Source organism: Camelus dromedarius, chromosome 11 (genome assembly GCF_036321535.1).
Source record: "Camelus dromedarius isolate mCamDro1 chromosome 11, mCamDro1.pat, whole genome shotgun sequence".
Classification (NCBI taxonomy): Eukaryota; Metazoa; Chordata; class Mammalia; order Artiodactyla; family Camelidae; genus Camelus; species Camelus dromedarius.
The window spans coordinates 38975626-39119804 of NC_087446.1; the positions used below are offsets into that span (position 1 = coordinate 38975626).

General features: G+C 46.8%; 2 protein-coding genes across 3 annotated transcripts; both read right to left on the minus strand.

The window, feature by feature from the left end:
* Positions 1-1058: 1058 nt before the first annotated feature.
* NUAK1 (NUAK family kinase 1) lies at positions 1059-68147 on the minus strand. 2 transcript variants are annotated; one of them, XM_031462865.2, is made up of 8 exons: positions 67603-68147; positions 37156-37276; positions 21936-21989; positions 20975-21126; positions 18375-18440; positions 10332-10451; positions 8391-8523; positions 1059-5624 (listed from the first exon to the last, which is right to left on the minus strand). In XM_031462865.2, the coding sequence occupies exons 1-8, from the start codon at positions 67855-67857 to the stop codon at positions 4471-4473; spliced, it is 2055 nt and encodes a 684-aa protein (XP_031318725.1). In that variant the 5' UTR covers positions 67858-68147; the 3' UTR covers positions 1059-4470. The 2 variants fall into 2 exon arrangements, with proteins under 2 accessions (XP_031318725.1, XP_010994756.2); XM_010996454.3 differs by lacking the exon at positions 21936-21989 and having other exon boundaries at positions 67603-68143.
* A 59717-nt stretch (positions 68148-127864) lies between these two features.
* CKAP4 (cytoskeleton associated protein 4) lies at positions 127865-134550 on the minus strand. The gene is made up of 2 exons (XM_031462190.2): positions 133934-134550; positions 127865-130363 (listed from the first exon to the last, which is right to left on the minus strand). The coding sequence occupies exons 1-2, from the start codon at positions 134378-134380 to the stop codon at positions 129041-129043; spliced, it is 1770 nt and encodes a 589-aa protein (XP_031318050.2). The 5' UTR covers positions 134381-134550; the 3' UTR covers positions 127865-129040.
* Positions 134551-144179: the final 9629 nt, after the last annotated feature.

Consider the following 144179-nt stretch of genomic DNA (forward strand, 5'->3'; position numbering starts at 1 on the left):
CTAGTTTGCTAACAGCAGCAGGGACCACAGCAAGAATTAAGAGCCTCCAGACCACGCAGGTTGCCTTTAAAGTGAATACTGCCCTGTGAAGAAAGGACTATGGTTTCCCACTCATAATGAGTTTTACTCTTAGAGTAACTTCGTAGAAATTCTCTCCTTCTTCATAGCCCTATTAAGAGTTGGGAAAAGATAGCAATTAACATACCTATGAAGCAGATGAGAAACCCAAGGCCCAAAGAGGCAAAGTAATTTGACTCAATAGCAATTGTCCAAGTCCAGACAGGCAAGTTGCAGTTTCTTTGGAAAGTCAGACTTCCTTGCATGGATCCGTAACACTGCTATGCAGTGCACAGCATGATTCTTTCATGTTTGAGACTAGGGGTGGGATTTGATGTCATTTGATATTGTGACCAGGACCCGGGAACTCCTCAGTCTTACCCTATTATTCATCCCTTTTTCCAAGAGCTTCCTGGAGGGGCTGTTCACACAGAAACAATGGCAAATGGGACGCAGGATGGCATTTTATTATAGGCAGGGCAGGGGTGGCCTTCCTCATTAGGAAACACAGCCCAGTGATCTTAGAGCAGTCATATGAGCACACTGTCTGCCTCTGGGATAGAGGGAGCGCTGGGGCAGGCCGAGGAGGCTGAAGGGGGGGGGCAGGTGTGGCTGAGGGTTAACCTTTAGTGCTGACTCTAGTCCAGACTGCAGAAACTGGGTCAAGATCGCTTTCAGAAACCAGAACTGAGAACGTGTCAGCTTGGAAGCTGTAGGGAGAGCCACAGTGGGTCATAAAACCAGGGAGGAGAAAGCAAGGCTACAAAAGGAACAGAGCACAACTGGCATGCAAAGCGGGGCAGAAAAGAGGGCCCGCCATCCTCCTGGACCTACTGTTCCAGTTCCTGGTGCCACCTGCACTTACTTTTCTGAGAACATCAAAGAAATTCCCCTTTTGTGCCTAGGCCAGCTTGAGTGTATTTCTGTTACTTACAACCACTCTGTCATTTACTGAACTAAGAGAATAACAACCAAGTAAAGAAGCAAGGTCCCAGTTCAGGTCAGTTCATGGCAATTTATTTAATTTAAAAATAAAAACAGAAACAAACAAACAAACAAAAAACAGAAAACAAAACAAATCAGTTTCCAATGAAAATACAAACACTTTGGGTGGTTATCCAGCTTTTTTCTTTTTCCCCTGTAGGCTGTTCTGGGCTCAAACCAATCAAATGAATGAAAACCAATTTTGACTGGAACCATAAAGCATGTTGCACCAATTAAATTATACCAATATATTATTATAATACCTTTGAAATGCCTTTCAGACCAATAAATAAAAAAAGACAAATTCAAATAAAAAAGTCAACTTTTTATTACCAAAAAAATAGAAATTAAATAAAAGTCACAACATGGATTAAAAAAAAAAATGTGCAGTCAAGTTTCTCTTTTTTTCTTCTAGGAATGATACCATGCCAGTAAATCCCTACAGAACATTTCCAGTTTGGCAATAAGCAATCAGTCAGTCATTCACATTTGTACTCAAGACAGCAGGCCTGGCCAACACTCACCTGAGTTTCACCCTGAAAGGTGCTCCTTGTCATCTGCAGAAGCAGCACCTTATAACAGGGACGGGAATTCAGAGAGTACTTAGCATTTTCATTTCACCTGGGGTCTTGATGCACTTCCTGAAAACTGATCATGCCTTGAAATTTACCTGTAAAAAGAAGTATAACTCTACTCCTTTGGCAGATGTGTAAACTAAGACACTGAAAGGCCCACGGAGGCAAGGAAAGGACCAGGAGGGCTGACCTCGAACCTCCTGCTTGGTCCACCAGGTCATCAAAGTGTCTCTCACTTGTAATTCCATGGAAATGAATCAAGCATGCCTTCCTTGGATGGGATTGCTGGTAGGGATGATAGGACTTAATCAGGAAGCAAGGGAGCTGCTTTGAGGGTTTTTCCCTCTATTCTAAGTTTTTCCTTGAAAGGACACATCTAGAATCAGAGGATGTTAGCAGAAGGTCAGAACTAGGCAGGGCCTGAGAGACCAGCTAATCCACCCCTCCAGCCCCCACTGAAGGGAAACCACAGTCCCCAAAACACCGCAGGTGCCTAAGGCCACCAGCTGGCTAGCAGCACACCAGGACTCAGAGTCTCTGCCTCTGAGTGGAGGACCGTCTTTGCCACGATCCACTGTCTGGGTCTACTGACAAAAGAGAACATACATGTGTTTTGGGAGTGGGGGAGGAGTAGGATGATTTTCCTTAATAGTATTATTTTTACTTAAAGACTAGAAGGATGGAAAATCACTGAACAGACACAATCACTTGGGCAAAAAGAAAACACGTCAACCACTAGGTTGATGTTATACATAAGTCCTACTGACAGCTACCAACTAGGCCGGCTGCCATGCACGAGGGGCCAGCAGTGCAGCAGTATAGGCTGTTCAGAAAAGGCCGCAGAAAATGAGATAGGGAGTAGGGGGCTTAGAGGTTGCAGAGCATACTCCCTGCACCCACATACCCCATATACAATTTGCTATCTACAGATTTTTTTCCCTTTGAACCTATGTTGGCGTTCAGGAAAGAAGTGGAATTGGATGAAAAGAAATCAAGAAGCTTCCCATGTTACACTACTCAGCTCAGCCTGAAGGAATGCAGAAGCCAAAACCCCAGAGCTGGTGGCAAGGGGAGAAATGGGGCCATCCCCTCAGGGAAAGGGCAATTTCATTCTAGTTAATGTTCTTGGTGCCTGAAGGTGAATTCTTTCTCATCTCCCTATGAACTATTATCTGTTGGTTTTCCCCAGGATACCCACAAGACTAGCTCTCCTGAAATATCCAGGTGGCTATCAGAAGTCAGCCATTCTCGAAACAAGAGTTTCAATTGGCTGGGGCCAGTAGAATCTGAAGTCATCCCAAAGTCCCAAATAAAACCATAAATTCCAAACTCAGTATCTCAAGATGTTCCATTGTGGGAGTGACGGTTTATCACCTGTAATCTGGATGTCTACGAGTTAAATAGCTAGTTATGTTACTTTTTAAGATAAGAGTCCTGTCACACCTCTTTTCTGCCTCCTCCAGAACCACGTGGATGAATCCAGGGAAGTGTTCCCTCTCCTGTACGCTTCCTACCAACCCACTTTGCTCTCTAGTACCTTATTCATTTGAATGGATGGAACTTCTTCCCCAAAGCCTAGGAGTTTAAACCCATGACACACAATACCTCGATTTGGGGAGAACACCTTCTGCCTGACTTTCCTCATCCAAATATCCCACCTACACACTAACTACACGCTAGAAGCAAACTCATCTACCTCTGAGGAGTCTACACTTGGTGGATGGGGAAATCGTTTACTGTGAGTAAGCAGGATAAATGGTTGAGCCAGTTACTCCTTTGGAAACCACAGCATCATGTCCAATTCAAAGCATTCATGCAGGTGAGAGCCCACAAGGCAGCATTCCAGTTAATATTGAGACGTTAAAGAAATCGAAAAGTTGCCCCCTTGCTGGTGTGGATCGATTTCCATTCAACTGCACAAAGACCACAGAGGGCCTCAAGCTCTGTTATATGCCAAAGTTTTGACCTCAGACACCACCATCTTTTCCCCTGTCCACCCTCAGGAGGTTGTGCTGAAGAGCAAGGCAGACACCAGGAAAGAAGAGGTAGACAACAAGAAGCCAAAAAATCACCATGGGCTGACTCTAAGTCCTTAGCAGTGTTCAGAGCATTCTCTCTCTGACCAAGGCCCTGTCTCCATTCAAGGTAGAATAGCAAATGAACAAATGCCACACTGGTGGCATGAAAGAGATAACACAGATCCCACAGGATCTACACTAACACTCCCAGGGCTTAGCCAGGTCAAGGATGGCAACTACATGGCATGAGTGCTACTGCCCCGCTTCCCATCCCCATGGCAGCCATTACTATTCAATCACAGCACTCCTTCTGGTGTGTCTGGGCTACTTAAACCAGCACACCCAGCAGCCAGTATCAATCAATCACCGATTCAAGCTCATGTAGCTGAAACCTACTTGCCAACCCCATGCAGTCAGACTAAGCCTGCTAATGTGAGGAGAGAAGGAGCAAGCTCTGAGTTCACTCAAAGCAGATGGCCCCAGTCTCTCTTGCCACTCCTCCAGAAGCATGTGGATGACTTCTAGGGAAATGCTCCCTCTCCCATATGCTTCCCCCCACGCTTTAAGTGCTGGCCAACACCACCTCCCCTGGACAGCTGGTCCTCTAGGGATGCTATAAAGCAAATGCCAATTAGGATCCGAATTCTGACTGGCAGTTGGCAGGACTGGCAGAGAGCCCACTTCTCCCTTTTAGCTGCTGGCCCAAGGTTGCAAACTTGGCCAAAGCAAGACAGCACCAATCCTCTTTCAGTCTCTTGTCATGGCCAGCTCCTTAGCAGTCACTGCCCCCACTCCTCCCTCGTACCCACCCCAACCCGCCCCTGTGCCTTGGGGAGCTAGTTGAGTTTGTTGCAGATCTCCAGCGCTTTCTTGTAGACCTGAGTCACGTCGTCCATGTCTGTGAGGAGGGAGAAGCTGCTGTCTCCCAGCCGGTTCCGGTACCGCTTCAGGTACTGGGGCCGGGGCCGGTTCTGGAGCCCCTCAAAGTCCTGGATCTGGAGGAAGTTTTCGGCAGAGACACAGCTGCGGATGCGCTGGCGGGCGGGGCGGTTCTCCTGCAGATCAAGCAAGTCAAAGGAGTCGCTGGAAAGGACACTGTCATCGCTAATGACGCTGGAAGGCCGGCTGTAGCTCCGGGAGAGGCCCTCGGCGGGGACACCGGGCTCCAGCAAGGACTCCAGTGTGGGCATTTCAGGGCTGGCCAGGGCCGGGTCTGTGGTGCCTGCCGAGTACTTGCTGCTATGTTTCAAGATGCCCTTCCTGCGGCAGGAGAGGCTGTGGGAAGTCACCCTGGCCGGGTCCGGGGGGCTCGGGGAGGGGATGCTGCCACCCAGCCCTTCGTTACTGTCCAACAGCTCCGAAGACTCGCTGCGCTCCGGGGACGAGTAGTAACCCGATTCTCTCTGCTGGGTCTTCTTCAAGATGCCTTTCTTAGGCATCGTGGCCGACTGTTTGGGGCTGAGTTTACCTGGCACCTCTGCCTCGGGGGAGCTCGGGAGGGGCACAGCAGTCCGGCACAAGTCCTGCTCCATCTTGAGAGCAGGCGGTAAGGCAGGACTGACAACGCCCTCAATGAAGCCAGTGCTGTGAGAGCGATGCTCGCTGTTGCTCCGCTTCTTCAGGATCCCTTTGGGCCGCTTGGAACTCAGCTTGGATGGGCTTTCAGGCGCCGAGTCCTGGCCGGACTGAGCAAAGTCATTCTCTTTCTTGGACTTCTTCAGTGACCGCTGCCGCTCCAGCATGACCTCAGTGGCCCCAGGTTTGGCCAAGCCCTTAATTTTGGCTTCAGCCTCAGCCTGCAGCCCTGTGGAACGGTGGTGCCAGTCGATAATGCGGGCCAAGAGAGGGGACTCAGAGTTGTGAAGGGCATCACAGTCGCAGACACTGCTCTTGTAGCCCCAGTTCACCCACCAGTGGTTGGCGATGTCCTCAATGGTGGCCCGGCGATCGGGGTTCACCATCAGCATCCACCGAATGAGTCCTCGAGCATCTATGGGACAAGCAAAAGGAACAGTACATCATACAGGAGCTTTGGGCTTTGTGACAGGGCTGAGGCTCCAGAAAGGGCTAAGGAGATGTGCTCACTTTAGGAAAAATCCAAATGGTCCAGCCACTTTTGACCAGGAAGCCATTGCCTGTCAGACTGTACATCAAAAAGCATCATGAAGAGACTCCGAGCCACAGGCCAGTGCACTGTCACAGCCTGGCGTGTTTCTCCATGTGAGTGAAGAAATGTCACGAACCGCCAAGCCTTCCGTCAACTCAGATCTTTATAAAATGGGGAAGGCCAGGGAACCGGGAAAGAATCCAGACCCGACCCCAAGCAGGGCCCCACCATTCCTTTGGTGGATATCATTTCACCAAGAGGGAAAACAGGTGTGGGCTACAATGGCTTTCTTCATCCTCCAAAGGTAGGTTTGTATAAACACACAGCACTCAGGTCCCCAGAAAAGCATGTCAGCACAAAAAGGAAATCTGGGTCTGAGATGGTGAGAAAAAGGCTTCTCATCAGAGAGGGAGAGGCAGAGAAGGATGGAGAGGAGCGCATACCTGGGCAGTGAGAGAGGCCGTCCCCAAGGCTGGCCTGACTCAGGCCTTGGCCAGGCTCACACCCACACCCAGAGCTCACCTCCTCTCCCCACTCTGACATAAGCCGTAGCCTACCGAGCTGTCAAATCCAAGAGCTGATCTCTACCTGCTATCCATTTACAGCCTGTCTGAAAAACTCCATTTGCAAATTTCTGCTGCCAAAGAATTAGGGGAAAGCCCCAAAGGGATGTTGAGGAGGCCACAGGAACCAACTGACTCTCACAGCTTATAAACTGCCTTTTAAGATCAAACTGTGCTCCCCCAAAGGGGGTTGAATTATACCCTGGGAAGGCGCCACCTCCCCTCAGCCACTTACGCAGGCTAATGAGTAGCTGGCAAGAGTCTGGCAACGGCACCAGGGGTGAACTACACCCCTGAAAAGTAACAGGATGTTCATTCATTCAGTCAATAAATATTTCCTGAACCCCTGTAATGTGCCAGATACTATGCTGGCACCAGTTAGCTGGTGAGACAAAAAGACTGCCATAGAGGTCACCCTGAAATTCCTCAAAAAAGAAAAACCCTGGTTAGCTTATTGAAAAAAAAAAATAGACATAGAAATCTGCATATACCTATGTCTACAGTTTACACATATAAAACAGTCCATCTTTATTATTTAGATTTTGTAGCTGTATATTTGCCTCCTTAGTAAAATATATTTGTAACCCCAAAATCAATACTCAGGGTGCTTTCCCAGTCACTTGCATATATCTTCTTCCACAGAGTGGGGAAAAAATGTGAGTTGCCCCCACGTGTGTTCTCAGCTGAGGGAGAACCTCGGCACCTCCTTCTTGTTTCTCCTCTCATACTGTAAACATGTGTCCTTTTCAGTCTGTTTTGTCCATGCTTTTCATCTATTTGCACTTTCTGTTGGTGATGTGGCTGTTTCAAATAAGCCCCAGTGTGACACTGGTGATTCTAAGGGCAAGAGGGCAGTGATGTGCCTTACAGAGAAAATGTGTGTCAGATAAGCTTCGTTCGGGCACGAGTTACAGTCCTGTTGGCCATGAGTTCGATGTTCATGAATCAACACTGTATTTTAAATGAGGTATCTTTAAGCAGAAATATACATAAAGCAAGGATATGTATTGATTGGTTGACAAAAAATGTGCCCAGAGGCTCACAGAATCCAGCCCTGTATTTCCCTAGGAGTAGTGCTTCCATATTCACTGACTCGGTGTTTATAGCAACCTTATAGAACATAACTACTGCAGATAATGAGAATCAACAGTGTGTGCGTGTGTCTATGCACATGCGTAGCATGCACGTACATGAGGTACATTCTGAAGATGGTCCCCTGTGCAGACCTCTTCTGTACCCACATGATGCCCTCCCATCAGGAGATGGAGTTTACGGCCTTGGCTGCTTTGACCAATAGAACATGGCGGCAGTGATATCATCTGGCTTCCAAGCAGACAGTAAGAAGGCCGGGCAGCTTCTTCCTCCTCTGTCTTGGAGCCCTGAGCTGCTACGTAAGAAGTCCAGGCTCCCTCCTGGAGAGAGAGACCTGAGAAGGCAGCTCATGGAGAGAGAGCTCGCACAGAGGTATCCACCATTGGCCCCAGTACCCACTGATTGCAACTGTAGGAGAAGCCCCAAGCAAGGCCTGAAGAGCTCTAACCAACCCAGGGAATCGAGAGATACAGTTAATGGATGTTTAAACCACTGAGTTTGGAGAAGGCAGGCAGGGGATGGGATGGAGTTGTTCTGCAGCAGGAAGTAATGAAACAGCGCCCACGCGCTATACCCCCCGGTGGGGCACCAGGATGGAGAAGAGCAGCCGCCATCCTCATGCACTGACAGTCTAGTGGCAGGGATTTGAGCCTACATGGACCAGAAGGGACTTCACGTAATTCTCTTTCCAAAATGGGAATTTATAGTGGAGAAGCTGAATCCAAACAGGGTAAGGGACTTGCCCAAGTTCACACAGCAAGCAAACAGCACTCCCAGTCCACCGCGTGGAACAACTGTTCTGAAAATGTCACTTGGGAAGGTTTAGGGAGAGCAGCCGAACAAGCAGCTCTGCCAGAAGGCAAAGATCTGGGGAGACGAAAGAGAAAAAGCAGGCAGCTCCTTACGGACAGACAAGGACACAAGCAGAAAGTGTGAGCTGGGCAGGTGAGCTGACCTCTCCCGGCTCAACCGCTGGCCCCGCACGGGCACACACCTGAGGGCTGCGTGGGCTCCCGGTACTCTCCGCTGCTGATCTGCCGTATGAGGTTTTTGTGATCGAAACCATCAAAGGGCATGGTTCCATAGACGAGGGTGTAAAGCAAGACTCCCAGGGCCCAGCTGTCCACCTGCAGCAGAGACAGGACATACAGGAGCTGGGAAGCAGATTCCGGGATGCCTTTCAAACCATTAGTCTCACAGACCATGAGCAGCCACCCTCAACGACCCCAGGAACTGAGTGCAGCACCTGGCAGACAGGTCCCACCGCAGTCTGACACCTGAGATGCAATGCACCTGCAGCCTGCTTCAGGGCCTGACCTTTCTGTTTCAAAACAAGACCAACAGTTCCAACCTGGAGAAGAACTTTCTTGAATAGATTATCTTCTTTGATCCTCACTATAATTTTGTTAAACATGTAGGGCCTGGGTTATTTTCAGCCCCATCTGACAGATGAGAAAACTGAGGCCTAAGGAAGCTAAATGGTTTCTCTGGAAGCTCCCACCCCAGTGATGGAACTAAGACTGGGACACTAAGGCTCTTGACTCCTAATCCAGGAATCAGTTCCTTCCTGCACCTTCTTCAAATGGATCAGGGGTTGCCAATCCGAATGCTTACAAGAGCCAGGTAGACCACAAACATGAACAAAGAGAGAAGGTGGGCTACAACGAGGAGTGCTGGGGATGCAGACAAACTGTAGAGGGCAGTCACCCGTTGCCTCCTCCGGCAAGTTGCTGCCACACAGGAATATAGGCCCAGCACTGCGAGCATCTTTGGTTTTTCAGGAGAAGTCAGAAACCAGGGTTTTATGTGACAGCTCCCACTTATTAAATGTTTGTTAAATTTTTCTAGAAGGACTAATGTGGCCAAAATGAAGCATGCTTGTTGGCCAGATCATAGGCTGCCAGCTTGTAACCTCGGAAACAGATCATCAGAGACCAAGGCAGCATTCATTATCCATGACAAATTTACAGTGTCGAGTTTCTGCAACTTTGTAAACTGAATCTTAGGCTCCTCCCCTACATTCTTATTTTAGGAAGACTTCCTCTTTACTGTAGTTGATAGAGGCTCTTGGCATCTTTCTCTTTACCCTCCAGCCCTGCTCCCAAACACTCTTAAATAGATAAATATTTGGAAGGAAACATTTTAATCCACTGAGAGGCTGCATTTAAAGGATCTTGAGTGGATGAATCTCTCCGTAAATAGAACTATCTTTTTTAAAATGAATAATCACGCACAACTCACTCATTTTCAAAATGACATTTTCACATACACATCTCTAACAGTGGCCCTGAAAGCTCTGGGCATATAGAGAAATGAATTTCTCATGAATCAGAAGATGCAATTAATGTATTTCCTTAATCAAAGATGCATGCTGTCAAAAATATACTCAGAAGATATTTACTGCAGAGTTAGGTTGCTCGCTTTCTGTGTCGCCTGTTTTATTATAATACGAAAAACTGAAAACAATCTACCTAAATCTAGGGAAATGACTAAGTACAGTACATTCATACAATAAAAAGTTACGTCATCATTAAAGACCATGTTTTTAATAATACTGAATTCAGAAAATCTAACAATATAACTTTAAGTTAATAAAAGGCAGATATACACATACATATATAGTGATCTCAATTATTTTTGAAATACAAAGATCTACATTGGAAAAATGTCTAAAGTCACATAAATATTAAGTGGTTATCTCTCATGGGGGGAGACTGCAGGCAACTTTATTTTCTCTTTTAGATTTTTCTGGATTTTTCCAATTTTCTTTCAGGTGCCCCAGGTATGTATATTATGGTTTTTATAATCATATAAGGAAAAGTTTTTTATTTGCTTGCTTTTGTGGGGTTTTTTTTTAAGGTATTCCTAGGTCCAGTTCTTTTCTCCCCCACCAAGCGCCCCCCCACCACCCCCATACACCAGGCAAGCTGCTCACCTCTGGGCCTCGGTAAGGTCTCCCATTGACAATTTCAGGAGAGGCATAGAGCGGGCTCCCGCAAAACGTTTGCAAGAACTTGTCCTTCTGGTACAGGTTGGAAAGCCCAAAGTCGGCAATCTACAAAAAGACACAAGACCCAGGGAGGCCTGTCAGCATGGAGGTCAGTGTCTGCACTGGCTCAGCTTACACCACCCAGACTAAAGCAGCTGAGGCGCCCTGGGGCAGCTCTGCCAGCTGGGTCCCCCTTCTCTCTCCAGCCCTGAGTCTTCACAAAATGACCAGTCGACACAACCGGGCCACTGATTCCTGACTGCAGTCCTTGGCATCATCACAAGTTCTGCTGTATCTGCACACAGCATGCTCTATTACTCACTTAAAATCACTCCATACATAACCTCTGTTTTCACTTCAGTGTAGACCTGCCCTGAGAAATAGCCACAGAATCACATTTGTGATGGTCAAATGAACACTGTATATAAACTATTCATCTGAAAACTGTTCCTCTGCAGCCTACCTAAAATCACACTGCATCCACCCACAGTGGTGTGTGCACCACACCCTGGAAAACCCTGACCTACCTGTGCAATAGACATCACCGCCTTTTATCCGCCCACAAACTCATCGGAACTGTATTTTGGCCACCTCGTGACACTAGAGAAAATGGACCCTGAGCACTGGGTTTGGAGAAATCATATTGCAGCCCAAACCCTGTGTGGCACAGAGCAGACGACTTAGCTACTCTGAGCCTCAGTTTACCCACCAGAAAACAGAAACCCACGATCCCTATCCTGTTTGAGATCACAGGATTATTGGGAGAATGAGAAGAAAAAAATTAATCAAGATGAGTCCATGGATGCAAAAGTGCTTTGTAACGTTCAAGTCTTCAAATTCCATGCAAATGTTCTACCTGACCTTGCTTCTCTTGTATCACAAACCCTTTGGAATCACTCTCTTTGGTTTCTTGAAGTGTTTTATAATCCTTTAAGGCAGCATTCTTCAGCATGTGCGTGTGTGTGCGCACCTATTCATATATACATGTAAGGTATATATTATACATGTATATGCTTATTATCATATACACATGTAATGTATATATTACATATGCACATACATATCACATCACATATATATGTACCTATGTATATACAAATGTATATTCACCTTGCCTTCTAGACTGAGTCCCCTGAGGCAGGTGGCAGGTTCCACATCTGCCCCTCATCTTTGCAACATCCACTGCTTAGCACCTGCCCTCACCCAAGAAACACTCGTCATCAGAAGAGGCATTATATTTTGAAAAGCATAAGGTAGTTAGTCAATGATACAAAATAATGATAAACTTAGTTACCACTTACTGAACAACCTACAATGACCAGGTACAGTTCTAAGCACTTTACAGTCTCTAACCCTATCTACAATCCCATTTACACATTGTGAATGTACTTCATGCCACTGTACTGAGCACCTAAAAACGATAAAAACAGTAAACTCTGTGTTAGGGATATTTTATCACCCCTAACAGATAAGGAAACTGAGGTTTAGGGAAATGAGGTTATTCATCTCAAGAGAACTAACTAGCCAGCAACAGTGTAACCCAGGTGTCTTTACAGCTTCAAACCACTGCCCAACCTAGCCCCGGGGTGATCTGCAAATTTCACCCAGTCTGAGCCAGCCTTACACACTGAGCCGCTGTGGACTTCTGCCATCCCCAAAACCGACTGCCACCTGAGGCTTCTAAATAGGATGAGTGAATCACATACATGCCCAGCTGAGGCTGTTTTGAATGCGGTGCCCAGAATAAGCCCATCTTGTAACAGGCGTCCCTGAATGAATGGAATGGCACTGAAAGCAGCTGGTGAACAACCGCCCTCAGAAAACACATTCTCAGGGCTCAGATTGCACTTAATTGCCCTGAATTCCATTTTCTTATCAAAGCCCCCAACTGGCTTACAGGAAGTTGGCTGGAAGCTTTATGAAGTGTGCCCTGTCAATCAGAAGAGGCAAGGAACGGCTGCAGCCCTGAAACATCCCGAGAAGGCCCTGGGCTTCGTCCTCTCAGCCCACAGCTAAGGAGGCACTCACACAGCACAGCGCACGTCCTGAGGAAAACACATTCCCTTCCCACCCTGCAATGTCAGCGGCATCTGGAGCACTGCGCGACCCTACACACACACACACACACACACGTGAGAGGCACCCAGCACCACCACGTGCAAATCCCCACACACCCATGCCCACTGGAAGTGCTCCAAGTCTTGGCACACTTGCTTTCTTTGTAGGCCTTCTGAGAAGTGTGTTTATGTTATGGCCCACACCCATCCTCACAGACTGATGTTTATCAGCCTCTCCCAGTAAAACTGTCATTGCCACTGACATAAGATTAATAGAAATCTAGATTAGTCCATGTGCTTGGCACTTCAACGGAAAAGCAATATTAATCAACACACACACACACACACACACACAGTTCTCCATCCTTGAGCCACTTAAACTTGGGCTGAAGCTCTAAGAGTCCACTTCGTATGGAGTTTGTAAGAACTATAAGATGGGAAATGGCCACTGGTCATAAAACTTCTCAAAGCCTCAATTTCCCATCTGTAAAATGGGGGTAGGAGCAGTATCCACCCCTACCGTGTCATGGTGAAAATTAAATGACAGGAAGTATGTGAAATGCTTAAAATAGTAATTGGTACAAAGTTGGGGCTCAATATGTGTGCCACCTTAAATCCACGTAAGTAACTTTATTAATGTCATGATTCTCAATGATTCTGGTTTTTCATTGAAGGTAATTATGTCAGGTTTCTTTTTCAGATACATATAATTTTTCAAAGTGAATTAAACTAAATAAAATTAAGTGAAATAGGATGGAAGATACTGGGAAAAGGCAAAATCGATGAAGAGATAAAAGAAAAGAAATTTAGGAAGTTGGAGAAAGCTGAAATTTGGGAAATAACAATTTTTAAACATAATAAAACAAAAAAACCAAATCTGAGAAGTGGTTCCAACCTGGAAGAGTCTTACGGGGTGAGCTAATCCTGCACCTCACCCTGTAAGTGAGGCACTTGAGGGTCAGAGGACTTAAGCTCTGCCGAAGGTCACAGAGACAGAACAGCTTCAGGAATGTGAGGTTCGGTGCGGTTCTCTAGAACAGAACATCAGCTGTGTATCAAGGGTGACTCTCCACCAAGGAGGCATCCAGCTTTACTTTCAAAGTCGGGTTTTGCCGGCACACTGGTAACCTTTGGAGAAAGATAACTACCTTTTTTTGCTGGTGAGAGACTGTTCTACTGCTCTGTTCAGAATCCCCCTCTGTCCCCACACTGGGGCACTGTGTTCAGCCTGGACTCTGAGAAGGAACCTGGGATGTCAACACTCATGTCCTCAGTTTAAGTTTTTGTCAGCAAGCCTTTCTAGAGGTAGGCCCCACTGGATGAAAATCAGAGTTAGAAAGAAAAACTGGGAAGCGATTATTCACATGTCAAAAGAATTAACCTCACTACAACATGGATGAACTATGGAGACATTGTGCTCTGTGAAACAAGCCAGACACAAAAGGATAAATATATGATTCCACTCACATGAGGTACTTAGAGGAGTCAAGTTCAGAGACAGAAGGTAGAAGGGTGGTTGCCTGGGGCTGGGAGTGGGGGGGAATGGGGAGTTAGTGTTGAATGGGGACAGAGTTTCCATTTGGGAAGATGCAAATGTTCTGGAGATGGGTGGTGGTGATGGTTGCACAACAATGTGGATGTACTTATGCTACTAAACCGAAAACCTAAAAATGGTAAACTTTATGTTACATACATTTTACCACCATTTAAACAAAAGGGATTAACCTTAGATCACTGTGAATAATCACTGCAAGCTCATCCAATGACAAAGGAAGTCAGCTTGCTGATGGGTAACTGCTGGGAAAGGATGCTAATGAGACTATAAGCAATGGTCTGACAGTCATGTGCAGGGTCTAAAGAGAAGCGCAGTCCACTGGACAGATCAGAGGTCAGAGCCCCGAAGAACCTGGGGCTAACCTTGGACTTGGCCCTGCTGGGTGATGGATGGGAACTAACACCAACTTCCTCCTCAGTAAAATGGGAATAATATAACAAAAAGAAGGCATTCATGGATGTACATGTACACACACACACACATAAATGGATAAATGAACAAACAGATGAATGGACTCATTACTGCATGAGTGCAGCAACCTCACATTCATACAGTTAGAGCCTGAGCTGCCCCACGGGTCTTGTTAAGCCTTGGGGGTTTCTGTCTAGTCTTATCCCTGGCCATTCAAAGCTGCTCTGAGCATCTCCACAGCAGCGGGCATTTCCATTGTCATCAGGAGCCACAGGCCGCTTCCCCCAGGTCCCTCTACCCTGAGCCCTGGGAGTGCACCAAATTCCCAGCCCTGTCTGTGGAGGTCAGGTGACCCCGGTGCCTGACTTCTCACCATCAGGCCTTTTTACAGGAGCCTCCTATGGGAATTGTCGGCATTCCATTCTCCCAGAGGGTGGGACGTGAATCTGGTCTGTTTTTATTAATTGCGAATTAATGCTGTGCTGGGTGTCTATTTTAGTAGACATGCTTCTCCGCAGAGTACGGAATGCAACCCAAAGAAGCACATTGTTCTCATTCTTTCTGCCAACCGACTGTGTGAATATTTTTAGAAGCCACACCCTCTCGCCGTGGCCAGATGTGCTCTTTGCAAACCAACATCAGGCAGGGAAGGAGAGAGGCACATGTTGCATGGCTCACACCAAAACGGCAGCGACACAGGACAAGTTCAAACCAGGAGCGTTTTTATAGGCTTTCTGGGCAAAAGCCCTCCACCCTGGAAATACAGGAAATGCACCCACATTTGGAGAGGCATCTCACTGCTCATACTCTGGGGATTGGTAACAGACCTCCAGGGGCAATGGTCCCCTGGTCCAGACACTGACGACATGGGCTCTCAAACGTGGAGGCCAGCTTGTGGCCATGTGTCTGCCTGACTTTGCTGCAAGTGCCCTTTCTCAATATGTTTTCATCAAAATGCTGAGTCAGGAAGAGCTGAGCATATCCAGCCGGAAGACAAATCAACACCAGCTGAAACACATTTTCCAAAACCTTGGAAGTGGGTGTGAGATGATGAAAAGAGAATTTGCCTGGAAGTCAACCATGTGAGTTCTAATCCTGGCTGTCATCCCTTCACTCCAAAATCAAACTGCTTAAGAAACCCTACTGTGTGACAAGCACTGTGCCACATTCTGGGAAAACAAAGACAGAATGACATGCTGGTTCACTGTGTCTGATCTGGGGCACATCAACTTTCTGAGCCATAATCATCAAAACAAGGGGTTGGAAAATGACCCTCAAGTTTCTTTCAAGCTCTAGAATTCTCCGATCCTTGTAGCATTCCTTGAGCGAGCAGAAGGAAGGAACAGCATCAAAGGGAAGGTTTGGATGTGTGTGTGTGTGTGTTTTACTTTGGTAAATGCCAGGAGGAGAAATTCTTAAGGATTAAAAATCCTAAGGGAACAAGATCTTATGGTAGCTCACAGAAAAAAAAATGTGACAATGAATATATATATATGTCTGTTAATGTATAACTGAAAAATTGTGCTCTACACTGGAATTTGACACAACATTGTAAAATGATTATAAATCAATAAAAAATGTAAAAAAAAAAAAAAAGAATCCTAAGGGAAAAAATAAGACCAAAACCTTAATTCTTATAATGTTCTACATGGCTCCTATTTCCCTCCATAATGGACAGGGCCCCCGATGAAGGACTTGGTCCTGGGAGCCAGGAGGCCCAACATCACTGCCCTATTGCTTTATGCAAATAAGCCATTCTCCTGGGCTCCTGCCCATTGTTCCAGCACAATTGCTTTCAGAATGCTAACCATTCTTCTCCTCCATTGGGGAATTCAATGACTCCATAGGAAGCTATGTGCCTTATCACTTCTGGAACTACATCATGGAACTAGAGGTCAAGCTGTACCATAGAACCCAATCCCCAAGTGAGAGGCTCACATTCCAGGCCTTGTAAAGAACTCCACTTCATTTTGAGAGCTCTGGGGGCAGGTGGCAGGAAGAGTTCGCAAAGAAAGTTACCAGAGTGGATGACACAAGCCCTCAGAATGTGCCCCTCAGACCAGAAGCCAATTCTCCAGCCGTGGCCTGACCACCACACACCTCAGGCCCCGGGCACTGTCAGAGCAGCTGGCTTCCTATTCAACTTCCCTAGTGGCCAGCCATGTAAGCAGGTGCCTTGGGTATTAAAAGTTAAGTGCTAAGTGCTTTGACTATATACTGTCTAAAATCCTCACCTTTGTCATCGACTCTCCAGGACTGAGCACAGGGCCTGCTGGCACGGAGTAACTGCTCAGCAAATACTCATTTAAAAAATGACCAGATCAACAACCTCCCCAAGTGATGGAGACTAGACAGTGGAGGAAACTGAGGCTTAGATGCGTGAGTCATTCATCCAAAATACTGCCACTAGTAAGGGGCAGGGTTACATTTCAAACCCAGACCATCCAACTCCAAAGCCACTGCTCTTAACCTTGGCTCACAGCACAGTGCTCAGCACTTGATACAGCTAATCACGGAGCATATCCTTTAGTCTTCAAAACAAGCCTGTGGGCACTGCCGTCTCCCCATTTTATGGTCAAGGAAACAGGGTGAAGTGGTTCCCCCAATGTCAAGCGGCTAGTAAACCACACAGGATGGAATTTTCTAACTCTGCAGCCACTGCTCCTTCTAGAATAATCAAGCCACTTTGCCAGAAATGCAGAGACCCTGAGATTTCACTTCCTGTTCCTAGAAAGGCTACTTTGACCAACTCTTTCCTCCTTACTCTGTGGACTGTATAGAAATATGTGATCATGGTCAACCACTCACTAAAAACTAGGTCTCCCCAACGTGGTTTCCAGGGTCCTTTCAGAGGATGATGGTGACTAATGGTTGCCACCATGATCTGGGGACAGAATCCAAACACAAGGCAGCCCCATTGGTCCCAGCAAGGAAATAGTCTTGTGATGCACTCCCTCAACTGAGAGCAACCACAACAACAAAAAAGGGGATGATGCAAGGTCATTCCCATGCTTGGTCTGGGGACCAGGGACGAGGCACTAACGTCACCAGCAGCCAATGAGAGGGACCCCTGGTGCTGGGAGTACGGAGGCTATTTCATAATGAAACCCATGCAGTGAGCTCTGTTTATTTTGAAACCGTATTTGCTTATTCTGCAGCCATGATCAAAAGGCCATTTGGAGTGCTCTGCAGGAGGCACTTGAACTCCGTTGGCCAGGACAGCTTTCTCCAGCCCTGGCAGCAGCCCGCAGTAATACTCGCCGCCACTTGACGGCACGCTCCTTCCCGACAGCAATCACCACCACCTTTTCAGTCAGCTCCCCAGTTCCAGGGCTGCTTTGGGGGGTGGGAGGGGTGGAAGGGAGAAGCAGGAGACGTGGGATGGGAGTGACAGAAGTGGCAGGGATAGGGTTCCAACTCCAAAATAACTGGGGACCCTGCTGGCATATCCAGCAGAGTGGTCCAAACTTGGGCTCAGTGGGTCAGAGAGACATGGGTTCAAACCCCCACTCCGCTGCTTACCACTGTGTTACCTTGGGAAAGTTACTTAATGTCTCTGTGCCTCAGTTTCCCTATCAGTGAAATGATGTAAATAATAATATCTATCTCATACGGTTGTTGTGAAAATTGAATTTAAGTGATATCAGGCTAATGTGATACAAGATACAAATGCACTGTTACTGTATTTTTATGGTAAAAACTGTCGACTATGAGTTTCCCAAGGACAGGGACTGTAGTTTGGTCATCTTTGAGGACAATGTCTAGCACGTTGCTGGAGATCGATAAATGCTTGTTGAATTTAACCGTTTGAACTGAGCAGAGGGCTCAAGCCCAGTGACTCCCCCCACCCGCCTGCTGGGAAGGAAGGGCCGCCTTATTTGTATGCTGCAGCTCAGAGCAGCAGAAGCCCCCAACCAGCTGCAGTCCCCAGGTCCGGCATATCAATCAATGAGGCAAGAGCTTTACCTTAATATTACAGTTGTCATCGAGCAGTATATTTTCCAGCTTCAAGTCCCGGTGGACCACACCATTCTGAAATGAGAAGACAGGCAGGGAATTGAATGGGAGCAGTTGGGATAAGAGAGACAGAGAGGGAGAGGAAGGAGGAGGGTGAACAAAGGGAAATCTTTGACAGATTAAAGAAACGCGCCAGCCCCGGTGGTCTTCGCCCCCATCCTTCAGGATTTCTCTCACTGTCATGAAGCTCCCCGCCAGCGACCAGCGGCAGGAGAGCATTAGTCACTTGCTGTGTGGTTAAGGGAAAAATGAATGGAATCCATTCTCCCCCAGAGCCTGTAAAACAGCGGGGAGACTCTTTGTCGGAATGTAATTCCACTGTGTGAAAGCAGTATAATCCCAGGCAGTGGCAAACACTGTCTGCCTACAGACAGGATGCGATTCCCAGGGAATCAGCAGATGTCTCTGCTGGAAACTCAGAATGTGGGGCTCACACACCCGACTTGTCTGTCTGCCTGTCTACCTGTCTCCCCAGTGCCTAGCTCAATATATCCTGGTCCCTGAAGCCATGCAGACCAGTCCCAAGGAGAACAGAAGTACTCCCAAGGGTGTTTCCCAAGCAGCTGGGAGAAAAGGCTCTGAAAGTCCCTCTCTGCTGGGCAGGGCACAATGCGGGGTGAAGGGTGAAGGTGCGAGAGGCCAAAGAGACCAAAGCAGGTCGCTCCATACTGTGTGACCCTTCCATTCGAGCCAACTCTGACAAGGCTGTCCGCTGAGCTGCAGTGACAAGCAGGCAGCCAGCTGCATGGTGAAAAGAAGTCGTCAAGCAATAGGCCGTTAGTCTGTACAGCAGTAACAACAGTCCTGCTCAGTTCTTTTCAAACCCCCACAATCTTCTAAGGGAGTGGGTGGGCACGGGAAGAGAAGAGGAACTGAAAGAACCAGCTACGTGGGGCCGGGCGAGTAATAGCAGGGAAGGACGTTTTTAACATCATTCAGCACAAAGGGCGCTTGCGAAGGAAGCTGCTCTTTCAAGCAAACCAACTGGCTCGGAATTCTTTCTTTCATTCAAGATTTCTTTAGCTCGGAATCTGCATGTGTACAGCTGGTGCTTTACTGCTTATTTTCCTTTCCACCTGACAGTTTCTAGTATCTCCAAAAGCACTGACTGGAGAGGTAGAAAAAAAACATGTACTTCTAGTGCTCCTTCTAATCCAAACCTTCAAGGCTATGTTTTGAATTCAGAAATGCACAAACCAGGGCTCCTGGAGGAAAGATTCAGAAGACAAGGTAGCTGCTTTTGTTTGGTTTTAAGTATCGGGAGCAGTTTGGTTTACACTGCTGCATTGCTCGTCTTCACAGTGAGACGGAGTGAGTCTCATAAAGCCCCGTTCACACAAAGCCCAAGGACTCACACTTCAGATAGTGCAAACGGGGCTGTAGCGCTTACAATGATGGTCAGATTCCAAACAAATGCAACACACTGTGCGATCTGAGTCATCAGTGCCTTCTGAGTCAGCAAAGAGAAGTCAAATAATGTCCACATGGGTTAAGGGTTTTAGACTGTTATTAATGAGAAGATGATTATTCCAGAGTCAGTCTCATCTAACTAGACTACTTAACAAACCGGAAGGCCCCAGGCTGCCACCATCCGAATGAAGAAACTGACTCTGCTTTGGATGCTATGTTGGCTTCTAGTCACTGCTGTCTTCAAAATGAATGATTGTTCCAGGTGTGACAGTTCTGGGGAAAAGTATAAATGGGATGGAAGTCATGACTCAAATGATAAATAATAAATTCCAAGCCATATTTCAACAAATGATCTGTGAACTTCATTCCCTCTTCCAGAGATGAAGGGTAGCTAAACTGGCTGTGTTAAGAGCACGCCCCCTTAGTTGTGTTGCAATAAGTGTAGGTGTATGTACGTACCCTCCATGGATGTAACTACGCAAGGAAAGGGAAAGAGAGAGGTTCAGAACAAAGGGCCCGCTAATTCCACTTCTGGAATTTCTCTTAAGTAAATTACTCAAATAAGAGGAAAAGAAGTTAAGGCATAAAAATGGCAATCACTGTTTATAATAACCAGAAATTGGAACCAGCCTAAACGTTCAACAATCACATTAACTATAGAGAATTTTTAGTAACACAGGAAAATGTCTGGATCCTGGAAGGGGGAAAGGTTGTTGGTGTAAAAACTGGTGAAATCTGAATAAAATTTGGAGTTTTGCTAACAGCAATGTACTAATGTGGGTGTCTTGGCTTTGAGAAATGTCCTAGAGTCCTGTAAGATGTTAGGGTTAGTTAAACTGAGTGAGAGGTACCTGGGAACTCTGTACGATCTTGGAAACTTTGCTGTAAATCTAAAATTACTCAAAATTAAAAGTTAAATAAATATGAGGAGTAGGAAGATTGGAAAGAAACAAACAAATGTTAACAGCAGGTTACCCTTGGATTCTGGCATTATGGGTGATGGTGATTTTGTTCTTTCTAGTTTATAGATTCTCCAAATATACTACAATGGACAAATGTCACCTTTATAATAGGAAAAGAATCACGTGCTGCCACAAAAAGCGATCCGTAGCGAAAGCTGTGGCGGGGCTGGGCCATACCTTGTGACAATAGTGCACGGCGGAGACGATCTGCCGGAAGAAGTGTCTGGTCTCCCGCTCGCTGAGGCGACGCCGCTCGCTGATGTAATCATACAGCTCCCCTTTGCTGGCATACTCCATGATGATCACAATCTTATCTTTGTTCTCAAACACTGCAGGGGGGACGGCAATACACAAACACTCTGTTTATCCGACAAGCTCATTTGTGACTCCAGAGAGCGCGAGAGGGGACGACGGAGATGTCGCTGGGCAGGGGGCACACAAGTCAGGCCATTCAATGTCACGAGGAGATGGGCAAGTTTCCCAGCCAGGTGGTCAATGACATCATCACTGCTGCTCCCAGACATGCCTCTGGAACATTAGGGAAAACGTGCCTCTCTTTTCTGAGGCCCCCACTCTCTTTACCAGGCTCATTTCTCACAAGCCCCTCCCCTGTAGGTGGGATAACACAGAATAACAAACACAGCTACCATTATTAACCATCTGATTATGAACCAGCTACCCAGACCCCAAAATGGGTGGCTGACCTCATCACCTCTTTGCTCAAAAACTTCCAGATTTTCCATCTAGCCCAAAATAAAACCCAAAGTTCCAAATGTGGCCACCAGATCCTCCATGTCCTATGGACCCCTTTTAGTCCTATTACACATCTATTCTGTGCATTTATTCTGTCTCCTCTACTAGAACGCAAATGAGGGTTGGTCTGTTTCATTCATGGATGTATCCCCAGCACTCAATGCTGTTTGGCAATATTTATTAAATGAGGGAACTCAAAGCTTCAGAAATGCATTCTGGACCATTATAGGAAATAATTACATGGCACAAAAGGCTTCTCTCCCCAGCCTTGATGTTTTCTAGCAGTGATGCTCAAATGAGTCCTAGGAGTTCCAGGCAGATACCAGTGGGGGCAGGTGAGGGGAGGCTACAAAGGACAGGCTTCGGGTCCTCAGCTCCACCTTACCCAAAGTCACTCCACTGTTCTGCTTCATGTTTGAGGCTTTCACATAAGATGTCCCTTGAGCAAAGACAAAATAATAATTGTGTTGAAATCCATCACTCTCAAGGGATAAGGTATATAAACCTTTATAGCGTACCCAAGACCCTCCTTCTCTGAAGGACCCCCACCTACCTCCCTCCATCTCATCAGATTCTACTGCTCCGTCAGGCCCCCCATGCCCACCAATGCCGGCCTATTCACTGTTTCTCACAATCACACACACATTGCTGTCTCCCACCTCCATCTCTACCCTCTGCCTTTACTCCTATCTGTCTTACCTGTCGGAAACTCCATCAGTCAAGAACGAACTGAAATACGGCTTCCATGCTGCCTCCCTTCTACCTCTCTCCGTATTAGTGAATACTCGCATCATAGCAGTTTCAACCTGCATGAGTATATTTGCTGATTTGCATATTTATTTCTTCTGCCTGGACAGTAAGCCTAGACTTTGAGAGGTAAAAACTGTAGTTTTGGAATCAGACACTCCAAAGTAGATTCCTGGATTTGCCTCTTACTGTGTGACTCTGGGAGAGTTGCCTGCCCTCTCTGTGCCTGCTTAGTCAACCGTAAAATGTAATATGTAAGTACTTCCTAGAATCGTTGAGAGGATTTATTGGTATCAGGTACATTAAATGCTCAGAACAAGACCTGTACTTATGACATACACTCAATAATATTAGTTATTATTGTTGGTATCAATACGATTGGACCCCAGGCCCTAGCACTGAGTCAGACACACAGACACACTCAGTGAACTGGAACGTGCTGCTGGCCTGGGTCCCCTGCACTCCCACACCTTGTCATTGGCTGCTAGAAGCTCAGGTCCCTCCAGTTCCTTTTTGGCTCCTTCAAGTCCAGCCAAATCTCTCTGATAAAATGAAGGGAGAAGGAGGGCAGGGAGGAAGAGGAGAGGGAACAGCCAGATAAAATTGGCTGCTCCTGCGTCTGCTGGCCTCGGTGTACCCTGTATCTTTGGCTCTTGCCAGGGATTTCAGCCTCTTGTGCACTTTTCATTAACAATAAACTTTGGAAACTGGAAAGGCTGCCTCAGGATGCATGGCTCAGACTGTAAAAATGATAGAGTGACAGGCCCTGGACAGGGCAGCGGGTTTTCTAATTTTAAAAGAAGGTCAGGGGGTTGGGGAGGAGAAAGAAAGTATTTTGGCAGAGAAATAAACAAGGAGCCTCACACGCCTCAAAAGTTTGATGTATCCCTAAAGGAGGCCAAAGCCACTGGTCCCTTTGGTGACTATCAGGAGGTGTGGGTCACTTGCAGACAAAAGGACTGTATCAGTGACCGGATTCGTCCCTTTCTAACTGGCTAACTTGGCTAACTTGGTATCAAAGAGATATAAACATAGATCAGTTCAATATGCCAAATGTTTTGCTAAACAGCTTCCATCAGTGAGTCCTGCTGGTTCTACCTCTAAATAGATCCGAATCCTGTTCACCTGTCTCATGTCCCCAGTCATCCTTTTCTGAACAGTCTCCACCCCCACCTCCACCCCCACCCGCTGCCCCTGCCTGCTCACTCTTGCTCCTATGCTGACTGCACTTGGAGGGGCTGGGGAACTGTTCCAAATGCATGCTTCACAGAGCACTAGTCTCACAAGACATCCTGGAGGGAAAAAAAGGGTTCCACAGTCAGACACAGGTAAAATATTCAGAAAATGCTAATACTTGATCACCCTGGGAGAACCTGGTCTCTTTAACTGAGTTTTGCAGGATGATTTGGCCATTTCAGTACTCCCTCTGAACTTACTTTGAGCCAGCTGGGGAAACAGGCGGGTCGGCAGCCAGGTGAGAGAACTGTCCACGTGGCCAGGCTTGGCTCTGGGACCCCAGCCCCAGCCCTCCAGCAGGAAGCAGCTGGAGACTTACAGTCAAGGCCCTGACTATAACCCCAGATTAGCTAAATGCAAACAACAGTTATAGACTTGGAGCATCCATGATTCATCAAGGAGGCCATTTGGTGTTACACATGAAGCTTCTTGGGCCTTTCCCAATAATAGCAGTATCTACTAAAGGCCTACTATGTGCACGCACTGTGCCAATAGCATTTTGCATGAATTATATCATATGGCTCTGGTCCTAGGAGTATCCTGTTCTAGAAAGGCTGGGTACAGTGAGGTTAATAACAGCCATGGCCACAAAGCAAGCACCAGGCCTGGACCCGCAGTGTGACTGCACACTCCACACTCCTAGCCCTTATACTATTATCCACACACATTAACCCTTCTGAACCTCAGTCTCTTCATCAGTCAAATGAAGCTAACAATTTACGGGGGATTCCGTGAGCGCATGGGTCCAGCGCCCTCAGCATGGTGCCCAGGCCGGTGCTCAGTCAATAGAAGCCATTCTCATAATTACTTCATCTGCCTCTTTGTAGCTCAGGCCAAACAAAACCCTAAGACTTTCCTCTCCCTGCCGGCATCACTCTTCTAAAACATGCAGCAGCTGCTGCAGAATCATGGGATTTTTGAGCAGGAAGAACCTTAGAGATCAGCTATTATTTTTCCAGAATCGCCCAGGATTTATAATGTAAAAGAGCAAGGCCTTGGGAATTGGTCCCAAAGAATGACCGGCTTCCGCAGCCTCGGGCCCCGGCTCCTCGCCTGCGGTCAGGTCACTATCAGCGAGGTGGTAGGAATGCGCTCAGCCATTCTTCTGGCAGAAAGGGCTGCTTCCCTTGGGCACTTTTACAACTGGTTATTTATAAGCCCAGAAATCTTGTCTGTGTTTATGTTATTAGTCACTAAGCAAAAGCTTATTTTCCACCAGTTGGGAAGGGTTTCCTTTCTGAAAAATGAAAGCCTGTGTCTCTTGGCCAGACGGTTTGACCCAGAAGCCCGGTGGCTCCAGAATGGTAAGGAAAACTATGGCCCTGGATGTGCCAGGCCTACCAGGCAAATTAAACCCCAGATAGAAACTTAGCTCAGCTTGAGTCAGCCCGCAGCACGGGGCCAGGTCCGTCTGGTGCAGATCCAGGTTTCCAGTAGAGCAACACATTTTTATAAAGCACTCACTATGTGGATGGTACTGGGGATACTAAAGAAGTCTTTACCAGAGTCAGAAGGAGAGGAAAGGCAAGCCCGACAGAGGGGGCGGCATGAGTGAGGGCAGAAACAGAGCACCGTGAGCAGAGCTACCAGCAGAGGGCAGGGGCCAGGGACTGAGACAAGAGTAAGAAGAAAGTGACTATGACGAAACGCAGAGGCCTTGAATGCCCACAAGGAGCTGGCGAGGAGCGAGGGTGGGGCGGGGGGCAATGACGGTCAGACTCATAACCAAATGTCACTGGGAACCATAAATGGATGGAACAAGGGACAGGGTAGCACCCAGGACCCTGGACCCAAAAAATGGTGTAGGGCTCACTCCACCCCAAAAGCCTCCCCAGACAATAATCTCTCCTCCCCTAGAAGGATGATTCACAGTCCTAATAGTTAACGTTTATTGGACAATTACTTCCTGCCGTGGATTGTCACATTCAATACAGGATAGGTATTCACAGTATCCCTACTTCATAAACAGGCAACCAGGGCTCAGATCAAGCAGCAACATGGCCAGTGCCCTGCAAGTACCCCTCTACGTCCTCTTCTGACACTGAACATCTCCCCAAGGACATGTACATAAGCCAGTATCATAGATCAGTCTTGGATTTTGAGTTTTCTAAAAATCGTACAGTATACAGTATATTATTTTGAGTCTGGCTTCATCCATTCAACATATATATTTGTAAGAATAATCCATGCTGTTCCATGCAGTCAAAGACTGTCCACCCTCCTTGCTGGAGAACACTCCATTTTGTGGATGTATCATGGTTACTTTTCCATTCTACTGCTGAGAGACAGCGGTGTTGTTTCCAAGTGAGGGTATTACGAAGCATGTTGCTAGGAACATTCTTGTGCATGTCTTTCAATGCTCCTCTGTACACATTTCTGTTGGGCAGATACCAGTAAGGATTTGACTCCAAACATGTGTGACTCAAAAGCTGATGTTCTTGCCATGACTCTCCACCACCTTCCTCCATCATCTGTTTACCCTCCTTGCATAATACTCATAAGGAGTCTCCTTTATCAGAGAAAACCAGCATCACTACCTTTTCTGAAAATGCTTTTTTATCAGCCTATCTGAAGCATTTATCTGAGCATTTTGCCATGTGATAAAGGGGATACCAATGTAGCATAAGACTGTCAAGGAGTTGGCTACCTAGTTGAATAAAACCAGTACGTACCAAATAAATCAAGTGGATTTATTTGTGTGATACAACCTGTGTGATACACACTTTGTTACCTAGGCGATCCGAAGGGAAGATCGGTGAGGTAGTCTGAATGGTCCTGAGAAGAGTCCCAGAGTAAACAGGCGTGGAACTGAACCATCAAAAATGACATGGGCTGTCTGCACGAGCTGGTTTTACCGTTGTCTCGGCATATCCTAAAATATCCAAATTCTCTCTTTCTTCTACTGATCTGCAGAAAGGCCTTCTTCCTAGACACCAACTTGAATTACTTTTCTTGTTTTCTGTTTATTTTCCATTTCAAGGGAGAGTGGGAATTGGTTGCTATAGTAACAGCTACTTCTCCCAATTAATTCTGAATTTCATCAGATGTTTAGTGTGACAGTCCAGTTCTGTCTTCCAATTGTCTGGCTTTCACAACCACACTAATTACCCGACTCCTAACCATTCCCTCCTGCTGCCCTCGGGGTTAATAACACAACTCGTATAGCTTGAGAAAACGTGTATGATAAAAGCAACGCTCTGGCCTGGGAGCAGCGCTGATGGGTGAGGAGAGCTTGGGATGCGAACCATCCACCAGCCATTTGAGAGCCAAGTACAAGGCCATTTAGGAGGAAAATGGGCTTGGGAGAGGAGAGGGTAGGGGGCAATTAACAGGACACTCCAGGAGGAGCACATTATTTAAAAAAAAAAAAAAATGGAGGCTATCTTTCTGCTTTACATGTAATCTCAAGAGAGGAAGACTCATTTGTTGGTTTTAAGCAAAAAGGCCAAGGGCCTGGAGTGGACCCATCAGAATTCTCTTCATGCCTCTGCCTCCTGCCAACTTCATCTCCTAAATTAGTTCCAGGATGCTGCCACCCCTTCTGTGGTGTTGACTCCCCACGTGGCAGCATTTTAATTACTTTCCTAAAGCCTCCGACAGAAGTACCATGCCACTCCTCAGGGGTGCTCTTTTATTAAAGTTCAGGAGGACCCTCCTAGAAAGTCTCTTTATTTTTCATTTCAGAAATGGAGTGATCTTTCCTTTGCAAGAAATGTTTGCAGCCTAATGAGGTCATTTAGTCAATACAAGATTCATTCTTCAAGAGTTCCCTCCCCAGAACTAAATTTCAAACACCTCATGGGCTCACAGCTTCATAAAATAGTCCTCTAATCCCTTATGTCTGAAAGCCCAGGGCAGTGAGAGTGAGAAAGTTAAACTTGACTGGCAGCTTTCCCATCGTCAATGAGTTGGTCAAAGTTGATTCAATGTGTTTCCTGGTTTGGACAATGAAAGGCTCTTTAGTTCCCTAACTGTCTTTTCTTAAACCAAAACTCTTTCTGGATGTTGGTTGGCATAGCCAAGGAGAACTGTAGCCAACCAGGCCACCCACTGCCAGCAGTGGACTCCACAGAAGGCAAAGGGAAAGAAAGAAAGTGTATAAGCTACCTGAGGAAGAGGGGGTGCAAAAGGCTAGCCGAGACCCATTCATTAGTGTTTGGGAAGATCAATATCAAATGCTGGGAGGGCAGAGGACACGGCCAGGATGGAGGAGTTGTGTGGGAGAAGGAATCAGGGCACTATGTTGGACCAATCATTGGCCTCCACCATCCTCCACAGTGAACTTTTGAAAAAAAGCACGTTCCCCCAATGTGGGCAGCGAAGGGGTAGAAATCCCACCCTCCATGAAGACAGCCTTAGTCTCCCTCTCCTGAAAAGCCCCACAGCGGGGCTTTGCTGCAGTTTCACCCCACCCTTATCACTTAGGGTGGAAAAGCCAGACTTGTGGTTATCACACCTCTGGTTCTAGTCACTGTTTGACCCACCAGGTACAGCTCAGGACTATCTCACCAGCCCTAAATTCTAGTCTGCTTCACTGGGCAACAGGGTGCAGAGCTTAAGAGCTTGACTCCCGGAGCCAGGCTACCTGGGTTCAAATCCAGGTTTTGCCGTTTACCCAGCTGAGTGACCTTGGCCAGTTACTTAAACTTTCTGTTGCCTATTTCTTCACCTGTGAAAATGAAGCTTCTATCCCACACTGTGAGAATTACCCCAGTGCACAGTAGTAGGCACACGTGTAAGTGTCAGCTGTTATTGTCAGGCAGCAAGTCTTCATTTAAGAAAGAAGAACAAACGAAGAAGCAGCCTGGGTCAAATTCAGAATTAGTATGGATATGTGTTGGCAGAACCCACAGTTGAGATTGCATTTGTGCCCTTGAGGGATGGGAGGGTGTGGGGGCACGGAAGAGAGAGTGAACTACACCGAAGGGCTCAGCAAAGCCAGAGGTGGAGGCAAGCCTGGCTCTCTTAACAAAGGAGCATTCTTCAGTCCCCAGTGGTGTTCTTGAGTATGGATGTCAAACTCAGAGCCGTACCTACCAGATGAACTCACTGTCAGAAATCAAGGGAGAGGGCAGAGCACAAATTCCCAAATCAAAAAAATCCCAGGCTCTGAAAGTTAAAAGTTACAGTTCATCGAGTCCAATCCCCCTTTCAGTCTCCAAAGCCCCTCTGAAGGGTACAGTCATTGTAAAGACCCCATTCCTACACTCCGGGAGCCTTCCTAAATGCATGCTGTTGACGGCCTTGGCAAATTAACAGAGCCATCCCACTTCATTTCAAAGGACCCTGTGTGACATGGTAATACAGTTCTCTTTCCCTTTTTTTTCCTTTAAAAATTACCTTCAAGTACAAGTGGTATTATTTGAGGCACTGGAAAATATTGAATTCCAGGAAACCCAAGAGGGTGAGGCAGGACAGCCAGGGAGTAGCATTCGTTTTCAGTTGTTTTATTTCTAATCTCCAGCCTCTAGAAAAATGACTTGGGTGTAATCAAATGAAAACAATGAAAATAATACACTTGAAGGTCAAATAGCTAACTTCATAGGAAGCTCATTAGAAACGTGACTGGACGGATTCACATTGCAAGAGCTCATTCGCATGATTATAAGTGAACCCTCTGGTGCTGTGTGATTAGCAGAGGCGGGGGCCTTTGGTTGGATCCAGTCGGAAGAGACTTCATGTGGAACTTGGGAATCTGGCAGCAGAGGGAGTGTGTTAAAATGCTCAGCAATTCGCCATGGGTTCAAAAGAGTAAACACAAGCATAATACACTGCTTTGCCAAATTCAACAAACTGTTTTGAGGGGCTCTGAGTCCCTGATGAGGGCAGCAACCAAATGGCCAAGGAAGGAAACCCAAGCCCGGAGGTATCGCCCACGGCTCACTGGTGATGGCTGCCAGACACACGTTGTTCTCTGGAATTAACTGTTGACAAATGATCAGACCAAGACAAGATTCTAAAGCAGGACTCATTTCCTCTCAGTTGGGGGATTAGGCCCATCTTTCTCAGTCTGGTCAATTAAATTGAAGTCCCCAGGGGTGAGACCCAGGCGTCAGCATTTTTTCTTATAAACACCCCATGAGATTCTGACGTGCATCCAGAGTTCAGAATCACTGGAATGGGCAATCTGGCCTCAATCTTCTCTTCTTCTACCTCCCGATAGAAGTTTCTACTCCAGCCAGAAAGGACCTCTCAGATCCCTAACATCACATCAGGAACAGTCAATGTGGTTTATTGAGCATGTACCCGGGACGATGCTTAGCCATGTTATTCATTATCTCGTTTAATCCTCACAACCTTATCTATAAAGTAGTTGGCTATTGGTCCCATTTTAGAGCTAAGGGAACTGAGCCTCAGAGAGTTTGTCACTAGCCCAAGGTTACACGGTAGCAACTGGCAAAGCAACTGACTCGTTCAAATCTAAGCCCATTTGGACAGTAAGTACAAACTTGTCCTGCTAGAACACTACCTGGAGCGTAGGTGCTCACTACATTTTTGTAAAATGGATGAATGACTAAGCAAATGAATGAGAACAGTGGGTAGTATTAGTGACCCACAGACCCTGTTAGATCAGTTCAGCCGTCCCCTGTCTTCAAAGGGGTCTAAATCGGGATCTGCTTGCTGCCTGAAAACCCTGGATTAAGGCACTTGAGCCAGAGAAGAAAAATGTGTGACTGTCTCCCCTGTTAAGTGTTTCCAAATCACTGATGCTCGCAATGCAGCCCTGTTTTGGCTTTTAACCTACTGAGCAGGGGTTTTTCTAATATGGTGGTTCTCAAACTTGAGAGTTCATCAGAGTTGCCTGGAGGGCTGGTTATTACAGAGAACACTTGGCCCACCCCCAGGGTTTCTGGCTCAGTGGGTCTAGGGAGGGGCCCAGTGATGCTGATGCAGCTGACTGGGTCCTGGGTCCCCCTCCGAGAACCGTGCTCAAATGTATTATGACGTAGTTGATTGGGTCCTGCCATCCCCAAGGGGCTGTCTCCCTGGGGCAGCAATAGTTTCTGACTCCAGGATCTCAGCTGGGTTCTATGGAAGCATCCTGCACCAGCCCCACTGCCTCTGGCCAAAAGCCGGGAGGGAGGAGAAAGCAGGGATGGCTTGTCAAAATAGTGATTTTCATCAAGAGGCAAGAATTATATCCCTTTCCAGAAAGAACTATCAAAATTTCAGGAGGTAAAGGTAGCTTGAAAAAGTATATTGTAATGCATGCTTCTAGGAAGATGGGAAGAGCTTTGAACTGATAGTAAACTCATCCAAAATGTCTTCATGATAGGAATTCAGAGAATTTCCTAGAATGCAGACTCTGACATCTTCTCATGAACAGCAGGTTTAAGGCTCATGGAGCTAGGGCATGTGACTCACATGATTATTCAAAGAGACACATTTGCTTGCTATTTTGTTTCTGAAGTTTGAGAAATGCTCCCAAAGGCAAGAGATCATAGCTGACAAATGTCAAACTGCTTTCCTATTTTGTTCCAGAAAGCCAGGCTCACCCTTACCTGAGATGAGGCTGTGATGAAAGGCTGGCCAGTTCCGGCATAGCACAACACAAAGGGCCAAGAAAGAGATGTAATCTTGCAGGGCCAAGAAGAGAGATTTCCAGGACCAAAAAAAAAAAAAAAAAAAAGGAGTATAAAAGTGAAGGCACCAGCCCAATCTCCCCACGCCCCACCTTTTCACGTTTACGTGCCAGACTGTTACCAGATGGGGTGCTGTTTCCCTAAAGTGCTGTGCAGCAAGATGCCTGTTCGTGGTTTTGCAGATTGAGTCTCCTAGGCTTTCAAAGGGGAAATGCGGGTGAGACAACGCGCCTTTGATGTTTGAACTTGGGTCCTGAAATCAGAACCCCAGGCAAAAACTGTTTTTATCTCTTCCATCCGAGGCAACCAAGTTGAAAGCTCTGGCGGGCACTTCCTTCTCAGCTGTTCTTTCCATATTGTCAATTACCTCCCTGCTGAGAGGATGGAATTCCTTTGACTGGAAACAGGGGTCCATCTCGAGATGGTGCCAGAGATTTCTTTCTTCCTCTTCTCTCTTCATTAGGTTACCCTTAGTATCACACGCTAGAAGGTGTATGTCTATCCTCTTTCATTGACTTAGCATTCAAAGCCAGTTATGGTTTGTGTTTACACAGAGTTGACAAATTTGAGGGTCAATCACCTTCACCTACAGGTCAATAGGAGAGTAACCCCAGGGTCTGGTTGGAGAAAGAAATATTTGAAAGGAATTATTTTTGAGATTTGGTGAACAGAAGCAATGATTCAGTGAAGTCACAGATTTTATGAGCCTGCGGGTATTATGAATAACATACAAATAACTTAACACGTCCATGAACTGCAACTTAGAAAATACTTGACCTATTAGTTTACCGGATGGGAGGCCCCAAGCGTCTTCCTGAGATGTATGCATAACTGTCTTCTAAAATACCCACCAAGGTGGGATTTAATGCTCTCACATATTTAAGACAGTGACCTGTAAGAAGGCCAGGAATTCTCTGTATCACAGGGTCTAGGACAATGCTTGCCCCAGTCAGAGGTCACCGCAGACACCAACCGACCTGCTCAGTTAACAGGAGCACCAGCTGCAGAGTGTCACTGACTGAGTTAGACTCTCAGATCCACCGCTGCTTAGTAGTTGGTGTAACCCTGGATAATGCGCTTCGCCTCTAAGCTGAATTTTCCTTACCATAACATAGGGATGTTAACAATTAGTACTTCACGGATATAAAGATTAAATGAGATAATAACGTGCACATATCCTAGCACAGGAGAAACATTCAATAACTTCTAGCTATTATTAGGATTATTTTCAAGTGTCTTAAATTTAAATTTTAAAATGTTACTTCTCTCCTCAAAACCAGTGACTTTCCTCTATTCCAGTTATAAAATCCACACTCTCTCCTTTAGCCAATATGGTCAAAACCTGGCCCTCTCCAATTTCCTCTCTCCAATTTCCTCTCTCCTGCCACCCTATTGGGTCCCTCAGCCTCACAGGCCCTTTGTCACTTCTACCAAAACAAGCTGTTTTCCTCCTCTGAGCATTCGCACATACTCTTCCCTCTGCCTGGAATAAAGGACTCCTCACTCCATTCAGGTCTTAGCTCAAAAGTCACTTATCTGTTCACTTGCCTACTCACTGAATGTCAGCAACGTGAGCCCAGCGTTTGTCTTATTCATCTTTGCCCTCCTAGCGCCTAGAACAGGACCTGGCACATAGTTGGTACTTAACTAGGGGTTTTTTTAAATGAGGGAATTAGTTTTTCTCTGAAACTAGCTATTTCACTATCCCCAGATCACACAGTCCAAACTGGTGACTTCCCCTCATGAAACCCCAAAGGTCCAAAGCATAACAGGGTTAGGTGCATCACTGATTTGTCATGTTGCTGCTGCTGCAGAGTGTGTGTGTGTGTGTGTGTGTGTGTGTGTGTGTGTGTGTTTTAAGTCACAAAGGTCCTTGTTGAAGAAGAAATTGTAAACTTCATTTGGTTAAAGTCCAGTCACTTAAATGCCTGGGCATTGATTTTTCACCAAGCAAATTAATGCACTTCTGCACCAAGACTCCTGATTGGCTTGTCAAACAATCAACCAGCTTCCAGAGAGAAGGTTCCTCTTACAAAATAGGTAAGAAGACCTATGTGCCAGGGCCACCAACTAGCCAGCATAAGCTGAATGCACCTAAAAAAAATCATATGTTGAGGTCCTAACACCTAGTTCCTCAGAATGTAGCTCAATTTGAAGATAGGGTCTTTAAAGAGGCAAGTAAGTTAAAATGAGGTCATTAGGCTGGACTATAATCCAATATGACCAGTATCCTAAGAAGGAGAAATGTGGACACAGGCACATACAGATGTGAAGACACAGGGAGGAGACGCCAACTACAAGCCAAGGAGAGATGCCATATTTTTATTTATTTATTTATTTACTTTGGGCGGGGGGAGGTAATTAGAGTTTTATTTATTTTTAATTGTGGTGCTGGGGATTGAACCCAGGACCTTGTGCATGCTAGGCATGCCCTCTACCAAGGCCCCGCCCAAGGAGAGAGGCTTAGAAGAAACCAACGCTACTGACACCTTGGCCTTGGACTTCGCCTCCAAAACGGAGACAAAATAAATTCCTATTGTTTAAGCCACCCAGTCTGTGGTAGCAGCCCTAGCAAACTAACACACCTAGTGAGTCACTAACCCTCCAGAGCCTCAGTTTCCACAACTACAAAATGGGAACACCTGGCCTGCCCACCTCCCGTGTGTGCTGTAGGGATCAAATGAGACTAGAGGTGGGAGACCTTTGTAAATGACAGAGTTCTACACATGACGTTAGGATGTCTAACTTCACTCTGGAAGTGGCATCTTGGGGTCCTGGGTAGTGAAGCAGATAAGAGTCATAAGACCTGGCGATTGTGAGGTCCCAGTTAAAGGTGTAAGAGCTGAAATAGTACCTTGGTCACTGCCTGTTCCTAACCCCAGAGGACGGGAGGCGAGCTGCCCTCCTCCACAGTTATTTAGTGGATGTGGAAAAGAACTTGCGTGGGAGAAGGGAAAGAGAACAGAACAGAAACTGGAAATCTCTAAGAAATTGAAAGAAAAAGAGAGCCACATTTAAGTCCCTGGGAATTTTCTGGATTAAAACAATTCCTTTTTATTTGCATGGTACTCTTAAGGTCACAAAACACTTAAAGGTGGTGGGTTTCTTTTTCACCTGTTTGAGGTCAGGAATCCCTCTGAGAGTCTGCTAAAAGCTAAGCATTCACCCCCTACCTAGAAAAAAATAACCCATGAACTTAACACATTATACACCAACATAGTTCCATCCTGCAACGACAAAAATGTTCTATATCCACACTGTGCAGTATGGCTGCCACTAGCCCCATGTGGCTGTTGAGCCACTTGAAATGTGGCTAGTGTGACTGAGGAACTGAATTTTTAATGATTTTATTTCAATGAATTTTAATTTAAATATCCAACTGTGGTTAGTGGCTTCCATATTGGGCAACATAGTTATAAACTATTTCAAAGGATTTACAGACCCCTGCAGCACAACCATGAAATACCCTTGTCAATGGACCCCAGGTTAAGAACCACTTGTGATGATTATGGGGTCTTCACCACAATGACCTTTCTGAGCTAACCAGTACTTGTATCAGCTCATTTTATCCTACTGACAACCCTAGGTCAGGGGTACAATGCTTATCCCCATTTATAGGTGCAGTAATTGAGGCACTGAAAGGCCCACCATCTTGCCCAGAGTCTCATGTCTGGTGTGAGAACTCAAGCTCTTTCTTGACTCCCAGTTCTAAGGGCTTTATGAACTGAATCCCAAGCTCTCTCCTGAGGCCTTGGTGGAAATCATTTCTAGTCACCCAAAGAACTTTAATTCATGCTGGTACCCATCTTTAAACTTATAAGCTAGGGCTTCTCTTCTTGAGCCTTCAGTAAAGGCTGGACTGAGGCCAATTTGTTCTTGATAATAGAATGTTTTCCCATTGAGGGTCACCTCTGGCCTTTCCTTGGGTGGGAGACAAATTCCTGTTCCCCATTCGGCCTGAAGGATTCCCAGGGCCAAAGAGGGCATGATGCTAGTGAGGAATTCACTCATCAAGTCGCTTCTCGATGCCAGACTTCAGTGACCAGACTGACTCCCAAATAAAGCACTGGATGTACAGTCTCTCTGCCTCCCTGGTAGAGAAGCCTCCTGCTTGAATGAGGCCAAGAAATCTCAAATACAGCAGAGCTCACAGAGCACATGACCCACACTGGTCCATGCTGTGCACAACCACCTTCATGTTTCCGGGGCGCTGGGCCACAGAGAGCAAAAACACCCTGAACTTCATAAAACTCACTCTCATCCTCTTATCTGGTATCTTGACTCACTTCTAACTTCTAGAATTTCTCCTAGAATTTCTCCTCAATTATCAGGCATATTCAGGTTTGTTTTTATTAGCCTAGAATTCTACTTTTGCCAAATCTTCCTCAAAAAGACTCCTTCAAGGGCCAGCCTGGATGCCATGTATTTCCATGGAAACTTCTAAGCTTGGGCCACCACGGTCACAGAATGTGTCACTCGCAACATATTCTGTTGTGTTACAGCAGGTCTATTACAGCAGGTCCTGGGTGGGGCCTGGGACTCTGCATGTCTAACCATCCCAGTTCATGCTGACGCTGCGGCTATAGGCACTGCACTTTGAGACCCACTGCATGACATGTTTGTGGAATGAATAAAAGACTGACTGAATGAAAATTTCCGTTAAAAATCCTATCCCCAAGGGACCCACTAATGAGCTTTGGAAAAATCAAGATAAAAGATATTACCAGCACCTACTTCTAGATGAGGAGCAAAAATAGAAACAGCAGGAAAAAAAGAATAGCCAAACCAGCAGAGAACCAGAAGAAGGAAAACCTGAACTATCAGAAAAATTTTAGAGTTACTATCTGCTTTCCTCTTGGCCTTTGCTGTGTAACATGACGCTCAGACCAGAAACTTAAAGTAGGTTTGCTTGTCTGACTCAACCGTATATTAAAAAATATTCTGCAGAAACATTTTGACTCAATAAGCTCAAGACTAGGAATTTTTCATAAGAAAATAATCAGAAATGAATGTAAAAAATGATGTACAAGGAGAGTCACTAAAGCCCTGTTTATAATAACCAGAAATTTGAGACAATTTTGACAAAAGGAAATAGATTCAATAAATTATGGTATGTCTATAAATAGAATACTATAAAACTTTTTAATATGTCCTTATAGAGGAATATTTATTGACATAGGAAGAGACGCATGGTATAAAAAGTGGGGGAAAAAATCAAGCTAAAACCAGTATAAACAGTATGGTCTAACTTTGGATAAAAAACACATACAGATATAAAGAATAGATAAAAATATAAATATGCTTAGAGAGCTATTTATCAAACTGAGTGTTAGAACAGAGTTTTTTTATTTTGACAGTTATATTTCAATCATTTCTGCCATAAATACATATTGCTTGTGTAATTTTTTTAAAGGATTCTTTTTAATGATAGGCTGTGGGAATTTTATACTCGCCATTTCTTCCCGTGGCGGACCAAAGAGTTGAAGCATGAGCACTTTTACAAGCTTTTCCCTCCCTGCCCTTCTACAAACACCAACAATTTGAACTACACTTGCAAAGCATCTGTCACACCAACAGATCCCTCTTTCTCAGTATTGCTTGGACCTGCTGGAAGCTAATTCCTAACTCAAAGAGGCCAACTTTGAATAACTTATGACCCCACCCCTGAAGCCTCAGCTTTCGGAAATGACACTGACAGTGGATCCACCATTCCTTGGTCACTCAGCAAACTGCCACCTTCCAGAAACCGTGGCTGTCTCACATACTGGCTTTCAATAAGGTGGGTTGCTTAGCAACCGCCAAGGAACTGGGAAGACAGAGGAAGGCACCTGGCAGAGCTATTTTATGGCCAAAGTGAGCTGTGCTATACGTGTGTGCTTGCACTCAACGTAACCAAATAAGAGATCACACCCGGCTATTTTTGCATCATGAAGAAAAATACTTGGCTCCTGCCCAGAAGGGCAATTACCTAAAGATCTTGGCAAGCCCCATGGTATGAGAAATGGTAACGGATACGGGGGTGAAAAAAAAATCACTGACCTTCATAAATACTGATGATATGAGGATGGTTGAGGGATGACATGATCTCAATCTCTCGTCTGATGTGAACCATGTCTTGTTCATCCTTAATTTTGTCCTTACGAATGGATTTTATAGCAACCTATAAAGTCAGGAAATGAAATGTTACTCAGAGAACTAAACAGATGCAAATCAGTCATTGGGAGAGTTTGGAAAATAAATACAGATGTTACATGTTGGCAGAACCGACAATAACCAAAACAAAGCTTTGAAATACCCCGTCACGTCTTTCATTTATAGCAAAAACACCCTTCTCCAGACAACAGAAAACATCAGGTTTTAACAGCCTGGGGTTTGGGATGGTGGGATTTTTTTGTTTTTTTGTTTTTTGTTTTTTTTTTCCATAAAGCAGGGGGCTGCTTCATGGGGCCAGATTCATTTACTCTAGGAATCCTGATCTTTTGAAAAAAGAAAAAAGGAGAGCTCAGTTTACAGGGTGTCGATGACTAAACATGGATAGGTGAAATTAGCATCACTCAGCCCCACCATGCAGCTGCCACAGCGATGGCTAGAAAAAGCTTTATTGCATGGTTTATCTCGAGACCAGCTCTTGGGTTCCGAGTCGCCGGCCTATGCTGTGCTGATGCCATTGCTCAGTAGCCAAATCCTCCCCACATCCCTCCTTTCACTAAGGTACCTTTGCTAGCACGTGATGTGACGGAAAGGCTCTGCTAGAGAAAAATCAGTCAAACAAGGAAGCAACAGCTAGATCCCCTGCTCAGCCCCAGTTGATTCCAAAAGCTCCGTGCCAATGTCGTCTGCAAATCCAAACTGCAGAGAATTACCAGGGCCAAGGCACAGAGCAATTACTCAAAAGAAACACATAAATAAAAAGGCATTAAATGACAATGGGAATCTAATAAGGGAAAAATAGGCTTGCCAATGGATTCATCTCTGCTCATAAACAAGCTGGTTGGTAACTTAATTCGCCTTGGCTCTAAGGAGGGCAAAAACTCCTTTGGTGGGGGAGTTATCCACGAGTAACAAGGAAGCCTGCCAAGCAGTCTACTGCCAGCTCTGAAAGCCTGCTTAGTTCCCTCCAAACTGATCTCCTTGTGACCTCAGCTCTCACATTAGCACCCTTTCCTGGATGACAGGAAGTAAAAACCACCACTCTGGATTCCCAAGGCTTGAAGTGCTCTGGAGAAAAAAGTCCCTGTTATCAGCAGCCCAGGGCCACAACACCTCGACTATCACAGGGTCAAGCACAGGCGGCCCGGCAGGAATGCACTCCCATCTGTGAGCATCTGCAACTTCAGACTTGCACCAGATCCCCGTGCAGCACTATACATGGAAATGTTTCTAAACTACCATCTGTCCACCTATGACTCGACAAGAATTGGGAAGTTCTTCTTACTCTTGTTTTTGCTATCTGCTGATGAAATCAACTATCGGGTCCCTGTATTTCTCCTTCACAGAACCTTCCCCGCTTGTCATTAAATCCATATTGGCATCATTCCTTAACTCTACACCAGTGGGGCTCTTACTCACTGCTTCGTCTCCAGTGTGTCACGCAAGGCCTGGTGTGTGGCTGGCCTGAGAAAACATGGAGTGTGGGCAGGCAGGAAGGTAGATGGAGAGGAAAAGAGAAAAGGCAGGAAGGAAGGCGAGAGGGGAGGGGTCGATGGTACTGGGTGATATTGGCCAGACCAAGGAAGTGACAGTGGAATTGGAGCAAAAAGAACAGGAACCACTGCAGTCAAACCACACTGCCAAGCCAGGCACGTCAGGAAGATGACTTAAGACTTCTCTGGCATCCTACCTCCGTGGGCAACAGAGAAATAGAGAAGGCAGATAGGAAACACAGGACGCCCTGCTGTAAGCCCAGGGCCAGGCAGCATCCTCCCTCAGCCTGCGGGTGGACCACGTGGCCGGATGAAAGGAGGCTGCACAGAGATGAATGAGCTTCCGGACTCAAGGCCCCTTTTCAGGAGGGTGCCAGGCCCCCCAGCTACCCCAGGCCCTCATGACAACCCCATTCAGTACTCAGCAAGAAAAGCCTGCCTTTGCTTACGTCAAATGTAAAGATATGACTGGAAGGCTTTATTTCCTCTGAGTAGGGCCTATGATCCTGGGAGCTTGTTCTTAGAGGGAGCAGACAGTGAACACACACAGGCCGTGGAGGATGTGGGTGGCTCTTGGACCCACTCCTGCATTCCTCCATGAACCAAAGATGGGCAAGGGGAGAGACCACCCCTTTGATTATGCAGCCAGCTGAACTTGGCCTTGGCAAGGTCTTATTGTCAAGTGACAATAGAAATCAATTCTTTTCACCATCGAGGGCTCAGGAGAGGGTGGCAACATTCTTGGGGGGGTAAGAAAATAACCCACTTGTCAGTTCCCCCCCACAGTGGAGCAAGAGGCCAACGGTCCCATGGTGTATCTGCCAGGGGGCTGCTTGCAGCCCAGTCTGAATAGGAAAGTGCCCACATTCTAATAAAACCTCACTCGGCACTGAGGAAACTGAAAGGGCTCCACAAATGTTAATAACCATGGTGGTTGTCCTTCCACAAAAGCTTCCCTCTTCAGACAATGAATCTTCTATTGAAAATGTAAAAGAGGGCTCATTCTGCCCCCTATTTCAAAGGGGTGGTGGGAAGTCAGGAGGAGACAAATGCTAGAAATCACTTAGAACTGTGCAACTGTCAAAGCCAGAGGGAGACATTCAACTCCCAAGAGCGGTGAGATAGCTCGCCCAAGGTCACAGAGCCAATTACTGGCCAACCACGGGAACAATAAGCTAGAAATACCAGCAGGCATTCGTGAGGCACTTAATATGTAGTACAGACACCGTGCTAAGTGCTTTACATATCGTGACCTTACGTCCTTATCACTCAAGCTTCAGCTCCATGGTCCCTTAGGGAGGCCCTCCCTGACCCCTCCAGCACATAAGGCCACTCCAGGCCTCATACTCTCTCTATACCGTTCCTGCACCATTTGAAATCATCCTGCTTCTTTGTCTGCTGCATATTCAGCCTGAGGCCAAGTCCAGTTCCCAGCATGTTTCCATAGGACCCAGAGAGCTGAGAATGGCTGTCACGTTTTTGAAGCGTTATTTTAAAAAAAGAATGAGTTCTACACATGTAACTCCTGTGATATAACACAGGGCCTCCTTTGTGAAGTTGCAGGAAGAACTGAGCTAGCACACAGTGAAGCAGAGTGGCATGATGGTTAAGGACATGGCTGTGAGTCCTGGCTAACGCCACTCAGCAGCTGTGCCACCTTGGGCAGGTTGCATAACCTCCCTGTGCTCCAGTTTCCTCATCTGTCAAGTAGGGAAATACAGTACCTGCCTCACGGGTCCCAGGGAAGATTAAATGGCTTAGAACATGCCAGGCCCAGGATAAGTGCTCAATAAATGTCAGAATGTTTCACCCAGAGAGAACACCCCATAAATAGGGCTTTCCTTCCCTCCCTCCATCCTGGGAACACACTTGAGTTCCTCCTGATGGAGACCACATTTGTCCCCCAACGACATAAAGGGCAGGAGAATCTCTCTCCAGGGTCTAAATTGTACTCGCATCGGAAATGTCAGGAAACTCTGAGCAGCTGGGGCCCACATGAGCATTAGGGCTCCTGATTCTGAGACCAGACAGGAGGATGAACAAATGGAACTCCAAAAGCAACCTCAGGACCATTTTCCCCCTCCTGCCTCTGATGGTTGTCAGGTGAACAGGGGATCAAACGTTCCCACTTAGAAACAAAATTCTGACTCAAGATACCCACTTCAGCCTTTCTGGATTTTGACTGTTCGTTCATACACTGAATCCTTTAGAGCTCCCACCAGGTACTAATCACAGGGCCGGGATGGCATGATCCAACATGATCCTGCACCAGACATCAAGGTGGGGGAAGAAATGAGAGGACAAGGACAAGAAGCAAAAATTACACAAATAATTACATCCTTGCCCTTGTGGCCAAAGGCTACCAAAGAAACACACAGAGATGCCCAGTATCGTGGAGAAAACCTCCTCTCCAGTTTTCCTCAGCCCTCACCTACATCTACAAAGAAAGAGGGAAGGAAAGGACCCAGCAGGAAGGGATTACCAAATGTCTGAAATCAGATACCCTCAAAAAAAAACAAAACGGGTCTAACTTGTTCTTGCACGAGTCAGAGAGGTTCCACTCTGCCTTCAAAATGACTGAAGCTGGGAACTCAGGTGTCTGAGCCCAGCATGCTGCACAGCCACTTCCATACGTGTTCCTAAGTCTAGACGGCACCGTGTGCCTTATAAAATGGTCTGCTTTTAAATAAGGCCACCCTATCGTTTAATGATTAAATCTTATGCAGCAGCAGGTCTGGCTGTGGATCTGCGAATTCTGCCCTGCGGTGCCTGCCTGTTTAAGAGGCAAATAGCCCAGCCAATTCCTACTCCTTGTGAAATATAAGAGGCCCAGCCTTCTCTTCTGTGGTGGTGGTTTTTCCTTTTGTGAATAATCACAAAAAAACACCTGCTCTGCAGCCTTCTGGGTGTCCTTTTCACAGTGTGAGTGCTGATAGCTCAGGGATCTGGGCAGGGTTATGGGGAACAAAGCAGTATGATGAAAGTGCACGCTTTTGCTGGCAGGGTGACCTCAAGCAAGCCTGAACCACACAGGTCTCAGTTTCCCCATCTGTAAAGTGGGGTCAACAAGTCCTAACTCTTGGACCGTTGTAAGGAGGGAAAACTATTACACGGTGACTATAACAAGGCCCGTCAAAGGGTCCTCGGCCACATTTAAGGGGGTGATGAGTCCACAGCACATCATCCCATAGGCCTCTCCCCCCGCCCCATTCCTTCCACACATGCTCCCTTTCCTGGCATTTACACAGAAGCAAGAGCAGGTTAAAATTAATATCCAGCCTTCATGCCTACACAGAGCGGGCCCTGCCTGGCCTGCTTTGGGGAGTGGGGGAAATTCCAGGCAGACTGTGTGTATGTGAGGATCCAACCAAGTGAATCACTGCCCTCTTCCCTCCACAGCCACCTCCCATGATACTCATTTATTGACATACGTCAGCCTGAAGAGAGGGTTCCAGAACAGTGAGTGCCTCTCAAAGGGGTCCTGAGTGTCTTGCCAAAATGAAGATTCTGAATCCAAAAGTCTCAGGTGGGGCCTGGGACTCTGGCTTTCTAGCAAGCTCCCAAGTGACGCCGAGGATGTCAGTCCAGGGACCATACTTTGAGCAGCAAGATCTTAGCGCTCTGTCTTTGGCCCTGACATACCAACATTTTTACAGCAGCAGCGATAGTCTTAATAACAGTAGCAAATATGCATTATGTGTTAACCAGGTGCCAGTGGACCTTATCTCATTTACTCCTAACTACAACTCCATTGCACAGGGGCACCAAGAAGGTAAATACTGCCCAAAGTCACATAGCTTGTAAAAGATGGAGCCAGGACTTGAACCCAGGTGGGCTAAGCCTAGAGGCTACTGATTCTTGAGGCCACGGATTACAGTGGGAGGGACAGCAAACATGGCAGGTGACAGAATCTCTCAAAGGATCCCAAACAGTCTCCAAAGCCCAGTGCGACAGGCCTCCTCCCAGCAGATGAGTCATTTACAGGGTCATATGTGAGTCCCAGAAGGCAGGACTGGGGGACTGAGCAGCAGGGAAGAAACAGGGCCATAAACACAGCATTAGCATCACTTAGTGAGAACAAGTCTGCGTTCTAATCCCGGCTTTCAACAGGAGCTGGCAGCTTCCCCGCCATTCACAAGGTGTGATCTCACACCCCGCCACGTTCCACGGGAGCTGCAGGGCACTGAGTCAGAGGCGGCTCAGGGATCTTTTCTTAACCGATGGGCCCGGAGGCCACTTGCAGTGGGAATGGTTAGCCAAGTCAAGATGGAAGCCAGTGTAAGGGTTCCTGCTCTTGTCTGGTTGGTTGACAGTCAGAGTTCAAGCGAGGCAAGGCACAGCTCCAAATGGGCCCCACAGGTCTAAAGCTCCCCAGGACCACCAATTGGCTTTCACTCAGAAAGGCTGTACCCGGCCACCACCACGGTGATGCCAGCCAGGAGACCGCCTTGCAGCCAAAGCCCCTAATCTGTTAAATGACCCCCAGCTCTTTGTGAGGAGTCTGGCCAACTCAGGACAACATTCTAGCAAGTTGCCGCGATGTAACGAGCCCCACAGGGACCCAAGCCAGCTCTGCCGTGAGGCCCGTGGGCCTCTTCCTCTCCAGCCTGCTGATTCTTGTCAATACAGGGGTGTTTTTTCAGACAGAAGCAGGTTGGAAGCCAGGAATTGTATCAACAGGCTCTGAGGAGAGGCACCTCGATGCCAGGAAGCACGGCATGCGTAAGAAAGAGCTTTTTCTTCAAAGAACAGCATCCTACCATCTTGTAAGAGGTTCAGAAAATACAATCCTGTTAACTCAGCTCTCAATCCTCAATTTCCCAAAACTCCCCGTGAAAGATGGTGTTTCCTCAGATGATACCAATTTTCTTTTCTCTTGCCATGTAAAAATGTGTTTTATTTCCAGAATTTAAATAGCAAATCAGATTTTTATTTGGGCCAGGGCCCGCTTCAGAGGACCTCAGAGAGGCCTGGGAAGTTGTTATCTACATGTACAGTCATTCCTTGTCCCGCACCCACGCCTCTTCAAGGGCTGAGTGAAGACTGTCATTACTGCCCATGGCGGTGCCACAGGGGAAGTGGAATTAATGACTAAGAAATCACAGGCAGATTTACATTCTCTGTACAGTAGTGCAGTTGTAAACAGGAGATAGTGGCCACAGCTGACCGGGCAAGAACCAAAAGAATGGGAAAGAAAGGGCCAATGGAAAGTTCATGCCAGTGGCCACAACAAAGCAAGCCGCAAACCCGCCCTGAGTGTGCAGTCAGACTCAAGGAGAGAGCACTTTGCCAAAGGCCGGTCAGTGTGCCACCTGCGTCAGATACCCTAGCTGGGGAGGAAGGGGGAATGCTGATTGTCAAAATGCAGATTCCAGGGCCCACCCCAGAATCTTTTTTTACCACCTTCCCAGGTGATTCTGCTACACTCTGAAATTCGAGGACTGTCACCTGAAAGCAGAGTCAGTGTGGCTGTGATGGCACATATTCTGTAACTTAAATATTAGGCAGTCATACTAAATGCTAGGTGATTAATGAAAATTAATGAACTGCCCATCTATGAAGAGGGGAAATTAAAACAAACTACTTCCTTGAGGGGACCCAGTGACCTGGATAATCTGCACCTGGAAAACAAAAGGTTTGTTCCCAGGGGACATTTGGCTTGTCCTAGCCTGAGGCAGGCCCATGGATGCCTTGAGGTCACAGAAGCTGGCTGCTTATGGGTTACTCCACGCTCCGCAGGCAACCTGGGGCTCACATGCCTGGTAAAAGTGAAGGTCTCTGGAAGAGGAGAGAAATAAGCTCTGGAGCCCACGTCCTGCCTGCGCTGTGAGAGGGGGTCTGGGTGAGGCTGCAAGGAGCCTCCTCTTACCTGGATCCTTGAAATCTCTAATAGCCAATCCCAAGGCCCTTGACAGGAAAAGGCCGCTGGTAGCCCAAGAGATGCTACTCGGCCGGAGTCACAAAGACAGAAAATGCAAAGCTCGTTCAGCTGGGACTCGGATGGCCCAGCAAGGGTTTCTTTCTGGACTCTCACATTCTCGAAAGCCAGATGCAATACCTGCTCAGAAACCTAAAGTGCAAGCGCTTTTCCTCCAGGTTACAACCGTCCTGGGGAGAAAGGGGACAGACCAGGGGGCTGAGGCTGCTTGTAAGTTGGACGGCCTCAGGTGGCAGCATCTGGTCGCTCTGACGCTTGTTTATACCACAGCTTGGATAAGCTTAGGGTTGTGCAGCCTGATTTATCAACTTCCAAGCCCAGCCAAGCCCCAGCCAGAACTGCTCAGAAAGCCACCCTCAGCACCTTGGCGCTGGCTCCCCCGGCACGGGGAGGTACTCGGGCAAGCACGTCACAGCCTCAACGTCCTCGTCTGCAAATGAGGATGACAAGAGTAGCAACCCCACAAGGTCGCAGTGGGGATCACACAGACTGTGTATATGGGGAAGGGCGGAGAAGGCATCATCAGCATCACTGTCACCAGCAGATGTCAGAGCTGCAAGGACCCCAGAATGTCCTACGCCAACCTCCTCATCTTACAGATGTGGAAACCCAGTCCCAGAGAGGTTAAAGTGCAGGCCTGAGTTCATGAAGTTAACAGCAGCACTAGAATTGCAGCAGGAGTCCTGAGTCCCACTCCAGTCTGGGATGTGTTATACCCTGGGCAAGGATTTCTAACCAAATTCCAAACCACAGCTAGCAACAGGACTGAAACTGCTAGGGGGGAGGGGACAGTTAACACTTACACGGAAGGCAGGCACCAGTGCAGCAAAGTCCCCAGAACTGTTGCATTATTAATAAACCAAGATGGGGAGTGACAGCTACTCCTAAGTGTGCTGGCAAATTAGGACCCGTTTCACAGCATGAATTATTTCATTTCCATCTAAGGCCAGGGAACTGTCTTTACACAGACACTCTGGGGACACTGTTTTTCAGTCCAATTCAGTCCAAACCTTATTCCAATATCTGAAACCTGATTTGATATCACACGTGAATAGGAACACCCAGGAGGTTCTTATCCCTTTGTTTCTTAATTCACTGAAAACATTGCTTTTAAATATTAACTTCAGGCTGCCACTGAATCACTGACCTTGAGAACAATGAATAAGGGACACAAAAGCACTAAGAAACAAAATTAGTTTTCCAAAGGGAAAGGAAATCAGTCAACTGAGTTCAGTTGATGCAGGTGAGCAGAACAAAGGAAAGACAAAGTTTTTAATTTCTTAAGATGTAAAATACATATAACACGCACAAAAATTTAAGGGCATTGCTTTAAATTTTATTTCACATTTTTACCGTGGGTGATTTTATAGATAAGAGAAAGAAAATTCTTCAAAAGTTACTTTTACGCTGACAGAATCCCTTTCAGTCAGGAAACTGATTAATAGCCATTAAGGTGTGCACAGACACACCAGACGGGGAAGGGACAATAGCCTGGGCTGCATTCCCGCTGAGGTCTCATCCATCATCTCCTCACAAGCAGCAGCTTCTCCCTTCCAGGGGAAGCTTTCATTGTCCATTACCCAGAGAATTAACAGGCTGGTCCCTGTTCCTCAGCCCCTCTGCACAATTCATCTGGATGCTTGTTAGCCCACTAATGACCTCCCCACAAACCTGCCAGGGACACTGTCACAGCAGCACCTCTGGCTACAAATGCACAGCCCCCACCCAGCAGTGACAGCCTGACCCTCAAGGAGCATGTCAGTCCTGGGAGGGAAGTTCCTGCCACCCCATCAGGCAGGTTGCCTCCATGAGCCTTACCTAACACCTGTCATGAGGAGATTGGGGCTGGGGTCTGTGGTCATTACTGGGACCCAAGGAGCAGGCTGGGTGCATTCGTGCCCCTGGACGTTTGTGTCTGCCATTTTCTCAGCCAGGAGCCCTCCACACCCTACTGTTTGCAACTAACGTCCCCAGCCGACCACCTCCTCTGCATCCAACCCCTGCAATGAGCCCCCTTATCGCACACATAGGTCCTCTTTCATAACCTCCTTGCCATTTCTTAGAGGCTTCCTTCACTCAGAGACCATTTCTGCTTTGTTCACTGCAGCATCTCCAGTGCCTAGCAGGTGACTGATGTTTTGTACATGCCAAAAAGCTGTTGCTGAAATGGACCCCAAGTACTAAAAAGGACCTTTATAAGACCAGAAAACAATAATAGGACATCTTATTCCACCTAACCTGAGCCCCAGCCACCCCTGCCACTGAGTCTTCTTTTAACTTGCTAATCTCTCAAGCAATGAATCTCTACTTGTCCCCAAATCACTGAGCCTGAACTTGCTTATCTTTAAAATGGTGTCATAACAGCGCCCACCACAGAAGGGCCAGGAGATCGTTCACGACAAGAGTTATCATAATAATGACCAGTTATCAAGCCCTTACTCTGGGCCAGGCACTGGGCACCATCCTGTTAAACCTCTCAACTGCTCACTCATTAAATTCTTGCTAAAACATTCTTATTTCTGCTTTCTCAGTGAATTTAAACTGAGTCTGAGGAGGTTAAGTAACTGGCCCTAGGGCACACAGCTAATGAGTAGCAGAGCTGGGTCTCGCTAAACCCAAAGACTCTGAAGCTCTGGACCAACCCTGACAAAGCGAGTAGCACAGTGCCTGGCATTTGGTGGATGTCTGATTAGGAGGGGGAAAAAAAGCTGAATCAGAATCTCTAGAGATCCAGGCCCCACCAAAGCCATACTGCCTCGTCCCCACCCTAAGTTTTTTTTGTTTAAGTCACTCCCATCTTCAAAAGCCCATCCACTGGCATTCCTTGCTGCTATCTGTGGGGTCAGCCAGTGCAGTTAGCCAAACAACAGAATAGGGCGGGAGGGTCTGGGAAGCATATCCCTAAAATGATAGGAAATCTGCTCTGCATAAAGTGCTGATCTGGGTCCTGCAGAACACGGACCTACCCTTCAAGTTGCTTACAATCCCACTGGAGAGGGCAGTGGACAGGCGGGCTCCTCCCTGCCCTGTACCCATGCACACTTCTACTAGTTAGGAGCACCCTGACTCTGCTCCGGGCACCACACCTTCCCCACTGATGCAGTTTTACAGGGACTGTCAGTCAAGGTACTTCACCTTCCCTATGCCAATGGGTAGACGCATGACCTAGAGCTTAGCCAAGGAGATGTTCTTTCTAGGACTCTGAGATGCCCCCCAGCAAAGTGGTCTTTTGTGAGATCACAGACAAAAACTGCTGAGAAGTCCTTCTGTGTATCACTCTCCCACTTCCACCCCTGAGACTCACTCACGCTCCTAAGACCAGAATTGAGCCCCACTTTGCTCAGAGTATTAATCTTCCCATCCCTGACAAGAGCCAGGAGAGAGTCTCCCCTGTCCCTATTGTTTTTCCATTTTTTTCCTTCCAGTTTTATTGAGATATAATTGACATACAGCACTGTACACTTCGGGGGGATAGGGGAGGTAATTAGGTTGTATTTTTTTTTTTTTAATGAAGGCACTGGGGATTGAACCTCGTGCTTGCTGGGCACATGCTCTGTCACTGAGCTATGCCCTCCCCTTCCCTGTCCCTTTTGCCCACTCACATCATGTGCCTTCCACTCTGTCATCTCCTCCATGAGATGGGCCTATGACTATTTCACTTGACTGGTACTAGTCGAAACACCATGTCAGGACCCACCCAGATGTAATTTTTACAATAATTTCCCTCCACACACCAACAAAGCCATAGTAAATTATTGTGGAGTGTTGTCCTTTTTTTCTGGCTGATTGGGGGTTCAGTCAGCTCATTCTGACCTATCTTGCAAGAAAGATACAGGAAGTCTAGCTATATTCTCTGCCAAATAATGTTTGCACCTGTAAAATATTTACCTGTTGTTATAAACTGAATTGTGTCCCCCTCCAAATTCACATGTTCAAGCCCTAACCTCCAATGTGACTGTATTTGGAGACAGGGCCTTTAATGAGGTCACTAAGGTTAAATGAGGTCAAAAGGGTAGAGAGTCCTGATCCAACAGGACTGGCGTCCTTAGAGGAAGAGCCATCAGGAGCCTGTGCTCACTGAGGAAAGGCCATGTGAGGACATAGGGAGAAGCTGCAGCCAGGAAGGGAGGTCTCGCCAGAAACCAACCCTCCCAGCACCTGATCTTGGACTTCCAGCCTCCAGGGCTGTGAGAAAATTAATTTTTGCTGTTTCAGCCCCAGGCAGTGGTACTGTTATGGCAGCCTGAGCACAGTAACACACCTGTCATCGTTCACCCACCCAAACGACAGTCAGCACATAATCTAACAAGGGGAGGAGTCATCCATGGTCAATACCAAGGCACAGCAAGCAGAGACAGGAACCCAAACAGGCTCACTCACCCATGTCCCCCAACATCTAGGAAAGAGTCTGGTACCATAGCAGACATTCAATAAGTATTTGTTGAGCTGAATTGAATCAAACATGATGAATCTCAAGAGTCGTAATTTTTATAAGAATGCTCACCCATCCACCCACTGCCACCAACCTGGGCCAGTATCAACAGGCTGTTGAAGTCAGATTCCCGATTCCACTCTGGCCCACACTGATGGCGTACTTGCAGGTGAGACCACGGACCCATGGTTGCAATACCATCGTGTGGATATGACTCCCTACCGCGTATACAATGCCATCCCACTTTATTTTACTCTCCTCACCCATGAGACAGGGGACTTATTTTGTAGGAGAGGGAAACTTCTACTGAGGAAAGGAACAGCCTAAGTCCCCACAGGTCATAAAGGCAACACCTCAAGTTCCAACCCAGGTAACTGGATTCTGGGGCCAATGCTGGGCCACTCCTGTTTCCAAGAATCATCAAATCTATAGAACCACAGGGTAGAGAAGAAGCACCCCAAGTCCTGGCACCGTGACGCTCCCTTCCTCTGTCGCTCCTGCCTTGGGGGAAACGAGCTCAGAAATCGAACTGTTAAAATGTCGTGGACAATCTGGCCGAGGAGTGAATCAGAACTCAAGCGTGCAGTTAAACGAGGACACCCCTTCCTGGACCCAGCCCGCCTTTATGGCAACACTTCATAAGAACCATTCTCTCACAACAAAACTGTCAAATCCAGCAACCGCAGGCCAGAAACATCCCAGCCGAACCCCGCCAAGCTGCTTTCTGATGTACTGTCCACACACATACCAATATTCCCCAGATGTTCTCTATGTAAAACATTTGGTTTGAGACACAGCCCTCCTTTCCCCCAAGCTCTTACATTTGTTTAATGGACTCATACAGTTCAGCTAAAATATCCTGGAGCCGACATCTGAAGCCAGCCAGGCTCTGATGCAAGCATCCCATCTGCAGAAAAGACGAAGAAGTAAATAAGACAGTTCTCCCCAAGACTGATGCTCACTGCATCTTTAAGCAGGTCATAAAATGTAAGCTATGTACAGATAATAATGTAAGTTGCTTTCAAGTGTGTTTCTGAGTCCGTTTCAGTATTAATCCAAGATGGATATTCAAAAAGAGAGTGGGTCTGGTATGACGGAGAGAGGGGGCCACATTCTGCTTCTTCCTCCCTCAGAAAAGAAGTTAAAAACACCTGTCATTTGAGCAATCTAGATGACTGAGGTGAAAGTAGGTTTTTTTCCTGGTTTTAGATTTCCACATGTAGCAATAGCTCCTTTATTCTAAAGCCACTTATCCCTTAAGCCACAATCAGACCATAGGTGAGATGGGGCAAAATGGGAAAAGCACTGGACCTTGAGTCAAGAGACCCAGCTCGGCCACATATCAAGTGACCCTGGCCGGGCCCCCTCCCCCGACAATGGCTCACTCTGTTACATGAGAAAATGGAACTTCCCTAGATTCACCGTCAGGCCCCACTCATCTGTGAAGACTGTATGAGTTAGAGAAATCAACTCTTAGAAAAGCCACCCCAAGAAATGGCATGGAATCCATCCACCAAGCCCCTGAAGATGGTCACCCAAGGCTTCCCTGCTGACACAGTGCTAATAAGCTTGGTCGTGACAAACCTGTAGGGAAGTGGAAAAGTGGAACTAGAAAGCCGTGGAGATAGGCTCCCTGATAGAATCAAGGGAGGACAACTCAGTTCACCTTTCATCTTTACCTTTTCTGTGTATTGTGAGTTTCCAGTATTGAGCATGCATTATTTATGCTATAGAGAAAAGAAAATGTTATCATTTAAAAGGGTCACAAAAAGGAATGGAAGCTGGAGTAGGAGCAGATAGACAAACTATAAAACAGCAGGTTTGAAAACTCCAAAATAAGTTCCCGAAAGATGTCAAGAAAAAGTTTAACTACCTTCAAGGTACTTTGTTTTAAGAAGGCAAGAAAGTGTGCGTCCACTGGAGAAAGATTTCCATAAGAAATGGCTGTAGATTTTTTAAAGACGGTTTGTAAATGGGGGAGCTTCAATTACCTGGAAAAACATATTTAGAGTTCTCTATAACTTACTAATATCTCCACTTAACCAACGCATCAGATTAACCAGAATTCTCCATTTTCTTGACGGAGGTTCATGGCAGGTTGACCACTAAGGGCTGTTGGCTGCTCTCTGCTTTTCCCACACCCCTCTGTTCCGCTGGCCAACAATCTACCGCCATCCCAGCCCAGCCAACTGCCCCAACATGGTGGCCTCTACCGTCCCTGGGACACCTCATCTTCCAATAAGCCCAGCAAATCTCATGGCACAGTTGTAACTTCCTCCATTCAGGGATAAAGATCCTCAGATTTCAGGTTTGTTTACTCTCATCACTGCCAAGGAAAGGCAAAAAGCAACAAGACATACAGAAGACCGCTATACAGGGCCCACTAGTGCCCAACATACAGTGTATGCTCCAAAGCTGCTTTTTACAACTATTATTATGAACAAATAGGCCATACAGAGATGTGTGTAAGTAAGAATCCTACAGAGAGACCTTCAAAATACAAGTCTGAGAGGACAGTGTCAGAGGGCAAAGTGAGATGGGGCTTGGGAGAAAAGGAACAGCTGCAGCCTCTTTTGAAAGAGGACATTTCGGGTCACCCCAGTAAAAGAAGTCCCTCCAAATGTACTTCTGTAGCCCCCAGGGAATCAATTTTGCAGGATGGAATTATTTCTCTGAAATAAACAGACACACAAAGGTCGCTACAACTGGGGCCTAAAAAGAAAACAAGCCGGCTGCCGATTTACGGGCAGCCGCTGATGCAACAGAGCAAAAGGTCCCGGCTCACGTCCAGCGGGATGCTCTGGACGCACCAGCCCTCCCTGTAGGAAGCACGCTGGGGACAAGGTAGGGGAGGGGCCTCACCTTCCTGTGGGCAAGGTGCCAGGTTGACCAGGCCTGGATGGGGACACATTCAGGAGTGCAGCCGATTGGGCCTCTGCAGTCGCATGCTGCACTGTGGTTTCAGCTCCAGCCGTGTGCACCTAGGGGCCTACTTCAAAATGGTGCTGCCCAGACCCCATCCCCAGGGAGCTTCCAAAAGGTCCCTAGGTTATTCTAATGCTCATCCGGGACTGAGAACCAGCGGTGTCGTGGGAAGAACCCACAGTGGATCATACAGACCTGAGTTTTTAACTCCCAGGCAACCTTGATTACTTGAGCAGATCAGTTACCCTTTCTGAGCCTCAACTTCTTTAACTGCAAAGTGGGAATAATGGTCACTTCACGTCACAGTGTTGCTGACACAAGATGATGCAGATAAGTGGCCTCAATGAGGGTGTCCTGCACACACTCAGCAATTATTCTAGAAATGTTCCCTCCTCTCCTCTCACTCCCCTTGTTTTAAGGTTCTCCCAAGTGAGTCCCGAGTTCTGGGCATCTCCCAACTCTACAGGGTTTCCTGCCTTGCTAAGTGGGGGAAAAAAGGCTGGGGAGGGAGACACAACTTTCTTTACGTTGAACCAACCCACCACACATACAAAATACACACACTCAGAACCCCTACTGGGTGAAACAGGCATGTTCTACAGCAAAACTATATAAAAAATGGAGAGTCACAAGCAGCAAAATGAGGAAACACCCAGCTTTTAAGATTTGCTTTGCTTTTCCCATCTAAAGGAAGACCTCTGTGGGGTGGGACTCTAGCTCAGGAGGTCCCTGCCTGTGCCTCTGCCCACCTCCCATTAGCTGCAAGCCTCTTACCTGTGGCAGCACAGCACAGAGCTGGCACCTAGCAGGCCCAAGGAAAGGTCTGGCAAATGAATGAATTATGCTCCTTGAGGCCAGGGAGGGGCATCTGCAGAGCAACAGAGCTCATAATGCCCACCCGTGTTAATCCCCTAAACAGGCATGTCATAAATATCCCTGATTTTTGATTCTGAGCAACTGGCAGAAAACGATATAGAGGCACATCCAGCATGAGGGGTGGGGAGGCAGTGCAGGTGGGGGGCAGCAGCTCAAAGTCCAGGGACTGTAAGCAGCGGCACTGCAGCATTTCAGGGTTTGAGTTCCACTTATGAGTAGTGCAAATATGGGCAAGTGGCTTAATTTTCTGTGCCTCAGTTTATCCGCTGTAAAACGGGGACAATGCTGTGCATTAAATTTAATGTGCTCTTAAAGTTGCCACGAGGATAAATTAGGTCTGGGATTCAATGTGCTTAGACTACCACCTGGCACAATTCCTGCTATGTCATTGTTTGTAATATTATCACTCCATGGGAAACTAACAGGCAAAGAGACCTCAAACTACAGCTCCATTACAAAGGCCTGGGGTCTTAGGGCCCTCTAGTTATCACAAGAGAAGGTGTGGTCTGAATCAAGTGGGGTGGTGTATCCTCAGATGAACACAACTAGCTTCCCAGGGCTGTGTTTCCCAAGTATGGACCACGGACCAACCCCCGACACATTCCCTTACGTCGCTTGGTTAAAATGCAAAAGATTCCCAGGTCTCCCTAAGTCCCACCCCAGCCCTGCTGGATCAGGGTCTCAGGGGTGGGTGCCAAGGATGGTGCATTTTAACAGGCACACCCAGGAGATTCACACATCCCCGCAAAGCTAAGCGCCATTAGATCGGATAAGCTCATGTCCATTTGCTCATTATCATACCTGAGAGCCTCGCACCACGCCTGACACATACTAAGTGCTCAACAAATACCAGATGAATCCATTCAAGAGTCCCAGCTCTATAAATATTCAGTCCTTTTTTTTGAAGGCCTGCTATGTGTCAGGAGCATGCAAAGCCATGCTGGATCATTCATTCATTCTAAAAATCTTCACGGTGCTTACTATATACCAGGCACTGTTTTAGACACTGGAGATGCAGACACGATGATGAATGAGGCTGCTCAGAGATCATTACAGATGGTGACAATCGCTATGTACGCAGCTAGTAAAGCAAGGACAGGGGTGGAGCATGTCACTGCCATCATTAAACTCAGTGAGAGCAGCGCCTTCCTTCAGAACTTTCTATGATGATGGAATGATCTTTTCCGCACTGCCCGATGGTGGCCACTAGCCCGGTACGGCCGTCGAGCACTTAACATGTGGCTAGTATGACCAAGGAACTTAAGTTTTTAATTTTAGGGACTGAAGCTTTTATTTTTATTTCATTGTAATTAATTATAACTTTAATAGCCACGTGTGTCCCTATGAGATAGTGCAGGTCAAGAGGCAGAAAGAGATAAGTAAACTGGAAATTACAACACAAGGCAATCGGTGCTACAGAGGGGAGGCGGGGTAGAGCATGCTGTGTTATCAAATGCCTCTCACCCAATTACCAGATGCTCTAACGTTCTCTGGCTCTGGGAACTGAAAGAACGAGATCAGGTACGAGGCGCTGTACTGGGGATGGAATTTTTATAGGCCATGATCAGCTGGAAGCGGTATGCAGCCCAGCCAAGGCCCGGAGACTGCAGTTCAAGAACACACCACCGTCCACAAAGCTGGCCCACAGCTGCCAGCATCATTCTGCTGATGGTCACTTTGTCCTTGGCTAGAACGTCCCACTGGGCCCTGCACGGATTTTATGAGATTTTTTCGCTTCAAGCCTAAGTACGAAGACAAGCCTCCTAAATTCCACCGGAAAATTGGTGGCTAATCCAAACATTTCATAAAATTAGAACTCATTGTGGGGCTGAAAGGAATTCAGGCTGTGCCTGCCGCCACCAGAGAAATGCAAAATATTTGTTATAATTTTTTCCTTCTTGAGCTGTTTTAAGCAGCAAGTGCTTTTTCAGCTTGAAGTTAAAGGGGAGAGTGGGAGGTGGGGGAAGGAAGGGGAGAGTTTTTGTTTTTGTTTTGTTTTCTCTGTGGTTTCCAAAATGCATCACCAGATGAAAAACTGAAGAATCCTGCCTGACTCCCTAATCCCTCAGCTAGCAGACAGAGATAATAAACTTTCCCAGTCTCAGCTGTATCTTGCCTTCATAAAGATGGTGTTTTTCCTGGAAAATGGTACTTTTGCTTCTTAATTTTCTTCTTGGGCTTTAGCCCCACAATAGTTTATATCCTGAGATTTCATCAGCAAGAGAGATACTGCAATCACTCGTTCAGGCGTGCATGCGTGCAGGGCATGAGTATTTGTCTGCTGGGCCCCGTGCTCAGCACTTGGAACACACCAATAAACAGAACTGATGAGACTCCGTGCCCAAGTAGAGCCTGCCTTCTTTCTAGTGAAGGAAGACAAACAAGGGAGGAGTCAGTGACTGCCACTTTGAAGCAACCTTGGGACAATCCCCGAAGATTCACCAAGTGCAGAATCTGGAAGGGGCTGGAATGTGAGCTCCAAATCAGTCCCAGAACTCTCATTTTACAGATAAATTAGTTGAAGCCATAGCAGGGACATACCTCGCCCAAGGTCACACAGATCAAGTTGTGGCAATGATGGGATTGGCCCCCAGGTCTCCTGACAACATACCCAGACCCCTGACACTCCGCAGCCATTCCACAAACATGTACTGCCTCCTTGTTGGGCACCAGGCGCAGAACAAGGCACCGGGATGACAGAAAAGACACGGAATAATTGGGATCATGAAATAAAGTTCCTCCAATTACTATTTTCCCAAGACTGGAGATGACGTCTCCGAGCAGTAAGTCTGGGTTCAGTGGGAGCCCACCACCCAGCGTATGGGTGAAGAACCAAAGAGGAAGCTGCAGAAGCTTCCAAGGATCTGCACCTGTGAGAGGCAGGGAGCCCAGTGGTTATGACCTTGACCCTGAAGTCAGACAGCCCAGCCCTAGATCCCAGCTCAGCGACTTTGGGCAAGTCCTCTGACCTCTCTAAGCCTCTCCTTCCTTGTCTGCAAAATGAAGGCACTAATAATACAGGCTGAAAGGAGAGAAAGCATGTAAAGTAGTTAGGACACACTCGTCACTCAGTAAATGCTTCCTGCTATCGTGACCGTTAGGGAAAGCATCCTCCTCCAGCTCTGGTCCTTCCTACACATTCAAGGAGGTGGATACAAGTCAGTGGAGATTTCCACTCCATTCTCTCCTCTCTAGGATTTCTGCCACCAGCTGCCTGCACACCCACTCACACTGGTTCCCTCCCCGAGCATTCCATTTGATTCTGCCTGGGAAACAGATACCAATTAACCATGAGGAAGATGCAAAGTGGGGTTCTCCCTGGAGCCAGGGCATCACTGCCCTGCCTTCCCATCTAAACACTTTCACGTGCTGGGCTCTGAGCTCTCCAGGTCAACCCAAAAATCAGCCTCTTACCTCCCACAGCTTCTGCTAGATGGAGAAAGAGTTCATTTTCAAATTTACCAAGCGCTATACAAGGCAGAAATGTTGTATCAAGGACCACTAAGAGCTTCTCAAAGTTTGCTGGAATCTCTTTTAATTGATACTGAGAACGTCAAGGCTGCATAATGAATGCACTTGATGTAAAGGAATGAAATTATAACAGAGTAAAACAGAAAAAAAAAATACAATGGGGAATCAGACTCCTTAAATGGATCAGCAAGGAGGGGTTAAGTGTGGACCACAAAGACTGAGGATCTAGAAATGACAAGGGGTAGATGAATGTTCTAGAACCAGAAGGTGGTTGAGCTCCTTTGGGGGAAAGGCCATATCCTGTACCCTGTTGTCCCCTGCTGCCTACACAGTGCCCAATACAGAGGAGAAGCCCAACAGATATCTGAATAAATATGCTTAAACAGGCTCCCTGGGAGAGGCAGAAGGAACATCGACCATCAGAAAAAAACGTTATCTCTACTTCTTCTTGGAAGCCATCTAGGGTCGTAGCCAAGAGCTCAGACAGACATGAGGTTCATTCCTGCCACCACCATCAGGTAACAGAGAGTGTGTCCTGGGGCCTCAGTCCCTCTGCAGTAAAGTGGGGGTTGTGACAGCATCTCTCTTCTAGGGGGAGTGGGGTCTAAGAATGACAAGGCATTCAGTGAGATGATGCAGGTAACACACCTACCCCAAGGCCTGGCCATTACAAAGTGCTCCATGGAAGTGAATTGATGGAGTGATTTCATCTTGAAGGATGAAAGAGTAGTAAATCTATTAGTCAATTCTTCCCTTTAGATGAGGTTGCCAAAAACATGCCTTCCCCCAGGAGAGAGCCCCCTCTTTAGACTCTTCCTCATCCCCGGAGGCTTGCCTCCACCCACCCATCCCCAGGACGAAGGAGCTCCCTGGGTGCGGAATCCCCCCATCACTGCTAAAGCCACCGGGAGACCCAAATGCACAGCGAAGAGGAGAGGCAGCCACAGGTCTCCAGCCTCACCTGGACAAAAAGCAAAGCCCCCTAGACTCTAAGTACCTAAGAGATGAATGAAGATCCCTCCAAATTGCCCAGCAGAATATGAGTTTGCCTCCCTCTGAATCCCAAATAATCACAGCTAACATTTGTTGAGAACTGGCTACGTGTCAGGCACTGTTCTTGGCACCATCCCTGACAACCTAGGAGGCAGGTTCTATTATCGCCCTGTTTTACAGATGAGAAAACTGATAGGTTCTTTGAAAGTGAGAATCTTCTGTCTCACACACAGCCTAGTTCAGAGCCCACCTCACTGACGTGCTTAAAAAGCAGGGCCTGCCTTGAGCTGAACAGGAGTTCAGACTCTCCTTACACTGCACCAAACAATCTGAAAAGGGTTTGGGAGTTAAAGATACTTCCACTTTCCCCAACAAAGAAACCTTTTGCCAAAAACCAGGCAACAGGAAACGAAGCCTACATTTCACCAATTTCATTCAGCAAATCCCAGGGTCCTCTTCCTGTGAGCTGGCAGGGACCTTGGAGAGCATTTTGTCTCAGCCCCTTGATTTACAGGTGAAGAAAGGAGATTCAACACCAGGTACCTACTCTGTGTGGTGCCCTGTGCCCAGGCCGCCCGAGGTACAAAGACGGCTGAGTCCCAGGCCTGCCTCTCCCAAGAGGGCTCCTTCCAAGACTAACACTCACTGTGGGCCACACACTTTCCTAAGAACTCCATGTACACCCCACTCATTTATCCTCCCAACCAGTTCCATTTCACAGATGAAGAAACTGAGTTGAGCTGCCTGTCTCAAAGGTACCCAGGAGTTTGGGAGGGGGGCTCTCCAACGCAGGCACCTGGCTCCAGAGGCAGGCTCCAAACCACCTCATGCTCCCTGTTGGATTCCTAGACTGGAGCATCCACTTCCCTTCTACCCTCCTGTAGAAGACAGAGATATGAGATCCTTTGGCAGTTGGGGCAAATCGTACACGGACTGAGCCCAACTTGCAGTGACATGACAACAGCCAGCAAGGACCCCTTCTAACCTGCACCCGTAAGCTGCCTTTGTGGCTGTTGAGCCACGTGAAAGACAAGGAGCTTGACACCACTGGGAGGGGATGGGGCCGTTAGGAATCACCAAGACAAAGAATCGGCTCTTTTTTTTTTCAATTGAGATATAGTCAGTTTACAATGTTGTGTCAATTTCCTGTGTACAGCACAATGCTTCAGTCATACATGAATATACATATATTCGTTTTCATATTCTCAGCTCCTTTTTCAAACTGGGAAATCGTTCTTGGGCCACACAGATGCAAGTTGTGCCCTAAGCCACCTGGACACCGCCCTTTCCCTCCCCTTCCAGGGAAGGAGGGAGCCTACCACAGCGGCCTCTTAGCACATTCCCACTGGAAACCTCAAGCTGCCTCTAAATACCTCTAATGAAAGTAAACGAAGTGGAATTCTTTTCTCATGTTTAAAAGGCAAATCACGATGGTGTTTTTTCCAGACATACATTAACTGTACTCCAGTTGGTTTACAATTCTTTAAGTACCTGATTTACGACCCAGGGTGAAAATGTTTTGAAAATCTTGCAAATGCATTTTGCATCTAAAGCTTGCCGACTCTGCAGAGCTGGTCACCAGGGATTCTCAGATGAGGGGCTGGAGTCTCCGGAAGTGTGGGAGTGACCTAAGGAGGCTACAGAGCTCCAAAGAACTGTGGGGAGCAGCCACCGAGGGTGGGAATCCGCTTCCCTCCTCCTCCCTCCAGCCTCAGGGCAGAGCCGCAATGGAGAGGCACCTGGCGATGCTGAGCTCTGCACAGCTGTCCATGCAGTGAGGAGAAGGGTGACCCGGAAAAGGAGGAGGAGAGGGGCCCAAGGGGCCTTCCCTGCTGCCTCCCACCTCCACAGAACTCTCCCCTCCCAGGACTGCTGCTGCACCCCTCTTCATGCAGCTGCTCATTCATTCATTTTTTCATTCTTACTGAACACCTACTATATTCCTGGTACCAGGCTACAGGCCAGGATGCAGTAGTGAGTAAGATAGGGGCCCTGTCTCGCTTCTATTCGGGGAGGAAGGGGATGCAGACAAATCATCAAACCCACATGGTTCACATGCTCTGAAGGAAATGACACAGGGCCAAGAGGGGGGAATAAGGAAGTGGGAGTTTGGACACCTAGGCAGGACTTGAAAGATGTAGCAAATCCAGAATTCGGTCCCCATGCAACCCACGGGAGGGCTTGAAGCAGGGACAAGACGACCACCAGCTCCTTGATGCTAGTACCTCTCACCAAAATAGTAATCCTAGCTCTCGTTTTCAAGGGCCTACTCTGCACAGGCTCTGCATCGGAAGCTGCCAAATCCTACTTCTCTTGGCGGTCCCACTGGGTAGGCTATCGGCAGCCACACTTTCTAGATGAGAAAACAGAAGCTCGGAAAAAACGTGCCGCTTCCCCAGGATCATCCAGCTGCCGAATTGCAGGGAGGACCTGGAACCCAAGTCTGGCTGATTCCACGCTGTGACTCCTTCCTCCGCTCCTCATTCACACACTCCCTTCCACGTTCTCAGATTACTCCAGGTGTGTTCACTGCATGGCCCCACTAACTTCTCCGTACCTCGATGGCAGACTTGTCCTCACCCGCTCTGAAATGTCCCACTGTCCTGGGCACTTGAGGAAGCCCTCATTATATACACCTGCTTTATTGCGAGATTGAAAGGAAACAGGTGCCAACCCCAGCAGAGGCTGCGTCTTTATCCTGGGAATCTTCAGCCACAGCGTGGTGACGAGTGGTAGCGATGGAGAACAGTGAGAGCCGCCATCAGGGCTGCGGAATGGGCGCCCAGGGCACCCAGCCCACACGTTCCCACCCCCTGGAGCCGCCAGCCCGGGGGGGCTGCTGTGGGGCCAGGAGACCAACCTTTTAAATTCATCCACCTAGAGAGGGGCCTTTTCCTAATAGGCACAAATGTGCCTAGACCAGCCATGGCTCTCGCTGCGTGTACTGTGCTGTGCACCTACTATATGCCAGGCTTAGGGCTAAAGGCTTACCTACATCATGTCACCTTACTGAATCCTCTCACCCATAAAGAACTCCATGAGGCCCCAGTAAGAATTCTATGAGGCCCCGGTGAGAACCCAGAGATTTAGAAGAAATGAGACCACACGGCTGTCAAGGGGTGGGATGGATCGGGGAGCCCAGCAGTCTGGTCCCAGGGCGCAGTCTTGACCGTGGCACACTGGACAAGGCTTTCCACTCCTTACAGAACACGGGAGCTCTGAAGCTGGAATCTGGGGGGCCTGATAGACACAGGTTTCTGCCTCCATCTCTACTTCCCAACCTCTCTCCAAGCCTCAGTTGGTTTCCATAGCTTTATGGAGACAGAACTCACATATCATACAATTCACACATTCAAAAATGCATAACCCAGGGGTTTCTAGCTTATTCACAGAGTTGTGCAACCATCATTACAATCAATTTTAGAACACTTTCATCACCCCAGGAAGAAACCCCGGCCCCATAAGCAGCCTCTCCTCATTTACTTCCAACCCACTCCGGCCCTAGGCAACCACTCATTTATTTCCTGTCTCTATGGATTTGCCTACGTGGGGATATTTCAGAGAAATGAAATCATCCAACATCTGATCTGTGACTGGCTTCTTTCACTCAGCATATTGCTTTCAAGGTTCACCCCTATTGCAGCACGTAGCAGTACTTCATTTCTTTTTATTCCTGAGTAATATTCCATAAATAAAATTATGGAATTGATCATAAATGTTATCCTCTAAAAGGAATGAACACACCACACTCTGTCTGTCCACCCATCAGTTGATAGACATTTGGCTTGCTTCTACTTTGGGGCTCTTAGGAACAATTCTGCTACAAACATTTGTGTGCAAGTTTCTGTGTGGACATGCGTTTGCATTCCTCCTGGGTAGACCTAGGCGGAGACTTGCCCAGCCCCAGTTTAACATGCAGTTAAAAGTTTACCGAAGAGCCTCGTCGTGAAATCAACATCTGGCTACTCCTGGGCTGTTTCCAGAGAATTTTATCGATACAGCCAGACTCGACTCACGGGTGGGTCATCTGGCCTACCTCCCCCTATGCCGGGGCCTGGGATCTTCTCATTCCTGGGCTGTATAGTGTTGTCTGGGCCAGCGGGATGATAAATGCATTCTGCTTTAAAGCAGATACTTCACAAATCATAACTTACAGATGCTCCAGGACTTTCATGTGGGAAAGACAAATGAGACTTAGGCTGTCTGACTCCAGAGCCACTGAGGACAGGAAGCCATGGCCAGGAAGTCTCTCTCCCCCTAAGGAGTGCAGGAGTAAATGGAACAGAAAGGGAATTCGTGCAGGGAAAGGTCTGCCTGTCTTTGCAGACTCAGCTACGTAACCCGCCATACATTTCCAGCCATTGTCTTTTCTTGTCCACAAGTCTCAAAGCTCCTTGAGGTCAGGGATGGTGACCCACAACCTCTATGCCTCCTAAATAGTCCCTCACTCAAGGTATTCCTTTCCGTTCCATCCCACAGGCCTTTGCTCACGAACTACTATGTGCCTGGCACTCTGCTAGGCACCGAAAGTAGGTCCAAGACAGTTAGACGGGGCGTCCCAGTGGACAAGATACCTCAATTCATTCCTTATGTCCTGCAGCTTCGCAGGAGGAAGTGAGACCACGTCCTGGAGTGGGGTGGGTGCATATCTGTCTGCAGACAGAAAAGTAAACCTGCTCACCTCTCGAGGCCCCCCCAGGGATTCCAGAATCTGAGGCTGCTTAAGGAACAAAGAACTAAGTGTGTGTCCAGGTGGAGAGTTCCCTGACCTGCTTCATTAAAACATGCTCCTGGCCGAGGAGCAGACATCTCTCTCCCCCAACTCTGTTCGATCCTTTTCTTCTCATACCACAACTCTTGCGAAAACCTCCCAGCAGGCCTCCCTGCTCCAAGCCAGCACCCCAGACTGACGGGCTCAGAGCCTCACTATAATCAGAACCCAGCTCAGCCCACACAGAGGACGGGAGACGGTCAAGGTCTCTGCATTCACACTGCCCGGGTCCAAACCCTGGCTCTGCTGCTGCCTGTGACCTTGGCAGGCTAGTGAACCTCTCTGTGACTCAGTCTCTTCATCCAGAAAATGATATGATTACAGGTTTGTTACGAGAATTAAATTAGTTTAATGTACCTGGCATGTTATAAGCACTCAAGAAAATTAGCTGCTATTATTATTATTATCGCTATTAAATATTATTATTATTGCCCTTATCCCATCTGACCAACCTTGCCTCCCACTGCATCCCGGCATAAGCCCTGCATCCAAGCAATCTGGCCCGCTCACCCTGGACTCTGCCCTCTTCCTGAAAGGCTCCATGTTTCAGTCTCGGGAAACCCAAATCAGGGGCCATCTTCAACAGCCCTTGCCCTCCCTAATCCCGCAGTATGCCACGTCCCCTTCTCTAGCCCCTTCCTGAATGACGCAAAAGCCCCAGGAGAAGAATCACCCATAGCTAGTCTTCTGGCACACAAGCGAAATTCCACGCCCAAATCCCGAGGTCACCCGCTGTGCATCGTAAAGAAAGTTCTCCCTTTCTCTAGCGGCGATGGGTCTCAAGCTAGGTAAGACTTGTTTGACACTGTCTAGCTGTTTGACCCTGGGCAAGTTACTTAACCTCCCCAAGCGTTGTTTTCCCCATCTGTTAAATGGGTCCAATGAGAGTGCACACCTCTCAGGGTTGTAGTGAGGATTAAGTGGGAGAAAATGTGTCTGTCAAGCACTTAACACAGCGTGACACACCCCAAACTCTCAAAAATATCAGCTGGTAGTAATAATAGCAGCGGCGGCCATACAGGGAGAGGTGCTCCTGTCCAGGACTGAGCTCAGTTTAATGAACTGAGCTTCAATGAGCTACGTTCCAACTTGAAAATCTCCAAAAATAATCAGTTTCTGGGTAAAAGAGGTACCCCTGGCCTAGCGACTGCTCCCCAGGTCTCTTCCACCAGACTATAAGTTCCTCGAGTCTTATTCATGTGTATGTACCAGAATTTAACATGGTGAGAAGCAGATGGTAATAAATGTTTGCTGAGTTGAGTAGAATTAGTTCAATATTTGTAAGTACACTTTGTCTTTGCTACTAGATTACAAACTCCTTAAGAGTGAGGATCATGTCTTACGCTAGTACAGATTTATTAAATGATTGATGGAAAAATACCAAACCAAGAATCAGGTGTCTTAGACCCAACTCAGTCACTTACCAGCTGTGCAACCTCAAAAAAGTCACTCAACACTTCTGTGCCTCATTTTTCCCACTTCAAGGATAAGGAGTTTGGACCGCATGTCTGCCGAGGTCCCTTACTCCCTGAAACCAAGTGTGGGCCCTAGCTGCAACGTGGACCTCACCTCAGCCACCGTGCAGATGACAGCCATGCACCCCTGGCTTGGCAGTTCACTATTTTGCCCCCTGATCCGTAGTTTTTCAGCACCAGGCTATGAATAACTTTGAGCCAGTGTTTAAAATACCCATTTTTGGTCAAATAGGTTCCACTGCTGCGTGAGGATGCCCCATCACCCACCCAGAAACACCGTGACAAATTGGGGGCCCATTGTGCCCACAAGCCCTGCCACTCCCATGACGGACCCCTCCCAGAGACCTGCTTCCTGCTCATGCCAAACCGTGCACTGTTCACCAGAGATAACCCGGTGCAGAGGGAATGCTGAACTTAGCCCTTGATGGGGCGGTGATCGCATCACACCTTTCCCCAAAACATTGTTTGCTTTTGCTCTTGGTTTTTTGGCAATGCTGGGTGCAGCCTGAGGGTCCAGGGAGTTTGGCTCAAAGATAACACCATGTTATCACACAGAGGCTTGCTCCACTGCCCTGCCCAACACCGTATTAAAGCAAAAGTTGTGCAATAAACAAAGCCCAAATTCAAGGCTTTAGAAATGTTCTCAGCTCCTAGCAGAATCTGGCTGGCTCTCTGGGCTTCCTAGGGGTGCACTTCCCCAATTAACCTGCAAAGTTGATTATGTCCCCACCTCTCTTGGATGGACACAGGGTTAATTGTCCAATGCATCATGTCTAATGGTCTTAAAATCTATATGAAAGTCCAAGTGAGAGAAAAAACATCTGCTGAAAGAGGGAAAAAAATTTGCTAATTTCCCCCTTTGAGGCTTTCCATAGGTTATTTTATTCAATTCTCACAAGTCCATGAAGTTGGTACCATTTTACAGATGAGGAAGCAGAAGTTTCTGAAAGTTACACAGCTTGCCCAAAGTCACAAAGCTAGTAAGAGATTGGTCAGGACTTGGATGTAAGCCAAGACTCTTAGCCCTCCTGCAAGACTGCCTCATTGTGGGGTTTGTTAATCTCTGGAAGAAGCCAGAGATTGGAGATCGGAGTCCTTTCTCGTGGACATGCTTAAGCAGTGGCAGCAAGACCACATTTAGGATTCAGAGAGGAGGATGCCTGGATCAGGCAGAGGCTGGACCAGCTGACTCTGTGTTCCTGATTCTACAACTCTCTTTGGAACTGCCTTTCACAGAGCGATGATGCTGCATGGTGCGTTTTGTTTGATTCACTAGGCCCTTCCAGACGTGCAATTAAAAGCCACAGCACTCTCATTCTTAAACACTTCTCCAACTCAGGAGTGCTGATTTCACAGCATCTCATGCAGCCTGATGCCCAGCACCCGACTTCAGCCACCAGTACTGGCAAAGCAGCTATAAAAGGCACTCTCCCCTCGGGAAGTGCTCTAAAAGGCGTGGGTACAAATGAAAATAAAACATCTCTTCACAATCCTACCCAAAGATCTAAAAGGCAGAATTGAGACAGCATGCTCTGAATTCTCCTTAACTGCACCTCAAAAGCAGGTTGTGAATGTTTAGTGCATCCTTGGAACCAAAAGAAAACTACGAAAACTTCAAGTTTTTCATACTTTAGATGAAAATTTCTTGCTGCTTTTGACAGCTTCTGAGTCACCACGTACTGTACAGGCAAGAACAACTTGCTGACCAATTTTGGGGGTGTTTGTTTTATTTTCTGTTCAGTCAGGCACAGGGAATTTTCCACCTGACAATTTCTGTTTCTCACTCAAGTTTTAACACCATCTGCGAGCACTGTGCTCAGCAGGAGGAGGACTCAAGACCAAAGAGGCCTTCCCTTCACCCAATCTCAGTTTTCCCATCTGCTTAATGCAAGGTTTTCACCAGATTTTGCTAACATCTTAAGCTTATCTATCAAGTCGATAGCAGTTTGGTGATTGCCTGTTTCTGGATGTGGATATGCTACCAGATTCAAAATCTTTGCATAATTTTTGAGTAAAACAAGGGATGTAGCTGAAATTAATAGCACAATGGGAAACTGCACTAGGTCTGGACAATAACGCAGCCGGACTCAAATCTTGTGGCTGTTACATGAGCCTCTTCCGTTCTCAGGGCGCCCTCTAGTGGCCATTCGACTAAATCCCGACGGAATGTTTCAGAGTTTCTGCAAATAAAGGGAAAGACACCCACAAAAAGAGAAAGGCAGGCTGCTGTCTACTGATGCAATCCCCTTCACTCTATCCTAGTCGGTGAATCAGAGAGATAGACAAATACCTGAAGCCCCAGTGACACTCAGAAAGATGTCAGCCATGAGACAAGCTTTCATTCTTTCAGTTAGCGGCAGATCCCAGCCTTCAGGATCTGTATCCTCTTACAGATCCCAGACACACCCTTACCACTCAACCCCTCACAAGCTCACATCCTCAACCTGCAGCTCAAACCGCGTCTGTTTTTCATTATTCCGCTTTCCAACTTCCCAGTGCGATTCTTCAACAGCTATTAAGACAACATGAGCAAGGAGCTAGGCTTAGATTTTGCTTATTCAACATCCAGCCTGGGGAATATCACCTCAGAAGAAAAGCATGAATGGAGCGCACGTTTCTCAGCCTCCTCTCCCACAAACCTGAAAGTATACTCCTCAAAGGACATCTCTACAACCATCTCCTCTTGAAGCACCTGCCCCAGAGTGCACTCTCAAATGCTTGCTATAGAATTTGATAGGAGACAACTTAAAAATACAATGTATAATGTCTCAAATTTCCAATTAACCCGTAACAGATTTTTTTAAGCTATAGGATAAAGCTGTATCAACCCAAAGGGTGAAGCTTAGGTAAGGGAGTAATCCAGGTATCCAAATACACAGATGCGAAAGAAAAATACCAACACCAACCTACCACTTCATTTTGTTTTTTCCCTGTGGTCATTTGTTAAGTTTATAAGCAACCCTGGGCCCCAAAACATCCCCAAAAGTGCACATAATTAGTTCCTGACTTTGGCCCTGAGTCGATTAAAATCCAACTGACATGCTTCAAATCAAAGAATCATGTTAATTTTGTGCCACACACCACACAAAATCTTTCTGCAACAGTCAGTCACTTTGAACCCAACCTTCTAGCCACAAGCAGTGTGGATTTCAAGATCCTGTTCTGCAGAAAGGAAAATGACAACAAACCAAGTTTGGGACAATGTAGAGACCCCAAAGCACTAAAGGCGCTACTTGGGGCTGTGTAAATGGTCTTAGGAACCTGGCAGGGTTTCTTTTCAGCTGTCACAAAGAGTGGGTCGGCTGAGCCAGACCCCTTAAGCAATGGAGTAGCCCTGCAGCCAGGGCCTGAACTGCAGTTGAGTCTGCAACTCAGTGTCTGTGAGGCTGTCCATGCCCTGGGCATTTCAGTCCTCCCAGAAGCCAACCCAAACTGTCACAACCCTCAGGCATGCAGCAGCCTTTATTTTTGCCCCCTAACCTCTCTTAAAAACAGGCAGGAACCGGCCCTCCCTTGCAGCGACAGTAGCATCAGGGTGATGGGAGGATGCGGCGTTGGGGGTGGGGGGTCTCATTCATCTACAGGACACTGGACTTGGGGGACCAGCTCCCAGCTGAGGATGTGGGTCTGTTTGGAGTTAGAGCAGTAAGGCATTCCAGGACATGAATGCGTGCCCGCGAGGGAGACCCCAACGGTCCCGCCGCTGCAAAGTGTTTGCAAATCATAAACACTACTTTGCTGCTGGGATCAAAACCCCCAAAATATGCGCAGACAGGATGTAACAAGTGTTTCGGGAGAAAGACACGCCTGAGCCACGGGGAGCTGGGGGGAGAATGAGGAATCTGTCCGGGGGTTCCCGGGAACCCCTCTCCAACAAGAGACCCCCCTCCGCGTCCCAGACCCCGTGCCCTCGGTCCCCAGCCGCGTCTAGCCTGCGCCACCCGGGTTTTTCCCCAACTCACCACTCGACCCGAAAACCTCTCGGTAGCCCTCTTGACTTTGCCGTAGGTGCCTTTGCCCAGGGTCTCCTGCAACTCGTAGCGGTGCTTCAAGTTGTGCTTGTGGTGATGCCGCTTCACCCCGTGCGGCTTCCTGGGCTCTGGGGCCGCCGCCGCGGGGGCTGCGGTCGCCCCGGCCACCGTCTCCAGGGGAGAGCCCGGCGCCCCCGGCCTCAAGTCGGGGCCGTCCCCGGCAGCGGGCGCAGCAGCCCCCTCCATATCTGAACGCGGCGCGAGCCGGGCTGGAGAGGGCAGGACCGGGCACAGCGCTCGGGTTCTCGGAGTCCCCGCCGAGGGAAACCGGGGCGCGCTCAAGGTCGCCCCCGCAGCATTGGGGAGGCGGCCCAATCCCGCCCGGGCTGCGGCTGGGTCACTGGCGGCGGCGGGGACGGCACATCTGGCGCCCCCCGCGCGCACAGTCCGCGCACCGCCCACCGGCCGCGGCGAGCTGCGGCGCGTCGGGCGAGGTGGCGGCGGTGGCAGGGGAGGCGGTGGTTTTCGCGGGAGGGAGGGGAGAGGGGTGGCTCCGAGCGCAGGAGGGGGAGTGTTATGTGGGGCGCCGCGCCCCCCTCCCGGGGAGGACGCGCAGACGGGGCGGGGGCGGGGACGGCGCGCTGGCCGGCCCCCGGGGAGGGGGCGAGGGGCGGCGCGACTGGGGCTTCCCCCACCTCCCGGCCGCCTCCTGGGGCCCCCGGGCCACCCCGAGCTGGGAGGGGGATGGGTGCGTGTCGCGACTCGTCCTTTGTGCGGCGCAGGGTAGGCCGCAGCGGAGGCCAGAGGGCTTTGTCCTCACTCAGCCGGGACTGGGATCGCGGGGTTCCTAGCCCGGGTGCCCACTCCCCGGGCTCTCCCGCCGCCGCCGCCGCCGCCGCCGCTATCGCGGGCCCTCCACCGCAGCCGCCGCGGTCTCCGCCTCCTGCTCCGGCCGCTCGGCCTCCCTTCCTGCTCGTGCCCGGGCGGCGGCGGCTCGCCGAACCCGGGAGCCGGGCTGACGAGGGCACTCGGAGCCGAGAGCCGCCCGGGGCCGCTCGCGATCCGGCCGGGGGCGCCACGGGCTTGAGCGCCCCTTCATTTTGTTTTGGGTTTCGCCGCGGCCGCCAGGCCGGAGACGGGGGAGAGGCTGGGGGAGGGGAAGCAGGGCGGGTGTTGGGTTACAGGCGGTGAGTCACGGCTCCCCTACCCCCACCGCAGTGCGCACCCCTTCCCGCCCCGCCAGGGCTGGCACCCGCTCCTTGCAGGCCCCCACCATGAGGGCTGCTCGCCTGGGGCAGTTGCAGGCCCTGGAGAACCCCAAGAGGGACGCATTGACCCCAGCCCGGTGCCCTCCCAGAAGAAAGGCGAGTCGGGAGGAAGGGAGGCCCGGAGGCTGAACCTGGGGCCTGCCGCCCAACTGCCGACACCATCCAGGACTCCAGCCCCGGGAGTCGCTGGGAGAGGAAGAGAGTTGGGGCGCTAGTAGCTGCAGGATGGAGCTGGGCGCCCACCCTGCCCACCGAGGCTGCTTTTGGAGGTGGGCAAACCAGGGACTGTGGGAGGAGCAAGGCCCGGGGCCTGCTGGGCTAGAGGCGACGTGCAAGCCTCTTGGCCTCTAGGGCCTTTGGAGTTTTCCCTTAACTGAAATGACCAAATCCTGGAGATGATGCCAGACACCCTACCCTTACGAGCGAGGGTCAGGCAGGAAGGGCCAACCACTGCGGCGAGGCTGCGCGGGTTTTTCTAAGAAACTGCAAGATAAAATAAGGAAGAAAGCGAGAGAAAAAGAGACTTTAAGGAATTTTTTTTTTAATAATAGTAGTGCAGTATACCAGACTGGGATGGGAAGAATGAGGTATGAAGAATGTCTGGTGCGTTCTGCACATCGCCTAGTGGTTCTTTACTTTTTCACCCGTGAGCGGGGTCCACCCTCCTCTACAGCTCTCAGGTTCATCCCTTCTGCATTCCTGCTGTCTTCACTCCTGTCTACCCCTTATCACCTTACCTGGACTCCAGCTACAGCGTGTCCTCCCTGTAAACCCCCTCCCTGCTACCAGAGTAATGGCGTGTAACACCACAGTCGTTATATTCCCCATTTGTATGCCTCTGCCACACTCCTGTGCTTGGCATTCTCTGTCCAGACTTCTCTTCTACTGGTGCTTGACATAAGCGCCTCTGCCCCTTCCTACCTTCCTCAGGAGCACACTGGTTATTGCATTCTACAAACACAAAGGCCATGTTTATTCAATTCCTGTTCTGTCCTCCACACTTGCAGGGCCTCCCTGCCCTCATCAAGCAACTGTTCTACTTTTATACAAAATCAGTAGACATTGTGTGTGTAGATTAAAAAGTCAGAGTGAATAACATGCAGGTGGAGCCTGGCTCCCCCAGGGGTTAGGCTGTGTGACCTTGGTCAAATGACTTAACCTCTCAGAACTTCAGTTTCCTCTTCTTACAGTATAGATTAGTGGATCTATTTTACAAGTAAACAAGTTATGTTTGTAGTGGTAATTAAAGCTGTTCGAATATTTTCTGGTTCTTTCCATCCCCAGGGACATGGTAGCAATCCACTACTCCATCCTCTTGAAATTAGATGTGGCCATGTGACTTGCATACACCAGTGGAATGAGAGCAGATGTGATATGCATTGCTTTTGGGCAGAAACTTTTTAGGGCCAATGGGCAAATGCCCATATCTGTCAATCCTGAAAATTCAGTATTGGCAATCATATCTTGACAACCATGAAATACAGAGATAGAGCCTCCTTCATCCAGCCTGGACCTCTGTAAAGATGGCAGAACTGTCCCAGCTAACCTACACTGAAAAAGTCATGTGAGCAAATGTTAAACTTGTGTTAAACCAGGGAGATTTGGGGGTTGTTTGTTACAGCAGCATGACCTAGCTTATTCTGGCTGATAGTGTTGCTCCCAAGTGCCTGGGACTTAATTAGTATTTGTTGAATGAATAGCAGCTACCATATGCTGATCCCATTTTGACAGTAAACCCTGTTTTCAATTGAGGAAACCATATCAGAAAGGTTAAGTAATTTGCCTGAGGTTACACAGGTTGTAAATAGCAGCACCAGGATGTAAACCCTATCTGTCTAGTTCCAGAGTTTGTACTCTTCTTCTTCCACATGTGCTGTGCTACCTTTCCTTAAATGGGAAAGATGGAAACACCCAGTACAATGCCTGGCACACAGTCATGCCCAAGCACAGGGAGTTCCTCCAGAATGAATTCCTATAGCATTTATAGTTTGAACCATACTTCAGCACAATGTTATCATGCCTTGTGCTCAAGTGTTTTCACATAGATAAAGTGTTTCCTCCAACACGATCCCAGGCTCCTTGATTAAGAGTTTGAATTCTGGAGTCAGACTGCCTGGGTTCAAATCCCTGTTCCACCACTAGTAATTGACCGTTTTGGCCAGTTCTGTTCCCTCTCTGCCCCTCAGTTCTCTCATCTGCAAAATGGTGATGGTAATAACATAGTTGCTCTTGGCGGTGGTAATAATATGTCCCAGGGTGTTGGTGTGAGGATTAAGAGATATAATATATACACTCAATAAACCATGGCTATTAATATTATACTTACTTTTCATCTTCCTTGACTCCTACTAGAATTCAGGCAATTATGAGCAGTTTACTCATACTTCCTGATTAGACCCTGATTTCTGGCTTCATTCTGGATATGGGACCGATGTTGTAACATCTGCAGTTGGGAGCGTGACATCTACACTGTCCCACAACTTATATTTACACAAGGCTCATTACTTGCTCTTTATTACACTTTCTATTTTGAAAGCAATTTAAAAGAAAGAAAGTGTGTTTACTTTCTTGAGAAATCTTTGTTCGGAAAACATAGTAATGCCAGTTAATGTTTACTGCTGTCTACTGTCTGCCAGGACCTTTATATGTATTACTTCTAATCATTGTAAAATTGCAGGATGGGTGCTATGGTCCCCATTTGGCTGTTACCACTGAGTCTCAAAGAGGTTGAGTTGCCTGTGATCAGGCTTTGCTCTGACTCCTGCTCCAAGCTGCCTGACATCTCAGCTCACATAAGTGAATGCCTGTGCTTTGGCTGACACTAGTCTTTCCTTTTTCTAGATGAGGTTTTAGAAAATTACCTAAGGTTGTGACCTTTCTAACTCACGTATGTTGTCTGGTAAACATTTTACAATAAAAAGCAACCCAGCTTAATCTGGCAAAAAAAAATATATTCATGCTTCTCCTTCCCCACGTGAGCTGACAGACAGCTGCTCAGCTGGGCATATATTTCCCAGCCTATTGTGGCCATGTGACTGGTGATCTCTAATAGGATATGAGCAAAAGTGATGTTCATGACTTCTATACCCGGGTGTTTAAAACTGAGTGTGCCTTGCCCATGTTGCCTAGTTGGAAGCAGAGGACACCAAGGCCCCAGAGGATGGGGGAGTCACTAGATTAAAGAACCCTGTGTCCCTGCATCACCTTGAGGAATAAAAGCTACCCTCTGACCAGGACCCTGGACCAGTCCATGAGTGAGAAATAAATTTTTTTTGTGTTAAGCCCCTGAAATTAGAGAGTTTCTTTGTTACAGCAGCTAGTAGTGCTCTAACTAATACATACAGCTTATACTGTCTGTATTTGACATGGAAGAAGCAAGATGGAAGACTGCAGCAGCCATCTGAAGGGCTGGAACCGAAAATGCCACTTTCATGTTCTCTGTCCACTTGCCTATTTAAAGAGAAAGCTCATTATTTGGAGCCAGAGTTTTCCCTTTAATTTTTCCTAGATTACATGTATCAGAGATCAAACAAGAATAGTATTCAGTAGTCACAAAGCAGTAAGAGACAAATGTAGTCAATCAACAATATTTCTTGGGTTTTTTCCCACTACAGACCAGGCATCTGGGGCTGAGAATGCTCTGTGGCAAGACAGGCCTGGTGTCATCTTCCAGTCTGTGGGTAATAAATACAATTTACAGCATTCAGCTGACCTCCAGTCACCAAACTTCTTAGAAGAGTCCAGGCTATTGGAATGTGTAATATATACTTAAAAAGTAAAAATATCTGAGTCCGTTTTTTATCAAAAATCTGAAAAGAATATGAAAAGGAAAATATATATGTACAAATGAATCACTGTGCTATACACCAGAAATTAATACAACATTGTAAATCAACTATACTTCAATAAACATAAATAAATTAAAATTACTCATGGATGTAGCTCAGTGGTAGAGCACATACTTAGCATGCACAGGGTCCTGGGTTCAATCCCCAGTACTGCCATTAAATGAAGAAATAAACCTAATCACCTCCCCCACACCCCCCTAAAAAGAAAAAAAATTACTCATAAATCAAAGCAGAAAGCTGTATTTCTTCCCCTGATAAGTGGCTAGAGAAGCAGTAAAAACAGTGGTTAAGAGCATAGACTCCAGAGTCAAAACCAGCTGAATTCAAATCCTGGCTCTACCACTTTCAGGCTGTGTGATCTTTGTGTCTGTTTTGCTTCTCAGTTTCCTCATCTTTAAAATGTGGACACTAATAATATCTAGCTCAAAGGGTTTTTGTTGAGGATTAATTAATTGAGTTAATGCAAAAAAAAAACCACTAAGAATAACACGAGATGGCACAAGATAGCACCCAATTAATGTTGGCTGTTAATATTTTTGCCACCTTCCCATTGGTGTTACATTTTGTGCATAAAAGCATACAAGAGAAGTCCTTTTCATGGGGGCTGACAGAAGACATCAGGAAACACAATTATCAATAGAATCAGTTGATGTTACAAGGATTTAAGCAAAATAACCCAGATTAAGATCCTACTTTGAATTCTTCTCAACTGTTTGGTGATTGAGGGGGCAGAAGTTTCCTGTTGGGAAAAGCATCACTTTGGGTATCCACTGTAGTATGGGGACAACCAAATGGGACAAGAGACAGGGCTCCCAGCCCCCTCTGTACCCAGAGATGGTACTTTGGGCAGGTGCCTTCGCCTCTCTGTGGAATCATGTCATCAGGTGAGATGCTCCTTGGCACTGACAATTTGCAGGCCCTTTGGGGGATTTCAGTTTTATGTTCCCTGCACACTCCCTCTTTTGCTCCCTTCTTCGTGCAGGTGTGAAGTGAATGGCGCAAGCAGACAGTTGGTAGCAGTTCCACTTGCTTTGTTTTCTCTGTCCTAAACTTTATACTGAAAAATAAGATAGCTTCCTCCTGTGGGAATACAACAGTGGGGATTCGTTGGAAGGTTCTGTTATCGAGAAAAGAAACTGAAATGTGATAAATTCCCCATCAACAGGGAGAGCACTGGCAGGACTCCAGAAGCAGAAAACAACACCGTACCACCCTGGAAAGAGTGGCTGCCAGAAAGTCGAGAGAGTACCCATGTCACGTACAGGGATGTCATGTGGGAATAGCTCTGGCTGGCTACAGTGGAAGAGCCTTTGGGTTTCACTGAGGTTAAATGAGTGTTGGAGGGGGTGGTTCTGGGCAGCAGGGGGAAGGGGGAGATATTAAGAGCTCTTCTCTACATTTCGCTCCCTGTATGGCTGAATGTACTCAGTCGTATTAGCTAAGTGCTTACCGATCATGATTCTAGGTACTGGAGATACAGAAGTGAACAAAAAAAAAGTTCCTACCCTCATTAGGTTTACAGAGAGACAAATAAAGGTTAGGTAATGGTAAGGGTTCCAGGAAGATTAAGGCAGGCTAAGGAGGTGGAGAATGATGGTAAGGAAAAGACTTTCTGATAAAGTGACATTTAAGCAGTGGCTCCAAGGAAGCGAGAGAATCTACAGTCCTGGAATCTGGGGGACAATATGGATACCTGGGGGACGAGCCTCCAAGGCATAGGGTCTAGTAAGTGCAAAGGCCCCGAGGCAGCAATATTCTTGGCATGTTGATGAAATGATGAGGAGGTCACTGTGAGTGGAATGAAATAGGAGAGTAGTATGAGTTGAGGCCAGAGAGTTAACAGGGGGCCCAACCCTGCAGGACTGTGTAGAGTGATGTGAGAACATTGGGTGGGTTTTATTCTGAGTCAGGCAGGAAATCACTGGCCAATTCTGATTACAGCAGTGAATAATCAGACTTTGGTTTGAAAGTCTCCCTCTAACCACCGTACTGAAAATAGAATTGAGGAAAGAGGGAAGTGATCTGCGGAGGGGAGGGGAGGGGTCTCTGACAAAGGCTGAGGAGAGGCACCTACAAGAATTACAGTCTCAGTGCCATCTTTCCTCCACGTGGTCACCATACTTCATTCCTAAAACATACATCTACCTGACCCTGTATCTCCCTCCTCCAAGATTCTACTGATCTCCTGTGGCCTTTGGAACCAAGTTTAAACTCCTTAGCCTGACACACAGAGCAGCTTGATACGGTAATGAGAATTAGCATCAGCAAGAACTGGATTAGAATCCTGGTCCTACTGATCACCAGCTGTGTGACTTTACCCAAGTGACTTGATCTCTCTGAACTTGGTTTCTTCTCTTTCCTTCTTGCCCTGGATATTACTACCTGCATGTCAGCTCCTTGAGGGCGGGTACTTTGTCTTGTTCCCTCTGTATATTCAGCGCCCAGAATAATACCCAGCACATAGTTGATACTCGACAAGTGTATGTGGAGTCAACGAATGAGCTGATAGAGGGAAAAGCATCTGGCATAGTGGCTGGCACACAGCTGCCCAGCAAATGCATCTTTCTCTTGTTAAGTAAGGCTCTGCTTTCCTTTCTCTGCGTGGTCTAACTCTCTGATTGGTATCCACACCACCTCCTCCCACTAAGGGCTCATCGTGCCAGGGACAGTTCTCATTGTTTCATGTCTCTCCACCTTTGCATGTGCTATGCCCAATACCCAGGACACCCCCTTCCCTGTCCTCCAGATGGCAAACTCCTCCTCCCCTCAGAGACCTAGCTTATGACATCACCCCACCTCTGATCCTGTGCCAGACGGAACCAAAGGCTCAGTTCTCTGTCCTCAGAGCACTCACTTCCTGGGTCTATCATAGCACTTACTTCGTGGCATCACAATTGTTTGATTATGTGTCCAGCTCTGCCCAGTTCCCTGAGAGCTCCAGAATAGTCAGTCTAGAACAACACCATCCAATAGAAATATAATGTGAGCCATGTATATCATTTAAATTTCTCTAGCAGCCACATTAAAAATGAGCTAAAAAATAAGAGAAATTAATGTTAATGACGTATTTTACTTAACCTAGTATATCCAAAATATTATCATTTCAATGTGCAATCAATATGTAATCAATATAAAAAACTCATTGCTAAGCAATTTTACATTCTTTTTGTACTAAGTCTTCAAAAAACCTCTTGTGCAATTTACACTTAGAGTAAATCTCAATTCGGAGCTAAGTTTTCAGTGGTTAAACTGAAATGCAACCCTAGCAAAACAATAAAGTTGTATTTGACGAGAAAATATTTTCCACTGCTCCAAGGTTTTCAAATTTAAGTTTCAGTTTATTGCATAAGATTAAAATTTTACTTCCCCAGCCACATGTCCCCAGCCGTACAGAGGTGGAGCTTAGTCTTCTTTCTAATGGAAGTATAGATCTGGCTTGTAATGGTTGCCATATAAACATTGGACAGATGGACGGGTGGACAGATGGACGGATGGATGGATGGATTTTACTACCTTTACTTCCTCTCTAGTTTACCCTTCTGTTTCTTACTCTGGAAATGCACACTCCAGGAAAGAAAGAATGAACTTAAGGTAAAGATGAATCCATTGAAATCTTCCTTGGACTCCACTTTTTCAATCTGCCCCACTGGGCAAAGTTCAAAGCATTCAAGTTCTACTCTCTCCCCCATGTCCATGCAGCTCAGCAACCTAGCCCCTTTAACTCTTTGCTCAGATGTCACCTTGCCAGTGGGGTCTTTCCTGACCATCCTGTTTAAAATTGCAGCCCACCTTCTCCTCCCCCATCTCACCACCAGTGCTCCTGACCCCCTTTTTTCTTCACTATTGCATTAACTATCGTGTAATAGATAGTCTACTTTGTTGTGTCTGTCTGGACAAGGCAGAGATTCTTATCTGTAATTATTCACTCATGAATCCCCAGTACCTGGTAGAAAATAAGTGCTCAATAATTATTTGTGGGCTGAATGAATATGTGGATAAGTAGTTTGCATTCTAGCTCTTCCATCTGCTAGGTCTCTGACCCCAGTAAGTAATTAGAGATTAAACTTCAGTTCTCTAATCTGTAAAATGGGAACTGTATTAATACTTACCTTACAGAATTGTGTGATATGATGCTACAAGGTTCATCCTTACCTTCTAGGACTAAAGAAGATAATGTCTATTAAGTGTTTAACATAGTACCTACATAGGCTTGTGATAGGCACTCGAAAAAAATATTATTAGACTTATTTTATAAGTTGTAACAACCATGTAAAGCAATTACAATTTCCCAAGGAATTCTGTCCCAAACAACAATAACAAAAAAACTAGATCAGGGAAAAGTAGTCTTGAGATCTAGATATCCTACATAATTGCCTATATTTACCTGTCCTGTTTTTATTAGTATTTCTAACTATGGGATACGGGTCCCTCGACCCTGCCCTGGCAAGATCCAGGACAGCTCAGTGTCAGGCCCCTGCATCCTTTATGTTTACTGTCACCAGGGACTTGGGCTTTAAAAGCAGGCACAAGAGGGAGGGCATTCCAGGCGTGTCACCAGCCTGCCTGTGATGACAGAAGCATTTGGCCCACCTGCACTAGAGCAGTCACCCAGGCCTCAGATGGCCCAGCGCCTGGCAGCCGGTCCCCACTGGAGCCAGGCTGCCAAGGCAGCCAGCTGGTGAGGGATGCATTAGCTGCCTTCCCAGATGAGGCATGCGCCCCACATTCTTCTCAAGGGTCTGCTGCTCCCACTCCCTGCCCAGGCTCATCCTTTGAAACACTTAATTTACCAGACAGATTTCCAATCTCCCCTTCCCTTCATGATGCTCTGCCTCCACCTGATTCATTCATTCATGCAACAAATGTTACTTGAGCATCCATAAGAGGCAGTCATTGTGCCAGGACTGGGGATACAGAGTAACAGAATAGAGTCCTCTGCCCTCAGGAAGTTTCTAATACCTTCCACTGGTATCTTGCTTTACAGTTTACACAATGCCTTCACACAAAAGGTTTCTTTTCATTCTCATAATGATGTTTTACTTGGGACTAGAGATTTTTATTTTCCCCACCTTTCATTCGCCGTACTAAGAGATTGAGTACTTTATCTAAGCTCTCACGGCTCACAAACAGGGAGCCAGGACTCAAGCTCAGGTATTCTGGCTACACCGCGGCTAGTATCCAAGCAACGTCACATCGCGCAAACAGCAGTTCTATGAAAGTCACAAAGTCAGCTCACTGAAAGATAAAGGCCATTTGACTGCATGTCTAATGGCTCCAAAAAGAATTGCATGTTATGTATGGGGAGAAGCAAGACTGACTCTCCCCAGCAAGACAGAAGGGGGCATCTGGGAAACTTCCAGAAATTTGGATGAGTTGGGAGCCTCGCCAAGTCTGTCCCTGGCTTCTCCCATGCAAGCATCCCACTCAGGATTCCTGAAACCCCTGAACTCAGAGCCCCAAGTGCCGAAATTACCAGAACGTGGACAAATGCACATGCATTTGGAGGAAACACATGCACAGCTATGAGCCACACCTCTTCTCCCCCAACCCCGAAGCGCCATTTCTCCCTTTAAACCTGAAGTTCTCTGGGAGAAGCTTCCAGGTGGCTTTATGAGAAAAAGCCTTTTCTCACAGCACCACCAAGTGGCTGGTTCTGTGCCCACTAAAATCTCTATGAAACAGGCATAAGAATCTAGTCCCCTTCCGAGCGAGCCAAGGCACAAAATATCTGATGACCGGGACTGAGAGGAAAAAAATGGCAAAAATGGAAGTGGCGTGGAGAAATTCGGGGAAGATCCAAGGACATGGATGTCCTCAGGACCAGGAGGAGCCAGGCAGTCAAAGCTCTTTATCAAGAAGCAGGTTGGCAGAAACCCATGGGAAGGGCTGCAAGTGGCCAACCCTTCCCTTGTTACAGACAGGGAAGCTGAAGCCTAGGGAAGGCCAGACTCTTCCAGCGTGATGTAAGGGTGATGATGCCGTCTGTGCACAGCGCATTACCTGTATGACATCATTTAATCCACTCCAAGTCTCAGAGGCATGACTGCTCCCCAGTTTCACAAACAAAGGTAGAGCAGGGGCCCGAACACTGTGGCCCACCACCTGTTTTTGTGCCTTACACAAGCTAAGACTGGTTTCCATGTTATTAAGTAATTGGGAAAATCAAATAAGAATAATATTTTATGATATCTGCAACTTATATGGAATTCTGATAAATGCCATAAAGACTAATTGAAACACAGCCATGCCCATTTATTTATGTATGTGTGTGGCTGCTTTTGAGCTACAAGAGCAGAACTGAGTAATTTTAACAGAGACCGTATGATCATCAAAGCCTAAAATATTTACTGTCTGGCAGGAAAAATGACCAGCTCCTAAGACAGAGACTTGGAGAACTTGAGGAACCCAGGGGAGAAGTGATGTGATGGAAAGAGAATAGAACACAGAGTCAGGGGACCAGGTCTGCCACTAACTGTGTGATCTGTAAAATGGGAGATAACAATACTCTTTATCATAGATACATTGTCAAAATAGAAAAAAAAAAAAAGGCCCTGGGGGGGGAAGCAAGTTTGTGAAAGCCACTTGTAAAATACTTCCTATGTGGTCAGTTGCAGGGTCTTGAGGTCCTTTTTTATAATGGGATGGACTGCGCGGAGCTTTCAGCCTCCAGATTGGAGTAGAAGGAGCCAGAGAAAGGACAGGACCAGGAACCTGGGTCTGGCTTCAGCTTGGCCTCCTGCTCTTTCGAGAAGAGCAGCCACCTCGATGTTCTTTTAAAAGGGCAGCTGACTGGATTCTCTGCATCTTCATTGTGCTGGAAGGGCATTTGGGCAAATTAATATGTCCCTGGGGTGTTTTCACCCAGCAGTCAGCCCCCCTTCCAGCCTCGCCCTCTGCTTCTCACCAGCCTTCTCCCATAACAGCGGGCTTTCTCTTCAGCGGCAGAGCCAGCCTCTCCCATCAGACATGGTGGGTAATGAATGGACTCTGGCCCAAGGGACTTGTCCCCACACTGACAAAGAATGGACCGTGGGCAGTCCCCCAGGCCATTAGGGAAGAGAGACAAGGTCTGCTGTGAGGCAGGAGCCAGTGAGCTGCCTGCTCCACCTACAAGCACCCACAGCAAGATATAGCAATTATCCAGAGAGTTTGGATCTCCTAAAATGTCCCAGCAGCTCTCACCAAATTACTTGGGTCCTGGACCTTTCTGCTGGCTCAGCACTTCACTTAACCGTGTAGCTCCTTAGTAGCCAGCTGCATCTACCTAAAACAAGCCCAGCCAAAGTCAAAGGGAACAAAGCACAGAGGAAGTCCAACATAGCAGAAGCCACGTATATGGAGAGCAAAAGCTCTGCATTTGAGTTAAATCCCAGCTCCCTCTGTTGCTAGCTGTGTGACCTTGGGCAAACTGCTTGATTTCTCTGGGCCTCAGTTTCTGCATCTAGAAAATGGGAACAATACCTAACAAATAAAACTTGGGGAGGATTATATTGAAGTATGTCTTGCATCTGACACATAACAAGGGCTCAATTAAAGGGAGGTATTTTTACGTTTTACTGTTGGAGTAGTAATTTCTCCTCATACATCTTGGTAGCCCCTTGCCCTTCAGATGAGAACTATGAAGAACCACTTGCTAAATGTGAGTGAAGGAACTAACAAGCAAAGAGCAGCATGCTTCATACAGTCTTCCTGAAAACATCCAAGAGAGGTGCTATTGCAATATTTTGTCAGTTTTCACATGAGCAGCGTGAGACCCAAGAGCCCACATCACCCATAGAAATCTGGAGTTTAAGCCAAGGGTTTAAATTTTGGCTTCTGTTTGGGCCTCTGTTTCCTCATCAATTAAACAGCTATAATCATCAAACCTGTCTCACTGGGTTACCAAGGGCAGCCAGTCAGAGGAAGGAATATGAGAACATCACTTTTGCGGCCAGTAAGTGTAAAGGTTCACTCTCCAAGGAAAATACTTAACAAGGCACAGATTGTTTGACTTTAGTCAAAAGGATGAAACTCTAATTATAGAATTTCAAGCACACCCAGATGAGCTTAAGAAACATCAGTGCATGTGAAGAACTTCCCATCACTTTCACAAATGCGTGCCATGTGGCGATGTTGGCGGGGTGAGCTCGTGCTCTAAGGGTGTCTTCCTGGATTTGTAGAGCCCAGCCTTCACCGTGGTTCTGGCCTCCTGTGTGAAACCTACAGACAACAGAGTTGCAGAAACGGTGGACCCCACAAAATACATCCGTGCTGCTTTAGCAGTATCCGGAATAGTCCCCATTAACAAGCACCCTGTCAGAGTTACCTGTTCATCTATTTGTTCTCCCCTCTAGACTGGGCAGGGTCTGGGTCTCCTTTTCACTGTGCATCACTACTGCTATTACTGTGCTTGATGCAGTTGGTGCTAAGTAAATATTGAACTAAGCTGAGCTAAAGCCCAGGTGTGTAACTATAAAGGAATGAGACTATTTTTTAATACATTAAAACACATAAATCCAAAATAAATCATGTTTATTTCCGAGTAGTCACCATAAGAGGGGTTATGCTTTCTGGACCTTTTTTTGGGAAGAATGTGGCACATTCTTTTGACCGGCCTTAGTGCTAGTGCACCTTCCTTTTGTAATGGGAGGGTTTATATGAGGATGCTTTTAACAACAAGGAACAAAACAACCAAGTAAAAGTGACAAACAATAAAGACATGTAATTATCTTGCATGACAAGAAGGCTGCAGGTACATTGTTCCAGGGTTGGCTCAGCAGTTCAACAAAGACATCAAGGACACAGGCTCTTTCTATTCTTCTACCATTCTTAGTTTATTGGCTTTTTTTTTTATTTCCTGGGCTATTACCTGATAGACATAGATGGCTGCCATAGTTCCGGACATCATATTCTCACACTATTGCTTTCAAAGTAAGTTAGAAGGATTGAGGTGGAGTGAACTCCTTCAAATGTCTTTCTCCCCCTTTTATGAGAGATGAAAATAATTCCCAGCCCAGCCCCTCCACCAGAACTTGGTCACATAGTTACATACAGCTGCAAAGCAGGCGGGGAAAGCAAATGCCGAGCATTTGCAGGGTCCATAGAGGGAGGCAGGGAAGGAGAAAGAAAACTGGAGGAGCAAGCAAGAAAGATTCTCAGAAGTTTGATTTCCATTAGATTCGAAATTCACTTAGAGCCCAGTCTGAGGAATCAAGTAGTTAATTTCAAGGTGGAACCATAAATAATGATAACTTGTTGAACACTAACTATATGCTAGCTTTGTAGTAAGGAGCAGGAGGACCACATCATCCTCAAAGCCAAGCGGAGACCTCTAGTCCACCTCCTCTACCAGTATAAAACTGATCCTCTCACCTCTGAGTCCTGTGTTCATTTCTCAGTTGATTCACGATTAAAGAGGAAGAGAATGGAGTAGGATCTCACCAAACCCCCAACAGCTAGAACGCGCTGACCCCTCCCCAGCCGCTATCTGGCTAACACTTACTAATTCTTAATAATAATAATAGCTAACACTCATATAATGTTTATCATATGTTAGTCACTGTTACAAGTACTTTGCAAATATTAGTTCAAAACTCATGCAAACACTGTGAGGTGGGCACTACTTTTAACATCCACGTTAAATATGAGGGACCGGAAGTATAGAGAGGACAAGTGACTTGCCTGGGGCCATACCTCACATCAGGGCTGGATTTCAACTTGGGCAACATGACTGGAAACTATGTCCTAAACCACTGTACTTTCCTGCCTTTGGCTTCCCTACACTCCACCCTACTCCTAGGCTGGACGAGGGGAGTCTGTGTCTTCTTACTGTCTGCAATACTCCATCTAAACTGCTAAGGCCACCTTCACCATGCTGTATTAGGGTGATCTGTTTATGCATCTGTCTTCCCTCTTGGCACTGAGATTCTTGAGGGTGAGGACTACATCTTATTCTTACTTTTATGTTCTCTGCCTAATAAAATGCTTTTATTTATTTATTCAACATTTCCTGAGCATGACTGATGGCAAGCACTGTACTATGTGCTGTTTCTTTATTTCTCCCATTCACACGATGTCCCAGATGATAGCAAACTTGTAAAGTTAGAATGATAGATTGTGCAAAAAATGGCCTACCATCATTCTCCTCCTTGTATCAGTTTCCCCAATCTTTGAACCTGGGCTCAGTGTGACCAATAAAATGCAGTGGAAGTGACATCCAACCAGTTCCAAGTCTGGACCTCAATGGACCTTTATCTACTTCTACTCTGTCTCTTGAGGCCTTGGACAGTTGCCACAGAACAAGCCTAGACTGGGTCAGCCTGTTGGAGGGTGGGAGGCCACATGGAGCAGAGATAAGCCAACCCACATGAGGCCATCCTAGACCAGCCAGCCACCCAGCCATCTTGCAGCTGACCACAGATGTATGAATCCAGTAGGCATAAGTCATACCTGGTCCAGATCAGAGAAACAGTCAGTCACACACAGTGTAATGAGCTAAATAAATGGCTGTTGTTTTAAGGCACTAAGTTTTAGAGTCATTTATTACACAGCAAAGGCTAACTAATACAATTGGCAACACTGACATGCATAGGATGGTAGTGAAAATTGCAAGAACCATGCACAGACTCTCATAAGAACAGAGTGAGGCAACAACCTCATCAATTAAGTCAAAGACCCCAGTACTGCCTTTTCCTTTTTGTTCTCATGCCAAAGACTGGTCATATGGTCTGCAAGATGAGAAGAGACCACGATGGCTCCAAATACTTTATGAAAATAAGCCAAATAGGCAAACAGGTATTTCATTCCAGTCTCCCAGGGATTTAACCTACTAGCTCTCAAACCCTGAGATAAATCATGCTCTGCCAAGAAATGACTACTGTGTATCCCCAAATTAGAACGTTTCAAAGAAGTGTTCAATGACTACAACAAAGTGCCAGGGAAGCCTCTTATTCTTCTTGAGGGAATGAAGCCAGTCTCTTTGGAAGTGACTTGAATCTTGGCAAGGATACTTGTCTGTTTTTCTGGTTAGTGATTAAGGACTCAGCATTTCTAGAAGGGAATGAGAACCTTGCTGTTGTCTCATCAAGTCTTGACTCCATTGGTGAGAAGGCAGAGCCGATGAGGGCGGGGAGATATACTTGAGTCAAGGCTTCCTCTCTTTCCCCTGAAATCACACTAGCAAGAGGGGGGCCTCCCCCACCTTTGCAAAGACACTTCCTCAAGCCCTCTCATGGCCATCAGGGAGCTCTGAACCCACCCCTCCTTTCCCACCAAGGCTACTATGAGGCCATGAGCACAGTAAAGGCCCTTAAGAGCCCTTCTATGCCCCCAAAATGGCCAGAAGCACCAGCTAGCCCTCTCCCAGGGCCCTTGCCCCCCAAGTAGCCCTTGAGCTCAGGTGTGGTGCCTCCCCCAAATCTCTTGCTCCCCATCTGTGAGAAGAGTCAAAGAGGGACCCAATTCTGAGGACAGCCTGGACTTCCCAGGCAACCTAGGAGTCAGGTCAAGATCTTTGGGCAAGAAGGGCAAATGCCAGGAGGGGCTGCGCCCACAGAGCCCACCAGCCCTCCCTGGAGTCATGCAGTGAGAAAAAGGAGTTTCCTATGACCCAGGTCCTCACTTCCGTATTCTCCCTGCCACCCCACCCCCACCCTACATGTGTCCAGTTCGGTCCCCTCTCTCAGGACCTGCTCTGACATCGGAGGCGCTCTCTGGCAACAACAGCAGGTCAGGTGTGGAAAAGTGTTGCCGCTCCCAGGGGTATTTACATTCCAAATAGAGGCATTGTAGAAAGGCAGCCCCGAAGAGTGCCTTTAATGGCGTGTCAGGCAGCGAGTGTCACCCTGCCCTTGCACTAGACCATAATCAACTTTCTTCTGCATGTCAAAGTAGGGTCAACCAGGGCCTGTCGGGTCACTGCCCATGGCTGCTTCTGAGAAGATCTAGCAACACTCAGAGGGAGGAACCAGCTATTAGATGGGAAATTGGGTCCCAGCAAATGAGTCCACCCTCCACCCCACTCCCCAAGTCTGCTGAACCTTCCAGAAAGCAGCAGTCAACAGCCTCTGTGGGTGGTAAACAGCCCCAGGCTTGAAAGTTTAAAATCCTGTGTTCTGCACCCAGCTGTCTCCTGATTTGCTGTGTGATGTTAGGCAAGACAAATCTCTCTGAGCCTTGTGTCATAACTGGCAATAGGAAGAGGCTGGATTAGATGGCTCCAAGTTCCCCTCCAGCTCCAGTGTGCTGTGATCTCCCTCTCCCTTCCCTCCCTTCCCCTCCCCCTGTCCTTCACACACCCCTGCCCCAAAAGAATACAAATCAAGACAGAGGCAGAGAGGCTTCTGGGAACCGCAGTAAGCCTGCGGCTCACATTTGGTGAGCCCTGGCCAGCTGTCTTAGGGGCTGAAAGAGCTTCTCTTCCCGGGTCACCCAAAGGTCCTGGCTGAGATAAAGGGCCTGCCCCACACTCAGCGTTGCAGCCCATCTCCGGGATTAAGCAGGGCTCCTCTCTGGCTCTCTGGTTTCAAAACAAAACTTTTGAAAGAGAACTACATTCAGTGGAAAATCCCCCAGTAACAAGCCTCCTGGGAGCATTATGGGAACACCATCTGTCAAGCACTGGTTCGCACAACCTGTGACCAAAAACAGACTTTTATTGTCAATACCAATCAAGATCATCGCACCTTGCATATTTAGACAGCACTACTGACCTTTCAAAGCCCTTCATCTGGGTTCAATTTGGCCTCACGCAACTTTTGAAAGTAGGCAGAGCAAGGGACTTGCAAACAACTCAGTCCTGTGTTACAGCAGAGAAATTGAAGCCCAAAAAACAACAGAGCTGGGAAAAGAGACATTCAGAGCTGGAACTAAGCCCCTAAGCAAAGCTCAGTGAATTTCCCCCACTCTAGTGCATCCCAAATGCCATTTGCAGACAGCTGCCCAGCTGGCAGCATCACAACCATCTGGGCCCCACCACGAAGACCTTAGAGGTCCTGGATGTAACCCCCAAACAAGTATTTTTTTAGTTTCCCTAGTGATGCACAGACTTGGGGGACCACTGCCACAAACACTATGCAGTGTTCACAGAATCTGGGGATCCTGGAAACCCCAGGCTGGAGAGATCGTCAGAGCTCCTTGAACATAAACACCAGCTCAGTGCAAAACCCCCTGCACCTCAACACATGCTCAGGAGACAGCTTCTGCCGCAGTGAGAGAGGCCACAAACAGCATGGGCTTGAGTGGAGGGGGAGCTTCTTTCTCAGGTCACAGTATACAAAAGAGGGCTGAGAGGGCAGCTCCCTGGGGTCGGGGACACAGGATTCTTCTCTGCTTTGGGTTCTTTAGGGTGTGTGGCAGTTTGGACCTCCCTGGAAAGAGACTCAGAAATGGAGGTAAGCAGGCAGGATGACACTTGTGGAAAAGGGTACACGCTCAGCTGGGCAGAGGGAGGAGTTAGGCTGTGATGCAGTCACGGCCAAGGCCTCAGCCAATGCCTTGTGGTGCCCTGTAGCTGCAACGGCTTTTCGGAGTTGTCCAAACTGAGGTCATGGAGTTGGGCCTTTAGACACACACACACACACACACACACACACAGAGACTGGTCATTGGATATGATCTGTGCGTCCCACCCCTCCATCCCTGGAAGGCGTGTGACTTCGGAGCAGAAGACTCTCTTCAGCTGAGGGCAAGTCTCTGCAAGGGCTGATAGCTGAGGGCTGGCAGCTATGAGAATAAGCCCCTCGGTCCTGAAAAGATAATCACAGCACAGCATCCACTATGAGGTGGTTATGTGTTGGAATTGTGCCCCCCTTCCCCCAACTCCACAAATTCATATGTGGAAGTCCTAACCCCCAGTACCTCAGGATGTGACTTTATTTGAAAATAGCGTCATTGCAGATGTAATCTGTTAAGTTTAGATGAGATCATCCTGAAGCAGAGTGGGCCCCTAATCCAGTATAACTGGTGTCCTTATAAAAAGGGGGAATTTGGACCCAGAAATGCACACAGGGAGAACACCACTAAGGCAAAGACTGGGGCGATGCTTCTAAAGCCAAGGAATGCTGAAGACTGCCAGCAAACCATCAGAATCCAGGCTGGAGGCACGGAGCAGATCCTCTCTCATGTCCCCCAGGAGAGACTAACTCTGCTGACACCTTGATTTTGGACTTCTAGCCTCCAGAATAGCAAGGCAGTAAATTTCGGTTTTTCAAGCCACTAAGTTTTTGGTACCTTGTTATGGCAGCCCCAGAAAACTAACATGGAGATGTTGCCTTCATCTACATGGTCCAAAATGGTTTACCGCCATGTCTACATTTCAGCCAGTGAAAAGGATAAAGAGGAAGGGGAAGGCAGGCAGACCTCCTCCGTCATATCCCGTCACATCCCATTGGTCATAACTGGATCATATGGCCACATTTGCTGCAGGGAAAGCTGGGAAATGAAGTCTTTATTCTGGACAGCCAAGTGCCAGGTAAAAACTCTATTAAAAGAAGAATTAGACCACAAATAAAGTGAAGTTAATCCCTTCAAGGAGCTCAAGTGAGCTTAGGGAGCCATACGTAAAAACAAACACTTCTCTTAGACTGCCTTACCAAAAGGTCTCCAAGAAAGGAAAGAACAACGGACAGTGGGAGCACAGGAGCAATTTGGCCTCACTCTGCCTGAAAGCTGGGCAGGCTTCCTGAAGGAGCTAACACAGGAGCTGGGCCCTGAGGGACAGAGAAGACATTCACATAGTGTAGCCAGAAGAGAAGGGGATTGCAGGAAAGATGAAAGCATGCTCAGCGGGCAGTGTACGAGGAACTGTACATCCATTACTTCATTTCATCCTCAAAACAACCCTGCAAAGCAGCCTCTCTTCTCTCCATGTCACAGAGGAGGAATCTGAGAGCCTAAATAGAGAGGTTAAGTAACTTTGACAGGTCTCTTGGCAAAGGTCACACAACTAGTGTGACTAGGAGAGCAGGGACACAAACCTAGGTCTTCCGATTCCAAGCAATGGCTTTATTTGTAACCCAGGATGTGAACTGGGGCCCCAACCCTTGAGCTCTATATAGTACTGCTGTTGGGAGGCACAGACACAGCTAAGAACACTAATCCTGTCCAAATTGTGGGCACATTCCCAGGGATTCATTCATCCATGGTCTCCTGTCTCTGCCTCAGAAGTCCTGGGCCTTTGTGGGTGGTCTTGACCCATCCTGGCATCAAACTGGATTTAAACCCTTCACCTGTTTCCTTCATAAGCAAGTAAAATGTTCAGCTTGGAGAAGCTGGGGGTAAGGGACAAACCACTTCTCCATGACCATCTCTTAGTTTTCCCCAATGTTCTCACCACCTAGCTCTCTTTCAAGTTCCACCACTTTCTTTGAAGTTCTGGTGAGCCAGTAAACCCCTGTTCAAATCTCCCATTGACAGGGCAGGCCCATAATTTAGTGTCTTATTCTCAGCCTTGCAGCTCTCTATTCTGTACACCTGGAGTGAGATGTTTGCAAACTACATTTCCCAGGCCTCTTTGCCAGCTGGCTTCCTGCTCAGTTCCACCAATAGGAGGTGCTGGTGGGAAATAAGAGGGCAGGTGGGAGGAATTGAGAAGTTTCAGGCTCTGGCACTCGGAAGGGTGGAATTGCTGGGGCCTGCTGTGGGGACAGCAGCGGTTAGGTGATCTGGACTCCAGCCACTCTGGCAGAAGCAGCTCTATTTCAGCAGTCCCAGCCCAGACTGAGGTGGCACTTCATAAAGTGACTCATATCTCACCGCAACAACCTCCCCAACAGTGCAGTGGCTCCTGCCAGAGGTGCCAGCAACTCGGGGTACCCAGCTGTCTTCCCTTCTGTTCTCCCCACTACCTCCTCCTTCTCATTTTTGTTTTTCAAGCCCTTTCTAGATCTTTACAAAAATGCCCTGCATTAAATTCCCTCTATCAGAAATACCTAATTTTATAAAAAAATTTCCTGACTGAACCTCTTCAAGCTCAACATACATCTTAAGATTTTTTTTCCCTTTATCTTTTGGGGAAAAAAATGAAAATATATTTGACGATTTCCCTTTGCCTCCAGTGAGTCACACTAAGATCTGCATACATGTTTCTCAGAAAGATTTGTATTGTTAAAACAAATGGAACATAAACTACTTGGAACATTCCTATAAGTAATAGTCATCCAATAATGGGGCCATTCTTGTTTAATATTAATTTTAAAAACCTCAGAGAGACCCATTAGAGCTACCTCAGTTGAAGTTTTGGAGTTATGATCTGATGGCATCCCTCCAATAGTATTTTCCCCAGGAGGCTTTATAAAAATGTCATCTCCCTCTTTGAAGCAGATACCCATCTGCAGACAAAACTCTCTAGCTATGCCCCCATCTAAGGTGGGAGATCCCTTCAGACAGACCAAAAAGGAATACACGTCCCAAGCTGAGGACAGACATGGCGTGGTAATAGCTGAATGTTGGTCCATTTAATACTAAAGGGCTGGAAAAGTGTCTTTGAGTGGTTGTTACATCTCCTAGTGTCCAGAAGCTTCTTTGTTGCTTATTTGAAAAGATCAAAAAGTCGTGCCAAGCCTAGAAAAGGGAGCCACCCTTAAGTCTGGTGAATTCCTAATATTCTTAGTATGATATCCAAGGGGTCTCACCCCCATCAGTTTCATCAGTTCTCACAAATTAACAGGTTCTCCTCCCAAAAGGAATTCTTCTCCTGTCAGCCACTAGGACAACAGTTTTCTCCAGGTTTTATTACCATTTTAACTAGGTCACCTCCACTGCCCCAAGCAAAGTTCCATAAAGGGGGCTGTGTCATGAACACCCAGGCCTGTCTAGACTGCCCTGTGGTCAGGGAACAGCTGTCTCACCTGAAGACTCCCCATCATACAAGGGTCTGGAAAAGGCACAATCCTGTTTGATGAGACTGATCTTGCCGATTCTCTTGTACTGAGAGGCATAAAGACACAAGTTGGAACTTCAGTGCAGGCTGGAGGGCAGGGTGCGTTTTGGGGCGAAGGGGTTTGGCTGTCATTTGAATTGGGGCTGGGATTGAACGAAGAGAGAGTTGGAGAACCAACAGATGAAGTTCCAAGACAGGCTCAAAAAGTGCTTTAAAGTGGGACCCAAGAATGACCCTTATGAAAACCAGAGCATTCTAGCCCCCATAAAAGCTGGGGAAGGAAACATAACCTTCCCCTCTTCTCATACATCTTTCAAATAACAGTGATTGAATCACTCATTCCTTCATCCATTCCTTAATATTCAGAGAGGCAACAAATGTCTTACAGGCAATAGTGCCTAGCGGTTACACTTGCCTACTCTGGGTCAGCTAGACCGGAGTATGATCTCGGCCCTGGCTCTTATCACTAATGTCTTGAGGAAATGGTTTAATCTCTCTAAGCCTCAGTCTCCTCATATTTAAAAAATGGGGGTAATAATGCCTCCTTCAAAGGGTTGCTGTGAAGATGAAATGAAATGAGTGCCAGGCACAGTGGTTTTAAAAAATCTGATCAGATCATGGCAGTAAGCACACTGCCTGTACTTAAGGGATTATTAAATGCTATTGACCGCTTGACCTGTGGGCCCCATGATCTCTCTCCAAAAACGCTGACCCAAGCAAAGCCAACTGGATTTTGTCTTTTTAAAATTTGTAAGTGGTACTCAGAAATTCAGGTCCTTCTCTGTTGGTGTTTGAACTAAGAAGACAGGTAAGAGCTGAGGCAGCTCCTGTACATCCCGTGTCCAGAGAAGCCGAGAATGTCTATGGGAAGAGGGAAAGAAGAAAAGATTCAGCAGAGGGAGAAGCAGAGACTAGAAGCCATTGAGAGGGTAGGGGTGGGGGTTTGGGGAAAATCAAAGGAGGAGTAGGGAGAGAAAGAGAGCACATACTTGGTTTTCATGAGACACTCCAGAATCCTTCCACCGAATATCCCTTTTGCTTAGACTTCTTGGTGAGCCTGATCTAAGACATCTTCTTTCAAGTCTCCCTTAGCTCATCAACTCTTCTCCCATCCCTCTGGTTATAGGCATCCTAGGTCTTCCTTCTACAGGTGAAGACGTGAAGTTTAGAGCACACATCTCGTAAGCATGAGAGTCAGGACTCAACCCTGATCACTCTGTCTCCCTGGGGAATGAGCATGGCTCCAGGAGTCAGGAGACCTTGGGTGGAAGGGTAGTTCAGCCCCTCACCAGCCACAAGACCTAATCCAGCCACTCAGTCTCTGAGCATCCCACCTGCCTGTTCTCTGAAATGGGAATAGCAATGTCTCCTCCTCAGCCCTCCAGGGGTGTGCATGAAATACTCTATGTGAACACACTTTTTAAACTGCAAAGCACTGCAAAATACTAGCCACTTATTTATTCACATATTTTCTGTATCTGTGCCTGTCTTAGGAGATTTTTAACTTGAAGATCCCATGTCTACTTGAATGCCCCCAAAAGCACCTGAAGTCTGCTGGTTCTCGGAAAATGTTAACTCCAAGTTGAGAAATCACAAACGTTTATTTTTCTAAAGTAGAGGATACAGATTTCATAAGGAAAGTAAATATGCTAAGAAATCACTCAATTTCTTCACTCACGTTCCCAGATGTTCTTTGGAAACACCGTGGATGGCATTTGGGGTGATTAACAAGGGAGAAATAATTTATGTGACTGTCTGTGTGTTGTTTCTTAAAGTAGCTATTAAAAACACAAGTGAATAGCATGTGTTTTTCCATTCTCTGGAAAGCAAGAAATACAGAGCTGTTTTTACTCAAATTTTTCCAAAACAAATCACCTTTTGTGATGGAAATTGTTGCCCTAAGGAGAGAAATTTTCAGAAGAATTCTGAGTGAGTAAAAGGAAACAGCACCAAGTGGGAGTTCGATCTCACGAGAACAAGAACCCGGGCCGGTCGGCCTGGATCCATTTGCAGCCCGTGTCGCTCAGCGGTCATCTGTGTGGGCACTGAAGGCAGACAGACCTGGGTTCAGATCCAGCTGTGCTTGCTAACAGAGTAGCCTGGAATAGCTTGTCACTTCTGTAAGCTTCAGCTTCCTCTTCTGTAAAATGGGTATGAAATACTTTCCTCACAGTCTTCTGGAAAGATTGAATGAGTCTGTGTATATAAAGTACCCATCCTGTTGTAAACTTTGAGTATGTCATCATTTCTCGGGTTGCACTGGACACGTTTAATCCCATGGAACATATCACACTGCCCCATGCAGCATCTTCTAGTCTAAGAACCCCGCTCTTCCAAGTGATGCCTGCTAGGATAATCTGGTCCCCAAAACTGACATTTTAGGCCTCTCATCCTGATATCTAACAGAACAAGGATTGGACGTAGAAAAGTAAAATGATTTTTTCTCATTTTTATTTATTGTTGAAAATGACATTGCCCTATAAGCAAGACAAAAAGATAACCTACAGAATGGGAGAAAATATTTGCAAATGATGAGACAGACAAGAGCTTGATTTCCAGAGTATACGGACAGCTCAGACAACTTAATAACAAAAAAAACCAAACAACCCAATCCAAAAATGGGCAGAAGACATAAACAAGCAATTCTCCAGTGAAGACATGCAAATGGCCTCATTTCAGCACTTACTTCTGAATCCTTAGAATAAGGATGGCTTATGCTTTCTAACCCTTATTGTAGAGGTGAGAAACCAAAGTGCTGAGAGGGGTGAGATTTGTCCAGTCACCCAGCAACTAAGAGGTGGAACTGGGATACGGCCCCAGTTGTCTGACTCAGAGATCTATCGTTTTGTCCACTAACTATAGTCAACTGCTTCCAAATTCTAGAGACCTAGACTAAGAAGATAATCTCAAACTTGGAAAAAAATTTATTACATACAAAATTGTTCACCCCAGAACTAGGTACACTATTAGAGAAATGAGCACAACCTAAGTGTCTAATGGATCACATCGTGCCTTACCCAGCCTAAACCCTCAACAAACATCTTTCAAATGAACAAAAGGAAATAGTTAAAGAAATTATGGGGGACCCTTCTTGACAGAGTATTAAATGCCCTTTACTAAGTGCATTTAAGGAGAGTTTGTGATAATAGCTTAAGTGCTTATTATAAGGTTATAGGAAAAATAAGGGTACACAATTATGTGTTCTATGATCCCAATTATGTTCAAACACATTTCATGTAGACAAAAAGAACATGAGAAAATATGATATTACAGCCACTGTACTTGGCTGTTAGTTTTAGACTAGTGAAGATTTAATTTTTTCTTCTTTCCTCATTTTCCAGATGATCAGTTAAAAGTTTAATTGCTTTTATAATAAAGAGGAAACACTTTGTTTTATTTTTTGTTATTTTTAACAGCTTTATTGAAATATAATTGACAAAATTCTATAGATTCAAGGTGCACATCTTGATTTTTTAGGACCTTACTTAATTTTCCCCCCTCAAGATCTATTAAGGCACAACTTACAAATAAAAATTGTATATATTTAGGGCATACCACACTTTATTTTGTTTAAAGAAAACCTGACTTTCAGAATTCCAGTCTCAGACTATGAGGACATGGAAATGGAGCACACTGGGAAAACTGGAAAAGGGGCCCAGCTGAATGGCCAGGCCAAAAGGCAGGCGCTGGTGATGGAGGGGCAGGGGGAGCTGCTCTGGGACAAAGGCTCCAAGGAAAAAGCACAGTGGACAACACAGGCAGCAGCAAGGGAGAAGGCTGTTTTTCTGGGAAATGCGGTACAGAAAGGACCTGAGGTTAAACAGGAATGGGCAGCCGCACTAACCACACAGAGTAAGCAGACAGGTGTGAATTGGGCACCTACCTCGTGCTACTGTTCTCTTATCAAGCATTTACTATGTACAGGGCATAATTCACATTACCTCTTAACCCTCACTGCCAGGCTGTAAGTTTTATTATTTCCATGAAAAAAAAAATAACTGATTGGAAACCATTTTAGAGGTGGAAAATACCAAAGAGTTGATTGGCACTAGGGATTTCCAGTCCTAACTGTATATCACAAACTCTGGGATACTTTTTTAAAGTATGGTGACATCACTTGACCCGGTCACTCAGCTAGCAAAGTGGCCAGGCTGATTCAAACCTTGTACCACTAAGCCATACGGTCTTCTCAAGGTATGGCACAGCATCCAGAGTTGGGGCAGCACCTCTACTTCTCTAGGTTGATGGAGAAGACCTTGCCTTCCCACAGACCCCCACCCCCAGTGACCCCAGACCCAGCACCCAAGCCTACTCTCACCAGCAGTCCTGAATTTGTATTGTGTATTTATTTACCCCATGCACACACAGTAAACTCATAGTTACGGAATATTAGAGTCAAAAGTCGTCTTAGAGAGGACCTGATTCAGCTCTCTCCTTGACGAATGAGGAAATTGACACCCAGAGAAGTAAAAGGACTTTCCCAGGGTCACACAGCTACATGGTGCCTCTAGTCCTAACTCTGACTTAGCCCTGCTAGAGCTAGAACCCAAATGCTTTGGCTTCCTGTCCCCTTTCCATTTTTCCTCTCTAGGCTTAAGTCTCCCAAGTTCCATTTCATTCTTCCAAGAAGAAGAAGAATTAGTCCCACATGGGAAAGAAGGCAAGCTTTTCTGTTCCTGAAAGATTTTATTTCCAGTATTCAAGGGATTATTGCAAATGACAATAAGTAATATCAAGTTATTAAAGCAACCCCATGAAAAATAAAAATGTCATCTCTCAGAAACTGGCTCCAAAGTCGTCCTTCAGAAATTTGGTGGGGTAGGGAGGGGAGACAAGAACTGGGCAGGAAAATCACAATTGATCCAAACTGAACACATGAAAGGTCCAGCACTCAGCCAAAAGAGGCAGAAATAGCCAATTTCTTTCAATTACCCTCATTTTCCATCCCCTAAAGTAGGAGACTGTCATTTTATTGGCTTGTCAACCTTTGGGAAACTTGACCTTGTTCTTTATTCAATTATCTCCCCAGCCTCAGCACTTAGCCAGAGAAAAGCATGTGGTCCAGCTAACTTATTTTCCCACTGGGGTTCCTCTGTTTACACTTCATTGCCCAAGGAGCTTCTCCTTTCTCTATTTGGTTACTTTTTATGTCCTGAAATCCCTGAAGTCTGTGCTCATGCCACCACGCCAAGCATGTGGACTTTGGAGTCAGCCTGAAGTTGGGTTTTAGGCCCAGCTGAGTCATAAATTCTACAGGTTGCCTGGAATATTTGAAGTCTCTTAGCCTCAGTTTCCCAGTCTATAAAATGAGGATAATAAAATTACACATGACTTTTGTGAGAAATAAATAAGATTATGCGTATAAAGTGACCGGCATATAGTAAGCCCTCACTCGGTAAATGCTGGTTTTAGTCCACATGACACATGTATCAATCATCCTTTAGCTCAGGATACCCGACTAGTTAACATTCAGAGTACTGTAAAAGATGCCAGGTACACTAAGACTTAGAGGACACAAAGGAGAATTAGTTATCAAAAAATAAATAGGAAAGTCATCTTCCTTTTTAAAAAAATCAGAATTGGTAATCCTCAGAAACAGAAATGGAGATGGAGTTGGATAAGAACTCAAGGCACTGAGAAGTCCTGTAGAAAGAAATCTGTGTCCCTTGCTTAACTAAGCATTTTCTTACTTATTTGGCCAAGAAGCTTTTGTCAAGTAATACCTATTATTTCTCTCACCCCACCACCTAAAACCCTGCATTTTCTTAACACATTTTTGGAATTGTTGTGAACTATTTTAAGAGTATTAATGGGTATCACTGGTCAAGTTGACCCCTATGCGTTACGTGTTTCAATGACTTCGCGCTCACACATACCTAAGAGCCACTGTTGCCCATGTGAGGCAGCAGTCTCTAAGGAGTTGCCCAGCATTACAGAGGCAATATAGGAAGAATGTGCACCCAAGTCTGCCCAATGCTGAAGTCCGTGGCCTTTCCCCGTTTCCATAGGCCCTCCCACTTCTAACTGATTTCTACCTCCTTCTTCCCAACCCGAGCTGCAGCTAGCCCTTCTCTCTCTTTAAGTTCTGCTAAATCAAACATTTTACCAAAACTCCATGATCAAGCAATGGAGACAGTTTGCCTTTGGTAAGCAAATATACACTGCCCAGATTTCACCTACCTCTGGATCCTTCTTTCACAGAACATCTCATAGTCCATGCTTCCAGAAATATTTCATTGGAGCCTCTATTAGAAGTCACAGTGGAGAGGGAATTCTGGTTGTTTTAGCACAGTTGAGTCCTGAAATTTTTTAAACATGTGATTGAAGTAGAAGTCAGGGACTAGGTTCTTACCCAGCTCCATCTCCAGTCATGGGTATGACCTTGAGCAAATCCTCAAGACTATCCTCTCTAGATTTCTGATGTACTGGCTATGCAATGAACAGGGTATACCCTCCTGCCAGCTAATCTTTGAATATCAACATGCACATGAGATAATCTGGGTTTATTATTTTGTAAAGACTTAGATTCTGAAGTCCACCTGCTTGGGTTGGAATCTTGCTATACCGCTTACTGTGTGACCTTGAGCAAGTTACTTAACCTCTCTGTTCCTCAGTTCCCGCATCTGTCAAATGGGATTAAATCAGAGAACTGCTTTGAAGGGTAAAGTGATTAGAAAAATGTCATGCACATTTTAAGCCCTTGGTAAGTGTTAGATATTATTCTTAGCATTAGTCTTGTTGCAAAGTGCTGCCCAAGAGCTTACAAATCCCCCAATTCCCTGGTTTCTAGACAGAGCTGACTTCTCACCCACCAAGGTCATTCCCTCCTTCCCTTCTCTCCTCCCTCCTCCTGACTCCCTCCAACTCCACCTCCACCCCCTTCTCAGCCTTAGAGTCTGAATCCCTCAAAGAGGAGTCTCCAATAAGCCTAAATGGACACCACCCTGCCTGAGGATAGAAAGGCTGACCTCTCACAGCAGGACCAGGCTCACAGTGACCAGTGGAGCCACGCAAGGTCGGGGGCTGCAGCAGGGTCAGCAGAGAGATTGGCCGGGTCGCCAACGCATTCACTAACACCTGGCACCTGCCTGTCCGCCAGCCTCGGGGGCTCCAGGGCTATTGTGAGAGAGGAGCCCTCCTGCTCTGCGAGGCTCAGCCACCTGGACCCCACAAAGGCGCTGGCCGCCCAGAGCTGCCTCCAGAAGGGACTCACACCAACGGCGGGGGCAGGGAGGGAGGGTTTCACTGCTGCAGCTGGACCAGGGAGAAGCTGGGGGGCGGGTGGGGAGCAGGAGGAGGGGATAGAGATGGGGGTGGGGAAGTGGGCAACAGTTAAACACGCTGGGATTTTCACCAGGAGCTGGGGCTTTTTACATGACAGTTAAGAGCGAGTGCTGGGAAGCAGGTGAGCTCAAACACAGCTGCACTGCTGTGCCAGCTTACTGCATCCCCATGTCACCCAGATGCTCCGTGCCTCAGCTCACTGAAAGGACTAAGTAAAAGGACACATGGAAAACACTTAGCAGACATGGCAATAAACTCGCAATAAATCTCAACTGTTACTATCAGCAATTCTTCATTTATGCCTCACAATCCTCTGAGAGAGAAATTATTACCATTTCCATTTTCACAGAGCACATAAGTTTTGGAGCCTGAGTTCAGATGCAGCTCTGTCCCCAGCGTCCATGCCGTTGCAAAGTCACCTTCTGCCCTGGGGTTTCAGACTGCCCCTCTTTAGCACATTCTTCTCGGGCAGAGACAAAAGCTGTAAAGTTTGTCCACTCGGGGAGTATCTGGGATGTGCCAGGCACTGATTACAGGGTTCAGGATGCAGTGGGCAGCAGCAGAAGTCACATCTACCCTTGTGGAGCTCTTGGTCTGTGACTGAGACATACAGATCAAGCCAGCAGGGGCGAGAAAGTGTAATTTCTACATGAGGTGAACGCTCCAAAGCTGTGCTGTCCAAAATGGTAGCCACTTGCCACATGTGGCTATTTTAATTCAATTTTGAATTAATTAAAATTAAATAAGATGAATAATTCAGTTCCTCAGTCACATCAGCCAAGTGCCCAGCAACTGGTAGGGCTAGTGGCTACCCTCCCTCTCAGCACAAATACAGAGCATTTCCATCATCACAGAAGCTTCTACTGGAGAGCCGTGCTCGAGAGGAAAGGAACCAGAACTATGGGTTGCAGGGGTTAGGACACCAAGAGGTTTCCCTGAAGAAGGGGCATTTGAGCTGAAACCAAAGGATGAAAAAAATCCAGTGGTAAAGAAGGTTGGGGAAAGGCAGGAAAGAACACCAAGCAGGGGAACCAGACCCTTAAAAGCCTGTGATGGGAAGGAACCCTGTGACTAGAATGCAAAGAGATGGAGTGGTTAGGAGTGGAATCTCTGAGGAGCCGGCTGCCTGGGTCTGAATCCCAGCTGTGTGCTATTAGACAAGTTACTGGACTTCTCTGTGCCTCACTTTCCTCACCTGTAAAGTGAGGATAATAGTACCTTCCTCCCAGGGTTGAGTATCAGCAGAGCCTGGCACAAGTTGCGCCCTGTATGGAAGTTTGCTGTTCTGCTCCTGGCATAAGATGAAGATGGAGAGGCAGGCGGGAGTCAGACTCTGCATGCCTGGTGGGCCATGGAAAGAATGTTGGTCTGTAACCCAAGAGCTATGGGAAGCCTGAAGGGTTTTAAACACGGAGGGCAGAGGGTGACTGGGCAGTGGAGCATCCCAGCCATCCGAAGGCAGCAGCCACCACTACTCAACACCATCCAGGCTGTGGAATGTGGGACAGTAAATCCAGTATCGCCAGGCCTTCCAATTTTCCAAAAGAGACAGGAAATTCAGATTTTTTTTAATGAAAATCTTCTAACTTTTAAAATTAGGCCTCTTACTCCCAAACATTTTAATATCTTGAGGGTCAACCCAAGCACCTGCCAGGACTTCTGGAAAATCCCACAATCTGTGGCTCCCCAAACTTCCATAAACCAAAGTCTGTAACTAAAGCCACCTCACCTGGTGAGCCAGGTGGCTCCAGGAAAAAATCAGTGTATTTCCTAGAACCAAAGTGGCACATCAGGAGTCACCAAATTAAATCTGATCCAAATGGCTACACAAGCAAGCTAGAGGCCCTCAGGGCCTGAGTAAAAGAGCCCAGTGATGAAAGTATGCGCAAGCTGCACCACCCTTTTATTTTTCTTTTTTAACCTTTTGGTGGTAAGAAAAAAATACATGTGAAAACCAGTATTCTCTTCACTCTGAGGTTGTTAAATGAATGTATTCTCAGCCCCTCCACAGAGTCCATCAGTCTGTTCAGCCCAAAAATATAAGGAACAGGTGTTCATTTGGGGAGGGGGGTCCTGTGGTTCCTGTCATTTCCTGGTGCCAGGTTATAAAGCAAAACCACTAAATTAGGACACAGCATTGGGTGGACGAGCAGGAGAGGACGTGAAGAGTAAAGACTGGTTTGATGAATAAAAACACGGGAATGAAAACCTTACAACTGAGCGAGAATCGGGTATTTGAGGTTCTCATTCTTGAGATTGTAACCTTCATTAACCATTGTTTTTCATAGAAATTTTTCTTCTAAAAATATTGAATGTATACTAAGAACTGGGACACAGAGCCCTGGGCCTTATCCTCAGGTAACTTAGTCAAGCAGTTGGTTATTACTGTACCTTCAGATTAAGCGAGAGATGCAGCGAAGCCCTTGCTCTATGTGGTAAAACATGTGTTACAAAGACAATAAAGAAAAATGTGACTGGCTTGGCATCTTATTAACCACCCACCTTCCCTATCCACTCCCCTAGTCGGGAAGGAAAGGTGGGCCTTGGGTTCCTTAGGGAAGATTTTATGAATACCAGGAAAGTAGAGACATTGTCTCTTGAGACAGGCTTCTAGCCCTTCCTTCGAGGGTCAAGGGTCAAGCTCAAAAACCTGTACTTTAGAAACACTAGATTGCTCTCTAAGAAGGAAGGGGACTTTATCAGGTGAAGTATGCCAGTTTGGGTTGGCACTGAAGGAGCTGGAGGCTGGAGCTGAGGCTGAGGGCTGCCAGCAGAGGTCCAACCTCCTTTCCACATTCCCGCATTGCCCCATCCCTCCTGTAAGGAGATGATGGAAGGCCAGAATGTGGGCTGGCTGAGGCTGCCCACGTGTCTCAGTCCAGCCTGGAAAGCAGAAGATACAGAGACATGATACAGAGACATGATACAGACACAGAGGCAAAGCGCTTCCCGAGCTTAAGTCAGGGCCATCTAAATCAAGCGAGGGCAGAGTTATCAACTTGCAGTCAGTAGATCGAATCTTCCAGGGGCTCCCTGAACTTGGACAAGAAAATAATTTTATCTTAATTTTCACCAACCTCTAACTGAAATGAAGAAGGCCCTTCTATGGGGAGTGTAGGCAACAAACCCCAGGGGCATGAATGGTACCTCTGATTTTGCCACAAATTATGACCATAGATATTCTCATATCACATTTCATTTGTGGCGGAAACCTTGAAAGAACATTTACACGCATCATGGCATCAGAACCGTGGTAGTTATTAGACTCGCTGCTGGATCCTGTTATCTAAGGCATGAATAAAGAAGCACTTACAGTACTTTACCATTAACTCATTTTTTTCAGTGGGGTCCAAGGCATAAAAAGATGAATGGCCCCTGGACTAGGGGATATGAGTGTGACCTGTTGCTTAAATTTAAAGGGCATGTTTAAAGTAGGCCAAGAAAAGGGGCAGGGGAAAGGCATTTCAGACTGGGGAACAGCATTTGGAAAATTGCATGCTTTTCAGGCACTGTAACTGTTAGGTGAGGCTGCAGAGGGTGTCTTAAACTGGGGAGAACTGAGGGGGTTCAAAGGTTGGAAATGAATCTGGAAGTCTGTTCACCTTGGGCCTCCCCATTACAGAGGGCCCCAGATTCAGGCTTCTGATCCAAATCATCAGATGAGATTGTATCACCACTGAACTTTTCATGTATGTATTGAAAAGTGTTAGTTAACCAAAACATTTTTTAAAACCCCAATTTCCCTTACCCTATTTTAATGTCTTCATTTTGCTTCAATGCACCTCTGTGAAGTGAAGCTGGCCACGAGGAAAGGATTTACTGGAGGTGGAGAAGAAGACGCGGTCAGTGAAGTAAACAAGGGCCAGATCAGAGTTGTGACTTGATCCTGAAAATTACAGGATTTTTTTTTGAAAGTTTTTTTTTCACTGTCATGCAAGTGACCTAGTCAGTATAATGCTCATTTGCTAATTTCCCTGCCAACAGACACCCCCTTTCTCCCGGCAATGGTAGCTCAGATTTCTTTTGGAGTACCACCTCTGTACATCTCGTAGAGATAGGGGTAGGAAGTATGACCCTCACCCAGTCAGTCAGGGCACAGAATTCCCCCAACCCACAGTGACTGATTTAGAAGTAAGCCTATCACAGTAACTCTATCCTTCTGACTTCACAGGGATTGTTTCAGGAATGGATGTTCACCCAAGTTGGTCCAATCAGAGTGACTCTTGGGATTTTTGTAAGCACTGTTGGTAAAAGAGGGTCTTTTTTAGGCTAGATTGGATCTAGAAGGGTTTAAGCCTAGAGAAGATGGCTAAAATAGCCATATAAAGCCTGAGAATAATGCAAATAAAATGGGAAAGCAAGAAAGCAGTGTCAAGAGATGGAGAGAGATAGAGCCCTGATGGTAACACTTTACCTCTGGGGAAAGCTGGACCAAATTTATCCTGGACTTTTCAGTTAAACTATTAAACTGCCCCCCACCATTTTTTTTTATTTTTATTTTTTTTTTGATCTTGCATTTGTTGAGTTGGTTTTCTGGAACTTGCAACCAAGGGAGCCCTAGTGGATACGATCAGATCCGGCTTTAGGATGGGCATGCCATCTGCTGGGAGGGGCATGGTCAAGGGGATCCTGCACTGGAGGCAGGAAGCCCCAGAACTTCAGAGTTGGAGACTGGACTAACCCACCTTCCATAAGTAGGGCTGCAATAACGGACAGCCACACGCTGCCAGTGGCCAACAGCAACGATTCATTTCTCACTCCCCCTGCTTGTTGGCTGCAGGTTAGCTCTGGCTCTGTGGCTCCACACCAAATGTCTTCCCCATTCCAGGACCCAGGCTGAGGAGCTGCTCCTTAGTCTCATCGCAGAAAGTAACAGAGCAGGAACTGAACTGCACAGGGGCTCTTAAAGCTTCTGCACAATGGTGGTTCTGTCACATCTGCCCACATTCCATTTGCCAAACCAAGTCATTGGCCAAGCCCAACATCGATGGAAGTATCAAAAGCCACGTGGCAATGAGCAGGCATATATAATCTTCTCATGAGAAAGGCAGCAACTAATCAGAACGATAACAGGATCCACTGCCAAGACTTTGGAGGTGATCTGGTTCAAGCACTTCATTTAACAGATGGAGAAACTGAGTCCTGGTTAAAGGAACTTGCTCACAGTCATATGGGTCATCAGTGGCAGGGAGAGGGCAAGGACCCAGGTTTCCTGGCTCCCAGTTCAGAGTTCTTCCTGTGCCCCAGCTGGTCCCCTGAAGTTGCACTTTGGCAAGTGAGGAGAGATGTTCACGGTCCTGTTTTTCCTCTTCCATTTACTCACACAGTATGTCTCCCCACACTGATTGCTGGATGATGGTCAGGGCAAAAGAGAGAATTCTCCAGAATTGTTATTTGAGCTGGTTTCTCCCAGTCATTCAGTAAGAACAGAGAGCCAGTTAGGGGTGCTCAAACAGAGCCTAAGGAAATAGAATTCTGCAGCATTTTTGGACTTTAAAATGCATTTAGATTTGGAATTGGGGGCCTGGGGCTCCTTCCTTTTATTCTGATTTGGATTTTTTTTTTTTTTACCACTTTTTCATCCTGCAGAGGAGAAGAAAAAGTGATGACTCTTGACCATGTAGAAGGTGTCAGACACTGAGAGACTGGATATATATGTAACCTTTATTACATGAGTTTCCCTGGGTCATTAGAAATTTTTAAAAATATTTCTCAAGTGACGTGTCTCTCTCCTCTCCCTACCCTCTTTTTGTAGCACTCCTGAGGATACACAAAATAAAAGAGAAGGCCTGTCATCACATGGTACAAACATTCAACATAAAATATTTCAAACACCTAAGTGTATAAACTGACTGTAGACATTAAGAGCTTGGAGAAGTCACAGTCTGAAACACCCATTAACCTCAGTGCCACCAGGACTGGTCTTCCAGGTCTGGGCAGGGCATTTGGGTTTGTGCCGAGACTTCCATGCCCTGGGATTCTATTGGCCCCGAAGCCACTTCCAGCAGAGATGCCCTTAGCAGAGCTGAGGAGCCCTTGTACCCCAGACTGAATACTAGAACCAGGCAGGAACCTTCTCCAGCCTCCCCAGCTGGACCTCTAAGTCTCCAGTTGGGAAAGAGAGGGGGGACTGGGCAGCCAGTAATGGTTACTAGTTAAGGGAAATGGATACATTCTGTACCCTTCACTGGCCCTCAGCATATCTTTGCCTCTCTTCCCAGTATCTCCTCTACAGTTCTGTTGTCTCATTTTAATTTCTCCCAGAGTCACCATCGATTCTCTGAGGGTCTCTCTTTACTGAATTTTTTCATCAACTAGTACATTAGCTCATCGAACCCTCAAGATAAGCTCTGTGTGATTGATACTATTATCTCCACTATGCAGATGAGTAAGTGAGGCTCAGAAAGGAAACTGATCGATTTGGGTCACATGGTTGTGGAGCCAGCATTTGAAACCATATCTGGCAGACCCCAAAGCCATAGCTGCTGAAATTCATTCATTCACAAATAGGATAGTGTGTCTACCATCTCCAAGTCCTGTGTGAAACTGGAAATAAATGGTAGACAAGACCCCATCCTCATGTAGTTTATTCCAAATTCACTCAAATGATATTGTCTGAGCTCCCACCAAGTGCCTGGGCCATAATGGTTTATAAACTACTAGCAAATGTGGATAATTCCCAAGCAACTAACAGTGCAACTGGCTAAGTGCTACCATGATGGTAAATCAAGGGGTAGTGAGTGAGCGTCACCTTCTCTACCACTTGCTTCATACTGGGTTTGACAAACCTTGGAATAAGCCTACTCACCCCACTCTCTCTAATTCTAATCATCCCCTTACTTAACAGCTCATCAAAAGCAAGGACCTGCAAGGGTTTAGGATATACTGGCCTTTGGCCTATCCTTTGAGCTATAGAAAAATGTACTGGAGCAGTGCCTTAGGAGAGAATTAATTTCCCTCCACAAAGCCAGGCCGTATACTTACAGCTCAGTAACAGGAGGGTGTGAGGAGAAAGCCTGAGATGGGTCTGGAGAAATCCGGAGATGGCTCTACAGTCAATTACTGATGGTGAGTGAAAAATGAGGTCAGCTCCCCGACAGCAGGACCAAGAGAAGCAGCGAAATACCACAGAACTCCCATTCTCTGTGGCCCCGAGAATACAGCATCTAAAAATAGATACACAATACCACTGGATCTGCTGTGGATTTCACAACTGCTGGCCCAGCACAAAATATCTGGCTTGGGCCAAGTCAAGATGCAATGAAAACCAGCCGGGAAGCTGAGCACGACGAAGATCAACATTCACCAGGACGACAGCAACCCCTCTGTCCGTCAGGCCTTGACCGTGAAAGCTAAGTTAGCCAGTGCCCCAAGTTCTTGTTCAACTTGCTCTGCAACTTACAGAAAGCTTGTCTTGCAGGCCAGGGACTTTCTAAGACATTACTTCTCAGGGACACTGGGGTGGAGGTACTGGTGGACGTTTGCCCTGAGAACTGGAAAATTCGTTAAGAAATGTCCATGATTTCAGTGCAAGGAGAAACACAGCTACAGGCGTGGGTTGTGGGTGGATGGGATAAGAAAATATTTTAAAAAGAAAATAATTACAAACACATGAGAAGGAGAAAGGGTATGGCCCAGGCTAGAAATGTGTAAGAAAAGAAAACGAAAACAAGAAAAAATTTGACATTAGATTTGTGGGTTTAAAACCAATTTTGAGGTTGACAGTTCTTCTCTACTGGCAAATACTGAGTTTATAATTTAGGAGATAGTATTTACTGAGTAGGTACCATGTGCCAGAAGCTGCTCTCAACCCTATGTACTAGCTCATCTAATCCTCACACCCACCTATGGGGCAGGCACTAAGAATATTCTTTGTTTTTTTAGATAAGGAAAGCAATTCGTGCCTGTTAAAGCTTGAGCAGGCCTTAGTAATTATCTTAACCAGTGGTTCCTAGGCTGATTTGTACATCGGAATTATCTAGGAAACTCTAAGAATCTGGGGCCTTATTCACCAGCCTCAATCAGAACAGGGAGAGGAGTGGGTCCAGGAATCTGTGTTTACAGAGCACCCCAAATGATCCTCATGTACAGCCAAACCGAGACCAGAACCCTGGGCTTGCAATATAGCCATCCGATCACACACTCCTCACGGGCTCCTGAATGCTGGAAAGGTGGTTTCTTTCTCTCCCACTAAATCACTAGATTTGGCATCACATTCACCCAACTCTTGCCCAAACCCTTCAACCCAACTCAGTGCCATTAAATAAAATTTTGCTGAACACCTGCTGTGAGCTACACACTGTACTTGGTGCTAGGAATCCCATGGCAAGCAAGACTAACATGCACCCTTGTGCTCTTAAGAGCTTAAAGTGCAGCAGAAAAGAACCATCTTTTAAAACGTAACCAGCTCCTGAATGAACTGGAATCAGTAGCAATTTTCTTTTCTCACCGCTGCTTCTTCAGACCTGCTCTATCTTCCTATTCCTTGGAAAGCTTAGGTATCTTAGATGGATCCTCTATTTATTCTGGCCACACTTAGGTATTAAAGAATAACCTCACCTTTCTATCCCTTCCATCAATACCATTCCAAAGGTAATTTGTAAAGACCCATTTAGTCTAATGGCAAAGTGCCAGTCTTTCATCCAGTTACAAAGTTCTCCCCCAGCCTCGTCTTGGGACTGGCTCAGGTTCGGAGGCTGCAGTGGAGAAAGGGATTGTATGGGCTGCTTTGCTGATTCCTGCGCTTCTCCCCCACCCACTGCTTCATTAGCAGGAAGGAGAGATGGCCAAGGTAAAGAAGGTGAGAAGGTCTTATGGAGCCAGGGTCTTCTGCACTAGAATGTCCTCACTAACGCAGATGTTCAAACACGGCTTCTTTCTCCCCTGGGGACTTCCTCTCTACTCCCTTCTGCCAGTGATGGAAATGGCCTCCTGTCATTCCCTGATAAGGGCCATGCCTCCCCCGGTGACCTCTCAACCCCTCGCTTCCAGCCTTCTATCCTATTCAGACAGTCACCTTGTGCCTCACAAGATATCTCTTGGATGAGGACCCCTCTCAAAATGACTCAAGTCTGGCTTCTCCTTCTAGGGGGAACATATCCAGGCTCCCATTGCCATTGGGAAGAACTTTCAGACCAGCATGGTCCTTCCTCTCTTTCTCACCAGGGCAATTCCAGTCTGACTCTCTTTAGAGTCCTCCAGGCATACTTGTGCAGCAGTCACTGAGTCCCTTCAATGCCAGGGATTTTTCCAAGCGATTCTCGGAAGCCCTCCTCATCTGATTTGGAGGAAGGAGAGAGGAGCACGCCCCTCCCTTTCCCAACTTTGGCTACTCACTCTCCAGTCTCTCTAGATTGCTCCCCACTCCCACTCCACTGTTTGTCCCCCATGTGTCTTAGCTTATGTGGGTGATGAGCTAAGAGTTTTTTTAAATAAAAACTGGATTTCATAATCTCTTAGCGTGTACTACACAGATGGTCTCAACCCTTGAGTACTTGGCCAAAAAACCAAAAGTCAAATTTAACATCCTGTTACACAAGAAATTGCAAATTCAAAGTGCCAAGGGGGCATACAGCAAGGATGTTTGGGGCCAGCTCACTAGTTTATTGCGATCTTTCCCTCACAGCCCTCAGCTAAGGCACCAAGTCCCTCCTTCTCTAGGCCTCAATAGAGACTGGCTTTCCAGAGAACAAATGAGTAGGTCTTTGCTATAGTTCATGATTCATCCATCTCACTTCCCAAAATAACCACTGCTATGCATTTAACTTTATACACACATGGACTCTATGTACTTCTGTCCCTATCTTTAAAATCATGGATGGTAAACTCCTATGAGTTTACCTATGAGATAGTCTAGGACATCTCTAGAATAATGATGATGATGATGACAACAGTGACATTGATTATGTCCTTTAACAATGATGATAATGATTAGGGGTGAAGGAGCAAAGAGAAATGATTGGCTCATATCTTTTATCTTTTCTAACTATTCATATATTTTCTAGCCTTCTAGGTACAACCCAAAAATCAATCCCTTCCGTCAATACTGTTCCAAAAATGTAAAATATTTTATTGAGTACTCCCTGTGTGTTAGAGTACATTGTAGTAGCCAGCCTCCAAGACAGTCCCCAGTGACCTTCATCTTCTGGTATTCACACCTTTGTGCAGTTCCCATCCATGTCCACCCTGAGTGGGGCTGACCTATGTTACCAAAAGAACATTGTGGAAATGATGTGTGACTTTTGAGGCTAAGTCATCTTTTTAAACTGCAGTTTCTGCCTTGATCTCTCTTTGAACATTCACGCAATAGAAAGTCAGCTGCCATGTTGTGAGGACCCTCAAGCAGCATATGGGAGAGGTCCACATGGCAAGGAATTAAGGCCTCTTGCCAATAGCCAGCACCAACTTGTCAGCCATGTTCTCAGGCCATCTGAGAATTGAGTTGTCCAGCTTCCAGGAAGGCTTCAGATGAGTGCAGCCCCAGCTGAAACTTTCACTTTGACCTTATGAGAGACCTTTAGCACCCTGAACTCCTTACTTATAGAAACTGTGTGAGATAATAAATATTCATTATCATTTTAAGCTGATAAGTTTTGGGGTAATTTGTGACACAGCAATAGATAACTAAAATATTATGGTGGTTAAAACTCAGTGTCTGGGTTCAAATCTCATCTCTATTACTGATCACTGTGTGATCTTGGACAAATAATTTAATGTCTCTGAACCTCAGTTTCCACCTCTGAAAGAGGAGGAAACAAGAACACTTGCTTCATAGACTTGGCAAAGACTAAGTTAAATGTGATGAGCCAGTAATGCACTTAGCATCAGATCTGGCAAATGGAATCAGGGTGTGTGTACATGTACACGTGTCAGCGCACGGACAGACACGCACACACATACACACACACGCACACACATACACACACACGATGCTGAAGAACAGAGTGAAAACACAGCAGAGAGGGTCCAGGGCGATGGGCCAGTGTTCTGGGGGAAGGTTGATTCTGAGCATTAGCTTCTATTCCCAAACCATCTCTGACTCATGCCTGAGCCCCAGAAACAAGGGGGCTGCATTGAAAGTCATTAAAGGAGCTGTTTTACTGAAATAATTGCAAGACTCTGAGAGTCCACAGTGGCATTGACGCAGCAGCTCAGACGGAAGCAGACAAGCCACCGAGAATGGAGAGAAGAGCAGAACATGGGGAACATCTGTGGGCAGCTAGCTGCAAGGACTGCATGAACACAGGCTTGATTTGGGGGGAGCTATTCAGAAACCATTGTGGATAACTCAGAACTGGTCTGTGGTTCCACAAAATACAAGGGGGAAGGAGTAGACAGATATCCTTTGGGACAACTTGGTGACGTCGTTTTTCTCCCGCATTGAAATGGCTTGGAACACATGGGTTGTACAATCCAGGCAGAAGAATTACCCTTTTGCAGGGACCCCAAAAGTTTCAGTCACTTAACCAAAGGCATCAAGGTGGTAAATGGCAGAACTGGGATTTGAACGCAGGTCTGCCTGGCTCCAGAGTGCACATTATTTCCTCCAAGCTGGTCCTGTCTCCCCTCCTATCACTCCTTCTCAAGTATTCTTGATCTTCTTGATCACACCTTGAGTTCCCAAACATCTGTGTATTTGTTCATGTTGTTCCCTTTGCTGAGCGTCCCTCCCGACTCCCTCCTACTCCTGACTCCCGCCCCTGAAAAACCCCTTTCACATGAAACTTCTTGCTCCATCAGAAAAACCGATTGTTCGCTTCTCTATGTTTCCATAACCCTTCATTCACGATAGATCATATCACCTTGTGAGATTGGACATTTGTCTCCCTGACTAGATAAATGATAAAATTTACTACCAATAATTATAGCTAATACGTACTGAACACTTACTGGATACTATTCCAAAGACCTAACATTTAGGTCATTTCATAACAATAACCTGTAGCAAAGGTATTATCATTATTATCGCTGTTTTACAGACATAGAAACTAAAACACAGAATTGGATCAACTTGCTCAAGGTCACCCAGCTACTAGAGGGCAGGTCTAGGATTTGAACTCCCCAGCTCAGGTTTTTAAGCCTAGGTTACAAGGCAGAGATTGTGCCTTATCGGTCTCTGCCTTCCCAGCACCTAACGCAGGGTCTGGACCTCAGTGTATACCCAGTAAATAGTCATTGCATGAATGATGGGAGAAATACCTCATCTCTCGTTGTGCACTGCTGCATCCCCAGTTCCAGGTCTGGTGCCTGGACAAATGGAAGATGCCCATTCATATTTGTTTTTTGGTTAACTGACTAAATCATTTCATTTTCAGCTCTGATGCCCTGTGATGATGGGGCAGGAACACAGAAATGAAATCGTCCTCCCAGGTAACAGTTGCCACAGCTTTTGATTCCGAAACCTCTATTCTTTTCTGGGCCCATCACCACCAACAACGATTTTGAAAAGCCTAACGGGACCCAAACCCTGCCAAGTGCTTGGACTGACTCCCCGGTACACTGGGGAGCCCAGTGAGCGAATCCAGGAGGAACTGAGCAATGTAGCCTGTGAAGTTCATGCTGAAGTTATTTTCCAAGGCAGCCCCAGGGGCCTGGTCTTGAAACAAGCCAATGTTTACAAAGAGCAGACTTAGCATTCTTGAGCCACGACTTCAATAAAACAGTAATAGTGAGTTGAGGGAATAAGGGCTTCTAAGCCATTATGTGTGAACCCTTTGGACAGCCAGGCAGCTTCAGTGTAAAACCTAGCCATCGCAAGTGATGAGGAAAGATGAATTGTGAGTACAGACGAAAAAGGAGGCCCGCTCGGCTCTCTCGGTGTTGGCCTTTTCTGGTTTTGCTGGAGGTGCTGGTCCCAGCCAGACCCACATAACGGCCCATTTTTCCTAACCTGGCTTTGATTGACCACCACGGTCCCAGGAGCACTTTTTTACCTGCCAGGTGTGCTGCTAAAGTGGACAGAGGAAAGGGGAGACTCGGAGGAAAAAGAATGGTGGGGTATGCAATTTGGGATTATTTTGAAATAAAACAACATAGACCATAAAGTTAAATTAAATAATAGGCCCAGCCCAGGGCTGGTACCAGATGGAATTCTTAGTAGATGTGAGTTACGCCTTCCTTCAGCTAATTACAGAGACATCAGCCCTGGTGATGGCTGTTCCTGGAACGTGTGGAATACACTGCAAAAGGAAAAGTCTAAGATTCTCAAAGGCTGCACTTGGTGTCCCACTCAGGGCTAATACTCAGCTAAATGTCCCATAAGACTGTACTTGCTGCTTACAGTAAGCATCCATCCCAGCCGGATCCCGCCTCTGCCTTCCAGTTATGACATATTTTGAATACTGTATTTGGTTCTAAATATTCATTTATTTAAGATGTATGTGTTGAGTACCTACTAAACCCCAACAGGCATGTGGCATGAGGACAAATAAGACTCCGTTGGTTAAACCACTCAGATTAGCAGCTTGTTTGTTACTTCATCATAACTAACCCACCCCAACTGGTAATGAAGGTGCTATCACAGGAGAGATCTGTGGAGATAAACGAGTAAGCTTTCTGGAAACCTGGGGGAAGAAGAACCTGGAGACAGAAAACGCAAAGGCCCTAAAACAAGGAAGGTGTGTGAGGTGTGGGGAGCCGTATCTTAGGATGGAACCCCCAGAAGCACACCCTGAGGCAAGGATTCGAATGGAAGTGATTTATTTGGTAGTCGACCCCAGAAACACTGAGACGGGAGTGAGGAAGTGAGACTGGGAAAGGGAGGGTTCCTTCATGAGAAGGTTAACCCTGGGGCTTGTTCCCACTGGGCACGTCAGGAGACGGTGTGGGATAGGCCTCGGAGCTGTTCCCCTGGGTGCAGGGAGGCTGGGGTGCCTGCCCTCCAGCATTGGCTACTGGCTGAGGCTGCTTCCTGGGTGTGAACTCCCAGGCAGGCCAAGAGCTGTGGGTGCCTGTCCCTGCCGGGCGCCCCAGGCGTGAAGTGGGATGGGGAGGGACAGGAGCTATGGGCGGGACATGAACAGCATCTGCTACAAAGAGCAAGGAGACCAGTGGGGCTGGAGAGCCACACGTCTACACGCATACGTGTATGTATTACAGGAACCACCCTCCAAACCACTGGCAGCATCCCCAGATATGAGTCAGGTTCTTACCCCCTCATCTGGACTATGCAACTCCCTCCTACCCTGTTATCCCAGCTCCAGCCTCGCCCTGATCTAACCCATTCTTCCCACTCAACCAAAGTGGGAAATAAAACACGAGACCCCAGCAATGACACATCCCTGCCTAAACTCCTTCCACAGTTTCCATCTCTGTCAGGATAAGCCCTGGGCTCTCTGGGTTGGCAGACAGGACCCTGTGTGAGCTGGCCCTGCCCGACTCAACAACCATCTCCTCCACCCTCCATCTCAGCAGTGATGGTCCGGCCACAGCAGGTGGCTGACCACCCTCGCTGCCCGCTGCTCCCTCAAAGCCCTCTGCCTTTGCAAACGCTGTTCCCTTGGCCTAGAATTCTAGTTATGTCTCCCCTCCATCTTTGTTCACTTTGTCAACTTTTATTTGTCATTCAACAAATATTCACTCGGGGCCTACCATTTGCCAGTCCCATAGGAGACACAGCTGTGAGTAATCAGACCAGCCCTCCTGCACTCGGTGAAGCTTACTGGGAGGGCAGGAATAGAGACCAATAATAAAAAGTAAGCGGGAAAATCAAGCTGCAGTAAATGCAGTGAAGCAAAAATAACAGTGTGACATGACAGAGAGCGATGATTACAGGTGGGAAGTAGTGTGATAATTTTGATTGGGTAGTCAGGGAGGACCTCCTGAGGAGGTGCTGTTTGAGGTGCCTGGTTTGAATGTCAAGAGACTGTCAGCCATGTATGAACAGAGGCAGTGCGTTCTAGGCAGAGGGGTAACAAGTGCAAAGGCCTTGAGGGAGGAAGGAATTTGGAGTGTTGGCACAACTGAAAGAAGGCCAGTGTGGTGGGACGTAGCAAGCTGGAGAGAGAGGTAGGAGATGTGCTCAGCAGGTAGGGGCCAGGTCATCACAGAGGGCTTTGCTGGCAGTGGGGATGGTGATGGACTTTATCCTACTATCTTCAGTTCGGGTGACACCTGTCTGTGTGTCCTTCTCTATCCTCCAGAGAAGACTGAGGGATGGAGTAGCCAGTTCTCCTATGCCCCTTTCATACTACAAATAATCCTCAACACAGAGGACCCCACAGATGCTTCAGCCATCTATTCTTGGCCTTGTCTCTGCCTGGCTGTGTGACTTTAGACAACTTATTCACCTCTCTGTGCCTAGATTTTCTTCATAAATGTCTGTTCTATCCTCTGAGTGGTACTGAATTAACAGCCTCGCAGGCAAATTAGGAAGGACAGTTCAAATTTCTCCCTCCAGGAGAGTGTTTCATAAGTCCTCACTTTGGACCACAGTCACTGAGAACCTGGGTTCTGAAGGCAGACAGGCCTGACACTGCATCCTGGCTTCATTGCTTTCTTGAGCAAATTACTTAACCTCCCTTAGCCTTGGTCTTCTTGGTTGCAGAATGGAGCTAATAATTGTCCCTACTGCAACGTGTTTTGTGAATGATTTTGGTGAAATAAGGCCTTTAATCACTTACTATAATCTTTGCTCAAAGTGAAGCCCAATATATAATCTCTAAAATTTTTCAACCAATCCTTCCAAGGCCATCTGGGCCTTCTCATTGCTTCCTCTCCATGATGGCTAAGATTTGCATCACAAGAATCCCCATCCACCCTCAAAAGTTCACCCTGAAATCCAAGTGCTGTGAAAAGACAGGAGGTCCTAAACTAGGACACAAGTACGTCTCAGTCGATGACAGGCTCTCTTACTTAAAGCAAGTCCCCTCTGTCCTCTGGGTCTTACCACAGGATTTGAGGCTACTGCCTATCCAAAAGGCCTGTGGCAGACAGAATAACGATCCCCCAGAGATATCCACATCCTAATCCATGAAGCCTGCGAATGTGTTACCTGACATGGCAAAAAGGCTCTGCAGATGTGATTGAGTTGAAGACCTTGAGCTGGGGAGATTATTCTGGATTATCTCAGTGAGTCCAGCATAATTACAGGGGTCCTTAAAAGAGTTCAAGATGCACTGATGAAGCAGAGTGTCAGAGTGAGGCTGTTAGATTCTGAGATGCTACTCTGCTGGCTTTGAAGAGGGATGGCAGGCCCAGGAGCCTCTTGAAGCTGGAAAAGGCGAGGAAACAGATGCTCCTCCAGAGCCTCCGGAAGGAACACAGCCCTGCTGACACCCTGATTTAGCCCAGTGAGACCAACCCCAGAGAGCATAGATCTGTGTTGTTTTGAGGCCCTGCGTCTGTGGTCATTTGTTACAGCAGCCATGGGGAACCAAGACAAGGTCCCTCTGGGCACATTCCCCGAAAGCAGTTCTCTGCCCGCCTGCCCCCCTGCCCCTAACACACGAACCTGAGCTGGCACCAAAGGTGAGGGACCTGGCAGGTAGTTCAAGCTCTCGCAAAGGGGAGAAGCATGAACACAGAGCTTTGTTACCCAGAAGCCAGGGGTCACTGAACCTTCATTAGACCAGAGCCAGATGGCACTGAAACTGAACCAGGAGCTTCAAAATCGCAGCTCTCCCGGGAGCCCCAGAGCCTGGAGAAGGTCAAGGAATTTATGATCTTTCCAACAAACACTTATTATGCTTTCCACCCTTACTCAGAACCAAAAGATTTTGTCCCAACCAGATCCATCCTGGCAAACACAAGACCGTCCACAGGAATTTAGCAGAGCCGTGGCTCTTTTGCCTCCAACGTGAAAAGTGCTAAAGAAAAAAAAGACGACAGCCTCCTTTCACCATCACTAATAGCGCTTCCCTCATCCTCTGTCATTACCCTGCTGTTACTGTTGGTTTCACGTGTTTTTCCCTTTTTCTCCATAAACAATGTAATTTGCCTTTGCTTTTGAGAAAGTTCCTTGGAGAAAGTGAAAAAAAAAAAAAGCTGTTTTTTGGGATCCCTTCCCGTGGTTTAGAACGGCCAGGCGCCAGATTTTTCTGGGGAAAAGTTCCATAAACATTCTGCCACGCGGAGAGCTCTCGCCTGGCACCAGGAGCGTTGTTTTTGGCAGCCAGACAGGTCGCCAGGGGCACACCTGCTAAGGCAGTTCTCCCCCATGCTCAGTAAGAGCTGAAGCTGATGGAGCGAGAGAAGGAGCTGGCCATGGCAGGTGGGCAGGGCGGAAATGAGAGCTGGGGGCTGGGCTGGGCTGGGCTGGGGGCTCCCCGGCCTTAATGGGACACACCTGCTGGAAACAGCCTCATGAGGGAGCTCTGGAATCAGCCGGGCGCTTTATAAGAACGAATACGTGCTTTGAAACCATAGACCAAGAAACAGTGATAATCAAGAAAAGGAGTCTTGTGTGAGGAGAAGGGAGGGTGGAAGTGGGTGGACCAGGAAAGGAATGGGAAAGAGAGACCTTGGAAGGAAGGAAGGGAGAGAAGGACGAGAGAGAAACCATCAATGTTGGGATATACATACTATTTTCAGAATTTATGACCGGAAAAAAGATTTCACACACAAACACACCACCCCCAAACTCTGACACATTTTGAGAGATCCAGTGGTCCATGTAGCTCACTTCAGTTCAAGAGCTTCTCTTTTCTGGGACACCTGAGACGCAGTGGTGGGCGGGGCAGAGGAGGGCAGCCAGTCCCCCTCTCCCTGGCTCACCCCCCATTGTGGAGGCCCCGGGATCTGTTGGGAGCTGCTGCAATGGAGCAGGGAAGCAACTCTCAGCCTCCGAGTTCGCCTTCTCTTCACAGGGCTTGCAGTGGATGGGGGCTCAGGAGAAATGCTGCCCTGAAAAACTAAAACCCAAGTCCCAGACATGCCCCTAACTACCAACATGTGCCCACTAGAATAGGCTAAACAGACCTCATCTAGAAAGCTGCTAGGTGAACTGCTGGTGTTAAATGCCCAGCAGAGCATTCGGGACCTCACTAAAGTGTTTGGGAAGCTGGGGAGAGATGCTCATTTAAGGTAATGAAGCTGGCGAGCCTTGGCTGGGTGGATTACAGGGAAGATAAGGAGAAAGTATGGAGAATGGGAGAATTCTGTGATTTTCCACAAGGAGAAGAGAGATACAGAGGTTTACAAAAACAGGTTTCATTGCCTTCATCTTTCCCAAAAGCAGAAGTCAAGATAATGGGGTTATTTTATTTTCTTCTGGGATCATTTTATTTGCATGTATTAGTCTGTAACATATACATTGATGTTTATATTCGACAAATCTTTATTCAGTGCCTACTATGTGCCAGGTACTACAGTATGGTTGGGGACACAGTACTTATCAAGACGGACGTGACTTGCAGACCACGAGATACATCAGGCAAACCAATAACTACATAATTACTGTAGTTCATTGTATCTACGATGGCATTGCTTGTAAGTGGCACCATTGTTTTACATACCATTAAAAAAAACTACCAATGATACTTCTGAGACGCATTTAGTTGTAACATACATCCTGATTTCAGAGATGTTAAAGTGTTTAGAAACACATAGAGAGAATATCAAAGAAATAGAGTCATGATTCATTACAATGATGGGAAGAGCTGAGACAGAGAAATCCAGGATGCCAGATGACTTTGTATCAGAAGAATCTGACTTATCCTAGAGAATCAAGGAAGATGTCCATGAGGATGTAGTGCTTGAACTGAGGTCAAAAAGATGACTGAGTGTTGGCCTGGTGAAGGTGGACGGTGGGAAGAGTATTCTAGGTAGAGGGACCAGACTGTGCCAAGTTGCTGAGATGGTGAGGAGTTCTGCATTGGCAGGAAACTGAAAGGTTAGTGTGCTTCTAGTGTGACCCTAGAAATCCCAGTGTGATTTTGGATTGTACCCTCAGGGCAACTCAAGGTACTGTAGGTTTTGAGCAAAGGAGTGATAAAATTAGATGTGTCTTGTTAAAACATCACTCTGCCTTCTGAGGGGAAGTGAGGACATCAGGCAGGAGGCAATTACAAGGGCAAGCAAGGATGGTGGTTTGGACCACAGTCACGGCACGGGAATGTAGGAAAAGTTCTTGAGAAATATTTAGAAAGATGCATTAGTGAGATCTGGTGACTGGATGTAGACAGTGAGGGAGAGGAAAGTGTAAGACTCATGTTTCTGTCATGAGAAACTGGATAGATGGAGAAGCCATTTACTCTGCTACAGTTCACTGGAGGAGGAGAGGGTTTCAGAGGGGTAGATAATGAGCTCATTTGGGGGCACAATGAATTTAACAAGTTTGTACCTTTCATGGGTCTTGGCTGCAGTCAGCACAAAACAACTCTGGGTTGGAAAGATATCTGGTGGTTCACTGATTCATCAGAAAGGCTAGAGACCCAGTCACTGAAAATATTCAGACTGGAAGGAAGCAAAGTTCAAGTGAAAACAGCATGTTGGGGATGCTGTCAGGGGCATCGCCACCCCTGGACACTTGCCATCTCAATCCTGGACAGTCAATTTCTTCAATATCACTGTAAATAACTTCTGATTTTCTCTAAACCTCAAAGACTCAGAGCTCTAGGCTGAGAGTTTGTGACTGGCTGAGAACTAAAAGAAAGAATATCTGTGCGTCTTCCCCCAAATAGAAAATGCTTTCCAAAGACAGACAGCCTGCTGTGAGATCTTTAGACATCCAGAAAAAAATGCCAAATATGCATGTAACTAGAGCTAGTCCAGAACCCAGGAGAGAGGTCTGGGCTGGAGATGAAACCTTGGTGTTCTCAGCCTATGGAGGTGACATGCTGAGCCCAGGAACAGATGGCATCACCCAGGAAGAGAACATAGAACAAGGAGAAAGGACCACCCATGACCAAGCCCTTAGGTCTGGTCGAGGAAGGGAAGCCCACACAGACCCCAAGAGGGAGTGGCCAAGGATGTGAGAAGAAAGGTGGATGCCAAGGAAGGGCGTGGACACCTGTCATGAGCACAGCTGTGAGATCAAGGGAGATGAGGATGGGGAGATCTTGGAGTTGGAAACCATTGGTGACTCCTGCAGGAACCATGTGCACAGAGTGGAATTCAGATAGAGGGGACTGAAGGAAGATAAGGAAACAAGCTTGGGTAACTCCTTCAAGAAGTTTGCCTGTGGGTGGAGGCAAGAGTTGGGATGGGCACTGGAAGTTTTCTTTTCTTGTCTCTTCTTTTCTCTGTTTTTCCTGAGTAGAAGAGAGGGGAACATGTTCAAGGCTTGACTAGACAGAGCCAGGGAAGGAGAGGCTGAAGATACAAGAGAGGAGGAGGATGAAGAGCATCTCATGTTGGGCGGTTGGATCATTCACTCAACAAATACCACTGAATACTTGGCTACACATTCAAACATGACAGCCCAGTGGTCCAGAACACAATTGATAGAACATTCGGATCTTGATTCTACCCCTGACTGACTAGCTAAGTGACCAGATTTTATACTTTTGCAGTTGGCTTCTGGGTGAGTCTGGCAGAATTAGGGGCCAATGGAGATGCATGGATGCTGAACCACTGGAAATGCCCATTTGTCTCCTAATGACGCACGAGATCCTTAGCGCTCTTTTAAGATACAACCTCATTCTCCCTGACTTCCAGGACACCCAATCAAGTGACTTCAATGGCAAAAGACCCTGCCCCAAATCAGCAGGGGCCCCCAGGACTCCAAAGGGGTTTCTAAAGCATAGCAAGGCACGTTCAGTGGCGCGGCTGAGCCAGAAAGGGATTTGCCTGCTCACTTCACTTTCCACCTCTGCCAAGGGGCACCCCGAGGCCACCACAGGCTCTGCGTCAAGTCATTTCTGGAAGGAATTTCCAAAAAGAAAAATGTTCTGCCACTGCACAAGGCAGAGATGGGCAAACCACCAGTGTGTGGCTTTAAGTGTTTCTTCAGAATTAAGCACTCGCCCCAACAAGAGCAGGAGCTGGCTATGACGCTGGATTCCAAACTACTTGGGGTGGTTTGACATGCTGCCCACTGCAAGCACGTGACCCTAAAAAAGCTGTTTCAAGGCTTTTTCCTCCTGCTGGATTCATTTAGAGAGGTTTGAGCCCCCACAAAAGAAACTTGTCAGCTGCACACACCACCCCGTTCTCACCCATTCCCCTACCTCACCCCCTATTTCTGATTTCTTACTTACCGAAGCCTACTGGGAGTTCTTGGCTAGTTCATTCCAATTCTTTCCTGACAGGGGCTCGCAGAACCTTAGAGCCAGAGGGGGGCATCAGGAAAAATGGGGCCGAGTCTATTGTGCAGATCACGGCTACCTCCAAGTAGAGTCTGGACTAGAACCCACAGCTTCCGGGACCAATCCCCCTCTGTCCTCTGCACTGCACTGCCCTCTTCTGGCAGTGGAAGGAAACTGCCTTTCTGGTCTGCGTCTATTCAAGACTCCTTGCGGCTCTGACACCTCTTCAGAGCAGACTTCTCAGCAGAGACTCCAGGAACTGGGGCTGGCAAATCTCACTTGCTCTCTCTTGCACCTGTTCTTACCTTAGGGAGCCTAGCTCCTCCCTGGGAAGGACGGGAGGCAGGTAGACAGCTGTGGAAGAAGGTAACGTCGAGCTGGAGCTGGCCCTAGTTCTTAGCTAGCAGACCCCCTGTTCTTGGCAGGGGAAACCACGTTGCTCGATGAGAGAACCCAAAGATCTTCTCTGATATGAAATGCTGTGAAGTTGCAGGCCTTAAAAGAGCTTTACAAGGAGCCCAAAATTTCCGTTTCTGAGCATGACAGTTTCCATTAATTCATCTCGTACATGGCAAGGGTCAAAATCCCAAATGCCTTTGACAGCCAGACAAGAGTTCTAAGTGGATGGAGAAGTAGAAGTGGGTGAATCATGGGAGCTGAGAGACTCTAGAGGACACAGGCCCACCCAAAGATGCTCAGACTCAAAATTCTAAAGCTGCGTTTTGCTGACCAACTGCAGGCAGGCTCATCTCACAAGACTCAAATTTTCAACTCCCTGCTGTAAGGTTAATTTTTAAATATTTTCTGAGAACCTTATTGTGTGATTGGCACTGTTCTCAGCGCCTTAGATGTGGTAACTCTGTTAAGGATCACACAATACTTTGAAGTAGGTTTTATTAGCATCATCCCCATTTATAATGGGAAACTGAGGTGTGGAGCCCTTCAGTAGGTTTCCCTATGTCAGACAGACAGACAGTGGTATGGCTAGGATTTGAACTCAGAGAGTCTGGCTCCAGAACCCAGTTTATTAACCATCAGTATTATACACACAGTACAAGTATGTAAAGTTGTATCCTGGCTGTATCGCTATGGCAAAGAGAATGTGATTTTTAGTGGACAGAGAACAGTCATTAGAGACAGACAAATGTGTCTGGATCCTGGCCTTAACAATTACTGTAGGATGTCAGGGCAAATTAATGAAGCTTTCTCAGCTACAGTGACTGACCAGCAAATCAGATACTGCTGTTCTTACTCCCTGGGAAAATCACCAGGATTAAGTAAGACAACAAATGTGTAAAACATAACACAAGACATAAAACACAGAGACACAGTTATGGGTGGCTGCTACTTACGCTAATGTCTAAGCAGTGTAGGGCTGAGCAGCTCTAGGGGTCAGTATTTGCCCTTCTGAAATAGCTAGACATGGGAAGGGTAAGGCCCTTAGGACTCTCCAAGCTTCTAATAACAAAAGATTCCTACTAACAAAAGATTCCTATGAACAAAGAGAATGATTCCTTTATCATCTAAGTTTTCAGAAAGAGCTAATGGAGGGGAGGAGTATACATGTTACAAAAGTGCTCATGTCACATAAAAATACACTCATAGGTCTTTTAAATAATGGATTTTCTCGGTTTATTTCAATGGTCCAGCTGGGTTTATGCCTCCTTTCTGAAACACCATACCTCAAAATGAAGAAATCATTCCTGTGATCCCCAACATAGACACTAGATGGCGCAAACTTCTCACTTCAAGCGGCATCTCTGGTTCCTACAGCCACCAACCAGTCCTACAGATATGGGGCTACACCCCAACTGAAAGTTCAAGAGTTTGAGCTACTTAAGATTTGTTACTGGTGTATCTAGGCATCTTCTGAAAGTAAAGAGACTTCGGATGAGGTTATACAAGATGTCAGCCTAGCCTGGCAGCTATCCTCAGTAACAAATCTAACAAGGTACTGGCCCCACCCCAATAAGAAAGAAAAGATTCGAGTGCCTACTGTATGACAGACACTGATGGGAGCTAGGAAGACAGCCGTGGCTAAGACAGAAGTCATCCCTGCCCCCCAGGGATTTGCCCACCCTCTAGTCCTTTTCCCCTTAGGCCTCCTGCTGCCCACAGGATGCTCCCAAAGATTCATATATGATGATAAAGTCGAGGAAAGTTGGAGCTGGAAGAGAAACTGGAGATCATTTTAGCACCCACCCCACCCCAATCCCCCTCACTTTACAGATAGGAGGACATACAGGGGCCCAGAGAGAGAAGATAAATTATCCAAAGCAACACAAGCCAGTAAACCAGAGCTAAGAGCAGCTTTTCGATCCCAGGTCCTTTTCTGCCCTGCCTCTAATCCCTAAAACTCCAGCTGGGGACTTCCCCAAGGAGAATAAACCAGGACAATACCAGTGAATGAGACAGACCTGTGTTCCTAAAAGAGACTGTGGGACTGTAAGCATCTTAACACTGGGCAGCTACACCCGATTGGTAATAGGCATTTCAACAGAACGTTATCAGGCGTTTAAACACAGATAGGCTGAGGTTTCCCCACAGCTCGTTGCCCAACAGGTTTGTTCCTCGCTGCTCATGACCAGCATGCTCAGCCTGGCCAAGGGGCCACTCTCCCTCCCAACCAGAATGCAGTTCACTGCCTGCAGGAACTCATCTGCCTTGATTGCTTCTGGGCACTTCAGAAATTTGCTTAGCGCTGGGGTAGAGCCAAAACAAATAGTGGGAGAGAAGAGAAGGAAAGAGGCTCTGCATCCTTAACAGCTAGTTTGTGAGCTTGGGGGAGCAACTCCCTCTCTCTGAGACTCAGTCCCCCATCTGTAAATCAAAGGTGGTAGATTGGAATCCCTCTTCAGTCTTAGCTCTGTAAGGCCCGCCAAATGGCTAGTTAGCTATCACTATCATGAAAAGTACTGAATTATGTGTAAATATGGTACTTCGTGAACTATAGGGGATCATCATTTGTTTTTTGATCTGTGCTATTTTAAACAATAAAAGTTTGAGTTTACCACCTCACACCTGTCAAAATGGTTGCTATCAAAGACAAGAAACAAGTGTTGGTGAGGATGTAGCCAAAAAGCCCTCATGCACTGTTAGTGGAAATATACAGTGGTGCAGCCACTATAGAGAACAGAATGGAGGTTCCTCAAGAAACCAAAAGTAGAAATACCATATAATCCAATAATTCCACTTCTGGGTATTTATCTGAAGAAAACAAAACACTAACCTGAAAAGATATATGCACCTTACGTTCATTATAGCACTATTTATAATAGCCAAGATATGGGATAGCCTAGATGTCCATTGATAGATGACTGGATAAAGACAATGTGGCATATATATATAATATATATACAATGAAATATTACTCAGCCATAAAGAAGAATGAAATATTGTCATTTGTGGCAAGACAAACATGGGTAAACCTGGAGGGCATTATGCTAAGTGAAATAAGTCAGACAGAGAAAGACAAATACTATATGATCTCACTTATATGTGGAATCTAAAAAACAAAACAAATGAACAAACAAAATAAAACAGAAACAGAGTCATAGAACAAACTGGTGGTTGCCGAATGATGGGGGTGCAGGGAAAAGATGAAATAGATGAAGGGAATTAAGAGGTATAAACTTCCATTTATAAAATAAATAAGTCATGGGGATGCAATGTACAGCACAGGAATATAGTCAATAATATTATAACAACTTTGGATGGTGACAGGTTTACTAAACTTATCGTGGTGCTCATTTCATAATGTTTAAGAATATCAAATCACTATGTTACACATTTGAACCTAATATAATATTTTATGTTAATTATAACTTTAATTTTTTCAAGTATGAGTTTTCCCTATGTGTTACTTTTCTCCTGAAAAAAATTTAATTACAAAATATTTCTGATATGCAAAAAAGCATCAAGAATATGGAGAAATGGATATATGATAAGCAAACATAGCCAAGTATTCATTGTAGTATCTCAGTGGTAAATCTGAGTGTTCACTGGATAATTCTTTCAATTTTTCTGTTTGAACTTTCATAATAAAATGTCAACGACAACAAAGGTACTAAGAGTAATATAATGAATGCCCACATAACCCACTTAGCCTAAGAAATCAAATAACCTGAATTTGGATATTCAGTCTCCTAGCCATTTCTTGATACTTTTACTACAATATATAGTATTATTTTGCATGGTTTCTTAATTTCATATGTAAGTTTTCATACTATGCATTTTCTTTGGCTGCTTGGTTTTTTTTTTTTTTTACTCAGTCTTTTAGTTGAGAGATCCATCCACATGGATACATAGGATTCTGATTTATTCATTTTTATCATTGTTTTGAGGTCCATTGTATGAACAAGTGACAAAGTAGTTATTGATTGGGTTGCTAGATTTTGTAGGTGTTTCCAGTTTTTTCAGTCATAAGCAGTGCTGCTTGCCCATCCTTTACATGATTCCATGTCACCCTGTGTACATATGAAAGGTGGCATGGTAGTGTTAGAGTCTGTGTGGTAAGAATGGCCTCTAGAGCTTCAGGCACAGCTGGATCCAGGTGCTTATTCTGTGTCATCAGGAACCTGTCTAGTGCCATCTGTTGGCTTTGTTTTCCTCTGTGCTGGCTTTATTCTCAAAAATCTCTCCGTATATGGTGGCCCTTAGCAGCTCTGAGCTTATATCCTGCCAGTGGACAAAGGCACCACTTTCTAGAAAGTTCTAGCTGCAGTCAATGGACCAGATTGGGACATTTGTTCATCTCTCACAAGTCAGACCAGGAGAATGGGATTCCTCACTGACCAATCCTGGGTCAAATGCTTATCCCAGTCAGTCTCATCAATGCCCAATGGACTGAGTGAGGAAGGGGTGATTCTCTGAAGAAAAATGGAGGAGTTTTTGCCAAACAAGAAAGGACTGGATGGTGGCCAGGCAAAAACAGAGCTCCAGGACCTTGTCAGTCCCTCCTATATGCACCCCTTTACTGATGCATATGTCAGACTGCATGTGATTATGTGCCATTTACCTCTCTGTATTCCCTCTTTAGCTGGGAATCTCTCAAGGAAAGGAGACTTCAATCTTCCATCTCATCTCCCAGAGTGAATGCAACTCAGTGGCCAATTCATAGTAAATAGCTGCTTGTGGAATCCATCCCTTGACCAAACAGCCTGAGGAGGGGGAAAGGCAGTTGAAAACCCCTACCTCTGTGGTTTTCACCTCACCCCCTGGGGTAGCCAGCCACAGGGGCAAGAGGAAGAATGCTTCCACCATGCCTGACCCTCCTTTTTCCTCTCAGAGTCACTGACCAGCAAGATGGAGACCCCAAAATGCACTGTCCAGTTCAAAATCCATATGCACACAAAGAAGCGCTGAACACCTACTATGTGTCACATATTTTTATGTGACAGGGGCAAGATTTTTCAAGATAGGAATGTGTCCAGCTTTCTGTAAATATATTGCAAACAATTGTACGTTTTAATAGAGTGGATTTCATGGTATGGAAATTATATCTCAATAAAGCTGTTGGGTTTTTTTTTAAGGAGCACCAGGTCTTAACATGGTATGATCCAATCTATACAAAATTCAAAGACAGGCAAAAGTAATCTGTGGTAATGGCAGTCAGAAGAATGGTTACCTTAGGGGGTTATTGACTATGGCGTATAGGAAGCGTCTAGGGTGCTGGAAATGTTGTATATCTTGATCTAGTGGTTAGTATGTGGTGAGTTATGTGAATAAATTCATTCGGCTGTGTACTTCAGACGCATATGCCTTAAAGCATGGAAGTTATACTTCAATAAAAAAAGTAACCCAAAAAGTACTAGGTGTTTTTAAGTGAAGAAAAGAAATCATAAGAAATCACATCTTGCTGGTTTAAATTATAAGAGGAGATATTACAGGCTTAAAAGAGGAAGATTAACTGATGTTAGCCAGTGAAGTGGCATCTCGTCCCAGGATCTCGTCCCAGGTACACTGGAATTAAGAAGCACCAGCACTGCTGTCTCTGATATTGCTGCTGCGTCTGGTGTTTTCATACAAGGAAACAATTTGTTAAAACATTAATTCAAAAAGATATATACATCCCAATGTTCATAGCTGAATTATGTATCATAACCAAGATATGGAAGCAACCCAAGTGTCCATCACAGATGAATGGAAAAAGAAGTTGTGATATATATATATATTACAATGGACTATTAGCTATAAAAAGAATGAAATTCTGCCAGTTGCAACAACCTGGGTGGACCTAGAGAGTATTATGCTTAGTGAAATAAGTCAGATGGAGAAAGACAAATACTACATGCTATCCACTTATACGTGGAATCTAGAAAATAAAACAAAGGAATGCATATAGCAAAAACAGAAACAGACTCACAGATACAGAAAACAAACTAATGGTTACCAGAGAGGGGAGGGAAAAGGGGCGGGGCAAGTAAGGGGTATAGGATTAAGAAGTACAAAGTACTGCATATAAAATAGATAAGCAGGGGGCGAGGGGGTAGGAAGAGATAGACGGGATTTCAAAACTGTAGAACAGATAAACAAGATTATACTGTATAGCACAGGGAAATATACACAAGATCTTATGGTAGCTCACAGAGAAAAAGAATGCGACAGTGAATATATATATGTTCATGTATAACTGAAAAATTGTGCTCTACACTGGAATTTGACACAACATTGTAAAATGATTATAAGTCAATAAAAAATGTTAAAAAAATAGATAAGCAACAAGAATTTATTGTACAACACAGGGAAATACAGCCATTATTTTATAGTAACCTTAGATAGAGTACAAAAATCTACAAAATTACTGAATCACGAGGCTGTACACCTGAAACTAATGTAATACTATAGGTCAACTATACTTCAGTACAAAAAACAGGAGACACGGCCTACAGTTTCTACATCTACTGCTGGTCTCCTCCCAGCTGGACCATGAGCATCAAGAAGGCAGGAACCATATCTATCTTGTTTTGGTCATCTCCTCCATGTCTGACTAAGAGCTGTGCTTTCTGAGTATTGATTTTTTTTTCCTTACAAATGAATGTTTCACTAAATAAAATAAAATCTTCATCTTCTGCCATCCGGGCTGCCACAGAGTGAGGTGGGAAGTGGGTCCAGGGTGCAGGGCTCAAGTCCCTTCACTGCCCCTTCCCCAGCTGCCCATGGATGGCCCCGAAAGGCCGGCATTCAGCCTTCCGGAGGGGACATTTTCCACAAATATTGTTGAATGAGTATTGAGTGCACAAACCACATTTCTGTGTTAACAGGTAGAGGGTGCAGTGAGGGGCTGCTGCTGCTGGAATTCCGGCCCCATCTGCAATGGAGTGGAGAGGAGGCTGGGAGAAGTGGGATACGAGAGACTGTGTCAGGGCTTTAACCTAAGTGGATGTGGAGAGACAGGAAAGGCGAGAGGTGGGGAGACGGGGGTGACTCCTGAGCTTCTGGCTCAAGCATTGAGGGAGAAGTGGTTCCACTTACCCCAGGGGGAAATGACTTCATTTATCCAACCCTCTAAAGTGTTGAGGGCCAGGGATCAGCATGTCCAGATGTTACTGGAAAAACAGATCAGTAGCTCAGAATCATGCTTTGAGGAAGACATAGGGTGATTTTAAAATATTTAACCATGGTAAAGCACGGGTGCCCACCCATCAGAACTAATGCTGGCCACGAGGCTGGAGCAAGGTCCTAGAGGCCCTACTACACCAGGGTTTTAGCCCGTTAGTTGCTGGACTGTAAGGAGGTGTGTGGTCCTGAGGGAGGGTACTCAGGGGCTCAGGGCTGCACCTATTTACCAAGCAGCACAGAAGTAGTTCAGTCTTTTATTCTCTGCCATGACTGCATATGAATGAGCCCTGGGGCTCTTAGTACATGCCAGATGCTGTGCTAAGCTAAACCCTCTCCACCCGTGGCCTCATTCAACCTTCACAACCATCCTGTGAGATATCATCACGATCTTCATCACCACCCTCCCCATCATCTCTGTTCTGCGTAAGATTGGAAGTGGTGGAGCAGTCTCCTTACCACTGTGCTGACAGTCTTGCCTGGGGAATTTCACTGCAACCTATAATCCTGGTGCTGGATTGCCTGCAGTTTAGTCAATATCTTCAATAACTCATGCCTAGCCTCTGTTCAAAGGGCAGGGCAACCTCACGTTTCCTGAGGGCTCCCATCACTCATGGACACATTCCAAGAGACTTCCCACAGGACTTTGCAAACCTGTTCTAACCAGCTGAGCCCAATCCTAACAGAACTGGCCACTCCCTCCTCTGTGCCCTATTACACCTGGTTGTAACACCTGCAATAACTTATAACATCTACCAGCTTATATGGTTGTCACCCCTACTTGGTTACAGGCCCCTCGGAGGACAAGGATCCTGTCAAGTGCATCTTGAATTCATTGATACTTAGCAAAATGCCTGGCTATGGGCTCAATAAATGTGTGTGGAAATGAGTGAGTGAGCAGACACATAAACCAGAATGAAATGTGATTGTTATTTGGGATAAGAGCTACCATAATTCATTCTTTTTCTTTTCACCACTTGAATTTATATCTAATTACTTCTCTGACCCATGCAGGTATTTCCAACTATTAATGTTAAATGTTAAACCACTCCATAGTCTGAGATCAAAGACTGCAGAAATGATGGTAAAAGGAAGAGTAAGAATATGCCTGATGCAAGCAACCGACCTAAGAAGGAACCAGGAGAACTTAATTTGCTCCACATACAGGAGTTTGTGCTGCTCAGTTCCCTCCCCGAAAGAGGAAAAACAAGTTATTAAAACATACATATCAACTCTTTGACTTTAAAATAAAAATACAATTTATAATACTTATAAAGGACCCATCCTGATTAGCAAACTGCTTTGGGAAAAACAGCTGTGAAGCCTTAGAGATGCTGCCTCAAGGACGCAGAATGACTGACAGAGAACTTCAGATGAGGGGCCTTCCAGCCAGAAATGAGGCATGAAGCTCCATATGCAACTCAGGTCTTGGCCTTCCCCAACTTCCCAGGTGAGAGAGAAAAGAGCCCCTGCAGCCTCTGGCTCTGCAGCAAGGGACAGGGGTGCCACACAAATCAATGTGGCCCTGCACTTGTGCTGGCGGAAGGCGGAAGATGTCACAGTTAAGAGCAGAGCCTGGGTTCAAACCTCAGCCCTGCCACTTCCTAGCTAATGATCGTACAGGATGCCTCTCAGCCTGCTGCCCCTCTGTAAAGAGGGGAATGAGACTGCCTATCTCTGAGGAATATTAGGAGGACTAAATAGAAGCCTATGAAGTGCTAACAAGCATCATGCCTGGCACACAGGTACTCAATTCAATAAACAGTATCCCTTATTAAGTGGCAGGTGAATGGCAACCTGGAAAGTAAAGGAAATATGCCCAGGTTTACATAGAGGTCAACGGCCATGAATGGCCCAAGATAGTGGTTATCAAACTTGGCTGCACATTAGAATCAGCTAGGGAGCCTTTACAATGCTAGTGCCAGCCCTCTTTACACTCACTGAAACCAAATCCATGGGGATGCGCCCCAGCAATTTTTAAAAGCTCCTAGGAGATTCTAATAGGTAGCCAGAGTTGAGACCCTTTGCTGTAGCTAAGAGCTGGAGTCAGGCAATGACCTATAAACGGGCCTGCTAATTGTCAATCAAAGGTATAGCCCCAGGCCTAAGAGGGAGGCCATCTTGGTTTCAGAATTGAAGAAAAAGTGTCTTAAAATTGAAAACTTACCCATCTTTCTAATCCTGTATACTGCACATTAATAAAGTGTATCATTGAAACTTACTAAATTCTCAGAAAGCAATCACTCTGGAAAAGTCGTAACAAAGCTCAAGTGTTTATTAAGAATTAAAAATACTGTAAATAAGCCATACAGTTCATTTCACAGTAAACTAAACAAACCTTTTTTTTTCTTTTTCTTTTCATTTTTTACTTTTTCTCTTTTTTTTCTTTTTTTTAAAGGGCAAGACAGCCATTAAAGAACAGTACAGCTCAAAGGGAAAGGGAAACAGCAAACAGCTACAGAAAATGCACACGTTCCTCACTGACAGATGGGGCCTGCTGTGACAGCAAAACCCATCATGGACATCATGGCAACATAAAGACGCAGCCTCCATTCCCCAGGGAGGTGGCCCAAGCCTTTATGAGCAGCTCTCGTAATACATTTCCTGAAAGAATCCAAGGACTCCCCTTTCAGGGAGTCTAAACCCTTATTCTAAATGCATTATTTGGGGTCCTTACCAAGAGGTGACACAGGGTGGCCACAGGGGACTGTGGGGTGTTGGGCCTTCACATTCAGAACCGCCTGGATTCTTTGCATAGTTACCTTTGAGATCACGAGAGGATTCAGGAATGGAAAAAGACACCCACACCACAGGAGGTGACCCTCAAGCAGCTGATTCTTTTCAACTAAAAACGGAAGGGCCTGTCCCCCTCCCGATTCAGAGCTGACATTTATGAGGTGTAACCAGTTTAAAGTGGAAGACAAGAAGTGAGTGACATCTCATGAAAACTTCAGCCAGAAGTAGTAAAAAAAAAAAAAAAAAAAAGTAAAATGAATTTTCCTTAAAGACAATTAGAAAGAAAAGTGCCTCCTCCCCACCACTTTTTTTTTAATTTGAAATCTGCCAGCCAGCCAGGGGTTTTTGAGGTTAATCTGCTTCTGCTAATCCTCGCTTGCAGCCACTATAGTTCTTCCCTGACACCCGACAGAGATCCCTTCTAGAAGGCATCTCTGATTGACAGGGGCCAGGTCTCCAGGAAACCCACCCAAAGCAGAAGCAGAGAACTTGAGCAACCCACGGCGTGTGGTAACAACCGTAAATAAATTAACCGGGCACGAAAACACAAATGGCCCTGGTGGTCCAGGTGGTGGAGCAGGGCCAGCTCCTCGGGAGGGGCCACACCGCGGGGGGAGAGGCGCGGGGTCGGACAACACGTTTTTGGTCAAGAGAAACTGGCAGGGCCGTCCGCGCCCTGCACACACAATCCATTTAGACCTTCTCGTGAATCTTTTCCACTTTCACGAACAACCTATCCAAGTCATTCCTCAGGTCCTCTAGCAAACCCTTGGCCGACTCCAAGTTGTTCTCATTGGTCTCGATCTTCACTGAGTACGCGACCAAACTGTCCACGGCAGTCCTGAGCATTTTCAAGTCCGACTCCACCTGGCCCACGGAGGCTCTGAGGTTGTCTAGAGAGGAGAGTCTGTCCAGCAGGTCCTGCGGGGGCGCGGCGGCGGCGTCGCGGCCGAGCAGCGCGTGGACCTGCTCTTGCACCTTCTGCAGCGCCTCCACGGCGCCGGGGAGCTCGGCCACGCGGCGCTTCAGCTCCTCCACGTCGCCGGACAGCGAGAGCTGGGCCTGGCCCAGGCCTCGCACCGCGCCGGCCAGGCCGTCGGCCTCTGCCTCATCGGGGCCGGGGCCCAGGCCGGCCACGCGCTCCTGCAGCTCCGCCAGGCGCCGCGCCTGCTCCTCGCCCTGCGCGCGCAGAGCCTCCAGGCCCTCGCCCTGGCGCTCCCAGGCCGCGCGTGCCGCCTGCACGCCGTCTTCCACGCTCTGCAGCCGCGAGTCCAAGCCCTGGCTCTCCTTCTGTAGAGTCTCGAAGGCCTCAGAGGCTCTAAAGGCCCCGTCTTCTTCCGGCCTGAGGGCTGCGGCCTTCAGCTGGCGGAGCTCCTCCTCGAGTCTCCGGATCTCCTCGGGAAGGCGGGAGGCCGTCTCCTCCGCCTGCAGGATCTTCTCCGTGAGCGCCTGCAAGGTGAGGTGCTCCGAATCGGCCGCCTCCTTGAACCTCTGCTGCTCCTGTTTGAGGCTCACCAGCTCTTTGACCTCCGTGTAGACATCTGACTCCATGGTCTGCACGGTGCTTCTCAGGGCCTCAATGTCCTTCTCTCTGGACTTCACCGAGGTTTGTATTTCCTCCACAACCTCCTTCAGGGCTCTCAAATCCTGCTTGTACCCCTTTGAGTCCTCCAGAGAGGCCACCTTGGTCTTGACGTCGTTTATTTCCTTCTGGCTCCTCTTCTGGACCTCGGTAAAGATGGCGATGTTGTCGTTAATGGACTTGGTGAGCTCGGTCAGCCTCTCCTCCACTGTGTTCTCCAGGGATGTGAAGTCCCGCTCCCGGGCGTCCTTTACCACGTGGATCCCATCAGAGAGGTCTTTGAGGATCTCATTCTGGAGTTTTTGTAGAACTTCACTGATGCGGTTGATCTCACTCTCCCCTTGCTTCACGGCTTTCTCTGTGAGATCTTGTTTGTGTTGGGAGCTTCTCACTATGGACTCAAAAGTCCCAAAAGTGGCTTGCAGAGACTGCACCTGAAATCAAAATCTCGATGTTAATCACAAAGAGCCGGCAGGTTTTATGCGATTCAGCCACATTGCTTTTTGTCTGCCCAGCTTCCAGGTCCCTCCTCCTCCAGAACAGCACCATAATTTTCCTTTGGAGAACCATCCCTGCACACAGTCCATGTGGTTTGGGGGACCAATTGGAAGGCCCCCTCCAAGTGCTCCAGGGTTGGTCTGTAGCCCAGGCCTGACCAATCAGTGCTTCCCATCCACCCACCCTCCCCCACCTCCTGGAGCCACAGTGATTAGCCCAGGGAGGGGCATGTGGCCAAAGCCAATTCCAAAACTTCTCTTAAAACTACTGGGAAAGAAATCCTCTTTCTACTGGGACTGCTAGCTATAGGATGAGGGAAGCCTGGCACAGCTCAGATCAGCACATAACCACTACCAGTCTACAAATCAGGCCAGCACAGAGGGAAGCAGAACTGGGAGATGGTAAGATTAAGTTCCGAAGACATAATCTAAATCCCTGGATAGAGCTATACCTGAAGGAATCTACTCTTGAACTTTTTAGTTTGAGCCAACAAATTCCCCCTCCTTTCCGCCATCTCTCTTTAAGCTAGTTTAAGCTGAGGTTCTAGCTCTTGCAACTCTGAGTCTCACAAATTTTCATAGGAGAAAAGCAGAGGCACATGGGAGACACCAGGCTGGGAGGCAAGAGACAAGGTTCAGGTCTGTGCTCACCACTTTTAGCTGTGTGACCCGGAACAAGTCACTGTCCTCACCTTAAAATATGACCAGTAGACCAGTGATCCCTTAGCTTTTTCTGGCTTTGTGAACACATTATGATCCTGTTTACCACTACACACTCATTCTAAATAAATTCTACCCTAAACAGGGTCTGACCTGGGAACCACCTTGGGGATCGGGTTTAATGTACTGAGAGGCTGGACATATGATGATTAATGGCCTGATGTGGCTTCATCCTGATGTGGCACATGGTACCACATCATGTGCCAAATGCTTTCTTGCAAAGAGAAAGACGGAGAGGGAAAGGGGGAGGGAGAGGGAAGGGAAGGGTAGGATCTGAATCTATCAACCAATTCACCACCAATTCACAGAAAACATATGAGAGAAACATGCCATGAGAATACAATCAGCCAAATCCACAATGTGGAAAATTCTACAGGACAGTAATCAGGATCTTCAACAATTAAACGGTATACTTAAAGAGGGAAATACAGGAAACTATTATAGATTAAAAGACACTGAAGAGATTTCTTAATTAAATGTAATGTGCAGACTCATATGGCTCCTGATTCAAACGAACTATAAAAGACATATTTTTGAAAGAGTCAGGGAAATCTGATTTTGGACTGGGTATTAGAAGATAATCAAGAACTAATGAAATAAATAAAATACATTCCAAAGGGGAAAAAAAAAATAAAGAACTAATGGTAACTTTGTTAGGTGTAATAAACTGCATTTTGCCAAAAGAAACAAGGAGAGAAGAAAGGGAAAGAAAGGAAAGGAACTCTTTGTTAGAAATAAATCCCAAAATACTTTGGGTGAACTAATGTGTCAGTCAAAATTAAAATTAGATCCTAGTTCACTATCCACTGGGTCTGCCAGGGCAACAAGGGCCCTTCAGAGGGTTTAGAATTGAACTGCCAACATTAAATATTAGCTTGATTCCACTACTTAATTAAAAGAAAGGTCACTATTTCAGTGGTTTACAGCCAGGTCAATTCTTAAAAATCTGGACTGTGTAGATGGGAAAACTGAGCCCCAAAGAGTAAAGTACTGTACATAGCCGTGATGGAGAAGGAGTGGGAACCAGAAAGGAGAAAATAAGGGAGGGGCAGGGAGAAAGCAGAGAGAAGAAAGCCCAATTTCTTCCACCTGGATTCAAGACCTCCACCATCGGGGCCTCAACGTCACCCTCCCCTCTCATGACTTCCTAAATGTTACTCTGCCACAGGCAGGACAGCCACCTGCTGACCCCCAAACTACCAGTGTGTTCTTCACTCCTTCTCTTCACAGTTCACCACCATCTAGATCAAGACTGGCACTACCCTGGGCCACCAGAGTACAGGCCAAGGCAAACTCCACACTCTTGTCTTCTGAACTCGCACAGCAGTTACCCTCAACTGAAACCTACCTATGTGCTGCTTCACAAATTGGATTTGGGTCTTTTGCACCTTTGCACCCTCCACCAGGCCTATGCGGAGCCACATGACTATCAGACTTCACTAAATATTATGACTGATTGGTAAGTGGGTAGATGAAAGACAGGAAACTGAGAGGCTAGTGATTATACTCCAGCAGTATGTCTATGTTTTAAGAATGATTTGACATTCAGAATAGGCAAAGCAGCACTGCCTGCTTAATTCCCTTCAAAAAGTCACCTCCTTGGCCTGCAGCATGGAGCAAGATGACTCACTCCAGTTGCTCTGCCAGTCTTAAGAGGAAATTCCTAGTCCTGCATACTCCACACAAGTCAATAGAAACTTGGCAGGGCAGGCAGCATGCTGGGAAAAGGAGGCAGCAGTTCCGGGCTGAGAAGTGGTGGCGGGATTTTTTGTTTCCATCGTGCAACCAACTTTCATTGAGCAATGACATTAGTGCAGGATGGAGGAGGAGGAATGAGACAGAAGGAGCTGCATTTGGTGTGGAAAAAACACAGAAAGGGTGGAACTTAAGCAACTTTGTGTTGAAAGTTGGGTCCATCCATACCTGAAATAGGCCCCTATGGACCCTGAACTGGGCCGTGGCCTATACAGTGTCATGCAGTCCTGCCACTCACCAGCTGGGGTCTTTTATCAATACACTTAATCTCTAAACCTCAATTTTCTGGTATGGAAAATGGAGTCAAAACTGCCAGACTTCCCTCCCAGAGTTGCTATGAGTATCAGATAGTGAGCAAGCCCTCATATAAATGTGCCTCCTGGTATTAGTCACCAGTAAGACCTAGTATTTTTGGCCTTTCCTTTCCTCTAAAGCTGAAATATGCTTCTTCCAAGGTCTATGCAGCCACACTGGTCCAATAAAGGACAAGGGGCCTAAAGATATGAAATATTTCATTAGAACTTCGCAAACGAGTAAGATTACTAGCTTTTCCTTCCCCAGGTTCCGGGTCTATTAAAACTGGCTCAAATGTCTCCCACTGGGAGAGCGGAGGTGCGGCCTTGCCCGAGGCTTCCAGGGATGAGCTGGCTTCCCTTCCAACCTCCTCTTCAGACAACTCTGCCCATTCAGCGGTTCCTAATCCAAAAAGAATGGACTCCCCAGAGCATGCCGGCTTCCTTACAGGTCACCGCTAATGTCCTGTGACAGGCCCTTGGCCCACCCTCCCGGGCTGGCCGGACCATCCTCGAAGCGGTCCATCCCTCGGAGCCGAGTCCTCCGCGGCCATTAACAAAGAGGGTCTGGGGACTGCCTCGCCACTATGGGGCCGGGGCGGGGGCAGCCCGCGCCGCCGGCGGAGGACACGGGGCCTGGGCCGGGCGAGGGGCCCGGCCAGGAGGGCACGAGGGAGCCCGGCTCGGGGTGCGGGGGTCGCAGCCAGGCGGCCGGGGTTGGGGGGCTGGGGTTACCCACCTTCTGCTCGACACCCTGCAAGCCCTGACCCAGCTCCTCCCTCTGCCGGGAGAAGTCCTGGTGGCTGCGCCGGATCTGCTGGACCTCCTCCAGGACGTGGTGGACACACCAGCCGGAGAAGGCGGCCGCCGCCACCAGGGCGAGGTAGAAGAGAAAGTTGAGAGCCCGGCCGAGCCTGCGCGAGCAGGACGCCGAGGATGAGGCGGCCGCGGCGGCGGCGGAGGAGGAGGACTTGCCGCCGCGGTGGCCGCCCTTGCCGTGCGCCTGGTTCTGCGGATGCTGCGGCGGGTGCTGCTGCGGGTGCGGCGCGGACGGCGGCGGCTGCTGCGGCGCCGGCGGCGGCTTCTTCGCCACGTCATCCGCGCCGCCCGACGGGTGGGCGCCCTTCTCCGAGGGGCTCGCGGCCCCGTGGCCGCCCTTGGAGCCCCTTTGTTTGGCCGAGGGCATGGCGGGTGCGTCGGCGGGTGAGGCCGCGGGCTGCGAGGCGAGCGAGCGGGGCGCGCGGCCCGGGAAACTTCCTCAGGCTCCCCCGGGGCTGGGCGAGCCGCACGCGGGCGCTGCTGGCGTCGGAGCGGCCGAGAGAGAGAGAGCGGGCGGGCTGGCGGGCGAGGAAGGAGGCCGGGCGAGGGAGGAAGGAGGAGGGGGCCTGCCTCCGCCGCCGCTGCCGCCGCCGCCGCGGCGCCGACCCCGCCTCCCGGGAAGGGAGGCCGGGAGAGCGGATCGGGGAGATCCTGCCACGCACGCGGGGACCGGCGGACGGCCCCTCCCCCTGCCGCCACGACCCCAAAGAGGGAGGGCCGAGCTGCGGGCCGCCCTGCGGGGTCTCTGCGGGCTAGGACAGCGCTGGGGGCGGCCGAGGGGGGAAGGTGGCGGCCCAGCGGGGTCTACGGGAGCCGGGGTGGAATGGGAGGTGGTGGAAAGGAGAGAGGCGGCCCAGCGGGGTCTGCGGGGACCGGGGGGTGGGGGCAGGAGCGGGGCGGGGATAGTGTCCCAGCCGGGTCAACGGAGGTCGGGTCCGGCGTCTGAAGTGGCCGAGGTGGGAGGGGGCAGGAGGTGGCCGAGGTGGGGAGCGGTGGGCTGGGTCTACGGAGGCGGGAGCCGGCCGCCGAGGTGGCCAAAAGGAGGGGGCGGAGGCCTGAGTCGATTGGGACCAGGACTGGCGACTGAGCTGGGGCCATGGGGGCCCCAGGGATAGGTGGCCGTGATGGAGGTGGCCAGGCGGGTCGGAGGGAGGAGAGCCGGGGATGACCCGGTGCAGTGGGCCAAGTGAGAGCCCCTGTCCCTTCTGGACCTGTACAGAAAGAGGAAATGAAAGGGGGCGCCCCAGGAGTCCTGCCCCAGGGAGTGGGAGTAAAGGGGCGGGAACAAGACCCCCCCCAATTCCTTTCTTCTGGGAGTTGGGGAAATCCCCACCCACCCCCCACCCTCCACCCTCCACCCTGCCACCATCCCACCCTCCAAGCCCGCAGAGGGTTGGATCTTTCTGTTTACTGGGGTTTGAAGGCGGAGGCAGAAAGGGCTTTCTGAAAGCCAGTCGGCTCCAGAGGCATGCTTAGGGAGGGTGAGCAAAGATTCTTGGACTGCGTGAAGGCGGTTCAAGGGAACAGACTTGAGCGTCCCACTTAGCCCAGTCAGTCCTATGTTGACGCTATTTTTTACCAAAGCCCTTTCAACTCCATTTTCTCCTTGGGCGCCCGCACTCTGTTCGCAGCCCCTACTACGGACAGGCTCTGTGCTGCGTGCTAGGAAACCAGCAGTGGCAGCAGTGAGAGGGAGGCAGATCAGGGGTGTCACCCCTACTTTGGTAGAAGGAAGTGTAATAATGCCAGGCTCTGTGCATAGCACCTTACGTATATGTTCTCAAAACCTCACAAAAACCTTCTAAGGTAGGAATTATTTGACCCCCTTTATAGGAGGGAAGCGGAGGCTAAGCCTCCATCCCAACCCATTGACTCAAGGTCACGCACAGCCATGATTTGAACCTCGGCCTGCTTCTTTCAGAGCCTGTGCTGCATAATGGGCCCCAGGGAAATGAAGCAATTTGTCCGCTCTTGATAGGCTAGTTGGTGCTGGGGCAGGGACAGAGCTCCACTCTACAACTTGTCTGGTGTGTGTGTGCCTGTGCAGTAGGAATGCTGTTTCTTCTGCCTCGGAACTTCCCCCAATTCTATCTTGAAAAAAACATTCCCTATCCTTAAGGCCTAGTTCAAATACCCCCTCTTTCATGTTGCCTTCCCCGTAACACCACATGATACCTCTCATGGGACTTAGAGACAGCAAGTAATTACAATGTGAGGCATTATGTATGTCAGTTCAACATAGCAAACCTTTGTCGAGGGGCTGCTGTGTACCAGACAGACTAGTACAAACTAGTTGTTTCCTCTCTTTGAGGACAGGAAGCAACCATTGCTTATATTTCTCTCTGTATCTCACTTTATAAGATACTTTTAAAAATCTCTAGTGAATGAATGAACACGTGTGCCTACCCTTGAGGAGCCTGCATTACATTTGGAGAAATGTGCAGAAACATTTGAGGGCTAAATTATGAAGTTGAGAATATAAATGCAAAGGGAACTTGGAAAGCAAACCCCTGTGCTGCTCATGGGGAAGTTTGCTGAGGCAGAAGTTTCTTGAGCAAAGCCTTGAAAAATGGATTTGCATAGGAGTAGAGCAGGGAGGATATTTCTGTGGCAGAAATGGGGTGAGCCCAGGACACCTGTCTGACATGAAGTGTGAACTGCGATTAGAAAGGAGAGGCATGAGCTGGGTGGAGTGGGTCCAGATTGCAGAGGTCTGTAGAAGCCAGCCAGGCAGGCAAAAGAGTCGCTGTTAGCATGGGAGGCCAGAGTAGCTTATAGCAGGTTCCGGACTAGCAATGTAATCATTCGCCCCAGACAGAGAGGAACGTTCCCCACTCCAGATAAATACCAGGAGCTCTGGTAGAAAACTCCTAGTTCAACAGGGCATACAGCTCTGACCTAGGAGCAGGGGAAAGGTGATGGCAGAGGAAAGCAGAAGACTAACTCATTAGAAGGTGCTGGAAGATCCTTGTTTAAAAACGTCAGCTAAGTTCAGATTGTGTTTCAGATCTCTAGTGCACAAAAAAATAATCATCCTCCTTCAAGCAGTCATCTGTGTGAGGTTAGAGGTAGTAATAATTTGCAAAGCAGCTTTGGGGGCCCAGCCAAGTTCTGGCCTGGGAGGCAGGAGCCCTGTTTTTTAGCCTTAGTTCTGCCACCAAACTAACTTTATGACCTTGAGAAGTATACTTAAAACCTCTTCTCTGGATTTTAAGGTCACCACTTCTGCATCTCTAAAGGCCCTTCTTGTTATTTTATTTCTTAGATAAAATAGAAATCTAATTATTATGAGAAATAATTTAATTCTTAAAATTTGATTCAGAATATAGCTCAGATATAAGAATGGAAGGTTTCTCAACTTTCTGCCTCTACTGAGAGCTGGAAGAATGGAGGGAGCAGGCAGAGCACAGTGACTATTTCTAGTGTTTCCTTCTTGCCCTGTTCCTTTAGGAGGTAGTGAAATATAATGGTTAAGACACAGGCTTTGGGATAGACTGACTTGGGTTCAAATTCAGCTCCATGACTCACTGGGGAATGTGACCTCTCTGAACCTCTGTGTCTTCATCTGTGGGATGGGGGTAATAAGAACTGCTTCACTGAGTTGCTGTGAGGGTTAAATGAGAGACACCCAAGGATACTGGGCATGTAGCAAGGCTCAGTGAATAAAGAGTAGCTGCTACAATTTGTAGAGTCACTGAGTGAAAGTATAGTTGCACAGAGCTTCTATGTCTAGATTTCAACGATTTTCTTTCTTCATTATTTCTTCGAGCTCCCAGCATCTTGTGTGGCTTATAGACCACAAGCTCTGATGTGTTTAACTTGAAAAGGCAGCAGTGTTTCCATGGAAGTGTTTGGCTACACCCAGAGGAGGAGGTTAGTAAGTCATGGTGAAAATATATCTTTCAGGGCAGGAGGGCACCAGTAGTTCTTCTTGGAGATTTTCATTCTTCTGCCCCATTTTCTAAGTCAGCACAATAAGCATTTAGAGAAAGTTGCCCTTCTTTCCTCCTGATTTCTTCTCCTCTATCCCATTTCCTCTTTATCTGCCCTAAAGTGTATTGCATGGTCAGGAATGTGGGTAGAGGAGAGAAAGAGCCAGAGATATCTCTTCCTTTCCCTGAGCTTGTGCAAAGATGCTTCTGAACGCTGGACTACATGGACCTTAAATTACAAGGTAGAACTTTGTAAGCCAGCCCTCTTGGTTTTCTGCATTTCAGTGTCCAAACAGAAAGCCCCTATTACTGTTGATTGCTTCTTCTCTCTTCCAGGTTGGCAAGACCCCCAGAGGCCAAGGCATGAGCCTGAGTGCCCTGCAAACAGGGTGTGTGTTAGAGGTGGGGACCTCCTTGATAGTTTGGTTCTGGAGAGCTAGGACCACCTCTCCCAGTCCCAGGAGCTCCCCAGCTCCAAACCCTATAGCTCCGTGCAGTAGGGGAATTCTTTCTTGGTGCTACCAGCACTATGTGTGGCTTCTAGACCACAGGCTTTAACTGAGTCCCAGTTTTTATGGAAGGTAACCATGGTACCTACCTTTTAGAGGCAATGTAAATATTCAGTTGATTTTCGCCTCCACTCAGTCTTCCTCATCCCACCACGTGCCAGTAACATCCATCCAGTTGCTCAGAAGTCATCTTTGCCTCCTCTTTGTCACCCATCCTCCACACCCAATGCATTATATTAGCAAATCTTGTTGGCTTTACCTTCAAAATATATCCAACATCTCCAACTTCTTGTGACCTGCACCATTATCCCATGGATCCAAGTCACCACTAACTTACACTTGGGTTATTGAAATAAGCTCATACTGTCCTCCCTACTTAAGCACTTGCTGCCCTGTGGTCTTTTTTCAACACAAAAGCTGGAGTGCTCCCTGAAAATATGTCAGATTATGTCACACCTCTTTCCAAAACCCTCCAATGACTTTCCCAGATAGTCAGAATAAAAGGCAGTTTTCACAGTGACCTCCATGGTCCCTGAGTCCTACCCCCCTGCTGCCTCTCTGATCTCATTCCCTCTTACTCGCCCCCTTGATTATTGACATCCAGCCACACTGGGCTCCTGTTGCTCATCAGTTTGCCAGGTATGTTCCTACCTTGGGACCTTTGTAATTTTGTCCCCTGTGCCTAGTGAACTTTACCCCCCAGGTATCCACACGGTGGTGTTCTTCACTTCCTCAATTCAAATGTCAACTCTGGGCGAGCTTTTCCTTGACCATCCTCTATTACAGCTGCTCAACCTGAGACACAGTCCTTCCTTCTTTCCCCACTTTATTTTTCTCTGACATACCGTTTATTTGCTTGTTTAATTGTTATTGCTGTTCTCTTCTCTTTAGACCGTAAATTCCATGAGTTTAACTCACTCTTGTATTCCCAATACCTAAAACAATGTCTGGCTCATAGCAGGAGCTCCATGAATATTGTGAATCTCACATTATTTAAAATTTCTCTGCGTAAGACCTTCTCTTTCATAAGAGAGCCGCAGTGTCTTATGAAAGGAAGGATAGTGGAGGGGAGGAACCCAGTGAGAAATGACTTCCTAGAACTTCAATATCAAGATGATGGGAATGATGACTGTGACACGATGATGATGGCAACAGTGATGGGGATGGGGATGACAAAGACAGGAGGATTGCTAACACTGTGAGGCTGCAGAGGAGCTGCAGTATCACAGTAAGCCGACATTTACTGCTCGCCCACTCCAGGTCCTTCCATGCTTAGTGAGCCTTTGATGTAGGCACCACAGTGGTACTGATCCAGTTTACAGATGAGGGGGGACAATTTACACAAGGTGACACAGCTTAAGAATGGTGGGAGTCGGGCTGGAATCCAAGCAGTTGATCCTGGAGCCCATACCCTCAGCCAACACATGAATGTGTAGACCAATAAGAAGGCAAAGCCTAGTGTGATGAAGTAATTTATCCAAGGCTAGTCAGCCTTCTGATGAAATCCAGACTCTTAATAAGCACCATGAATCTCAAACTGGGAAGGGCAGGGTAGGGCTGTATCTCAACCTGACACTGGCAATTCACCTCCCAGCTGCTGCTCCTCACTGTGCTGCTGATGGACATATTTTTCACCCCTCAGGAGTGTATAGGAAAAGAAAATTATGAGAACCAGTGCCTTAGCGTGACATTAAAAAATCCTTGATAATCTGGCCCCTGCTCCTCTCTCTCTAGTCTCATTTCTTCCTCAAATCCCTTCCTACCCTATGTTTAGCCAGACTGAGCTTTCTGGTAGTTGCCCTAATTTGCCATATTCTCTCCAGAACTCAGCCTTCTTGACCTTTTTCCTGCCCTTCCCCTAACCGGGATAAGGTGTCCCTCCCTGGTGCTCTCCCAGCTCCCAGATGGATGATAGCACTTACCATGACGTATTATAATTGCCTATTTACTTACTGTCTTTCACACTGAAGCTTTCAGGGCAGAGACTGTCATCTGTTCTTCTTCTTATCCCTAGTGCCCGGCAGTTTGCCTGGATTGTAGGAGGTGTTCAATCCATGATGGATAGGTCACTGGTTGGATACGATAGTTTGTGACTTAGAATGCTAGACTTCTGATTCTCAGCACCCCCCTTTCAGGGCACCCACTCTTTAGGGGGTGGGGGTGTTGAGAAAGTCTCAAAGTTTTAAAAGTTTAGAAGTGGGTACTATGTGCAAAAGCAGTGTTTTATGTTAGTTTGAGATAATTTGCTAATTTAACCAAAAAAAGAGAAGAGGAATGTGGACATGGTAGATTCCTTGGTGAATGGGATGGAGAGGTAACAGCAAAAACTCTACTCTTCAGAGACCATTTTCATCCTGCCCCTGCCTTGTTCAAGAATCTCCCCTACCTCCTTATTAGAGTCAAACCACAATGGCCAGGAGTGTGTTGAGGGTATGGGAGTATGAGAAATATGCCTCTCCACCCATCTAGGATTCTACTCAACTGGCTTCTCCCTGACCTACAGCTACCTGCAAGCCTTCGTTCTTTGTTCAAGCTCTTCTCCCTAGTCGTTTGGCCTGGAAGTCCCAACTGCCTCCTCCTCTAGAAAAATGTAGTTCGTGACCACCTGCCCCCACCCCATTTGTCCCTCCATCATTTCGTTGCTCAGAATGAGGAATAGCGGTAAGAATGATTCACTTTGAAGCTATCTGGTTGTGTCCCTCTGGAAAGTTATTTACTTTCTCTAGTTATAGAGTAGGATGAATATGTTACAGGATTCATTTGAAAAGATACATGTACCCCAATGTTTATAGCAGCACTATTTACAATAGCCAAGACATGGAAGCAACCTACATGTCCTTTGACAGATGAATGGACAGCGAGTTGTGGTATATTTATACAATGGAATACTACTCAGCCATAAAAAAGAATAAAATAATGCCATTTGCAGCAACATGGTTGGACCTGGAGATTGTCATTCTAAGTGAAGTAAGCCAGAAAGAGAAAGAAAAACCATATGATATCAATTCTATGAGGAATCTAAAAAAAGACACAAATGAACTTATTTACCAAACAGACTCACAGATATAGAAAACAAACTTATGGTTACTAGGGGGAAAGGGGAGGGTAGAGGGATAAATTGGGAGTTCAGGATTTGCAGATACTAACTACTATACATAAAATATATATAAAAAATAAAGTTCTACTGTCTAGCACAGGAAACTATATTCAATATCTTGTAATAGCCTGTAATGAAAAAGAATATGAAAGGAATATATATCTATGTATAACTGAAACACCTATGCTGTACACCAGGAAATTAACACAGCATTATAAACTGACCATACTCCAATTTTTAGAAAAAAAAATTTACTCTTACAAGGAAAAAAAAATCAAGGTTTGAAACCACATGTGTCAGACTCCAAACCCCTCTCATTTTCCACCAGTCCTCACTGCCTCTTGGATGATTAGCACCCAATCCCAAAATAAATATTTGACCCAATTTGTAATGCAGGGAAGCATGGAAAACTGGTCTTAAATGAGTAGTATGGAGAGGCCAGTCCCAAAGCAGCTGTCAAACAGAAGTAATATCAATAAATATTTGTCAAATCACTGAATGAATATCAATGAAATGAAGTTAAGGCAGGTGGATCTTTTGAGAAGAAATAGCATTTTCCATCCTTGAAAAAGGAGATTCTTTGCCCTGTAAACAGATTTGCATGGGAATTTTTTTTTTATAAAAATGACTACTCCTGTGTTATTTTCACAACAGCTGCCCTTGGTTTACAGGCTAAGCTGCCCAGGGGCTGGGATTATCTGTGCTACTGAGCGGGAGTAGCCTGTAGTGGAGCCAGATTTTGCTTTTGCTGAGTTTATGAAGGCAAGTTCTTTGTGAAGTTCAAAGCATCTCTCTATTTCTCTAAGGAGGAAGGGTTCCTCTCCTAAAAGAAACAGCCTCTGAAGGTTTCTGAAACCAGTGGGATTAAAGGACAGCCTGGACCTCTTCGTGTTTCTCATCCTGACGTGTATTTGCATGTTTTCTCTAGAAATGTCTTACATCAGTTCATCCTGAAGCAGGCCCGGCGTGAGCCAAAGATTTATTCAACAGGAAGAGGGTAGAATTAATTCATGTGTCAGGTGCTGAGCTAGGCATTTTATACTTAATTTCCCACTGAATCATCACAAACCTATTAGGTAAATATTATGAAGTCTGTTTAGGACAGAAAAATAAGACTCAGTGAGGACCAGTGACCTTGCCCAGATAACACAGCCTTCAAGTGGCAAAAATGGAATTGAAACCTACATGTGCCTGAGTCCAAAATCCACACTCTTTCTCCTCTCGCCCCAGAGGCTTCCTGGACCTGCAATTGAATTCATTTTGGCATCTACAACTCTCTCAGTCTGCTCCCTACTTATCTGACTAGCTTCATTCTCCACAATTTGCTACCTCAGCAGTGCCCAGGGAGTTTTTAAGAAACATGTGAACCCTGACCCCATATCAAAACTGCTAATGGCTGGCACCTTGATCTTGGACTTCCCAGCCTCCAGAACTGTGAGGAATTTCTGTTTATGAGACACTCAGATTATGGTATTCTGTTATAGCACCCTGAATGGACTAAGGCACTCTTCATAGTCTTCCTCAATTTTCACAAAGAGAAACTACTTATTATTTGAAGGCAGATTTACTCCAAATGTGCAGATGTACATTAAGATGTGGTTACTAGGCAGAGGATTTGATTTTTTTCCAAGTCCAGGGCACAAAAAGCTACTCCTTTCCTACTGCATCAACTTGCTCCCAAAGAACAGCCTTTCAGCCTACAAGATTCAAGATTTCAGGTCAAATAGCCAGATTCAGAAACTCTAACTGTTGCTCACAAATACTTGAGGGTTGGTATATTAAGCATGACATTTTCAAGGGGCTACTGTAGATATGTGAATTATCCAATCAAGTTTGTCACAGTAAAGTAAGAGTTGGGATTGGCATGGTTTGGGATTTGGCATGGCATATTGGATATATGATAGAGTTAAAATCTTTGAATTATCACAGTAGAAGAGAAAAATACTGACCCTGTTGAAGAGTAGTAAGAGTTTTTTTTTTTTAATGTTTATATTTCTTATTTTCTTAAAAAAAAAAAGTGCTAATGGTAGGGCCCAGGCATGAGTACTTCTTTAAATCTCCCCAGGAACAGATATGTCCACCTCTGGTTAAGAATCACTACAATTGATGGACCCTTTATTCCAGACAATCCTCCCATTAATGCCTTATATTTCCCCTTTTCCTCACCGTTTCTCATAATTCCCTAAACTGAGCAATCCCAGTTACCCTTCAACAACCCCCTACCTCACTTCTCTGTCCATCACAGTTCTGTCCATCATTTTTACAAATCAACAAAGAAGAAAAACTTTAGTAAGTGTTAAATGTTTGGAAAAAATGGCCAGTTTCAAAGCTCAGCTCACCCACACACTATGACGAGTTACAAATCAATTAAATCATTGAACACAAAAGTTTCAACCTTATGCAAATAGAAAATAAAGAGAATCATATCTTTAAACGTGGGTGGGGAAATGGAATTTAAACAAGGAAGAAAAAGCTTTTATTAAAAGGAAAGTAGATCAGATTTAATTACATTAAAATGTAAAACTACTGTATTAAAAATCAGGGAAAAAATACAAGAAAAATGTTTGTTATAAATATAGCAAGCAAATGTTAGTATATTATTATCTAAAAAGGCCATACAAATAGGGT

Excerpts from the sequence above, each read along its gene's own strand:
- NUAK1 (XM_031462865.2), bottom strand. The coding sequence starts at position 67,857 with ATGGAGGGGGCTGCTGCGCCCGCTGCCGGGGACGGCCCCGACTTGAGG. Across the intron at positions 37,277-67,602 it reads AGAGGTTTTCGGGTCGAGTG|GTTGCTATAAAATCCATTCG; the intron begins GTGAGTTGGGGA and ends CTGACTTTATAG. Across the intron at positions 18,441-20,974 it reads CCGTGCACTATTGTCACAAG|AATGGTGTGGTCCACCGGGA; the intron begins GTATGGCCCAGC and ends TTCTCATTTCAG.
- CKAP4 (XM_031462190.2), bottom strand. The coding sequence starts at position 134,380 with ATGCCCTCGGCCAAACAAAGGGGCTCCAAGGGCGGCCACGGGGCCGCG. Across the intron at positions 130,364-133,933 it reads TGCAGGGTGTCGAGCAGAAG|GTGCAGTCTCTGCAAGCCAC; the intron begins GTGGGTAACCCC and ends TTTTGATTTCAG.